Source organism: Rattus rattus, chromosome 3, assembly GCF_011064425.1.
Source record: "Rattus rattus isolate New Zealand chromosome 3, Rrattus_CSIRO_v1, whole genome shotgun sequence".
Taxonomy (NCBI): Eukaryota; Metazoa; Chordata; class Mammalia; order Rodentia; family Muridae; genus Rattus; species Rattus rattus.
Window position 1 is genome coordinate 17955205 of NC_046156.1, and position 144179 is coordinate 18099383.

The following is a 144179-nucleotide window of genomic DNA, read 5'->3' on the forward strand; positions in this document are numbered from 1 at the left end:
AACACTAAAATGTATATAAGAAATACTCAAGTTAATAAAAAAAAAAAAAAAAAAAAATAATGGTTCTCAAGCCTCTGCTATTTCTGTGACTTCTAGAACTGAAGAAACCAAATATAACAATGATGGGAAGCGAGACTCTCTCAGCTGTATTACCTACAATGATGTAAAGGATTTATAATTATGTACAAATTTCATAATACTATAACAAAATCTTTGCTTTTAAAATTTTATTTGAGAATTACATATTTTAATATCTTCCAAAATACTGTTTCCTAGATCACTAAAAAAGAAAGCAGAATCAGTAAGAAATTTAAGTCATTAAATATGTCGCACTACTATATACATACAGAAGACTAAGCAATAATACTTAGCTGTGGAATGCGTACCATTTCCTTTTTCCTCATTAAAGGCTCAACCAGCACTGTGTGGCTATGCACAAAGTTCCATGTACATTAAGAGTGTGACACTTAGTTGCCTCAGCTTATAGCTGGGGTAATTTGTCCACTGGGGTGTCAAACTTGAAGTCTGAAGGGAAGAGATCTGGAGCCCGAGGGTAGATCAGTCTGTAGGACTGTCGGATTGTAACATCAGCAACACCAGCAATATCCCCGATTTCTAAAACACAAAACCCAAGACATTTAATGGATCTTCTCCACCTCTTTCAATACCAAGAAGAAAAAACCCCTCTAATTTCACTTTTTAAAATTGATAAAGAAAATACAATCTAACAGGTATGAGCAGGAGTCAAGGTCAATGTAAACAGTGACAGGCCTCTTTAAAGGTATATTAGGAGTACTGAAAGACATATGTGGCAGGGTATTTGATCCCATTGTGAACTCAGAGATTGTGAACTATTTCTAACTATGGTATGGCTGAGCCTTTGACCCTAGAGCTTCCTGTTTACTGTGAACTAACACCTGTGGTGTGGTTCAGGACTACCTAAATAAAAGTCAATCCTAGTGGTAGAGCGCTTGCCTAGGAAGCGCAAGGCCCTGGGTTCGGTCCCCAGCTCCGAAAAAAAGAAAAAAAAAAAAAAAAAAGTCAATCCTAGATCAAGAGGCAGAGCAAGTAAGCAGCAAGCAGGGAGTGGCCAGGAATAAATGGGAAGGAGGATCATTGAGAGGAGGGTATTTAAGACAGCGTGGGAAAGGAACCTTTTCTGCCTAGGATATTAGTGGAGTAGAAGGTCAGCTGGGTGCTCTCTCTGAACTACCAGGCTTTCACCACAGCGTCTGGCTCCTGAGTCCTTGGTAAAATCAAACAGCTTGGATTTCTGTTGTTAAAAATATGTGAAGCAACCCAAGGCATATTCCTGTGGTGACAGACATGCTTACTTTTGTCCGGTTTCAGAGCTGAGACAATATACCAACCATGTGCAGAGCCTGGCTTTATCCCGAGCACAGCATAAAAACCATCCTCAGCTACACAGCAAGCTGGAGGCCAGCTTGGGATAGATGAAACCTTGCCTCAAAAAACAACAAAAACCACACAAATGGGGATGAGCCACGAGGCCCCATCCCTCTCTGAGGGATGACTGACAATGGTGTCTGGGGAAAGGGGTACCGTTTTCCTCAGTGATGGAACGTAGGTAGGGAGCCCTGCTCATGCCTGCACAAGCTAGGAAACCCATCTTTCTCCCAAGCCCTTCCATACAGAAAATACCCTGGGCTAACGTCATCATTTTTCACTCAAGAGTGCCCACCCAGGAGTACTTCACTGACCTCCACCTATAAGATGGGTGAACCCACTCAAGATCTTCCTCCTAATAAACCTGCCTCTATCTACTTTTAGTCTGGTCTAACCTGGCCTATACCTGCATCACCCAGGGAGAGTAACCACTGATATGCTGCACATGCTCCAATAAATAGATCCCTTCACAAAAGACACAAATTAAAATTTAATTTGGAAAAGGAGACTTGTACACAAGGCTATGCCTCTAAATAATCACTATAAGCAAACTACTGTATTTTCTTCAGGTATTTGTTGTTTTGAGGTGCTGGGACTAAAAACCAGGCTCTCAAGCCTACTCTTGGTGAGTAGGACTATGTCCAATCCTTTTCCCTTATGGGTTAATGCTTCTTCAAGGATCTGAATAGTTAACCTTTCTCATGGGAGATTAGGAGTAAAACCACTACATTCCCAACCTTGCCATCTCATGGATGACTTCATGTTGAAGATCCTACCTTTCTGTGTTCGCTTCTCAGCTGAAGCCTGGGAGGCCATGTAAATAGCTGCCGCCGCCACAGAGATAGGGCTCCTGCCAGGAACCAAGTCCAGCTCCACAGCCTTGCGGGCTATGTGTGTAGCTGCCATCTGCACTTGCTTGGGGAGGCAAAGGTTGGAGCAGAACCTGGACATGAAGTCCCCAGTTGTGATCAGATCCACGCTCGTCTCCAAAGCTTTCAAAATCAGTTTAAAACAACGGCCAATTTCTTTCTTAGAGATTCGAGACACAGCACATATTTCTAAAAGAGAAAATATTCTTAAAATATTTGTAAGACAGTTCATTTTATAATTTTTATTATAAAAATAAAACATTCTGGTTGTAAAAAGAATTCAATCAAGGCTTAAGATGAGGTCATAAATCCTCTCACCAATACTACCTTTGGGGTTTATTACTCAACATTCCATCCTTCCAGAATACAAACTTATCTAGTTCAATTTATACAAAAAAAAGCTCTCCAAGTAATCAACTTCTCTTATCTCCTTATAAGGCAGGCTCTAAGGAGAAGACAGACAACACTCAGTCTGAAGAATGCAAGTGCACACATGTGCCCTGCAACTGTCTGCGTGCTGTCACAATGCAAGTGCACACATGTGCCCTGCAACTGTCTGCGTGCTGTCACAAATACAAGTGTACACATGTGCCCTGCAACTGTCTGCATGCTGTCACAATGCAAGTGCACACATGTGCCCTGCAACTGTCTGCATGCTGTCACAATACAAGTGCACACATGTGCCCTGCAACTGTCTGCGTGCTGTCACAATGCAAGTGCACACAGGTGCCCTGCAACTGTCTGCGTGCTGTCACAATACAAGCTAACCTGCTATCCCTCTTTGGGTTGTTACAGCAAAAAGACATGCGACAGCCACTCCTCTCACTTTGACACAGGAAATTTATGAGATACTCGTTGGATATGGTGAATGTAGTCCCAACCTGGACCTAGTCAGTGGAGGGCAGTGTATCACAGCAACACGGGAGGAGTCTATCCTGTGCCTGAGTAAACACAAGCTTGACAAAAGCCAGCACTTAACTCAAAGACCTTGGTTTGCACAAAACTGCAAACACTAAGCCTCAAAATAAACAGGAAAAAAAAAATTCCACTGATGTCTTCCAAGACTTGAGCCCCTCAAGTGTGAAACCTGTGCTAGCCATTGTTTTCATCACTGGCTACAGATGTAACTTCAAAAGCCTCTGCAGCATATGTCAGGCCTTCAAACCCATAAAACAGTCACCTGTATTGTGGCCTTACAGGGATTAAAAAGATGCTACGTGCAAAAGCAGCTTGCACAGAAGACTGTCTTGTGCATTTTCTGTCAAAAACCATACAGAGCCACGGTAAGTGGCATACATGGTTTACTGTACCGAGTAAAGCACACTAGCCGTTAAGCCTCAAAGCTGCCTGTCTGAGCTCTTTGGTACAACTGAAGCCTACCTTTAAATGTCCTGGGAACGCCTTCTTGTCTACAAGCGATGTACAGACAAGCAGAAGCTATCGCATCATTAGCTCTTCCCTTCAGGCTCTTCTGCTCATACACTTGCTTGAATAAATTATTTGTTCGATCCTTCAAAGCAGAGAAACTAAGTTTAATTAAGTCTAGGCCATTTAATTACTTACAGTATCAAAATTTTATGTGTTCATTAAATTATACAAAGTGAATGTCGGAATGTCTTTAAGGAGGTGGACAAGAACTTACAACTATATTGCGTGGGAGGTTGATTCTGTCTGCCATGGTCGTGATCTCCTTGAATGCGTTCATCATAGCTCTATCAGAGCTGCTCATTGTTCTCCGGTTCTGATACTTAGAATTGCCAAATTCATCAAAACTTGCCGCTCCTGTACCCTATCAAAGAAAGAGTTAACCTTGCTCAACCTCTATGGAAGATCTGAACAGACAGTGTCTATGAAGATGTAACGCACGGGCTCTGACTCCATCTGTCCTGGGAGTCTGTCCAGTGGAGCCCCTGGCTGCAACAGAAACTTCCAGTAGAACATGCTTTAAAGAAGCTGGTTTCACAGACATTTAAGTAAGTGTCTACCATATATATCCCTATGACTGGCTACGTAGCCTGCAGAGATTCTCCAGCTTGGCCTGCTGCCTGAAGAAAGCTCTAGGATTGCAGTTCGTGCCTATGGCAGCATCATTACTTGGGTCCATCACTGGTTCTCCATCTGGGGTAAACAGATGTTCATGTTGAATCTCCTCAGAAAAAAGTCTTACACAACCAGTACAAAGATGGTAATGTTATTTTGTAATAATATGTATACAGGTGCTTGCCTGTGTGTGTGTGTCTGTGTACCACTGCATGACCGATGCCAAAGGGATCCCCTGGGACCACAGTGACAGTTTGTGGGCCTCGCTGTGGGTGCTGGGATTTAACCCAACTTTTCCAGAAGAGCAGCCAATGCTCTTAATCCCAGCCCAAGTCTGTAATTTTGATTACGAGACTGTAATTTGTTCTTCCCTTCATGATGGGAAAAAATGTTGGCAGAGTTTCACAATACTAACACTGGTGAATCTTATTTCCAAGTCAAGGGTCTCCTCTGTGTGACACTTTTAGTGAGTGAGTGACACTTTTGCAAAAATCTTAACTTTCTAGATTGTTAGCTAGTCTCCTCTTGACATTTCCTGCTAGGTGGAATTATTACCTTGCCAATCATGGTGGACAAATCTCCATCACTCAGAAGAGGATTCTGAGAGTCTCCAACTCGAGATGGGTCTTTCGTTGCTTTGTCATTGCTGAAAGTTCTCCATTCAGACCCCACATCAATAACCCGGTCCCCTAAGAAGATGAGCACACAGTTACTCACCCAGCTCCCGGGCTGGCTGATGGTGAGCTTCCTCACTGGCCACTTGGCGTCAGCTTAGAACCATGTCCTCTTACATGTCTGCTCTGGAGCATTTACCAACTATGCCAGTCCAGGATGAGCTATGTAAACAATATGTTACCACTCATATCCCAAATATTACAAGAAAACAGTTTAAAGATTGCAGAAAGAAAAAGCCAATATGGTAGTCCATGCCTATAATTCTAGCATTTGGGAGCTGAGGTATAATAGAGAAATCAAGGTTACACTGACTACATATACATAGGAAGAGCTTGTCTCAAAGATCAAAGCAAAATAATAAAATTATCCTCATGTGATACAAAGAATAATGAAGCCTGGTTTGGTGGTGCAAGCCTTTTATCCCAGCACGCAGGTGGAAGAGGCAGGCCGATATCTGGATCCCCATGAATTCCAGGCTTTGTTTCACAAAAACAAAGACAGACAGACACGACAGAGAGAAACAGAGACAGGGAAAGGCAGAGAATAATTCAGAATAAAAATTTAAAGGCAGAATTTAAAAAGGCAGACGGCATATTTTCTAAGCAAAGAGGCTGTGGCAGGGTAGTGATATCCAAGCACGTGACCTGAACTGTCTCACTGCTGTGCTTTAGCAGGAAGAGCTCAATGTCTGGAAACATCTTTGGAGCAAACAGAGAGCACTGAACACTGAAACACTTGCTGCTCAGTGTGCCCACAGCACAGTTCTCATTTAGTCCTCAGAGCTTTGTCAACACAGGCACCACTACGCCGGTACTTCACAAACCAGGTTACTTAGCCAAAGAGCACACAGCTTGAAATGTGTATCAGATCCCGACTTATGCCACTGAACCTCCAATGCCACAGGACAGGAGAGACCTCACCAGCCTCTACAGTGAGTCTCTTACTGACGGTCAGTGAGTACAACGTTTGTAAGGACGAGACCAAGCTGCTGCTTAGCTGTGGAAACTTTATTAAGAAAATGTAGACGGAGGGATGAGGGCACGGTTCAGCAATTCGGGGAACATGTCATTTCACCAGACCTACATTTGGTTCTCAGCACTCACACCTATTACCAGCTCTAGAGGCTCCACACTCTCTCCACAGGAACTCAACTGCTGTGCACACATCCTGCTACAGATGCATACAAATACATTTTTAAAATAAAAAAACAACTTAATTTTTAATTACACTTCCTTATTTTGAATGTGTGTGAGGGTGCGTACATCATACTTGTGGAGAGGTTTGATAACAGTCCTCTCTGACCATGTGGGTTCAGGTGGGTGACTTAGTTTGTCAGGTTTGGTGAGAGCCACTCTCATCTGATGAGCTATCCTGATGGCCCCTATTATTTTATTTTTATACCTTATTTCTTCAGCTTTGGTTGCCCCAGTAACTTTACATTTTCAAGGCTGTAAAAGCTAAATGAGTAAAGTTTCTTAAAAGCAGCTAGAAGTCCTTGACGCTGTCTACTCATTGCTACAAACACTAAGAAACTGGCGGGTGTTTACTCTGTTTCCAGGGCGATGAGAGAAGTGTGCTCCTGCCCTTAGACTGAAGTCCCCATGCTCTGCAGCACCTACCCAGTGACAAGGAAAATGGAGGGAAAAGATCACTGCAGTGCAAACCGTGCCAAGTCTTTTACAGAATATAGTAATTAGCACATACACAGAAAAGCAATTATAATCTAAACCTAGGGATGTACTTTAAGACAGTAAGGAAACATAAAATGGAATGATGTGTTAATGAAGGCCTCTATAAATTTGACTTTCTTTGAACTTCAGAGAAGCTGAGAGTAACCAGCATATGGGCTGGACAATCATGTCTGAGTAAGGCGGTGTCCCCACCTGCCTGGCCCACATGCACTGAGAACAAGCAGAGAAGGCATTTTAGTGTGCCAACCTGAAAATGGCTGCAAGGAAGGGCGGGCTTAAGTGAAAGAAATACTATGTGGTTTCTGTGGTCTTATGCTTTCAGAGTCAATGAGACCAACTTTCCTAGTCAGCAAAATGAAAACAAAAGCATGCACAAATGTGAGGCATTCACACCAAAGTACCAAATCTGAAAAGGTAAAAAGATCAAATGTCATTTACATATATATAGTTGTAAAGTAAGTACATTTTAATTTTATGTTTTCAAGCACTCACGGTCATAAGGATGCTGGTTAAGTGTTCTCCGAAGTATAGTGTCACCCCCTGTCTGTTTTATTTTGTGCCAGGGCCTCACAAAATTGTTGCAGGCTGGCCTGGGACTCATGCTAGCCCAGGCAGGTGTTTAACATTAACCCTGCCTCAGCCTCCCTAGCTGCTGGGATTATGGACCTATGCTACCGGGCCTGGCTAACTAACATCTCAAGGGACAGAACGATGTAGAGGCTTGCAGGTATGCTCTCAATATATGCTCCATCACACTGGGATTCCATCTGAGAATTTGGAGATCGAGCCATTTTCCTTTTGAAAACACCTTTCACTGAGTGCTCTATACTACTCTTAAATAGAGAAAGTGGACTTTAAAACTAATAAAGATGAGGTGGCCTAGTATATAGGATAAACAGACAAACCCAGCCATGGGCTGTTAGGAACATTTTCCAAATACGTAGACTGTTTTAAGTGACACAGTCAGGAATTTGAGCTTTGCACTAAGAAACACTCCCTCTTAGACACAACTGCTCCTGGCAGCATTTATAAGAATCACATTTCCAAGGCAACTCAAAGAGCACAGCAAGAAAGTGTAACTAGTGCAAAATCATGCACATGAGCAGTGATAAGCAGAACTATTCAGCAAAGATCAGAATATATAAAGGGATTGCCACTGAAAACCCAAATGAGGCAGTATTGTTAAAGTTTCCCCGGAAGAAAATTGCAGTTCACGATGTTTTCAAGAAGAGAGTGACATAAAATAGCCCTAATGTTTAGATACTGTGATTTCTCACTAAGAGAAAGCCTGTGTGTAATCAGCCTTTGAGAGCAAGAAGTCTACCAGTTAGGAAGCATATACCCTAAGTATCCTAGAAACAGAAACATGCCAACTTTCCCCGCCTTAAAGTGCACGTGATTTTTGTAAACTTAGACCAGATAGCTCTCAACAGTAGCACTGACATGGACACAACCTATCAGTGCAGCCATGTCCATCCCTTATTGGCTTTACTCAAGGTCCACAGAGGAAGTCCTCCCCAGCACGTGTCCCTGTACTGCAGTGCAGAATCCATAAGGAAGAGTGGCATCTAAAGAGCATTTCAGATAATGATAGATATAGATATTGTATATAATATATATTGCTAAATATTTTTGAGAAACAATCAAGAATAACCATCAAAAATCATTCTTCCTAATTTACATCACTCTAGCACCTACCTTTGACCTGGCAACTGGATTTTAGAAGAAAAGGTCAAAATGAGTCATTTCTTTTTCAAACCTACTGGTCTTATTTTGCTTTTAAAAAGATGAGTTTAACTTTAGTCATGAACATGACATGACTAACTGGAAGTGGAACTGATGATTTTAAGCAACACTACTATGAAATCCCAATTCACAAGGCATGCCATTCATTCTTCTGCCAGCAGAGTTGATGTTTGAACAATGTTTAGTTAAACAAGGTAGGCACTCACTCTGCCACTCAGCTACACTCCCTAGTCTCAACTTACCTTCTAGCAGATGGGACTGCAACTGCAAATTTAATAATTTGCTGATTATGAATTAACATTCAAGCAGTATAAAAGGTCAAACTTATGAACAAACCGATGCCCTGAATACTGTACTGCCCTCTACTGTTGGTTCTACAGGGACACAGCCCCACTACTATATGGATTGGGGGCAGGCAGGGACTGCTACACAACTCTGCCTTACTGGCCTGAAAAGGCTGGAAAGGGTCGGGTGTGGTGAGCTCTCCTCTAGTCCCCGGGAGGTGACTAAGGCAAGCCCATCTGAGCGACAGGTCACCAGGGCTACTGAGGAGACAGCTCACTTTCTATGAGGCCTTGTTCATAACCATAACGTTCAGACTGTGAGCAGCCATTTAAAGATCTCAGCATGGCTACCTACTTGAAAATCATGTGCAGGGGAGTGTGGGCGGAACCAAGGGGATTCCTGGGGCTCGCTGACCAGCTGAAGAGCAGCAAGCTCTGTGTACTAGGAGACCCTGCTTAAGGGCATACATTGGAAAACAAGGGAGGACTTACCCTCTGCAGGCTTATAAGCATATGCACACATGTATCAGTGATAAAACAGCTAATGCCAAATCACAGCACTTCTCCATATTCTATAGTTCTAATGAAAGTCAAATAGATGATCATGACACACTGATTCTCACGACAACTGGTTCTCATGACAGAGGGAATGGATCTGCCAAGCTCCCAATCTGAGTGCGTCTAGAGGCTTTCCTTGATAATCCTAGTGTACTCTGGTTGGCCTGCTTGGCTCTTCTTTCAATACTCTTTCAAGCCTCAGGAAAAATAAGTGCTCTCTTCTGAAGCACATATACTAACACTGGAACAATACAGAGAAGATTAACATGGCCTCAGTGCAAGGATGGCACGCAAATTTGTGAAGGGATCCATATTTTTTTGAGGGTCAGGAAACTGAATGGAGGTGTGTAGAACTGGGGGAACTGGGGATGGCCACTAGAAAGTTCTAGATGCCAGGAAAGCTCCCAGGACCCAATGGGGATGACATCACCTGAAATACCCAACAAAGGGGAGAAAGGATCTGTAGAGACCATATCCAGAGGCTAGGCACAGCACCCGGTTGAGGGATGGGGACACCCACCCATCTCAAAAATATTACCTCAGAATTGCTTCTTTCTAAAGGAAATACAGGGACAAAGAGTAGAGCAGAGACTGAAGGAAAGGCCATCCAGAGACTGCCCCATCTGGGGATCCATCCCATATAGACACCAAACCCAGACACTATTGCTGATGTCAAGAAGGGTATGCTGACAGGAGTCTGGTATGGCTGTTTCCTGAGAGGTTCTGCCAGATCCTGACAAATACAGAGGAGGATGCAGCCAACCATTGGACTGAGCACGGGGACCCCAATAGGGGAGTTAGGGAAAGAACTGAAGGAACTGAAGGAGCTAAGGGGGTTTGCGACCCCATAGGAAGAACAACAATATCAACCAACCAGACCTCCCAGAGCTCCCCGGGACTAAACCACCAACCAAGAGTACTTATAGAGAGACTCACGGCTTTAGCTAGATATGTAGCAGAGAATAGCGTTGTCTGGCAGCAATGGAAAGGGAGGCCCTTAGTTCTGTGGACCAAATGCCCCAACACAGAGGGATGCTAGGGCGATGAGGTGAGAGTGGGTGGGTGGGTGGGTAGGGTGGCAACCTCATAGAAGCCGTGGGAAGGGGGAATGGGACAGGGGGGTTAGAGAGGGAAATGAGGAAGGGGGATAACATTCGAAATGTAAATAAATAAAATAACCAATTAAAAATAAATCCTTGCATCCCTGTTTATCCCCTTTTAAATCAAATATCATATGGAAAACATGAATACACTGAGGTAATGCCATACCTAGTTTATTTTGTTTAATTAAGAAATTTTGCTGTGACCAAACATGCCATGTTAATTCTTTTCTGCCCACGGTCTTCTTGAGTTTTGAAGAGTGCTTACCATGGCCGTGTCTGGACTGTCTACCGTCATGCATACAGTGACAGCGTCTCTGCATGGCAAACAATGTACTGCTTTACCTAAGCAACAAACTAACCGCTCCACTCTACCGTAAGAAGGTGACACTGGTACAAGGCAGTAATAAACACTACAAACCACTGCGATGTGACTTACATGCCACTAAGTGCCCACTGAGCTCCTCCACAACTCAAGTTTACAGGGCTCTGAGTATCAGAGCAAGCCTGTGGTGCCTGCTGCCACAGCTAAGCGGTTAAGGTGATATCAAACACACTGAGGTTGGCCGAGTGCTGCTGTGCATTCAAAGGCTAAACCAGGAGGAGACTCTCATGAACACCAAGTGATTCAGCCTTCTAACCTCGCTCCCCAAGTTAACTGGTCAATAAAAGGCTAATTCCTGTGCCTGGGCAGTAGATAGAAGTAGGAGGGTTTTCAGTTACCTGGCTTGAAAAAAGTCATATTTCAATTGTTCTCAATCACTTGAAAGTGTAAAAGCCAACTTCTATCACGAAAGCCATGTTAAGAACAAGTGTTAATTGTGCGCTGACCCTGGAAACAATGGATCTCAAATTCCCCTAGTAACTCTGTATGTTTTAAGATTGCCACTCTAAGCTAATCTGTGGGGGCAAGTCTCAAATCCTCAAAGTGGTAACAACAAACAACTCCCCAGTGTGGTCTGCAGTAAGCAGCCTTCCTGGTGAAGGCTGTTAAATCACACGGTTGCACAGTACACGCTATCAGCATTGGTTACAGTTGCAAGGCCAAGAGCAATTCCACCCCTAAGTGACTCAAACTGCTCAAGGCTGGGAACGCAGCTCAGGGCCAGACTCCTGAGCCTTGACAGCCTTTGTTTTTGGGAAAACAAAGCGACAGAGCTTCACTACTGGCTCTGTTCTCTGGGAGTGCTCACAAGTGTAACTTTTGCGTGAGTCTCTTATGCACATCCACACTAGTGAGCAAATAAGCAATACAACTGTGGGGCTTGAACCAAGGGGCTGTCACAGTGCCAGGCAACCAAATAGCTCTATCCTTAGACCTAAAAGCAAAATTTTAAGATGTGACAATTTTGAACAATAATCACTTGAATGAGATGATCTAATCATGATGCCACGTGCAAGTATTAACAAGTCTTTTTCTTAAAGCAAGGCACAGGCTGAGGCTCAGTATTACTACTTTGAAATGCACCCTATTCATTTTAAAGAGCATACAACTGGCATAAAAGTTGCATATTATTAGTTATTTAAATGTCTCATACACGCCTTCTACTTCCATTTAAAACTAAGGGCACACGCACTATTGGTCTTTCCACTTCATTTTGGTAAGTTTCCACCTATACTGCACAACACACGGTGGTTAGTTACATACGTGCAATGCTACACGCAATCTCTGCAGGATCTTACTCATTTCTTGTTGTGGTAAATATTAAAAAATGGGTAACCTTTATCCCACGCTAGTGCCACCACCTGTAGGGCCACATGGCACTGTGGGGTGTCTTTATCTCAGCAGCTCCACGCTGCCCCCGAGTCCTCTCAGACCCAGGCGGTCTGAGAGCCGCTCCAGTATGGCACCCTGCCTCACTGGTCGAGAGTTAGTTCTAGCATTGGTCGGCCATATGGAACTAACCATAATTTATCTCTGGTTAGTATCTCTCCCTGCGGCTCTCTGTGAACTCTCTGGTTCCTGCTACCAGGTAAAATCAAACTGAACAAACTGCAACCCAACAATCAGATCTGTATGTTAAATTCCCAGTCCACACTGCATCCACACAATAAACTCACAACCGATTGATAAGGATATAAACCGCCCACATAGATAAGATAAACTGACTATAGAAATCCATCTCTTAAGAAATATTCATAACTACCTAGGCCCATTCAAGACCACCCGGATCTGGATCCTCCTTCTCCATCTACATCTTGATTCTCTCACTTTCCCTTCTCTCTCACCTCACAAAAACTTTGCCCCTCTTATTTTTTTACTGTCCAATTATGGCTGTAACCTACCTTGTGTCAGCCATCACCTGCTATAGACATCAACTACAATTTCCATCTCTTTCTTTTTTTTTATTTTATCATAACTGTGACATGTGTGTGGGGTGGGAGCTGTCAAACTATATTCATTAAAACTTTGAAAAGTGTACAAAAGCACAGTACTATACATTGCGATTTAAATTAAAACCCCACCACTACTCACCTACAACTAGGCCGCATTCGGGACAGATCATGTCGCCAGCTCTGTAGTCCTCAACTAAAATCGCGTCTGGATGATTGGGACATGTGACTCGTGGGAGAGCATCCAAACTACATGCAAACAAAAACAAAAACACGTTTTATATTTCCCAAACTAATATGAAACAAGTCTCTATTGTTCTCTGGTAATAGGCAAGGCACAGATTTTGAAACTCTTGATTAGTATAATAATAACTTACAATACCCTGCACAATTTACACATAATTACCTGGTTAGTGCTTTTTATTTCTCCTTAGAAAATAACAGTGTTTTCCTGCTTGCTAGCCCCCTTACCGCAGATTCAGCATGACACACTAAAGCCAACATATGTTTACATGAAAGACAATCAGGTCTGACAGACAGACAGGTGTGGCTGTGATGACCTAAAGGGCTGATGACGTCACTTAGTCCAGTCCAGATCTGAGGAGGTTAGGCTTTAAAAATTACTTTTGCTGACACAGGCCTACAGTCCCAGCACTTTAGGCTGCAGGAGGATTCCTTGAGCCCAGGACTTCCAGATAAGCCCAGACAAAAGACTTCACAAGTTAAAAAATAAAAATAAATAAATAAATAAAAATAAAAAACCCGAATAACCACACATAGACGAAAACTGGATTCCTATCTCTCACCCTGCACAAACATCAATTCAAAATGGATCAAGGACCTTCATGTACGTGTGAACTCTGAGGCTGTAGAGATGGTTCAGGGGTCTGAGTACGCACTACTCCTCCAGAAGACCTGGGCTCAGTTCCCAGCACCTACACAGTTGCTCACAACCATCTGTAACTCCAGCTCCATGGGATCCGATACCTTCTTCTGGCCTCTGAGGTCACCAAGAACACTCTTAGACACAATAGTCTTTGAAAAAGAAGCAACAGGGGTTTGATACTTTGAAACACTGAGTGAAAATAGGTAAAACCACTTCAAGACATGGATACAGCAAGGACTTTCTGAAAAGTATTCTAATAGCACAGGCTACAATCCAGAGCTAAGAGTGACTGAGTGAAAAAGTAGCCAGCATCTCTCTCTACAGCAAAGGAAATAACCAGCAGTCAAGAAACTACGCTACAGGAGGAAAGTCTCTGCCAGTAACATAGGAGTACTGTCCCAAATCTCCATGAACTCCAAACACTCAGTACCAAAACCGCAAACCATCCCATCAACACCTGTTCTCTAAAGGTGCAGTACAAACACCAGTAGACGTTTGACAATACACTCCGGATCTACAGCCACTGGGAAGTGAAACGACAGAGCTCTTCCACCTCACCCCGGACAGAATGGCGGTCTATTAGGGAAGAGAAGATAAATAAGGTGGTACAGTGGGAAAGAAGGGTTCACACAATTCTGATGGAAGAGAAACTGTGATAGCCGCCATGGCAATCATGATGGCGTTTCCTCAAAGGATAAACCACAGGGCTGGAGAAAGAGCTCAGTGGATAGAAGTCGCTAAGCCTGATGACTTGAGTTCAGCCACTGGGACTTTTAAAATGTGAGGGTTTATATTGTTTTTGTTTCTGTTTTGTTTATTTGTTTTACTGTTGTCTCCTTTCCTTACAAATAGTAACCAGTTCTCTTAACTCCCTGCCTGCCCTCCTCCCAGTCCCTTAAAAGGTTTCTCCCAACTGTTCCTCCTTTAGTCCAACAGTCTGCTTAAACAGTCCCAGTACTAACAGCCCCAAACTGTAACTATTGTAGCCTATCTGGTCAGCTCGGCTTCTCCTGGCTCGGCTCTCACCAACTGCCTTCACTTCTTCCTCTTTCTCGGCCCCAAGTGGCTTTTTCATCTCCTGTTCCCAGAAATCCAAGAGGCAACCAACACTAAAGGTCATAGGGTCAAATAGTTCTAACAGAAAAAATTCATAAAGGGCTAGTTGACTAGCAACTGGGTGGGGTAGGGGTCCTTTAAAGGGCTGGGTGCACAAGATAAATCATGCCACAGGCACTCACACGGTAGAGGTTGAAAACCAACTCCCTTGAGTCATTCTCTAACCAGGCTGGAAAAAGCAGAATCCCACAGCTTGTCCTGACTCACACATGCCCTTCCTTCCAATAAATAAATACTATATAATTTTTAAAACCAGAACTATCTAAGACCACTCAATTCCTGGGCAGATACCTAAAGGCTCTAAGTGAACACACCACAGATACTCACACACCCATGTTTCTGCACAGTAATAACACAGCTTATCAAGTGGAATCAGCTTGGAGTAAGGAAATGTGGTGTGGATACACCGCCTGAAAGTCTGAAATTGTTGGAAAGTAGTTGCAACTGGAAAACAGATTAAATGAATAAGCCAGGGTCACAAAAAGGACAGAAATGCTTCTCTTGTGTGTGGAATTTGTTGTATTCAAGTTTACATGTGTGCATACACATATGTAGACATGTTACATATGGATATAAGACTTGATAAAAAGGTGCCAATAAGAGAGAAGGATGTGATTTTAGACGAGGAGGAAAGAGGAGGAGGGAGGGCAGAAGGGAACACTATTTGGGAGACGTGAACCAGAAAGAAGGTGGAGGTTAGGATAAGTGACTAATAAGATGTAATGATATTACTGTAAGAAACGTAATAATGAAACCCATTATAGCGTGCTAATCTAAGAAACTAACAAAAACAACAATATGGCTTCAAAGCCATCGTATTTACTTAAGGTTTATGATATTAGTAACAGTAACATTTTTCTTTTCATTTTTGTCTTAGGCGACTATTGGTCTATAGTCCTGTTGGCTTCAAACTCACTATACAGCCCGGGCTGGTGTCACTAGGAGTGATCCTCTTGCCTCAGCTTCCTGAAGTGGTGAAATCTCAGGGATGTGCCACAAGGCCCAGCTCACATTATAACTTTCTTATTTTATCTCAAACAATAAAAGTTTGAGGAAGTTGGTTAACCTTAAATGATTTGAGAAAACAAACTTTTAAAAGTAACAAAGATGCATAGCAAAAACTTATTTTTCAAAAGGGCGAGATCTCTTTTAAAAGTCACTGTCACGATACAGTAAATGGTTATATATTACAGTCATTGAAAGCACACACCTAAAACACAAAATTAATTGTTCTTATAGTTAACTATGCTTCCGTGGTTTTGGATCAATTTTATCCGGCTAGCTAGTATGATTCAGAATGTTTTAGCAACTACGTTGTTTTTTATTCATTTATTTTTAAGGATTTTTTTGTTTTATGTGTGTTTTCCCTGCATGTGTGTGCTGTACTGTCTTAATGGTTAGTTCCCAGGGATGCCCTGGAATTACAGTTACTGTGCGTGTGCAGGTCTTCTGCAAAAGCAACAAGTGCCCTTCCCCACAGGTATCTATCTCTCCAGCTCCCTAACTACCAACAACAAAGTCATATGGAAAACTGATTTTTAAAAGAATTCACATGCAAACCACCAGACTTATTTGCTTAATTAAAACATATCCTGGAGTTTTCTAATTGGGAAAATGGGAGAGGGCAGACATTGCTTTATACTTGCAGTTCTGTAAATTTGTTAGAGAAAAAGTAAATTATGGAAAGTATACATAAAAATCAAAAAGCTGCTAAAATAAGGGAAATGTTAGCAGAATAAGAGCAATAAACAAAGCAGGAAGTTAACATAACAGTATGGTAAGGATTAACATAGTCTGGCACTACCAACAAGGCTATCCAGCCAGCTCTGATGGAACAGAACTAAGGTATTCTACCAACTCGAGGCCACCCTAATACTATAATATATATATATATATATTACTATATATTACTATATATTACTATATATTATACTATACATAGACTAGAGCGAGGCTGCCTCAAAAGGTAAATAGATAAGTAGATAAGTAAATAGCAGGTCAAGGGCTGGGAATGGCGCTCACCGATAACTAACTGTACATAAGAGTTGCAGGGCAGCTTACTCTACAGTCTCAAAAACCAAAGTAGGCAAAGAGGCTGGGGATGTAGCTTAGTGGGAGAATGCTTGCCTAGTATATACAAGTCCTGGTTTCAATCCCTAGCATTTAAGAGAGGGAAACATCAAGAACTCTGCAGTGTGTTTAAATGACACTGCCTTAAACATTATTTTAGTATGGCTTTTTGTCTGCATGTTTGTCTGTGAAGCATGAATATGACTTGGTGCCTACAGAGACAGGAGAAGAGATAACCTGGAATTGGAGTTAGAGTTCATGAGCTGCTATGTGGGTGCTGGAAATTAAACCCAAGTCCTCTGGAAAAGCAGCCACTGTTCTTAACCATGGAGCCCCCTCCCCAGCCCCATATACATTTTGAAGCTCAATCTACACATCCTGAAAGACAGGCACTATCTTCATTTTAGAGATGGTGGTCAAAGTTACTGAAGTCAGAATAAGTAGTAGGCGTCCCTCGGGACATGTCCTCCTGGAAAATGAACACCAGCCAGTGCCAACGACATACCACCCTCAAGGACAAACTCTCAGGCAAAAATCTACCGGTGACTTCTCTCTACTCACACTGGTGGAAAAACATGATAGTAACAATAATGACAGATTGAAAAGCTGGATGAGGGCCGGGCATATCTGTAATCCCCTAGCTTTCAAGGTGGACAGGAAGATTCTAGACCAGTAACTTAAAAACAAAAACTGGCTGTCCAAAAATAAATAAATTTCAAGGAAATTTTTAAGGGAAGAAAAGTTTAAAAATTGTAACCAGTGATTTTACAATGTATACTATTCAAACACTACCACTTGTGTTTCAAGAATATCGGAGTTCCTTTTCCATACGGAAAGACAAGCAATGCCTACATAGGAACACACTCAGATTCCACGTCAGCCATGGGAAATTGCAATAGTATTTGGGGAAGCTGAAGGTTCCCATGTCCCTACAAGGAAGCCTTACCTGATAAAACCACACCCAGATGGAATGATTAAATTATAATTAATCTAATTAAACCATAATCAGTAAACAAGAGTGCCCATGGCTTCCACACAAGAAGCTGAAGCGACTTCCTATGCCCACCTCCCACTTTTTATAATAAACCGCAGACTTGGAGGTTCCCAGAATGGGCCGAGGTTTTGGTGAATAATGGCTTCCTGTGGTGACGTTTAGCAACTCCACACAGAGTAACCACTTCAGAAAAAAAGTGCCAGTAGTGAAGAACTTAATTTGATACTTTCTGTACATTCTGTGCTAACTGGAGACCAGTGGAATGATAATCACAAATAGGTATACTAGGCACTGGAAAGGTCAACATGCTAGCATGACTCAGTTTACACATATGCCAGTATACTAATATCTACCTCATAGTGGTTACAAGAGATATATAATTAGGGTCTGCAAAGCATTTTGCAGGTCACAAGATTAAAGGCCGTCTCTGAGGACACAACACGCATTTCCTGTAGATATTAAGTGCACTGCGTTTTAAAAATACATTTAAAATGACTTCCAGCATATGTAATTAATTTTCTGCAGACAGCATCTCCTTCGGAGTATGCAATGATACTTTTCGGGGTGGGGACGGGGGTGGGATCTTTTAGGAGAATGAATCAAGTCTCCGTATGTGCTTTCATTTCCACTTCTCGGGGGAGCCACTGAGCTGGCGACCCTTTCCACCAGACAACCAATGTTGACGTTTCTCAACTTTGTGGCTGTCAGATCGACAGGGACCTGGAACGTCGCTTCCCCAGCTTTTGGAAAGGCGGTTTCGGACCCTCAGACCGGATGGGCCATAAGGGAGGAAATACACAGAAAACATTAACATGACACAAAGACGGTTGGAGGGTCCGACAGAGACGGAGGTCGGGGCCGTGCCGATCCGCAGGGACAAGCCCGGGGGGCGATGACTCAGGCGGACAAGGGACGCCCGTGGCGGCCTTCTGGAGGAGCCTCGGCCCCGCGATCCCCATCTCCACTCGCTCGGAGGCCGTTGCACTCACCGGCTGGTCGACGCCATCTTCACGGCTCCGCCAACAGCTCCGTCCAAAGCAGGAAGCAGCACTGGCTCTTAGACGCCTCGAGCCGGGATTTTATGCGCGAGTCACTCGCGCGCACTCCGCGCGGCTACGGGTCGGGAGGAAGGCCAAAAAGTGTTGGGTCCATGACGACGCGGGCTGTGTACTTCCTGGTTTTCTTTGCTGCGTGGCTCTCGGCTGCTTATTAATAGGCAAAATTTCAAAGCCTGGCGTGATAGCACGCATCACTGATCTCGGGAGGCAGAGGCTGGAGGATCTCTGTGAGTTTAGGGGAAGCCCGGTCTACACTAGGAGCTCCAGAACAGCCGAAGGTAGGGTGGGGGAGTGGTGGGAGGAGAGAAAGTTCAAACAAGTCAAACAAAAAGCCAACGCAAGAAGAGTCTCAGGATGAGCTGCATCAGAGCTAGCTCTCAAACAGACCAGATTAAAATGGGAGTTGCCTCAGATCTCCTGTTGTATTCCTGCAGCAAGAAGGTCGGAGGAGGATCTGGAGTCAGACCGCGTTTCAAACAAACACCTTTAAACAAACAAACAACACACAAGGAAACCAAGTTGGTTGAAAGGGACAAAGCCCTCACACCAAACCACTTTTTTATTTTTCAGTCAGTTTTCCCTATCTGATTGAATCTCTCATTTGCCCTAAGGAATTTGTAATAAAAAGAGAAATTAGCTGTTGTCTTGAGGAACAGGTTATCAATTCAAGCTCTGTCATAGACCAACATGATTCAAAGTTCCTACATGTCCTTTACCTCAATAGTGTAGGGAATAGAGGGTGTCTGCCTCACAAACCCTTCTAGAATTGCAAGAGATCCAAGAGAGCCCAGTGACAGCCATATATATTGTGAGGCAGACAGAGAGTCTGGCCCTGCTATGACCCAGGTTGTTGTCTTTCCCCAATCATCATTGGACATTTGACTGAAAGCTGAGTATAGAAAAACTGATAAAACAGCTAACGACTGTCCTAGGGCCCAGATGCATTAATCAGCTAAACTCGAACCAACCTGGAAATAATAAGGCAGATCTTGTGGTTCACCCCTGTTATTCTAGCCCTTAGGTTGCAGAGGTGGGCGGTCTGGAATCCCAAGCCAGCCTGCCCTGCAGAGTGAGACCCTGTCTCAGGTCCCACCCTCTTTCCTTAAGGTAATAACGATACTTTCTTGCAAATAAACCGAGCCGACAAAATCTGAATCAAAATAGCCACAAGGTGGGCATCTTCCACTGAGACGAAAACTCAGTAAGCATTTTATTTGTTAATGACCATCAAATGCCATTGTTGAAGTGGGAATTTCTGGTTTGGTTGGAGACTCGGTTGTTTCATGTGATGTTTTTCTGGAAAGTGTCTTATGTGAGGATGTTTTGCTGAGAACAGACACAGAGTGTTTTCCTGGAAGCTGCCTAGTGAATGGGCGTGTGGTGTTTTGATGGAGCAGATGCTTGAGCGGACATATGATTGGAAAGAGTGTAAGTAGAACCCAACAGAGAGTGGACAGTGCTCTTGCATGGGTTTGCCTTGGGGCTCTTTGCTGGTCTTCCTTAGGCTTTGCTGAGTCTGGTCTTCGCTGATGACACTCTTGCCTTGGTTTGCCTTGCTTCCTTGGCTGATCATTGCTTGTTGTGACTTCATAGAGAGCAATGCACCAAAGAACTTCTGGTGGTATTCCAGCTGCTTCTTCCTGCTTCTGAGGACTTGTACTCATAAGTGGGGGCCTGATGGTTTCTACTGGATCCAGCCGTTGCTACTGATTCGTGTTTGATGTTTGCTGAGTATACTGGACCACTGCTGCTGATTTGGTGTTTTGTTAGTGGATGGGACTGCTGGCAATGAAGATTTGAATTGCTCCAAAGAACCATTTCTAAGCATGTTCCCAACCCCTATTTCCTATTAACGTTTCTTTCTCCCTACTTCTGGTGGGTGGTGGGCTAGAGGAGAGTTTGAAGCCTTAAAGTAGGTTTTGAAATCTCCAAGCCTAGACATTCTTTTCAAGATCTTTTTGCTTTGGTGGTTGTTGTTAGTTTGTTTGCTTTAAGATGGGGTTTCTCTGTGTAGCCTTGGCTGTCCTAGAACTCTGTAACCCAGGCTGACCTGTGAATCAGAAATCCACCTGCCTTTTGGGGTTAAAGGCATGTGCCACTGCTGTCTGGCTATCAGACATTGTTTTCCTGAGCAGAATAGAAGCTACTAGCTTCAACTGAAAGAACAAGAGGTGCTGGGAATGTCGGTCCTTTGGTAGACTCCTAGACTACGTGAAGGCTTGGGTTCAGTACCCAGCACTACAGGGAACAGGTGTGATAGTGCAAACTGTGCTGTCACCACTCAGGCAGGAAGAGCAGGACCTCAAGGTCATCTTTGGATACATAATGAGTTTAGGCTCGCCCGGTCTATGGGAAAGCCTATCCGTTGTTAGCACACTATGCCTGGGATACATTGCTCTAGGAGACTCTTTTACACATGGCCTTTGACTCTGTTTTGAGGGAGGAGAGTGACTGCAGCACCTGGTTTCTTTCCGCAGTATGAGGATGTATTGAATAACAATAAATGGTTTCCATGGCAGCAGTTTTGTTAGGTGTCATTTCATCCAGCCAGTTTTAATCTGGCTGAGGAATGTCGAGTCTCTTATTCCACTCCCAACTACTAACGTTCACTCTCCTATCCCTCCGGTAACCATCTCTGTATATCTATACGCATGTGTGGTGTTAGAGCAGCTGATCAGAGTTTGCGAGGCATTAGAAGTAGTCTGAGAGAGAGAGACAGACAGACAGACAGACAGTGTTAATAACAAAGCAGGCAAGAGGCTTGAGGAAGTTGAAGTTGGATCTACTCAGTCAGGGTTTGAGTATAAAACTGGAGAGTTCCAGATGCAGGGTGAAGGGTGAGTTGGGCTCTGAGATTGGAAAATGGTGGGTTCAGGTTCAGGTCCAGACAGGTGAGAGGTGAATGAGTGATCGGGCAGCCGAGCTAAGGGTAGACAGTGAGTTGAGCTGAAAGGGGATAGTTAGGAAGTCCCCCGCTTCTTGGTCCTTGACTTATACAGCAGGTATCAGATGATAGGTTGGTGAGTGGCCATGACATCAATTGCGTGTGTTGCCTTGTGGTCCAGGTAATGGAGTCATAATCTTTCCTGGGTCTAGTGTGTCTGGGAAGGTCTTAGGCTATGTTTCCCAGATATGATTGTAATACCCCCCATGTGCCCCTCCAGTGCCCCTCCAGTCTCAGTTCACCCCATAAATCTATGGAGTAGCTCCTATTATACTCCAAGGAATAAGTCATTTACCATTCTGTGCTGCATGGATAGTTTACAGATTCACCCAGGGTTACAGTCATTTACCTCCATCGGAGTAGAGTCAAAAGCTATCTGTAAAATGGAGTCTAAAAGGCACTGTTTACACAATAATAACATAATACAGAGTAGACCATAGATATTTTCTCAAAAGCATTATAATAATCGATTAATTAATTTTAAAAAGAAGTATGAATCACACCTAATGGCAGCCCTCTACTCCCACCCCTAGCTGTAGATACCAACATAAAATAAGTCAAAGGTATTTTGTGCAGACTTTTGTTTGTTCGGTTGTTTTGGTTTTGCTTGTTTTGGCTTCATATAGCATTGTTAGGGCTTCTCCCACCCCCGTCTTTTGTCTTTTGCTTGTATATTATGTTTTCAATTTTGAGTTTTTATGGTATGTATATATATGTGTGTATCTTTGTATATATTTGTTATTTGTAATCTTATTTTTTTCCTTTTGTTAGTGTGTTCATTTTGTTTTATCATTGTCCTCTTTAAATTGTTTATTTTATTCTCATATGTCTGTCTCTCTGTTCTCTCCCTTTCTCTCTCTCTCCCCCACACCTCCTCTCTCTTCCCCAACCTCTCTCTCTCTGTGTCTCTCTCTCTCTCTCTCTCTCTCTCTCTCTCTCTCTCTCTCTCTCTCTCTCTCTCTCTCTCTCTCTCTCTCTCTCTCTCTCTCTCTCTCTCTCTCTCTCTCTCTGAGACAAGTCCTCTCTATTACATAGCTCTGAGCATCCTAGAACTCATTATGTAGATGAAGATGTCCTGGAACTCACAGAGATCCAGCTGGCTCTGGCTCCCAAATGCTCAGATTAAAGCCGTGCATCACTGCACCAGGCTGTTTCTTGTGGTGTGTGGGGGTGGGGGGGGGAATGCTTGTAGTAGGAAGGGTGGGGTGGATCTGGGAAGTGAGTGAGGGGGATATATTCGTGATCAGAATATATTGTATGAAAATGACTTTACTTCTTAGAAAGGCGTGAGAGACAGGAACATAGAAACTAAAATCTGGGTGCGGAATGGAAGAGCCCATTACCCCACGTCTATTCATCATCCTTTTAGTTCCAAGTTGAAAATTAGACTGTGCTTCCGGGGGATGTTTTTCCCCCTTAAGATCTGGGAGGATTCAAAAACTGTCATGACACACTTTAGTTGTGACAAGGGCAAAGGGTTCGAGGGCGCTCTACCACACCCACTAGTGTTTCCACAGAGAGCATCTTAGGGGGTGAACGGAAGACAAGAGGGCACCTGGGCATATTCTGAGGATTCAGTAAGGACGGAGTGCACTGTGCTTTCACAGCTGAGCCAAGTGCTTGCTGACGGAATAAACCATTACAGTCCCCGGAGGGAGAGACTGAGCACAGGACAACCTCTCCGCCCACCTTCAGTGTCTTTCATTATCTACACATCAACATCACCCTGGTTTGATTTTTTTTTTCTTTTTCCTTTCTTTCTTCCTTTTTTTTTTTTTTTTTTTTTTTTTTTTTTTTTTGAAGTGCTAAAATTAAAGACTCTGGCCACTACTGCCCAGCCTGTGTTTAGATTTTATTTCTGATCTTGAGTTTAAGACCACAACTGAGCTTTATCACCTAGAAATCAGTGACTCCAACTAGTTCTGACTACAATTTCTGGCGATAATTATTTATGTAAATTAATATTCAAGGCAATCACTATTTTTAAACTAATGTTTTGATGTTTTTACAGTTATTTTTATTATTTTATTTTATTTTTTGATACAGGGTCCCTATGTATTCAAGGCTGTCTTGGGACTTGGAAGACCAGGCTGACCTCAAACTCACAGAGATCCTCCTGCCTCTGCCTCTGGAATGCTGGGACTAAAGGTTTGTTTCATCACACTCTGTTTTGTTCGTTTATTTTTTTTTTTGAGACAAAAGTCTTATTATATATACAACCCATGCTGAACCTAGTCCTCACTGCGTAGCCGAGAATGGCCTTGACCTGAGATCCTCTTGCCTCTGTCTCTCAAGTGCTAGGATTAAAACCTTAAACCATGGGAGCTGGAGAGATGGCTCAGTGGTTAAGAACACTGACTGCTCTTCCAGAGGTCCTGAGTTCAAATCCCAATAACCACATGGTGGCTCACAACCATCTGTAATGAGATCTGATGCCCTCTCTGGTGTGTCTGAAGACAGCTACAGTGTACTTTATATAATAAATTAAAAAAAATTTAAAAAGCTGGCTTATAAAAAAGAAACCTTAAACCACACACAGCTCTGGCATACAATTCATAGCATGCATCTCATACCCTCACTGTGTCTGTCTTGAAGGGTTTGGGAAGGGAATGTTGGCGAAGATGATAATCTTGCTTTATCAGGACTGGCAGGCATTTATTAGGAAATTTTTAGGCATCCTCTTTTGAATGAAGAACAACAGATGCCCAGCTGGGTTCCAGAATGAGGGGTTTCTTCCTCTCACTTTATCTCATTACCTTTCCTTCTGTCGGGCTGTAACAGTACTGTACCTTGGGAAATGCAAATTATATTTGTAGGAATGTCTGTTATCTTTTCGATTCCTTAATGTGGTCTATGAAGCTGTATTTTAAAGAGGAGGCGGAGAAATCAGATTCATAACGGCAGCATCCATCCTAATAGAATTTTCTGTGCTCCAGGAACTGTACATATAAAGCTGTAGAAACATCATGTCCCTAAGTCCTCAACAACTCTTTTTGAGTGGTCCCCTTTCATAGATGGAGGATTTGAAGTATAAAATTGTTAAGTAACCAACCTGAAGTCCCACAACTCAGAAATGGCAAAACTGGGATTAGAACCCCCCACAAACTGGCTTCGAAATCCGTGCAGTATGCCTCCTAATACAGACTTTGGACCAAAATTTAGATCCTTAGAGTTGGAGAACTGTAAAACTAACGTTTATTCGCTTGGTAGAATTGTCATTTCAGAGGCTTGCTGCCTCTGTCTACTAACCTAGGCCTAGTCCTGGAATCTAGCCTCTGCACTCTCTTATCTAGGTCTATAATGTTATAGGCTCTGGGACATAATCCCAATTAAGCTCACCCCTTCCTAGTTCTTTCTGATCTCTAGCTGGCTGGTTCAACCCACGTTCTGGCTCAATCTCCATTCCCAGCTGACTTTTCTCTTGGCCTCTGAGTTGCACTGCTTGGCCTGATACTAACTCTAGCAATCTTTCCTGATCTTCCGGATCCTTCTCATTCTTTGGCTCATTCTGCCTCTGTCTGTGTCGAGCTTGTTCTCTTCAGTACTGTCTCTCCCGGTAACACTGCCCCCTTCTCCCTCTCTGCACTGCTCCACTCTCCCTCTCAACTCTACTGCACTGCTCCCCATGAACTCTCCTGTATTCCTGCACTGTACTCTCTCCTTCGTGTGCTGCCTGTCTCCCCGTTAAGTAGCCAACCTTTCCTCTCTGTTCTCCTGAGAGTCGGGCATATTCTATTCTGTCAAATCTTTCTCTGATTCGTCACTTTTTCTGACACTCACTTTCATACATGATGTAGGCATCACTTTCAAGCATGGGTGCTTCTTTCTACAAACTAACCTTACCTTCTTTGTCTTGTGACTAAAGGCGAACAGGAAGGGCTGAGCCACATCCTAACTAGAAACCGGTTCAAATATCTTGTGACAAAGATCCAAAGATGGATCTAATCAAAGCTCTCCCACAGCAATCACGTGCTCTTGGTTTTACAAGGCAGCTGTAATCTCGCACGAGGACACTTGACTTTGTCAGACCAAGCGCTCTCTGATTTGAATTGTTCCTGCTTCCTATTTCACTAATAGGCGTTCTTGCATATTCGCTATTGAATTTGCTTGCTCTGTTTGCTTGTTTATTGGTCGGAAACCTTATTTGTGGCTTGTTCTCTGTTTGAGAATAAACCCAGCTTTTCACTGTGACAAATGACATTCTCCAAATACTGAGTGACCACGCACAGACTAATTGCTATGGGTTTATCACTAAAAACCGTCACCTGCCACACGTCACCCTGCAGAATCATAGGTGGAGATGCAGAAATGGAAGCACCTTTTACTTCAGTGTTCATAGACCCGCGGTTTTCTCTGGACCCTTTAAATGGTTGTGATAGAAAAGAGCAACCCTAAATGGTTCTCATTACTGATTTTCTAGAAGATGTTTTGCTAAGGATGTTGTGGAGAGCAGATGAAGTCCTGAGTGAATGTGCGTTGTTGGTATTATTGACACGAGTGAGCACGGCTGGGTCAGACTCCAAAGCTTCACACGCAGGGGATAGTGAAACCTTTCTGTCCAAGTACTAATGTGGCCATTGTATGCACCAAGGAAGACTGCCACTTCCTCTCCCCCAAAACTGTACCCAGCCTGAAAAGACCCCAACGGAAATTAGGAAGCTCCACAGATAGACCTTCTACTGAGATTAGACTCCACCCTCCCACACACACACACACACACACACACACACACACACACACACACACACACACACACACACACACACAGAGAGAGAGAGAGAGAGAGAGAGAGAGAGAGAGAGAGAGAGAGAGAGACCCTCCTACTGAGATTGGACAGTCCTCCCTCCAACCCTCACTGAGATTTGCCATTCTCCCACAGATACCTCCTACTGATCTGAGCTAATTGACATCCAGGTTGGAGTTGCTTCTAGGAAATTATTGGTCCACTCCCCAAAGCACTTTGCAGCCATCCATCCGATGCCAGCTTTCTGTACACATGTCTTTCTTCCCCCAACACCCCAGCCTTGTAAATTCCTAAGCCTTGCAGGTCGCAGCATCATGGAACTTCAAAAAATGTTGCTGCCCTACATGCTGTTCTTTTCTGTATCTTGTTTGTTTCTTTTGTTTTCAGACAGGGTGTCTATATGGTCGTGGTTGTTCTGGTACTCACTGTGGAGACCAGGCTGGCCTGGAACTCACAGAGATCTGTCTGCCTCTCCCTCCCAAGGGCTGGGTTTAGAGGTGTGCACTCCCTGCCTTGTTTCCAGTAGCCTGAAGTTTATATTTTTCCCCAAATAATAACTCTCCAGTTTTGTAATAATAAAATAGTGAAGAATTTGAATGGTGAGACTATAATTTCCCCCCAAATCTGTTTAAATACATTTATTTAGTCTAGATAACATTTGCTCTTACAATCATTCCTATGAGTCAAGAAATCAGCTGATTTCTGAAGGAGAGGTTTTGGAACTGTTTTATCCCAATGCCCATTAACAGAGACTCCCTTCTGCTCATAGAGTCTCACTACTGCAAGGTGACCTCCTCTCAGACTTGACATTCTTCTGCCTCTGTCTTCTGTGCCCTGGGGTTCCAGGCATGAACCACCACTATTGGCCTGTTTGTTAAAGACTGAACTTTAAAAAAAAGAGCAACAACCAAAGACATTTGTTTTATTATTTTGAATTATGTGCACCTGTGTACAGTGAGCTGCGGCTACCCTTGAAAGCCAGAAGAGGTTGCTAGATCCCTGGCCCTGGTATTACAGTTGTGAGCTGCTTAATGTGTTTACCAGGAACTCTGCAAGAGCAGCAAGTTCCTTTTTACCACTGAGCCATTCAGCCAGAGACTGAATTTCAATATTAGGAGCTATTGTGTCCATGAAAACCACACACTAAAAGCTTTATTCTATATGACTACCTAGTTCCAAATACTCTGATATTATTAGACACTCAGAACTCCAAAGGTGTTGAAGTATGCCCACAGGGTGTGACTTCGATGCCATTTCTTTCTTTCCTGCCGTCACTCCTCACAGTATTCTAAATTGACCTGGAGAGACTCCAAAAAAGATTTATCTCTTAAAGCCCCCTCGGGCCAGTAATCCTTCTTCTGAGAGCTGGAGGGGGGGAATGGAAACAGGAGATAACTGTATTCATAGAGATGCCCCGTGCAGTGTTACCCACAATTGCATAAAACTACCAGCAAGATAAATGCTCAGATCAGGGTGCTCGAAACTTTAGCCATGCTGTTCTAAATCAGGAAGCAGCCTGATGATTGGATTAGGAAATGGTATGCATCCTGGTGCGGTTAAGCCACTAAAGTCAATCCAGGTCCCCAAGGACATTTTCTAAGCCATACATTCCCGAGGCTGGCTCTGTTCCTTCAGCTGCTGGAAAGCAAATGCAGTAACGGCTGGAGTGCTGGAGCCTCTTGGTAGCCTTGTGACTGACCCATCTGCAGAGAGAGCACACCCAGTGAATATAGATTTATGTGGTACCCATAAACTGAAAGGTGGTATTTTAAAATGCAACTGCTCGTAGGGCATAGGAGATGCCCCCAGCCAGAGAAGAGGAGCCTGGTGTGCAAGCGTGAGGACCTGAGTTTGCATCCCCAAGGCTCATGGGAAAAAGCCAGCCCGGGTGCAGGTGTCTCCAACCCTTGGGCAGGGGCAGACACACACACAGACACAGACACACAGACACACATACACATGTGTACGTATAGCCCCTGGAGCTGCCTGACAGGCCTGTCTAGCCATTTGGTGAGTGCCAGGTTCAATGAGAGACCCTGTCCTAAAAGGTAAGGTGGAGAGTGATCAAAGTGTGCACATACATGCACATGTGTCCCCCTTCCACATGCGTGTGCTACATATTCAACTTTCAAAAAATTACCTATACCGTTCTTTACAATGACGAAGAGAAATGAATGTGGTTCTGTTGGCAGGACTCTCCATTATAGCAAGCAGGCTATGCCCGCTTTCTTCCTTAATGGTTTTCCCCTGTATGCAAGTCTCTATTCTGCCTGCTCACCTCTGGGTCATCTGTTCTACTTCAGTCTTTTCACAACATGGTTTAATGTTGAAGTGCCCTGACAAATACCCATTCTGAATGCCTCCTCCTCCCCCTCAGGTTATGTTAAACTCCAGCTACAACCTTTCAGAATTTCAGAACACTGTTCCAGGGTCATGTGATACAAGCTACACCTCAGCTTAATAAGAATGTAGCTTGGGCTCGCTTTCAAACAACTGCCGGATTGTGACAGATCATACCTTCAAGCACTTTTTATTGGGAACTGAAAGAAAAAGCGCGGATTTAGAGCTGGATGCAAAGCTACAGTCGCAATACTTCAGGAAGCTTTTGGCCTAAGCTATACAGCCACAGCCTATCTTCATCTCTGAGCCGAACTTAATAGTACAGAAATATATATTCAGCATACCCAGTCTGAATATCTGAGCAATGAATGACATATCCCAAAATCCACGTGATGTTAAGTCCTATTAGTGTATCACCAGCAGAACGTTTGATACACGAGGCTTTGTTATATCAAGAATAGAACTATTGAAAACACTATATAAAATCACCTTCAGGCTCTGTGCATACAGTGTATATGAAACTAAAGGATGTCTTTAAAATCGGATCCCACCCCAAAAATACCTCATTATGTATATACAAACATTCCAAAATTTGAAAAAAAAATCCAAATCAGGTAGAATCCCATACATTTTGGATGAAAGTCAGTCAACATATGCTTCTCTGTTAATTGTTTACCACATAAACTAAAGGGCAGGCTACACAATTTAAGACAAATCAAACATTGTAGACAGCTGCTCTCACTTCCTGAAAATTCATAACTCTAAGCACAAGGAAGACTATATTAATATTTACACATGACCTCATGTCTAATTTTCATCATTTAAATTCATGCAAAATGCACCCATATTGTCCCATAATGCACCATGTTGCGTGTGCCGCGTTTCATTCGGTCATGTTTTATTCACGCAAACAGATCTCGTTCATTTATTCAGTTGGTTTTTTTTTTAAGCAACAGAATTGAGCCAAATTCTTTGACTAGATGCTATAGTCTATTTACCCCGACTAATAACGGACGAAATGTTCCCTCCAGTTCTTTGTTATCACAACCAATGCCATCCAGAATGCCTTTGACAATATTTATGTCAAACGTGGATGTAAACACCTACCAGTGTAGCCAGGACCTCAGAGACCAGATACATATTACATGTTGTTCATTGTTGTAAAAATGATTCCTAGGAAATGGATCTGTTTCCTCTGATAGTGTTCTAGAAGGTGCATTTCCGCAGACTCGGGCAACACCAGTTGAGACATCCTGTCAGTATCATTTTAAATTGGAAACCAAACTCTGACTAGAAATATCTGCTTAACAGGCAAAAGCAAGACAGCTGTACCACTCCCCTCCTTCCTTTCTTGCATGGCTTTGCTGGTTTGTACCCTGTTTATTCCTACTAGCAAGAGTGCAAAAATATTGCAAAAAATGGTCTTCCATACCGGGTCCATCAGTTTCTACCTTCCTTCCCTATGCTGTTTTTCTCCTTAGCACTTACCAACTACTGTACCTTTAACCTGCCCGTCTTTGAAACGTGGGCTGTAAATGGTACTAATTTTGTTTCTTTTGCTTGCTACAGTATTCCCAGCAACTGATGACTGCAGCCGACTTGCAATCATTGTTGATGTCAAGTAAATAAACTGTGGTAAGCAGCCTCACTACCACTGAGCAGCAGCCCAAATAAACTGATTTTAAAATGAAGTAAAGTGTTTCAATATATAAGAGCAAAGAAAAAGTAAAACTCCTTCCTCACCATCCTGTTCAGCCCTACTGGTAACAACTCCTGCTTCCTTTCCCAAAGCTAACTCCTTGTACGTTTATAACTCTTTTTTTTTTCATATAAATTATTACAGCAAAATCATGCATCACAGTAGAAACAGAAAATGCCATGGGTTTAGTTTTACGTAGTCGTTTGCTTAAGATAACCTTTTAAAAAGCTAAATTATAAGGTGTTCTATAAGTTGCTTCCCCGTAATAGATCTTAGAGATAGTATCATGGCCATGCAGAAAACTTCTCTCCTTAATAAAAGTTTTTATTTTAGTTTTAACTATGTGTACACGTGATTTCTGGGTATGAGTATGTGCAGGAGGGTGCCAGAAGAGGCCAGAAGAAGGCGCCATCTGGCTGTGAGCCACCTGTCAGGGGTTCTGGAGAAACAGCAGCAGTAGCAGTTTTGTTTTGTTTTTTGGAATATCGTCTCACTATTTAGCTCTGGCTAGCCACAAACCCACAGAAATCTGCCTGCTTCTGCCTCCTGAGTGCTGGGATTAAAGGCTGGTACTGTTCCATTCAAAACAGCAGACTCTAAGCTCTTGTGCCTGAGGACGTAAATCTTAACTTCGTAATTATGCAGTGGGGGCCTCGTGTCTAATTATTTTGGAGCGGGTCCCACATTATGGATTAGCTGGAGACCTAAGGCTTAGGACCTAAGCAGAGACGCTCCAGAAACCTAACTAAAATGACTCGGAAACATGCTAATAGTATATGAAGTTGTGGGAACAACCTTTAGCATTTTAGGAAGCCATCAATAAGTGAAAGACGGGAGTCAAAGGGAGGTAAGTTCAAAACAACAGCGATGGCGTTCTGATGGCCAAATCCAGGTGCCCCAAATTCATTTATTTAAGAAACGGGGATTTGCCTACCGTGTGCTACAATCTGCTCAGCCCCTCTCCTGGAACCTGTATTTGTGGAGGGAGAGATAGATACATAAATGGGGAAAACGTGCTATAAACTAGATAGCGTTAGGTGCTCGGAGAAAAATAGGGAAGTCTGGGCGGGCAAGCAAGAACTGCTTTTATAAATTGATTTATCAATAGATCGCTTGTTTTATAGATGAGATCTTACCATATTGCCTACGTTGGTGTCAAATGTGGTTTTCGTTTTACCTCAGCCACTGAAGTAGCTTTAAAGGAAGGGCACAGGTCCACCAGATCCAGTCAGGAGTTACAGTTTTAGGTGGAAGGTCAGGTCCTCCCCTGAGGAAAGGTTTGAATGAAGATCTGAGGTAGTCAGGTAGCCTAGGGTAAGACATTCCAGGACAGGGAATCACAAGTTCACGGTAATAAACTGGAGCTTGCCTGGTCTCCAGGGAAAGGCAAGGGGGCCAGGGTGGCGAGACCTCAGCAAGGGTAGGGAAGACGTGATGAGGCAAGGGGAATGCAGGGGAAACGAGGGACAAAATCGGCTTCTATAATCAACACAACAGTCAATGTAAACGTTTTTCAGCTTTATTTTTATGTGTGTGTGGATGCCCACAGAGGCCAGGGAGGACACAGGATTTCCTGGGGGCGGAATGACATTGACTGCCCGAAGTGGATTCTGGGAAAGAAGTGCAGCTCCTGTAGAAAAGCACCACGTGCCTGTAACTGCTGAGCTGTCTCCCCAGCCTCCCAACGAAAGGTCCTGAGCTCTTCAAATAATCACACTCAAGGGTAGAGCATGATGCCAGGATTTCACCAGGAGAACATTTCTGAGGGGAGAAGTCTAGAAAATGGGAGTTTTATTTTTCCACTCACTCGTTGTTTACCAGATTGTATCATGGATTCTAAAAGTAGAACCATAGTGAATTAACAGTTATCTATGGAGAAAGAAAGCTATGTTTTAGAACCTGTAGCCAGAGCGGCATATTTGTTGGGTTAATGGACAACTAAAGAGTCTGTTCAAAAACACCGCTTTCCGACACTACTTGTGTAATATTTCTTTTACAAATGCTGAGTGGCAATCTAAAGAAGGTGACGTCTGTGTACATGGTGAAGTTAACATTGATTAGAAAATCCATCCTACATCTGATAGAGGGCTAATATCCAAAATATACAAAGAACTCAAGAAGTTAGACTCCAGAGAGCCAAATAACCCTATTAAAAATGGAGTTCAGAGCTAAACAAAACATTCTCAGCTGAGGATTATCAAATGGCCAAAAAGCACCTAAAGAAATGTTCAACATCCTTAGTCATCAGGGAAATGCAAGTCAAAACAACCCTGAGATTTCACCTCACACCAGTGAGAATGGCTAAGATCAAAAACTCAGGGGACAGCAAATGCTGGCGAGGATGTGGAGAAAGAGGAACACTCCTCCATTGTTGCTGGGATTGCAGACTGGTACAACCATTCTGGAAATCAGTCTGGAGGTTCCTCAGAAAATTGGACATTGAACTATCTGAGGACCCAGCTATACCTCTCCTGGGCATATACCCAAATGATGCTCCAACATATAAAAAAGACACGTGCTCCACTATGTTCATAGCAGCCTTATTCATAGTAGCCAGAAGCTGAACAGAACTCAGATGCCCTTCAACAGAGGAATGGAGACAGAAAATCTACACAATGGTGTACTATTCAGTTATCAAAAACAATGACTTTATGAAATTCATAGGCAAATGGAATGAACTAGAAATCATCATCCTGAGTGAGGTAACTCAATCACAGAAAAACACACTTGGTATGCACTCATTGATAAGTGGATATTAGCCAAAAAGCTTGAATTATCCAAGATGCAGTCTACAGACCACAGGAAGCTCAAGAAGAAGGATGACCAAAATGCAGATGCTCCCACTCCTTCTTAAAAGGGGGAAAAATCCATAGGAGGGGATATGGAAGCAAAGTTTAGAGCAGCGACTGAAGGAACAGTCATTCAGAGCCTTTGGCCCATATATATACAGCCACCAAAACTAGATAAGATTGATGAAGCTAAAAAATGCATGCTGAAAGGGACTGGATATAGATCTCTCCTGAGAGACACACCCAGAGCATGTCCAATCCAGAGGTCAATGCTAGCAGCAAACCACTGAATTGAGAACAGGACCCCCTTAGGGGGAATTAGAGGAAAAATAGAAAGAGTTGAAGGAGCTTGCAATCCCATAAAAACAATAATGTCAACCAACCAGAGCTCCCAGGGACTAAACCACTACTGAAAGACTATACATGGACTGACCCAGGGCTCCAACTGCATTTGCCCCTTGTTGGGGCACCAGGGGAAGGGGAAGCCCTTGGTCTTGCCAAGGCTGGACCCCTACTGCAGGGGAATATGGGGAGGCACTAAGGGGGATGTATAGGGGGAATACCTGTATAGGGGAGGGGGAGGGAATGGGGCCTTATGGATAGGAAACCGGGAAGGGGAATAACATTTGAAATGTAAGTAAAGAAATATATCTAATAAAAAATTAAAAAATAATAATAATTAAAAGAAAAACAAAAAGAAATAGAAAATTGTTTCTTTTTCAAGTAATATATGGAGTCTCTTACTCCTATGTAAAATATTTTATTGAAGTTTTAAAACATTTGTAAACATTGAAGGGTATATGCTTGTATATGTCCCAATCTGAATAAAAAATACTACGTGAAAAGTAAATGTGCTGCCTAAACCAGAAAAAAAGAAAAGGAAAGGAAATCCAGTTATCACTACAATTTATTTCTGATAGGTCCCAGGATGGCTGTTTGTTGGCAGGGGAGCTTCTGCTTTAACTGGAAGGAAGGAGTAATTGGCTGTGTTCTCAGAGCAGCAATACAATGAAGTCCTCGTGTCTCTGAAATGTGGTTGAGATCTCTGTTTTCTTTTGTCTACCAGTAGGGCTTACCTACCTGGGAAACCCCTTGTTTTATCAGGGTATAATTTTTCACTTAAAATGTTTGGTGACTGCGTGTTTATATAGTTGCTCTTGTTAGGATGCGGGAAATCCTTGAGTTTAAGAACATTGGCGGTCTGGGTCCTGCTAAGACTGAACCCCAGTGAACTAGACTGTTGGGGGAGGGCGGCAATGGGGGAGGTGGGAGGGAACACCCATAAGGAAGGGGAGGGGGGGGATGTTTGCCCGAAACCGGGAAAGGGAATAACACTCGGAATGTAAATAAGAAATACTCAAGTTAATAAAAAAAAAAAAAAAAAAAAAAAAAAAAAAAAAAAAAAAAAAGAACATTGGCGGTAACCTGCCCCTCTCTCCTACCTCCTCACAATCCTGACCAACTGTTCTCAGGAATCTGACAGGCACCCACTGAGGGGCCGCTCACTCTCTGCCTCTGACCAATAGATCTTTTGGAAGGTTGACCTGGAACTCTGTCCTTTATTTCCGACAGCAATACTTCCATAGAAAACAGAAAACGCTACATTTGGCTAAACAAACAAAGGTTTGTTTGTCTTGTGCATCACAAAGTCCACTGGTGGGTGCAGTGGCTTGGTTTGCCTCCCCACCCCAAGCCCTTTCCACCATTCCCCAGTGTCCTTGCTGGAAAGTCCATTCCTCTCCTGGCATTAAAGCCAGTTCTAGGATTCTGGTATGTACTGAAGAGGAGCTGAGACATCCAGGCTTGTTTACTGAACAACTACTGGATTCTTAGACTTTTCATTGAGAGACATCCATTGTTGGACTAGCTGAATCACAGAGCCACTTTAATAAATGTGTGTGTGTGTGTGTGTGTGTGTGTGTGTGTGTGTGTGTGTGTGTGTGTTTGCAGAGCTTAAGCATAGGGGGCCTCAAAGCTCACCTCCATAGTGATACACTTCCTCCAACAAGGCCACACCTCCTAATAGTGTCCTTCCCCATGGATAAGCCATTCAAACACATGAACCTATCAGGGCCAAGCCTATTCAGACCACCACAGACAGTAAAACAGTCACAGAAATGAGACTTGAGGGGTGGTGGATACAGACAGGCATGAAATTCAGCAGACAGGCCTAGGCTGGAGATCGAGATTCACTAATGTAGAGTAAGTGAATTTATTTAGGAAAAAAAATTAGCATGGTATAGGTCAAAATACTGACAGTCAAGGAACAGAAGAGCTGAGAACAGCCAGATAGGTAATAACAACTTAACAGTTGGTATGTCACGTCATTGGGGCAAGGAGGCAGCGGGGCGGGGGGGATTGTGGTAAACACTGAGGTAAAGGCAGAGGGGAACTGGGAATTTCCCCCACTTTATTATTATCAGCATATACACATATACTTTTGAGACAGGCTCTCTCAGGGCCAGGAACAGAGGCATCATGGTCTTAGTTAGGTTTCTATACCCGTGATAAAACATAATCAAACAAGCAAGTTGGGGAAGAAGGGCTTTATTTGGCTTACACTTCCACATAGCTCTTCCTCATTGAAGGAAGTCAGGACAGGAACTGAAGCAGGGCAGGAACCTGGAGACCCGAGCTGATGCAGAGGCCAGGAAGAGGTGCTGCTTACTGGCTTGCTCAACTCGCTTTCCCATAGAACTCAGGACCACCACCCCAGGGACGGCCCCACCCACAATGGACGGGATCTTCTCTCATCAATCACTAATTTAGAAAATGTTCCACAGGCTTGCCTACGGTCCGATCTTATGGAGCCATTTTCTCAATCGATATAGGTGACTGCAGCTTGTGTTAAGTTGACATAAACCAGCCAGCACAGACACTAAGTGTCTTCACCGGAGAGCCAGGCACTGCTACGTGTGTGCTGGAGAATCAGTCAGAGCCTAAGCTGATCCTATTGCTCAGTCTCCTTGTCAGCCTCTTCCTGAGGCTGACTGAAGACTGAGGAGAGCAGCCTTTCCCCTGCCCTGGAGTGTTAAGGTCTTCATAAGCTCTCTCTTCTCCTCAGTCTAGTTCGAAGTTCCCTCCATAAAACCCACCCCAGCACACGCTAAAGTGGCAATTTGCGCCTCGACCCTCTGGTTCTGCTCTGCCCTGCCCTCATGTAGCACTTCCGGCGAGGCTGACATCCAACACACACCGCTTTCGTTGGTGTTTTAGTCTCTCCTGGCAACTATGAGGTCCTACTAATGGAAGACAAGACAGGTGGGGAAGACGGAAGGAGGGAGGGGAGATTCTGCCCCCCAGGAGGAAGAGATAAGAAGCACAGAAGAAAGAATACTACAAAGACATATGTGAGATGGAGAGGCATGAATGATCACTTGTGGAGGTCAGCAGAAAATAAAGACACGAGAAAACAGATGGGACTGACGTCTCTGAGAGTGTGAGGAGAAAGACGGTGGGAGCATGCGTGGAGACTGGCGCCCTGGCAAATCCAGGGCTGCAGGGCGCAGGCTCAAGGCCAGCGAAACACCTCCCCACGATCTCCATAGAGTGACAGGCAAAAGTTTCCCAAGAGGTTTATGTGCTGCCCCTGGCCTTTTAAGCCTTACTTTTTAAAATTGGTTTGGAAGTCAAACTTATTTTCAGGCGTAAGCTTTCCTTTTGAGACTTGGACCCACCAGTTTTAAAACCATCAACCTTCCTTCTCGAGTACATCATCATCCCCAACTCCTGTGGTCCACAAGGTTTGGGGATGACCTTTGTTACCCTGAGGTGAAGAAAGGACAGACAAATGCTGAGCTGGGATATCCGCAAGCAGTTTCTTTCTGTCCTTTTGTTTCTCCCACAAGCAGATGGACCCTGCTGTGACTTGGTTGTGATGCCGGTAGTGGGCTGTGACGGTAGTGGGCTGTGACGTGGGAAGAGAAGGGAGTGGGTTTGCTTTCTTATCACAGTATGCTAGCACTCACTGCTGTCACTGGGGAAGTGGATCACAGCGATGTCTATCAAAGGTTAAGGATGTGAGCTCATAGCTCCTAGCGCATGCCGGCTTGTGCTCGGCAGCCCAGGTGCAGACATAGAACTTCAACCCCAGGGTGGAGTTCATGTTTTTGGCCAGCTAGGCAAGTTCAAACTATAGGGCAATAAGTCAGTGTCCTGGCCGGGGTGACAGAACAATGGCATGGAAGGTTGGCCAGGAAATGAGTGCAGTTAAGGGGCCTCATAGGAATCACACTGAGGTGACAGCTGAGTTGATCAAACTGTGATCTGTGTGATATCACCTGGGAGGGCCAGAGACTGAGATTAGGTCTCAGTAGGTCTCAGAGGAAGAACTAGGATCTCTGTTTTTAAAAGGAGCTCTCGGTTGATCCTGATGTAAGAGGTCTATGGACCATTTTCTGGGAAACCCTGGGTTTGGAATTATAGTAAATTTAAATAAGAACTGAGAGGAAGAGAGGGACGGGCAGGAAGGAAAGGAAGGAAGGGGAGGAGGGAGAGACAGAGAGACAGAGACAGAAACACACACACATACACAGAGAGGGTGGGAAAGAGAGGGGAGAGAGAGAGAGAGAGAGAGAGAGAGAGAGAGAGAGAGAGAGAGAGAGAGAGAGAGAGAGCACCACGAAAGCATGAGCTGGAGACTGGTGATTACGGAGACAGGATGAATTTACTATCTCAAAGGTGAAACAGCAGGGAGTGATGACAGTTTCTAGGTGTGACCAAGAGAGTGGGTGGTTCAGGCAGAGTAGAGGTGAACATCAGCAGAGGCAACAAGGTCAAAGGAGGGAAAACATAGGCTGCCCATGTGGACCTTGAAGCCACCCCCAAGTCACAGCAGCCCTTGGAAGAGAAAAACAAAGCCAGGAGCAAAGTCCAGTGTCCCAGGGAGGGAGCTATAGGCACCATCACAGCTGGCTGGTGCGCAGCAGGACGGAGGTGAACCTGGTCACCTCCTGCGAGTGTTTGTAGCTCGCCAGACTTTATTCAGAATGAGCAGTAACAGTCACAGACCAGCTTCAGACGAAGTATGTGGTGGGTTTGTTTCTTTCTTTCATTTACTGAGAGTCAGTCTTATGTAACCCAGGATGGCCCCCAGCTTACTACTCACTGTGGATGACTCTGAACTCCTGCCTCCACCTCCCAAGTGCTGGGCTTGCAGGCCATGCTACACCTGGTGCAGCAAATACGATTTCTGTCCCCGCCCCCCCACCATAAGAAAATACAACACGGAGAAATTGACTCCCGCAAAATTACAGCAGAAGGTGCCTTAATATATTCCGAACGAGTCAAACCAGAGTGTACTGAACACCGTCAGGAATGGGGTTAACTTCGGAGACAGTGGAAATGTTTATTTAAATGTTTGTCCTGAAACGGTTTTTCCTTTTAGTGCCCACGAGGTGGCAGCACCGAGTAGTAAAGTCCTTGCAAGATGATGGAACCCTCACACCGGCACAACTCAAGACTTCCGGCTGTTCCACGCCCTGAAGATTTCTTCCGCAGCATCCAGTGTGCTGTCTTTCTAGAAATGAAATAATTGTATCGTTACATACCAGTATAAATTCGAGAAACTGGAATATTTAAACATAGAAGGCATGGATGAATGGTAGCGGCACACACCTTCAGAAAAACCCATTGAAGTTATAAGCCATGCTAGCAATACCCAAAGACTTAAGACGATGTCTAGCCTTAGGTGCAGAAGCAATGTCAAAGTAAAAACGCAAATGAGGAACTAAAATAAAGGGGAGGGATTGGGAGGTGGCTCGGTGGTTAAAGGTTGTTGCGGTAAATAATAAAAAATGGTGGAGCCTTTTAACCAGGCTGGCGTGGGCACTGTTGGGCCACATGGCACTGCGGGGTACTTTTATTTCAGTCGCTCCACACTGCTCCCGAGCAGACCCAGGCGGTCCTCGAGCCGTGCCAGCGTGGCGCCCTGCCGAGCTGGTCCTAGAGTTAGTTCTGGCCCTCGAGCGCCATATGGAGCTAACCATAATTTATCTCTGGTAAGCATCTCTCCCAGTTGGCAGCTCTCTGCTAGCAGCGAACTCTGGTTCCAGCTACCGGGTAAAACCAGGGCTCTAGAAGTCCAGCATGGGCTGGTCTATCGAAGCTCCCTGCCTGCTCTCTGCCCACACTTTCCACAACTGCCCACCCTCTGGTAGTTAAGGCACAAACTCCCAACTACCCGGTGAAATCATGACTCGATAAGCTGTAATTTATCAATCAACCAGATTTATGTGTTAAATTCTCAATCCACAATATATCCACACAATAAACTCACAACCAAATGATAAGGATATAAACCGCCCACCTAGATAAGGTAAACTGACTATAGAAATCCATCCCTTAAGAAATATTCATAACTACCTAGGGTCATTCAAGACCACCCGGATCTGGGTCGTCCTTCTTCATCTTGATTCTCCTTTTCCTTCTCTCTCGCCTTACAAAAACTTTGTCCCACCTTACTTTTTTTTACTCTCCAACCATGGCCTTGACCTAGCGTTATGCCAGCCCTCACCTGTGTACAGACATCAACCTAAAAGGTGTGCACTGTTCTTGCAGAGGAATTACGTTCTCAGCACCCAGGTGGGTGGCTCACAAAACTTCCTAAAACTTCCAGCTACAGGGGACAGGGGATCTGATGAACTCTCTCTCTGTTCTATGTGACACACACACACACACACACACACACACACACACACACACACTTAAAAAAGGAAGCAAAAACTAGAAACCTGAAAGCAGCCATTCAATCAGGTATGATTAGAGAGTCGATGAGTCCAGCGGTGACTACAGAGAAAAGTAGCACCAGGTCCTCCAGGCTTTCCTCTATCCATCCCCATTCTCCCAGACAACCTCTCCTAGTGGCTTTTAGGGTCAGTTCTAGTGCCTGTCGTTAAAATCCAGTCATGAGCTCAGGCTCCTACGCCCTCATCTGTGAACATTGAACTCACTACAGTCTGCCTTCGGCGCTATGATCATTGAGCATTCGTCCTCTTAACTTTTAAATAGGCAACGCACTATGGTATACAATTAAATGGAAGAGCAAATGATGGAGATCTAGCCTTGTGTGTTTTTCCCCTCCCTCTTCCTTTTCCACTGAAACAGGTAGGCAGGAAAGCCAGCTACTGGGGCTGAGAGAAGAGAATATCTACCTTTGGAGCCAGAAGCCTAGAATAGGATGGTGTAGCCAGGGCAGCTACTGTTCATGGCTGATGTAGGCAGGGGTGGCACTGGGAGACACCTGCCATGAGGCTGAGAGCCGGAAGTGAGATCAGAGAGTGCCTAGCATGGGGCATAGACTCAGGGGAAAGTGCCTCTGAGGTAGAGGAAAGCACTTCAGAGGTAGAAAGGCAGAGGAGAACAGTGCGAGGTGTCAGATGACAACAGTGACCACACGGGGACAGTGGCAGCAGCAGCTGGACTCAAAATATCAAAATCTTTTGGTAGGGTTATCCATGGAGAGATTTTGTGTGGTGTCTGTGTGTGTGTGTGTGTGTATGTGTGTGTGTGTGTGTGTGTGTGTGTGTATGAGAAAGAGAGAGAGAGAGAGAGAGAGAGAGAGAGAGAGAGAGAGGCTAGCCAGAGACCAATCATACACAGAGATACAGGGGTATTAAGTAATTAAATGATGGGAACCAGGTTTCACCCTTGAAGAATGGAGTTACAAACATAGAAATGGAAAAAAAATAATTACAATTAACCAAATGATAGTTTTCAATAAATTTGGATACAAATAAATACAGCTGTAAATATGCATGCAATCAATTCTATCTACCCAAGGGTGCTGCTTCTCAACCAACCGATGATTGAAAATATGCGAGCGAAGAAATTACATCTGTACTGAGCACGCACATATTTCTTTTTCTTGTTATGATTCAGAAACAATACACCCTAACGTCTATTTGAATGGTGCTACATTGTACTGGATTATAAACAACCTAGAGATGATTTAAGGTATACAGAAGGATGCGCATACATTATAGAAAAATGGTATGGCATTTATATAAGGCACTTGAGTATCTTGGGGTTTTATAAATACAGATTTGTGGGGGGAATGTGACTAATCACCCCTTGATGCACATGTATGACTGATGTATATGAATGACTGCATGTATTCAAATGCATTTATATGTTTTCTACCTTGCTGGAAGGGCCTAGGAACAGCACATGACAGCAGTGAACACCCCCAGGATCTAGATCTTGGTTCAAAGATAAAACTCTGCTCTAGGACTGGAGAGGTGGCCCCGGCGATCAAGAGCACTTGTTCTCAATGAGGACATAGGCTGGGTGCTAAGCACCTACATTGTGGCTCACAACTAACTGTAATTCTACTTCCAGGATATATGACAGCCCACACACATAGTACACAGACATACATGCAGGCAAAATACCTATACACACAAAAGAGAATAAAAAGTCCAAAATATCACCTTACCCCCTACCCACCCACAAAGCTTTACTCTAAAAGGAACCAGACTTATTGGCAATGTCTGGTTATAAATTGATAAAATGAGCCTTGTGCAGAAAGACAAGAAAATGCCCCAAAATGCTGGTGACACATAAAAAGAAACAGAAGCCAGCTTACAGGGACCCATAGTGGCCCAATTCTGAAGAAACCACTATAAAATAGGTGACTATGATAAGTTAGAACGCATCAAATAACACAGAAGTCTATGAGCTTTTAATGCCACCGAAGCATGAGTAAAAAAATTAGGTCACCCTGGTGAGAGATGGAATTCTACCATGATTTCAAAGCAACCCCTTCAAAATAGTTACTAAATTCAATCGAAAATGCTAACCTTATAATAAACACATGCAAACTCCGCCTTAATGAAGTGCTTGAAGCTAACTGTAGCGGGCAAACTAAAGTGGTTTCCTACCACAGTGACAGATCAAAATGGAGACTTTCCTTACAGTCATTGGTTGGGGAGGTTTGTGTAAGCCGACTGTGTGGTCAAACCTGGACTGGCCTGCCTCTGCGTGGGATTAAAGGGACCCCTCTGGCCTTGGCTGCTGAGCTTTACAGTGAATGTTAGAAGTGAGGACCTGTCTAACATGACAACCAGATGCAACTCAGTTCTGGCCTTGACAGACAGACTGAGTGACCTGATTCTGGCCAGGGTCTCTCTCAGCTTGCTTGTTCTGAGGACTTTACACGGGGACAGTTGGTGAGACTCAGACAGGGGCTGAGTGGTAGATGAGATAAGGATTTGTCAAGGTTAAGTTCGTGGTGCTGAGGTGGTGTTCTGTGGTTTGGGACTGTCCTCGTTGGTGGGGAACACACAATGAAGTATTTGGGGAATGATGGGTTATCATTAGCCATTACGTAGATAGTGTTCTCTGAGACTGTCTTTTAGAAATTATAAAAACATGTCGATTATACTTCAAGCATTTAAATTTTTTGAGACAGGGTCTCCCTAGGTAGTCCTGGAACTCCCTCTGTAAACCAAGTTGCCCTTGAACTCAGAGATCTGCCTGTCTCTGACTCCTGAGGGTGGGGATTAAAGGCATGCGCCACCACTGCCTGGCTCAAATGTTGTCTTTTGTGTGTATACATATGGGCATGAAAGGTGCACATGCATGAGCCTGTCTGAGTGTGAATTTGGGTGAGGGGTGTGTGTAAGTCAGAGGACAATCTTGAGTACTGGTTTTAACCTTCTGCCTTGTCTGAGATGGGGTCTCATGGTTGTGTTATGAATGCCAGGACTGTCTTTCTGCCTCTCATTTTGCTGAAGGATTGCAAGCCTGTGGAACTGGACCAGCTTCACGTGGATACTGGAATCCCAACTCGGGTTCTCTGGGTGCCTTTACCACTGAGCCATCTTCTCAGCCCTTCAATGTTGTTTTTAGGTCAGCCAGCATCCCACGTGCTTCCTCTCACATGTTTCCTCAGCCTCTCTTTCCCTGCCCAGAGGCTGCCCTGAGATCTTATTCTAGATCCTTCACAAGCCAAGTCAAGCATTCAGCTAAAGGTAACATTCCTGGCAGCACAGCTGTACAATTATTTGGAGTTCTATTTCTACCTTTTTCTTTCAGAGACGATACATATTTCATGTTTCTTCCACGTCTGTAACTTTCTCGTCGATATTGTAAAATTCTGTATTCTTTTCCACATTCTTTTACTTACTTTCCTCACACTTGCTGTGCCCAGAGATTTACTTGGTATCCTTTACGGTTTCCAGTGTTACCCTAATTCCAATACCTTTATTCTCCCTTCAATTTCTCACCTGCTGTCCAGGAGATCCCATTTTATCTTCCTGCACCACCACACGTTCCTAAATTTAAAATCTCGACCTCAACGTACTGTCTTAAGCATTTAGAACTTCCGGTGTCACAGTCTGTAACCCTCCCTTGCACGGTTCACTTTTCCCAGGAATACTCTGGAGGTTGTTTTGTTCCCGTGTCTTTCCTTGGCTGTAGGATGTCCTTTGAAGATGTGTATCTCATTCATTTATGGCTGTGAATGATCTCTGACTGAATCCCTCTGTAGCTTCTCCCTGCCAGTGCACACACTGCTCCTGTTGATCTGAGGAGCTGACGCTCTGAACCACTAAGTCACCTCTCCAGGCCTGTGTGGATTTACAGATATTTATCAAGGAGGACCTGGGTATTATTTGAAGACAGCAGAAACTCTCTCTTGTTCATCAAAAGTTTAATGCCCCTTTAATGTACGAGTCGGCCAACGGGGAATTAGTCACACGGCCTAACCGAGGACCTTTCCTCCAGATTACGTCAACCCAACTTCTGGCCACACTGCCGGATCAATGAGGAAGTCCATAGCCCAAGCACGATTTCCTTCCCACCCTCCTTTCCAGCGCTTACAGGGCCGAGGACCTGTGCCTGCTCCCCCTCTGCCAGAAAATCCGAATTCCTGCGGCTCTTGGTCCCTGTATCTGTTCTTTGAGACACAGAGCCTTTCTAGGCATCCTCTTTCCCTCTACCACTTCCTTTACGCTACTTGGCAACCCTCCCCACGTGCCGGGGGTAGTTTGCAACATCATTTTACAGCTCTCCCGAGTTATTTCCAAGAAGAGTAAAGAGTAGGGCCCTGCTCACTGGCTTAAAGCCGAACTGTTTGTTTACTGTTTAAGATAGGGTTTCTCCGTGTAGCTCTGGCTGTCTTCGATCTTGCTTTGTAGACCAGGCTGAGATTAGAGGTGCGGGCTACCATGCCCAGCTAAAACTCAAGTTTAGGTTACTTTTCCCTTTCTGTTAATTATGTTTGTGTTTTCAGTAGTATGCTTATAGAGATGGCCTCTGGCCTATGGTGGCTCCATTAGCTTTTTTTTTTTTTTTTTTTTTTATGATGACAGATATTCACTAGCAGTCATGCTTTTGATATTAGGGAGCAGGGAGCTGGTGACATACAGGAACATACTCTCTATGAATGCTGGAGCAAGGAGCCTCATGATTCCACAGGTAAATGGCTGCCACCCCTGCCTGTGCTACCCTGCCAAAGGTACCCTGTTCAGTGGTGTGGTCATGGTGAACGCATTTCAACGTGCAGTATTTTTAACAATGTTTTCATTGTAAGTTGAGTAATGTTTGGATTTATATCTTTTAAGACAGACCTTATAATGCTATGCTTTATTAACTTTTTCTTTTTTAAATATATTTATTTACATTCCAAATGTTGTCCCCTTTCCATTCACCTTTTGGTCAATCGAATATTCACATTGTTCTGTTGTAAATACCTATATTCTATCCTTAGGTACGTCTTCCATAATTTGTTGATAGGTTATCTCAACAAAGTAAAATATAGTATTGATGTTATGTCAAATAACCTATGGATGAGGGCTTTCAGGAGCCATAGCATGTGTGTGGGATCTATGTATATACGATATGTACATAGTTTGCATGTGTGTGGGTGCGCGTGTGTGTGCATGCCTGTAGAGGCCTGAAATGGACATCGGATGTCTTCCTTGATTGCTCATGCTTATGCAATGAAGCAGGGTCTCTCATGGAAGTCAGAGCTCACCAACTGTGGGCTAGTCTAGCAGTCAGTTTGGTCTGGGGATCCAGGCTCTCTCTCCTGGGTGGGATTGGTTATAGGCCCCTGGCATGCCTATCTGGCTTTTATGCTAGTCTTAGGAATCTGAACCCTGGTCCTCTTACTTACGTGGACAGTGCTGTATCTACCGAGCCACTCCCCAGCCCAGCAATAACATCTGTCTTGAGAGTCTTCTGGTACAGGTGGAATGGTGATATTTCCCTCAGCTAGGATTATGTTGGTTCCCCTCATAAAAAGGCTGAATCAAGGACAGTGGCTCCCAAAACCTGAAGACTGAGGCGGGAGGACTGTCATGTGTCTGAGGATAGCCTGGGCTACAGAGTAAGACCCTATCTCAAAAAAAAAAAAAAAAAAAAAAAAAAAAAAAAAAAAACCAAAAACCAAAAAACAAACAAACAAAACGCAAGTAAATAAACTGACTAAAAACCCCAGCAAACATAAGGCTGAATACTGACTTACTGTCAACTTCAGAGCCGCAAGTCAAATTTTAAACTTGTCACTTAGCATATCATTTTTAGAGATAGAAAAAAAAGGCTGCTTTGTAAATTGGAATGGTGCTATAAATGCACACTTTTGGGAATGCAGAAACTTACTTTGATAAAGCAAAACCGCACCAACTTCTCAAAGTGAGGTTTAGACTCGGAGTCGCAGAACGCGGATACAGGAATGGCTGACAATTTCTGCAAAACACACAAGTTGACGCTGTGAGAAAACTCCACACATTCCACATGACACACAGGCCACCGACATTAGAAATATACTGCTGATGGGCATAGTGTTTTTAAAAGGAAAAAGTATTTTTGAAAGTCCCTCAAAAAGTCCTAAGTGGTCTATCTGAATGAAAGTTAGAATTAGAACAGTTTGAGGCTAGCCTGGTCTACAGAGCTAGTTTCAGGCATGCCAAGGCTACGTAATGAGACTGTCTCAACACAGCTAAGCTAAAGTAAACATTTTAAAATAAAACCGAGGAGAGGCAAAGCTAGAGTTCGGTGTCTTTCAAAGCACATCCATGAGGTGCTAACTTTGTAACAGCACTGGGAGGTCAGTAATTGTTATAGAAACTATGTAACAGCATTGGGAGGTCAGTAATTGTTATAGAAACTATGTAACAGCACTGGGAGGTCAGTAAACTGTTACAGAAACTATGTAGCAGAACTGGGAGGTCGGTAAACAGTACCTTATTTTTCGTCATCCACTTCACAAACTTATAGTCATAAGGCTCATCACTCTTCACATCGGAGAGGTCAACACCTATAACCACAGGGAAGGGTGGGTTAGGGAAGAGCTCTGTCTGAGACAAGAAAGGCTTCACTTAAGCCTGCCGAGGTTCACATTTTTTTTCCTGACTCACACAGGTTTAAACCTAGAACTTTCCAGAGGTTGTTCATACACCATGCTGGAGTCTCACACTATGTGATGACATTGTCTGACAACCCGACCTGGGTGCTGGGAACTGAACTCTGGTCTTCTGCAAGAGCAATACGTGCGCTTAAACATTGAACCGCCTTTCCTCCCCAGACCCCTGCCTGACTTTATTCTTATACTATCATCAGATGGAATTTAAATTTTTATCTATAGGAAAAGGGAGAACTCGAGATGTTAATAATGTTAATATTTTCCCCATATCATAAAGAAGGAATATTTTCCCATCTCCACAGTAGCAGAAAAGGTTTTCCATCCAAATCCTCCTGGATCCTGCTTAACCACACTCTATCCAGATTTAAGACACAAGCTAGTCCTGGGTGCAGGATGGACTGACTCTGGCAACATGGAAAAGGTGCTTAGTACAATAAGCCAAGCCCACTACTGTCCTGAGATGGTTAACAGCCTATTGTGATGATCCTACTTTAGAATTCACTGTCTGGGCATACCTGGATCCAGGAGTGTCACCTGTTTTCTCTTGATAGATAAATTCAGGTGGAAAATCTTATAGATTTGCAACTGAAAGGCTCCCTGGTGGGATACTCTAAGGTTTATTATTAATAATATTTTTAACATATTAAAGAAATATACTTTATTTTATGTAAAACTGTTGGAACACCATCAAAGCGATGATACATGGTTTACAATGTTTTGGGGGAACTGTGTGTGAGATTCCAGGCAAAAGGCAGAGGAGAGGGCCCTTTACCTTGTTCCCTGGATTGCTCTTAGACATGATTTCACGAGTCCTGTGACAAACATTTACATTGAATTTATAAGACATGTTTACTCCTCTTAGACGTCGGGACACAACTACAGAAACCACTCTGGTGACAGAACATTCTGAGTGCTGTCCCCAGTGTACCCTGAATCTGGATTTAGCCTTCTGTCTTGCTTACATGGTTTCCCTGATATAATCTATAGTACATGCCAGGCCGTTGTGTTTGAATTGGTCTGTCCTGGGAAAGTTCTGGAAAAGGGCTGCTCTGTTAATATTTAGAATGTGCTTACTGATATTTATTTACATGTTTTTCTGATCATGATTTTCTGAACTCAGACAACCTTCCTTGGGTCAATGCTTTCTTTGTTATATTCATGTATAAAAATGCACACTGAAACTGAGGTAAGGCTGCCTACAGCATTTGACTGCTGTCTGCCCTATTCTTTAAGGTCTTCAAATCCCAGGTCTGCATAAGTTGGCAAAGGTCAACAAGTTTAATGTAAGACATCGTAACGTTTCCAATTTGAATTTTTGTTGGTGGCAAGTCAGGATTTTATCATCACCTTCAGATGACAGAGACCCATCCGTATGAGGCTCGGTAGGATGGCTCAGGGAGTCAAGGCAACTCTAATAATCTGAGTTCAACGCCCCCGCCCCCCAGATCCCAGATGATAGAAGGAGAGAAGTGATTCATTCCCAAGAGTTGTCCTCTGACCTCCACACATGAGCCCCCTCTGACGGCCCCATGTCCCAATGTAAAATAAGTAAACCCATGTTTTATGGAGAAAGAACTGTAAAGATTCCAGCTGTATGACTGTTGGAAATTATTTAAGCTTTTCTGAGCCTTCCTGCCTTCAAAGATGGAGCTAACATGCTTTCCTGAGGAGGGTATTGGAGCGTTTAGGCCTCTGTTCACAGCATTCCTATTGCACCTTTGAAAATAGCAGGCATTTCCTTACAGCTTCACAACTTCTAGAAACTTCCGATTTCCCACCGAACAGCACTTAGAAAAGTTACCGAAAAGAAAGTAGAGAACCTTCAAGTGAACTATTTCAAGTGTACTGCTTCCCAATCAGGATTTTCCCCTCCACACTGGCACACAGTAGGAACAGTTCTGTGACAGAACACCTAGAACAACCGACCCGACAACCATTTATCAGCAGCAAAAATTCAGGTAAAAGTCCTGAAAGGAAAGCGGATTGTTGGAAGTGTTGGTGTTAGGAAAACACATTCTCTTCTAGAGATGAGCTGCGGTTCTGGCTTTTGACCCCTTTCCTCTGACCTCTCTGCCATCATTTCAGACTGTAGCTGTGAACTAAATACCAGAGGCTTCACAAACCTAATGAAGACACATCGGCGATGATGAAGTAGCCCCCGTCAGGGATGATGGGTTTCAGGCCAACGCTGTTAAGTAAACAGGCCATCCGATCTCTCTTAACTTCTAATTCCTTTGGCAGAGAATTGAAGTAACACTCTGGGTCATCCATGCGCTTGATATCGATCCAAAAAGCCTCGGCCAAGGCTGCCTGCATGTTCAAAAGGGGTGTCAGTTATGGCTTAATTCACTGGTAGAATAAAGATCATCACACTGTTTGTGTCAAGACGTTGTTCAGTAAATTACAGTCAGGTTCCTGTGAACTATTCAGCTCCACAGGTTAATGGAGGAAGGAGGTTGTGTATGTGTGTGTGTGTGTGTGTGTGTGTGTGTGTGTGTGTGTGTGTGTGTGTGTGTGTGTAAACATTTAAATCTAATATGACAAACAGAGGAAGGCAGAAAATCCCAACGGAAGAATATGTAAAGATGGTGTACTTGATAACAGAAAGACATGAATCGTTTTCTAATGAGGCGAGCTGTGGTCCAGCTTACTGAGTTTCAGTCTAAGAATGGCCAGACAGGTGAAGAGGGAGTCAGTCTTTCCTGGTACCAAGGACCAAGGCACAGGAGGAAATTAAAGGCAGTGTGCTGTGTAGACAAGCAAACTCAAGTTCCCCAGTCCTCGGAAGAAATACTGAAACCGTTCTGATCCCTGGAGGTGACAGTATCGAGAGACAGGTCTCTGGGACCTGTGGGCCACTCCTCCAGCAGTGGTGACAAAGAAGAATGTGATCAATGAAAAACAGATTGTGAAGAGGAAAGGACTTAGTGTTCACGTTCCCTTCCTTCCGTTCGGTGAATTCTTGGTTTCCAAGCTGTAGGCATTACTTCCAATTCCTTTGCTGGGTGATTAGGCCCCAGGAATGGTACCAGACCCACTTCCATCATGGGAAAACACAACAGAAAGGAGACTCCTGTGAGGTAGCAGGTCCTTATCTGACATGGCTTCTGGCAGGGTCAGGATCTGAGTCTCCACAACCTTCAGAACCATGAGAAATAAATTCCTTGTCTATCTTTTTTTTTTTTATTTTTTAAAGATTTATTCATTTACTAAATATAAGTACACTGTAGCTGTCTTTAGATACACCAGAAGAGGGCACCGGATCTCTTTACAGATGGTTGTGAGCCACCATGTGGTTGCTGGGAATTGAACTCATGACCTCTGGAAGAGCAGTTGGTGCTCTTAACCGCTGAGCCATCTCTCTAGTCCATTCCTTGTCTATCTTTCTTTCAAGATTTATGTATGTATGTATGTATGTATGTATGTATGTATGTATGTATGTATATGAGTGCTCTATCTGCATGCACACTTGTATGCCAGAAGAGGGTATCATGGAGTTGCTAGGAATCAAACTCAGGACCTCTGGAAGAGGAGTCAGTGCTTGTAACCTCTGAGTCATTGCTCTAGCCCCTAAATTCCTTTTCTGTATAAGCTACCCAATCTCTAGTATTCTTTTACAACAACTTTCACAGACTAAGTCGTAAGGATCAGGCACATGACTGAGAACCATGGCAGGGTCAGGATGATAAAAACACACCACAGTCAGAGTGGGCATAAAGAACACAGATCTGCCAAGGAGAGGGCAAGATACTTGGCAGGCAAAGTGTGCCCAATGATTTCTGGCATTTGGGTAAGGACTGGGGACAGAACGGTTAACAACATAGGCACAGCCCTGGCTTTCATAATTGGTGCATACTCAAGGGTGGGTGAGGAGGTGAGGTGGAAAGGCCAGGAAACAAATCTGTTATGTACGAGAGATCTGTAGCAAAAGCAGAGTATGATGAGGTGGGAGGGGCGGAGATCACACAGAAGTTTTTGTGGCAGGAGGATTTAGCAATGAGACAGAATACTAAGAGGTCAGCATCCATTTTCCAAACACAGCAGTCTGAGGGCATTTTTCTGAAATGCAGAATCAGATGCTTCAGGAAATGCTATAGAAGTTCAGCTCTACCTTTCTGAGCAATTCCTTCATTCACTCTAGAAGTCCTTGCCCTGGAAAATCCAAAGCACAAAGACACAGACGTCTGTGTGCTAAGTGTACCTGGACTCCCTCTTTTGCCCAAGCATGTTTGTGCTGCCCAGTGGAAGGCACCACTGACTTAATCTTCCAACTGCGTTCAGGGACCCCTCAGTCCTACAATCATCAGCTAGGTTCAATCCACTGACACTTCTCTCCTGTAACGCTTCTCTTACCTGCTCTCTCAACAGAGCCCCAGACTCCTTTTGATAACACATTTAAGACTGCCAATAGCTCCCCATATCCCAGAGCAGCTGTGCTGTCTACCACTGGGCTGGTGCACTTGTATTCTCTCTGCCCACAGGGCTCTGCTCTAGGTTAACCAGCACTCAGACATTTCCTTCTCCATGGGGCTAGTCCAATATGACATCATGTCCTCTCCATCCTGGGTCCTATCTTCCCTCCTTCCAACCTTTATTTTGCATCTGTCAAGTCTAACATATTATCATTTAAAAGACTCTCCATCATTTACATCTCTCGACTTGGTATTAATCTATGTGAATGCAGTGGTGTTTTGTCCATAAAATCTCCAATTTCCAGTGAATCTTACTTGAATAAGTGACTGTCTTTATTTCGAGGTGATAAAATGAACGTAAAATATAATAAAGCCAACCTTTAGAACTAGGCTTTATCATAGTCAGCTAGGAGAATCACTAAGAATAATGGAAATTTTTCCCATTAGGTAGACAGAATGTTTCTTGGATGAGAAACATTCAATCAGGTTCCATGTAGCCAATACTTTTACTCTTTTGTGTTTTCCCTGACTCCTAGAAGTAGAACACTGTTTTAGTTTATCTGGGGTATTCAGAGAAGGATGATAAATAGATGTTTCTAGAAATGTGTACAAGAATAGCAACAGTGTAACAAAGCCATACATTAAGGACCAGACATAGTGGTACTTGCCTGTGCTCCCATAGCATTGTGCTAGAGAAAAAGATTAACTGGGTAGAAAGGGTCTGCTCTCTCCTTCCTGTCAGCTAGTTCTACCCACACAGGCAGCAGTTAGCTAGTTTCTTCTGGATCATCTAATGAGGTGTCCTACTTTTCTTATACAAAATGTAGTATAAATTAGTATAAATACATACTGCCATGTATTTTGCTCTTTTAAAAACTTCCACAATGGGGGGTTGGGGATTTAGCCCGGTGGTAGAGCGCTTGCCTAGGAAGCGCAAGGCCCTGGGTTCGGTCCCCAGCTCCGAAAAAAAAAGAACCAAAAAAAAAAAAAAAAAAACAACAACAACAACAAAAAAAACTTCCACAATGTATTCTGGAAATCTTCCTGAATAGTTATACTGTCTGTCCTCTGTCTGCTTTCCACGGTGTCTTGGTATGCTGTCCAGCCATGCTTCAGTCTCTGTGTGGCTCAGACTAGCCTTGAACTCAGGATTCTCCTGGTTGAAGCCTCAAGAGCTAGGATGACAGGCACGCATCACCATGAACAGGCAATCTCTCTTTTCTTTTAAATATTGCATCAGAGTTGTCTGTCTCTTAAAATACGCTATCCTGTGTGGTAAGGGGAGCTTCGTGAACGTGATATAAATTATGCAGCCTGAAATGAGGGATTACCCAAAGGCTTTGTGTCTGCTCCAAAATTCCCAAACTGTATTAGAAGGGTTTGCTCGTGAGGAGGCTTCCAGTTCCCCGCATGCATAAAGGCTAACACCCACCTGTAAAGGAGTTGCACACGTGTATACGCTGTTTTGCTGAACAGTCCGCAAATGTTTTATCAGGTGACCAGGGCCAATGCTCCAGCCGAGCTGGGGAGGGAAAACACAAAAGCAGATTTCAAATAATCTAAGGATATATATCATCTCTAGGAGAGTCATTGGTGTAAACGACGAATACAGGGGATTCAGAAATGTCTCCAGGAGGAAAGGTGGGGTAGTACTTGTTTCCAAGTCCCCAGCTCTGACCTCACCCCTCAGCCTGCCTTCCGAAGGTAAACAGGACCTGGGATCACTGTGAGCCCGTCCCCTTGCTTATGTGCTGCATCTGATATTCAGGAGGAATAAACGCAGCAGGCACGCCTGCTTGAGGTCCAGGCACAACTGCCTCTGCGTGGCAGCTCAGCCCACTCCTCCACAGTTAATGCACACTGAGTTAAGTTAATTCCCCTGGCCTCCCAGTGTTCCCTGCGTCTCAGCCCCAGCCGGTGTCAATAAGGCTGAAGGAGAGCTGGACTTTAACTGGGGGATTGTTTGTGGTTTTATGAGATGGTATCTCCCAGCCTAGTCTTGAACTCACAAGATAGCTGAAGGTGACCCTGGGGTCCTGATTTTCTTGCCTCCACTCCCAAGGCCTCAGGATTATGGCTTTGGCCTGGACGAAGGCTACAGTTCACTGGTTGGTGCATGGGGGCTGAAGGCGGGCTACCTGCCCTGGCTTCAGTGTATTAGCAGTGTGATTTCAGACAAGACAGTAACAATCCCAGTAGGATGGTGGGCTGTGAAAGGTACCCTGATTCCTGGTGGAGGTAGGTCGAATCCTCAGGCACCCTAAAAGGGATGGCAGGAACATTCCCAGTCTCCCAGGAGAACAGGCCCCACGCTTAGCTAGCTACAGCCCCCCACAGCCCCCAGTAGAGAGGTTTGAGACAGATCAGTCACGTAGGACAATGCCCCAAGCCCCTCCTCCACAGGTGAGGACGTGACCACAGGTTACATAGGCTCAAGACAGATCAGTCGCATAGAGGCAGGACCACGCCCCCAAATATGTAGATGAGGTCTTTCCAAACTCTCAGGCCAGACCAATAGGAAGTACCTGCTGTCAGACACTGACCCATCCAAAAACTGTATTTAAGTGTCGTGTTCAGTAGGATTAAAAGTGTGCAGGAATTATTCCCTTGTCTGAAAGCTTCTGTCATAAGAGCTGTAGCACAGCTGCTTGGGGGCAGAGATCTGCTCTCCCGAAATCGCTGCCAGAAGCTCCCCTGCACCCCTCACCAGCTAGTCAGTCTCCGGCCGGCTCAGCCCAGCCCAAGCAACCCAAGCGGCAGCAGAAAGGAGCGGCACCAGCAGCGGAGGTGGCGAAAGCATTCCCCACCCCACCCCCCCTCAGTTCTCTCCCCTTTGCCTGAACCCATGCACCTAGCTGGACCAGAGATGGAAAGCCCCCTGTGCCCAGCCCCACAAATTCCTGTGATTCAGTTTTATAATCTGTAAAATGGGAATAATAACCATGCCCACTTTATACCATGCTTGTAAGAATCAGCAAATTTAGCATGCATAAAAACACTCAGGGTTTGGGGCCCAGTTAAAACCAGAGTATTAGTCAGTTTTATTTTTTTCTTTTCCTATGTAAACATTCTTTGTAAAGAAAATGTATCATTAGTTGATCATTCCTAAGAATAAAAATCGCTAGACTTTTCTTTCTTTTAAGAAATTAGTTGGTCTCAAAAAGGATGAAACGTGGGTTGGGGATAGGGTTCAGAGGGTAAAAACTTGCTTGCAACCAAGCCTGACGACTCAAGTTCAATCTCAAGGATCCGTGCTTTGGAAGGAAAGAACTGACTCCTACACATTGCCCTTTGACCCCCACACATACCCCACAGCACATGTGCCCCTGCTCCCAAATAAATACATTAATTAAAACTAAAAGCTTGAAGCTCAACATAAGAGTTGAGCAAACCAGTAAATACAGAACAGATCATTAATTACAAAACCCCATGTACATTATGTATACAATTAAATGCAAAGTTTTCTACAGAAATTAAAGTGCCGGCCTGTTTTTAAGCACCTGGTTTTTCTGCAGGGCACTGGAGACTGAACCGAAGGCTGTCACATGCAAACTAAGTGCTCTACCATTGAGCCCCAGCCCAGCTGTGCCCTCTCTCTTACCTTCCAGCCGGTCACACTGAATGTCTTGCCAGCGCTTCCTATGGTTATTGTTCTCTCCCACATACCTGGAAGAGTGGCTTGAAAGAAAAGAGAAGTAAATAAAGTAAGTGGCCATATATCTCCTTTCTAGTTAGCTTTAATCAAATATAGTCTAAAAACGCAGTGTAGATAACATGAACTCAGTGAAAACAGATATATCACATAGTATCATTAGTGGGGTTATTTCAGCATTCTTTTTAGATAATTCAAATTTAAGCTCATATTTAGCTAAAAACATTGTAGTGCATTTCAGTGTTGGACCAATATGCAGACAGGTACAATGCTTTCATCACTTTGTCTGTCTGTCTGTCTATCTATCTATCTATCTATCTATCTATCTATCTATCTATCTATCTACTTACCCACCTACCTACAGGTCTACTGGTCGGTCTATCTGTCTGTCTATCTATCTATCTATCTATCTATCTATCTATCTATCTATCTATCTATCTATCTATCTATCTAATTTGGGGGGAGGGTTACCCATGTTTGGCTGGTGTTTCCATTTCTTCACATTCCCTATGAATCACCTAAGCTGGCAGACACATTTTGCTTCTGACTTTCACCCACAACTGGCCCTTTCCTTTCCTTTCCTTTCCTTTCCTTTCCTTTCCTTTCCTTTCCTTTCCTTTCCTCTTTCTCTCTCTCTCTCTCTCTTTCTTTCTTTCTTTCTTTCTTTCTTTCTTTCTTTCTTTCTTATTTATTATTACATTTTGCTTCTGACCTTTACTCACGACTGACTCTTTCTTCCTTTCTTCCTTTCTTTCTTCCTTTCTTTCTTTCTTTCTTTCTTTCTTTCTTTCTTTCTATTTATTTATTTGCAGTCATAGAACCAATTGCTTTTGCTGTGGTTCTCCAAGTATAATGACTGTGACTCTGGGGACAAGGTAATATACAGAACTTTGAAAAGACACCTTAGGTTTTCTTCTGCATGGTTTTTGTAAGCCATTGGCAGTAGCAGCCACTTATCTGACTTTAAAAAAATCTTCACATCACTTAACATGAGGAATTAGTAAATGAATATTAATCACCAAGTCAAAAAAAAAACACCCTCAAATGCATTTGCTGTATTGTAGAGCTATGGATATAACTAGGACTTAAAACGATTCTGTTATACACATGGTGTTTTGCCTGACTGTGTGTCTGCACACCAAAGTGCTACCAGTGAGAGCTTGGACCACCCCAGAAAATACTGCAGGATTTGGGTGAGATAGCCCAGTAGCAATGGCAAAATCCAAAATGAGGACAGAATAGCAATGCCTTGCCGTTCTACAATTCCTTGATGCTGTTTGGCAACTGGTTTAGCACAAACAATTAGGAACCTCGTCATGAAAAGATCCATGCCAGGGTCTACACAGCAAGGAGCAGCAGGATTCTTGTTAAGAAGCCAAAGACAGGCAAAAGCCCTACTCTGCTAGTGTCACAGCGTTGTAATGTGATTTCAAGACCCTTTCCTCACTTGAACATTTGTCCCTCAAGCACGATCCATCTAAATCCTTCCTATTCATGCTCACACAGATACTCATCACAGAGACTGTTTTAAAGCTGGCCTGGGATCCTTTCTGATCAGTTGTTCCACATGTGACTAAACACATCCAGACTTGAGACTCTTGTCGTAGCAGGTACCTATTTTTATGTGCTTATGTCCAGTATAGACAAGCCATTCATAAACCTCATCGCTGATGCACAGAGTGTCATGTTTGATGCAAAGGTCAGCAATGACTTGCAGCTCCTCTCTGGTATACACCTACACACATTAAAGGAAAGAGCACAGTCAATTACTCGACACAGGAGAGAATAGCGACTCCCAGCCTGGCTAAGCAGAGAGGCTCACTCACACTCACCTTGCCGATGGGGTTATGTGGAGTATTTAATATAATGGCTTTCGTTTTGGAACTGAATTTACTTTCCAGTTCTTGAGGATTGAATGTCCAATCAGAGCTAGTCCACTTCATCACGTCAGTACGTTTCTAGGCATGAAGAATAAAATGTGATTAGAACTAATTAATTCATGTTTACTGTCTTACAAACAACCTAATAAAGGGAAAAGAAGACAAAAGATAGATCCGACAAAGGTAACTGAATAAATGACTAACAAAGAACATGCACGTGCGTACACACACACACACAGACACACATATACACACACAGACACACTCAGACATACACACAGACATACACACATACACACAGACACACAAACACACACATACACACACAGACACACACAGACATACACATAGACATACACACATACACAAAGACACACAAACACACACACACATACACACAGACACACATACACACACAGAGACACACACATACCACACACGACACACACACACAGACACATACACACACACACAGACACACACACACACACACACAGAGACACACACACACACACACACACACACACACACACACACACACACACAGACACACACATACACACACACACACACAGACACACACATACACACACACACACACACACAGACACACACACAGATACACACAGACACACACACACACATGAATGCATGCATGCATGCATGCATGCACGCACACACAAATAATTAGGATCTAATTCAACCTCCAGAACTCAAGAGAACCTAGGTCTTATGTCCACACAGGTTAAAGGAAACAATGACCACCTCCCCCCCACCCCATCAGCAAAACAGCTGTTGCTCGTTCCCTACAAGCCAGCTGTAACTACGGGCAACAGGTGACACTCTAAGACTGATGGAAGGGTCTATGAGTCACCTTAGTTACTGTAGTCATTATTTTCAAGACTTAGATATGTCTTAAGTGACAAAGTAATTGGTATTTTACAACATTCTTCAAGTCCATACTTGACAGGGGACTTACAGATCTCAGGGGAATAAACACAGGCACTGCTCCGGCCATCCTCACCATGGGCTCATAACAGTCGTAAAAAGGCACCATAATTATCACCTGAGATGAAAGCAAATAAGAAACAAATAAGGCTATCAGCCAGCAACTCCTCTCATGAGTTCCAGCAAGGCACCGTGCAGGTGACAGGTGTAGCAGTGGAAAACAGATCTGGTCCTTGTAGAGCTAAGGTCTTAGTGCAGAAGACGCCCTGGATATAAAGGCCCAGGACCCAGAGTCCTTGGTCTTTCAGAAAACTTACAGATTGGAATTATACTGAGGACATTCGAAATTGTTAAGTATTATAGGGGCACACATAAATTTATCTGAGGCCTAGACTGCTCTTCATGTTCTCAAACAGATGTTCTAACCCAAGCAGTAAGGATGTTTTTGGGTATTTCAAGTCACAAACTACAAGGTAGGATGCACTTGATATATCAGACAGTGATAGAAGCTGGATTCTGGGAATGACCCTACTATTTTCTAGGATGCAGTGCTAATTTAAAAACAGTGTCTTGAGAGTAAACATGTGAATCAGAGGGGCAGAGTGGATGCTGTCATTCTTTTATGATGCCCACAGCACCTTGCCCCCGGCGTGTGGTATCAGGCATCTGTCTCTTTCCTAGTCTTTGGATCAGGTTTCTTGACTCTAAACTCTCCTCCAACCACCTTGCTGCAGGGTCAGGATGAGCAGCTGTTTTGATCTGCTGCATTACCCCCACCTGTAGACTGGAACTAGGACTTTTTCCGGTCTTTCATTTCCTTTGTTTCTCTGTGGTGGTTTGAGTGAGAATAGCTCCACAGGCTCCTATTCAAACACTTGGTCCCCGGTTTTCAGAACTGTTTGGGAAGGATTAGGAGCTGTGGCCTTGTTGGTGGAGGTGTGTAGTGGGGTTTCAAAAGTCCACACCATTCCTCTTGTCTCTCTCTGCCTCATGGCTGTTGTTTCAATGTGAAAGCTCTCATCTACTACTCCAGCATCATGAGTGCCTGCCTGCCTGCCTGCCTGCCTGCCTGCCTGCCTGCCACCATGCACCCGGCCATGATGCTTATGGTTTCTACTCATCCTCTGAAACTGTGAACAGGCTCTCAATTAAACCCTCTCTTGTTTGTTGCCTTGGTTATTGTATTTGGCCAGAGAAATAGGAAAGTAAGTAAGACAGTTTCCTTTCTCCCTTTCATTGAAATAAGATCGGATCTAGACCCGACCTCCTGATCCCTCTAAGTTGAATTCCCCAAGTTCTGGGATTATAGGCATGTGTGACCACACTTGTCTAGCTTTCTGCTTTTTATATACTTTTTGAATATACGTCTTTGCTGTGTATATTCTCTTATGTGCAGTGCGGTTCACACGTGGAGAGTCCGCGGACAACTTGCCTATGTTGACTCTAATTCCATCACATGGGTCCTAGAGATCAAACTCAGGTTGTCCAGCTTTGCTGAAAATGGCTTTACCCAGTGAGCCACTTCGTCAGCTCATGCCTTTTTATCTTTTAAAAACCTAGCCCGATTTCATAAAAATGAAGTACAAGTCTAATTCTCACCCTTATGTTAATGCCTCTCTGTTACGTTTGTGAATATAGTTCTTCATTTCTAGATGATCAGTTGAATAAATCCATACAATTGCTACCCCTAGATAAAAGAATGTAAACATTTCTACAAACACGCACACAGATGAATGTTTTCATTGAACCTGTGCTTGGGGGGAGAGCGGCTGCATGCTGGCCATATTAAAAGTTAGCGGTCACCCTGGGCAAGAGAACAACCTGTTTCAAAAACAAGCACAAGCAAGCAAACTAACTAACTACTAACTAACTAACTAACTAACTAACTAACTAAGTGGACAAACCTTGCAGACATAATAATGAAAAGGTGAAAAGAATGCTCAAGAGCCTGAAAGGTATGAATCCACTTTCTCTCAAGTCAAAGAGGCACGAGAACGAGCTGCAGTGCAGAATACAGAACGATAGTTAACTCTGAGGGAACACATACTCGGGAAGGACTCAAAGCCTCTGGGTGCTGGTGAAAGACCCACCCCATGAGTCTTAACTCAGAGCTGCAACAGGCTTGAACGAGCCCAGGCACGCCCAGATACCTAGGGCCGAGTCACTGTTAAAACTAACAGACCATAAAAGGAAAGGAATACAGAACAGACTAGGAGTACCGGATCTGGCAGGAAGGGATAAGTCCCTAGCCCCCCGACATTCAGGACGTCCCAGCCCGCACGTACTCTTTTACCATGTTACAACCTCATTCGAATATGATTCAAACCTGCCAATGTGTGTAGCAATACCTTATTACCTCATCTTGTGAAATAACCAATCATATGTGAACATGTCTATATGCCTCGTTTAAATCCACCAATCCCTGTAACTATGCACCTGCTTCTGTACGCCCGCTGCTGCTTCCCCAAACCCTATAAAAGCCCCATGCTGGAGCTGCTGGCATGGCAAGTCCTCCAAGAGACTGTGTGCCCGCAGGTACCTGTGTTTTCCAATAAACCCTCTTGTTGATTGCATCCGAGTGGACTGCTCGGTCATTGGGCGCTTTGGGACTCCTCCTGAGGGAAAGGTCCTCTCCGGGGGTCTTTCACTGGAAAGGGGCAGTGTCTTTATGTGCGCCATGGTTATATGGCGGTTTAACCCACTCTACATTTAAGGCTTGTTAACTCTGCTGCTCCATCATTACACGACCTCAAAATGGATTGGAGGGGAAAAAGAAAGGGGCAAACTGAGGACACGCTTCCAACACGGGACAGAAGCACCGGGGTCATGACAATGTCCGTACACTTACTTCATCTCCTGGGTCCACCAAGCCTTGGATGGTGTTAAAGAGAGATCCATATCCCCCCACCGTCACAAGGATTTCTTCATTTGGATCAATTTGCTTTTGATAAATCTTTCCGTATAAGCAGGATAGGGCTTTCACAAGTGATGGATGACCCTGTTGTATTAAAGAGGAAGACAAAACAAAAACCCACCTTCAAATTCATTATCAAAACCAATTCTTTAGTATTTCAGTAAAATAAAAAAAGATTTTTATTTTACACGTGTGGGTATTTTGCCTACATGTCTGTGTGTGAACCAAATGAGTGTAGTTAGTAGAGGCCAGGAGAAGGTGTTGATCTCTTGGACCTGACGTCACAGGCAGATGTGAGCCACTGTGTAGGTGCTGGGAATTGAACCCAGGTCAAGAGCATCAGGTGCTTTTAATCCCTGAGTCGCTCGCTCCAGCCTCCAAATTTGTATTTGCCAAGTGGCAATGAACTTGAAAGGCTTTTGCATCCGAGAGTTTCTCTCTGAATGGTGATGAGAACTTGAAGCTGACAAAGAGTGTTCACAAGGGAGAAGGTTTGGGAACACAGGATTAGTCCTGGGTTCAACCCATATTCTAAAACAAGCCATCCATACCTTATCTAATGTGTACTCATTGCACATAGGTAAGGGTCACCACAAGACCACAGTATATGGATAAAATCAGTAACTGGCATTTTCCTTTAGCCTCTCTTGGAAGCTCCAAGCTTCTCTCTTCTATTATAGGTCTCCAGATATAGAACAGGTTATTGTGAATTATTCTGTGCTGCAGAAGATGAGAAGTTTTCCTACCGTCTTGCTGGGTCTCGGTGTCTGTCATTCTTCCAAGCCTCTTGTAATTACTCTTTAACTCTCATCTACCTTTACATCCACACTTTACAGCTTTTACGTATGAGACAAAATACTCCGCATTTGTTCTCCTGTGTCTGCCTCAGTATTCCAGTTAACATGATGTTTGCCAGTCTCATCCACTTTGCTGTGGATGTCTGGTTTTCATCCTATCCGGGGCAGAATCGTCTCCTATAGAAGGTGCCACTTTCTCTCCCATTCTAATGTTGAAACTCGGTCACCTAGACTGATCCAGTCTCTTAGCTACGGTGAACAGCACTTCAGTAAACACGGGTGAGGGTGACTACGATATGCTGACTACATTCTCTTTGGACACAAATCCAGACATTTCTGTGTGTGTTGCTCCTTTAATTTACTCAGGTTTTCAGCCCTGACACCTCCCTTCACCTACTGACCTAGTTTGCTGGTCCTGCTTGTACTTCCTCTTGTGTTATGTACACAGTAATAAAGAGTATAGAAGAGATATTGTCCCTCTCTCTTCTTTGTTATGCTTTGCTTTTTAAATAGTAACCATCTGGACTGGGATGAATTGACTTCTTGTGGTTCTATTACATTTCCCTGATGATTAATGATGGTAAGCATATTTGTTTATTTTTGCTATGGTTACTTGCGCTTTGGAAGCCTTATTAAAGAAATCATACCCTATACCAATATCTTGACCTATTTCCTTTATATTTTCTTCTACAACTTCCAGGTCTGATACGGGGGCTTATAGACCAGTTAGTGAGTGAGTGTGATAGCTGCTTGCCTGCCAATTTGACACAAGCTTGAGTCATTTGGAAAATGGAATCTTGAGAAAATGCCTGTTCCCATACCCTGATTGGCCTACTGACAAGCTCGTGGTGCATTTTATTGATTGATGATTGATGTGGGAGGTTCCCAGCTCACTGTGGGCAGTGATATCCCTGTGCTGCTGGTTCTGGATGTTATAAGAAACAAGGCTGGGCAAACCCTGAGGAGCAAGCCAATAAGCAGCACTCCTCTGTCCATGGCCTCTGTCTCCGGGTTCTTTCCTTGAGTTCCTTTCCTGGCTTCTCTGGACAATAGACTACAAGTTGTAAGACAAAATAAACCCTTTCTCCAAGTTGCTTTTGGCCGTGGTATTTTGCCAGAGCAATAGACATCCTAACGAAGACCATGAGATCCCCATTACAGTCCTGGTCAGGTCTGTCTTGCTGTCTCCCCTCTTCTCCCATCCCCATAGCAATGCTGTGTGTAGACTGCTTGGACTTTCCTAGTTCAACATTAATCTAAGAAATGTCTGGATCCCTGGGCATCATAGAAGACAGACAGGGTTACAGACAGGGTTAGAGACAGTGTCTAGTTAGAGACAGGGTTAGATATAGCGTCTAGTTAAAGACAGGGTTCTTTAAGAAGCCAATGCTAAGGCTACATGAGTGTTAATGAGAAAGCAAAGATGCTTCGAGAGAGTATTTTCCCTTCCCTTGATGTCCTGAGATCTCATTTTAGAACAGTAGTCAATGAGCAGCCAAAATTCCTGGAAACTGGAGAAGGCTCATCCTAAGAAGTGAGGGCCAGGGGCTCCTGAGTTTCCAGGTTAAGACAGTTGATCCTAGAAAGTCAATTTCCTTTAAGGAAGAGGGGTTTACACACACACACACACACACACACACACACACACACACACACACACACACATCCCAGGATGAAGTATCAGTTATCCCTACAGGGCTCTGATAGACTCACAAAGCCCCTTGTGTATTGATTCAGGTTATCAATAAATGCCGCCTTTGACAATTCTTCTTGTACGTATGAAGGAGGGGATATATCAGGAAAGCCTTGTCCAAGATTCACCACAGAAGGATCCGAGGCCAACTTGGTAAATTCAACCCTGATTAAAAACAAAGCAAACAAAATTAGGAAGTACTATAATTTACAGAGTTAGCTTCAATATCATATGTTTTCATCATAAAACCAAAACTCAACATATTCCCAACAAAAATGTTACTACCCACAAGGTGAATTTATCTAGCAAATGATGATGAACTAACAATCTCAACTTCCTTAGAGAAGTCAATTCAGGGACATTCATATTTCAGGAACATATCACACACACATACATTCACATACAAATATATGGTTATATGTATGTATATGCAATCATATATATGAATATTCATGGATTTTATGTTACTAGTTTTTCTTGTTTTTGATACAGAGTGTCATTGTGTAACAGAGTCCCACCTGTCCTAGAACTTGTTTTGTAGACCAGGCTAGTCTTGAACTCACAGAGATCCACCTACCTTTGCCTCCTGAGTGCTGGGATTAAAGGCATGGGCCACCATGTCTTGTTTAATTTTTCTTATCAACTGCTAAAAGGAGAACTAATGAGGAAAGTCTAACTGGGTATGTTGAATGTTCATAAACTATAATCCCTGTAACCCTCATAATCCCAGCACTGGGGAGCCTGAGGCAAGAGGATCAAGAGTTTGAGGCCAGTCTGTGCTACATGCATAACAAGGTGTTACTCCAAGAAACAAGAAAAAAGGAAATGGTCTGCTGTAAATTTCACAAAAGCATCAGTTGAACTTAGTTTTAGATTTCTCTGGCGCATGTTCAGTGCTGGCCCAGAGAGTAGCTCGTTTGCTAAATGAGTCAATCAGCATTGCTTGCTCCCCCCATTTAATTTTAATGGCGAATTAAAAGAACAGCTTCTTTATTGAACTGCATGTGAAGTTAAGAATCCAATGTAAGGGCCCACAGGAAGCTTTACCACCTACCCTCTAAGACACTCACCACACGTTTTGGTCCAGGCCTTCGATTCGTTTGGCATTTTTGAATCTCAAAGCCATTTTCTGAAAAATATATTGAATGTTTCTTTTAATTATTCCATCAAAATTCAAAGAGGTCAGTAAATAATGGGCCACTCTCCCCTTTTCCTGTTACGCTGTAAAGGGTAGCATGAGAAGAAGTTTTAGAACTCCCTGCATCGTCCTCCAGACTTGTCCAACCCGTCCCTACTGCTCCCCAGAATACTTTCCCATGTGGATCTCACATCTTTATGGTCTCAGCCAAGGACAACACAGTTCCAGAGTGAAGAGCTAATTAATTTAAAGGCAAGAAACACTCATGAGCTCAATAATAATATCAAAGGAAAAAGTTTCAAGACAATCTTGAACCACGCTACAAGGCTTGCATAACATATTATGCATCTAGAATTTTGTAAAAAAGTTCCTCCTATGGCCTACAGGATGAACTCAATAAATGGTTTAAAAATCCTTAATAGGTTACACGAGGGTTGGGGATTTAGCTCAGTGGTAGAGCGCTTGCCTAGCAGGCGCAAGGCCCTGGGTTCGGTCCCTAGCTCCGAAAAAAAAAAAGAAAAGAAAAAAGAAAAAAAAATAGGTTACAGATAATGCTAGGTGACATTAGGCACTGTTCTGTGTGCTTTACATAATTAATTTTGTTAATGTTCATAGCAGCCCTATGTAGCGTTATGAATTCCACTTATTGAAATAACGAAGTCGACGTACCATGAAGACAGAGATGAAAAAACTTTTCACATCTGGTAAGTTCATAAAAGTGTCTGAAATAGGCTCAGGCCACGATCTGAGCCCACATCTGTCTCTACAGCACACACTTACTTATCCTCTACTGTCCTTCACATACTAAGGCTTTCTAAAAATACGGCCGGAAGTCACTGCTAAGAATATAGTCATCATTCCCACCAGGTCTACTCACACCAGCAAGCAAGCTAAGACTGTAGTAGGAAAATATTAGAAGTTATAATTATACCATACACAATATTTCAGGTCCTTCGATTCAGAGCTGCATTTTGAGGCTCTCTCAGAAGCACTGAATTAGCTTTAAGCTCATTGTTTGTGGGCTGGTGGAAATAAGAAAAATGATTGACAGCATTTTTGCAAGGAACTTTGTAATAGAATATTAAAGCAATTTTAATTCAATCTGGGAAAAAGATAATGATAATGGCTATTAAATAGACCATTGTTCTCATTCTATTTCCAATAACAATGCCAAAGAAATAGCTTTCTCGGGTTCCTATTGGTAATCTTTGAAAACTCCAGTGAAGGGAATCACAAGCAAATTCTCTGGAGGCTAACATGCTTCAAGAACAGCATTTTGATGAAGTCCCGCCTGAACATAATGCTACTCTAGAGAATACGATTATAAAACTCAAAACACCCAGCAGGCCAGAGAAAGGGGTTTTTAACAAAGGCCTTTCCCTCTTTCTGAAACAATGTTGAGAACATAATGATTCACTCTGCAAGTGACCAGAAATGCAAAGCAGGTTCATATATAAAGATGTCACGAGAGCGATGGGACAGCGGAAGAAGCCTGAGGACCTGAGTTCAGATCCCAAGCACCCATGTAGAACTCGGGTTCGCACATGGCCTGTAACTCCAAGATGAGGGGCTGAGATAGTAAGATCTCAGGGGCTGCCCCGAGTCCAGCAGTCCACCTCAAACACTGAGCTTCAGACCAATCAACGAGAGACCATGCCTAAACAGGTAGAGAGCAACTGAGGTAGATAGATAGCCAGCGTTGGGCCTCCAGACTCCATTCATGGCCAATGCATGGCTCCCACATGCACCGCTCCCCAACAAACAAAGAGAAAACAGAAAAAAAAAAATATCATGGAGTGCAATCGACAACAGAGCCACAAAGTACATCGGTATTCCAAATTTATTAAGTTGAGGTCAAAAGGCACATTTCAACTTACTTTATTTTTAATTCGAAGTCTGTGTCTATCTAAGCCAGCCACTTCCCTCAGCTGCCACTGCCACCCCTCCATCATAATTCCGTGTCCCAACCATCTAACACTCTCAAATGGTGTACGTTCTCTCTTACTCTGCATGTAGCCTTTTCTCTGACAAGCCCGTCTTCCTACATCAGCATCCCAGCCTCACTGTAGAGCAACCTTCCTAACGCCAAGACCTATTGATAATGTAACATAAATATCTGATATCCAGGATAACTGATATGTGACCCCTGTGAAAGGCTCATTTGACCCCAAGGGGTTGCAACCCACAGGCTGAGAACTGCTTTCCCAAGATTCTCCCCTCCCTTGAATTCTGTGTTGCAAATAAGATTGTGCCAGGTAGCGCTGTGTTTCGAATAGTCACAAACAGCAAGCATTTCTTTTGCTGGAAAGCATCCATTTCTCCTTTCTTTCAGGTGCCAGTGCTTCTGTTTTAGGAGGCAGGCTCTGTCCTACACTCGGTCACTGGTCTTCCCTGAACGGCCCTGCCCTGCACTTGGCTAGCTCTTGTTCCTTCTGGCACTTTGACATTTAAGTTAGACTTCGTTCCCTGCCCTCCCTACATCCAGGTCAAGTACTTCTATGCTCCTCTTAAACACACAGTCTTCTCCACTATTTTGTTCCTATCTTCGTTCACTTGTATGTCCTTGCATTACGAAAATACCTTGTGCTCTGCTGTATCAGTCAACTTTCTCAAGAGACGCAGAACCCAGAGCAACTGAGAGATTTATCTCCAGGACTTGGTCATGCAGTTTTGGGGCTGGGGAATCTGCAATGGGCAGAGCAGACAACAGGAGGGACCCTGCACCACAGCTTGGATCTGAGGTCTCCGTTCTCACTTAGGAGGGACACTCAGTTTCTTTTCTCCAAAGACATCAACGGACCAAAGCCCATCCGTGTTAGAGCTGCTACTTAGCTTGCCTCAAAGCCCACCAACTACATTTTAATTTTATTTAAAAACCACCTTCACAGAATACCCACGCGGGTGTTTGAACAGGTACTTGGGGACTTAGGTGTCTGTCAGCCAAGTCGATATCATCAGAGACCATGATACGACCCTATCCTGGCATGTGGTGAGTTTTCAACAAATAAATCATGGATGAAAAAAAAAAATCATTCTTACCAGTGTCACTGAAATTAAGTTAGGCACTCATATCAATCAGCTTAAGTTGATTTATGATGCAGTGATAAAAGAGGCCAACAATTTTTATCCGTGTGTGTGTGTGTGTGTGTGTGTATGTGTATATGTGTGTCTCTCTGTGTGTATGTGTGTCTCTGTGTGTGTATGTGTTTGTGTAAGAGTGAGTGTGTGTGTGTATGTTCGTGTGTGTGTATGTGTATATGTCTGTGCGTGTCTGTGTGTGTTTGTGTGTGTGTATCTGTGTGTGTGTGTGTGTGTGTGTGTGTGTGTGTGTGTGTGGTGTAGGCCAGAGGATAACTGATCCTTGCTTTATTTGAGACAGGGCCTCGTGTTTGCCTCTGTGTGTCCCTCACTAGCTTCTAAGTTTCTGGAGAATTTTCCTGTCTTCCCACTGTCCTAATCAGGGGCTGGGATGCTCATATGCTACGATGGTGTTTAGCTTTGTGTGGGTTTGGGGTTTGGAGTGCAGGTCTCATACATGTAGGACAAATGCCTTAATCCCAATCCTCCTAGCCCCAATGGCGTAGCTAATAGCATAAGATTATAATGGTCTTCCTTTTGCTTACATTACACGTACACAGAACCTCAGTCACTGCTTTGCTCTGTATCATCCTGAGAAAAAGTCCAACCTCTACCAAGAACTGACTTTAAGACAAAAAAGATCTCAGAGGCTCTTGCCTGAATACACACACACACACACACACACACACACACATACACACACACACACACACACACACACACACACACACAGTGCTTCTCTTCCATTTGTACATTTTGGTCAAAGTTATTTCATGGGAGTTGGTTTATGTAACTGGCCACCAGGGGAAGCAGTCAGTACCTTCAGAAACAACTAAATAAAGGCAGAACCAGACAGGTCACTCTTATGGGTTGAATTTGGAGCCTCTCGATTACATAGGTTGAGGCCCTAACTCTCAATACTCAGAGTTTGGCTATGGAAATGGGGTCCCTGGGGACTGGAGACTTAGTTCAGTAGCTAAGAGCACTGGATGTCCTTCTAGAAGATGGGATTTAATCCCAGCACCCACATGGAAGATTTTGTCTGTAACTCCAGTTCCAGATATCTGACACCTTCTTCTGGGCAGTTTCAATGTGTGTGGTACATAGACATACATGCAGACAAAACAATCAGATGCATAAAAATGAAAACAAAGATGTAACTGTCTTAAAAAGAATAAAAAGAAATAGACGTGTTGCATATGCCATAGTTTAGATGAGGGCATTGGGGCGGGGGGGGGCTCACATCTACTTTGGTTTGTTGACTTTTCATTTAAGGGGTCATCTGGGCACGCTGTGTGAAGGCCACAACAGGATGCAGGCGTGGCTCTATGAGTCAGGAGTGCCAAAACCCACAGAATATCAAGGAAAAGACAGTATCCTCTTCCCTTCCCATGAGACGAAATACACTCTCACCCCCAAAATTTGTTATTATAGAGGGACACTAAGCCCCAGGAATCACCGGGGAAATGAAACTTAAGATCAGGAGACATCATAATGAATCCATTAAGATGTTTGCAGACAGCAAGTGTTGCTGATGTGGGATGTGGGCAACCGGATGCTGCTCAAGCTTCATGGGATGTAAAAGGGGTCCAGGCAGTTTGGGAAATGTTCTGGCAGTGACCTCAAAATTAAACATAATTTAAATATAGTTAAAAATAAACCACACACCTCAGTGTGAGGTGTTTACAAGAGACCGAAAAAAAACTCGTCTAGTAAATCATTGTATGTGGACCCTTCGCACAGTTTATGCACAGAAATTTAAACCTAGAAACGACCCTTTCTTTCTCAAAGGGGAAAGAAAAGGAACCAATGGCTAATCCACACCCTGGAGTAGCATTCAATAGCAACAGCAAGGAGGAAGAAATCACAGATGTTCTATGCAATAAATCATTGTATTTATGAAAAAAAATCTACAATCAAAGGGCTATAGGATATATTCCTATTTATATACAAAAGGCGAACTAATCCTTAGTGGCAAAGAACAAATCAAAGGACTGGGTTATATCTCAGTGGAGGAGTGTTTGCTTAGCGTGTGCAGGCTCTGGGTTCAATTTACAGCACCACAGAGTGAGGCAGGAGCCACCGACAGACACGGGGCCCGTAGTAGGGGTGATGGAAATGCTGTGTGGTAGCCTGTGGCTGGTTTTTCATGGTACTCCCCTCCAGCGAACGATCATCCAGTAAGCATCCTTCACTGTAGTTTCTTGTATCGAGACAGACCCGATTTGAAAAGGTTGTCGGGGTGTTCTGAAACCGCGCCTCCTTTCTCTCTCTGGAAAACGTTCCTCAAGCAAAGATTAACAAAATTATCTCACCGATTTGAGATCTTCCAAGATAGGAGCTACATATTCCGGAAACCTGGTGGATTACTTGCTTTGGCCACTAGATGGCAGCACAAGCACAGACTGCTCCAGCCATGATGGAAAAACTGAATGCAAAATTCAGCGGGACCTCTCAACTAAGATTTAAGAATGAGGCCATTTACACCAGATGCAAAGGTGTGAGAATTTAACTAAAACTTCTAAGCAACACATATGCGGTCGCTCTATTTTATATAGAATTATGTCTAAACTGGGTTTGGTGGCTCAGTGCATTTCTCTCTATAGAGTCTTTCCAAAAGTAAGGCGGACCAATACATGTGTTGTTAGCAAAGAATCTTTTTTTTTTTTTTCTTTTTTCTTTTTTTGGAGCTGGGGACCGAACCCAGGGCCTTGCGCTTGCTAGGCAAGTGCTCTACCACTGAGCTAAATCCCCAATCCCGCAAAGAATCTTTTATCATGTCTTCCTTCGAATGTTTGCTTTAACAGAGCATCCTCTCTCCTGTGTCTGCTTCAGTAAAAACATTCCTTCACAAGCCTGCCTTAGCCTTTCACCTATGTCCACTTGATGTTCCTTCAGATGTGTTTGCCCCAGAAAAACACCATCTAAACGACTTTCCAAAGAACCCTTAAGTTTTCACTTCATACCTTAGTATGAGTCACATATGTAATCTAACCTATTTCACCAAAGAAAATCACACTCACTTTTTTGTTGTCTATTTGTTTTTTTGAGGCAGGATCTCTCTTAGGTAGACCCTGAAATCACTTCATACCTTAGTATGAGTCACATATGTAATCTAACCTATTTCACCAAAGAAAATCACACTCACTTTTTTGTTGTCTATTTGTTTTTTTTGAGGCAGGATCTCTCTTAGGTAGACCCTGAAATCACAAAGTGTCTCTGCCATTCAAGTTCTAGGATTAAGGCGTGAGCCTCCACCCCCAACTCACACCTCTTAGAATCATAGTGTGATGGTGATGTTGGGCGATCACATTCGATTGCTGGATCCGATTATCTTCTATGTATGGGAGAGGGAAATTTAAGATAAAATTCATATTTAAAAGTTGATTATGATCTTTAAACTTTTGAAATCTACATGGAAGGGTTGAGAGATTAGAAGGGGGATGAACAACATGAAGGTCCTGATATTCTATCAATTTTGATTTATGAAAATCACAATTAGAGAAAACTCACCCTAATATCAATGCTCACATTCGAAAGTACGAATTCACAATGCCCATGATCTTGTCTCCTTGTTTTCTCTCTCTCCTCTCTCTCTCTCTCTCTCTCTCTCTCTCTCTCTCCCTGCTCAACCCTCACTGTTCTTATTATTAACCACTGAGTGATTTCAAAGTTGATCCTGGACCTTATCCCATTACATTCCTACTTATTTGGTGAATATCCTTAAGAAAACATCACAATGTCTTTACCATAACTAACAGTAAGTCCACATTCATTTTTCTCTTTAGTTTTTATATGGGTAAACAGACCAGGCTAAACATCAAAATGGACTCCTCACGCCAGAGACTAAGCTGCTTAGCTGACCACAGAGACAGACAGCGGGCAGTGGAGCTTTCTAGACAGCTTGTCTAAGTGAACCGTACCAACGAGTGCGATCAGGAGCTTCCTCTCTCTCCATCCATTCCAAAGAGAAACCAAAACACCTGATGCTTATCTTGTGGACCACTCATTTCTCGCCTATCTGACTCCCGTGCTCATATTCCCCCACCCCCACCCCTAGGAAACTAACTTTGAAACAACCAATCTGCCATTTCTGCTTTTTAAAATTTCTGTTTTCTTTTTCCCATGGACTAGGTCAACTCCCTTTCCTAGGCCCCTGGAACACTTACTCCATGGAATAAAATATTGCCCAATTCTAGAATAATAGTAATAATACTACTAGTACTAATAATAAATAACAACAACAACAACAACATCAACAATTAAGGCCTTCAAATTAAGACTTTGTGATGTTGCCCTTCAAAAATTTTGGGGTAGACTGGGTCAGGTTCCTGAATGAGGTCTTCTTGTTGCTAGAGAGGTCATAGGTTGTAGAGGTCCCAAGGTCCACATGCTTACATACAGCACCAGAGAAACCAGAACTGGCACACACTCAGACTTTCTTCTTCAGTGGAGGGGACTGACACATGGAAGGCTGTTCCGAATGCTGTTTAATAACCCGGTGAGCTTTTGCTCTTCTGTGGAACCTGCCTCATCCAAATCCCCCTTATCCTGAGCATTGTTTCTCAGTCAATGGACCCATCCTTATGAAGGAGGTCCTATGTCCTTTGCAAGAGGGTCTGCTGTTATGCTCGTTACAAACCATCCCTCCACAGGCCCTTATGCTGAACATTGTTTCTCAGTCAATAGAACCCATTTTTGCAAAAGAGGTCGCAGGTGCTTTGCAAGAGTTTGAGGCAACCATAAGGTAAGCTTTCTTGATAACTGCCACATTCCAGAAGTTTGAACCAGCCCAAGGGCTAACTAAGTCAATGCTTCTTTTGGTTCATTTCTCTGCTGGCAGTAGTAGAGTTTGCAGGGATCCCCCCACCCCACAATGGGCCACCCCAGGGTAATCCCTCTATGACTGGCTCCCACCTACTCCCCATGCCATTCAGGGACAGAAACTGGCTCAGCTCTCCCTCCTGTAGTGACTCCCATTCTGGGTTTGTTTGCTTTTCCATGGTGTTCCCCTGCTTCACCGTCAGTTACACTAGACCAGTGGTTCTCAACCCTCCTAATGTTGTGACCCCATTAACACAACTCCTCAGGTTGTGGTGACCCCCAACCATAAAATTATTTCTGTTGCTACTTCAGGCCTGTAATTTTGCTCCTATTATGGGTTGTTATATAAACATCTGATATGCAGGATATCGGATGTGACTCCTGTGAAAAGGTCACAACCCACAGGTTGAGAAACACTGAATTAGGTGAACTGGAGGTCATTGACCTGCACTTTTGTACTTTGGGTCACAGTTGATAGCCTTTGCTAAGCAAAAAGGACGAGCCCACCACCATCCCCAGCATGGCCAAGCCAGGCACAATAAGGTGTCCGATCTTAGGAAAGTGAATATAAACCTATCACACTTTCTCATTAGTAACATGGAGGAACTTATATTCAAACTCATATTGTGTGACCACAGAATAAGAACCAGTACCACGATGAGCCAAGACCAGCAGGCAGGTGCTCAAAGAACCAGAGTTCTGGTGAGTGGTGAGACTCACTCCCTCAGCCCACATCACAGAATTAATCCTTCTACTAAGGCTTTTAACTAACATGAGAAAATACATATAACAACGTGTCTGTGACAAGCAATACCTACGGCAGAAGTGGAGAGTCCGAGGACTTTCGAAGAGTAAATTGTCTTTATGGGCTTTGCTCTGCAGCCAAGGGAGAAGAGTCTCCTCTGGGCCAAAAGCATGCTAGAGAAAAGAGACATTGAAAGAGGAGTCAATGAGCGAACACTGCACCGCTACAGGACACCTGTGGGTGGCGAAGAGGACAATCTTACATAAATCTTAAAGAGTGATGACAGAGGGATTTAAGTTTATACGTATATCGGAAAATACTTCAGATTTCTTCCCCTTGCTATGCTATGTTGTATTAAGACTTCGAAGTTTAGAGCGTTAACATTAAACACTGCTAATGCTAACTGAATGCGGGGCTCCCGGGACCACGTGTGGGGCTCCCGGGACCACGTGTGGGGCCCCACTTCTCTCCTTTAACCACGTGAGTTCTAGAGATCCAACTCAGGCCGTGAAGCTTGGCAACAAGGCAAGCATGTTTGCCTGCAGAGCCATCTCACCAGCAGGGAACACATTTTTGGCAACTCTCCTAGCTTTCGTCCCTGCCTCCTTTCCCTTTGGATTCTCTTTCTATTATATATCACTCATTCTGGAGTCATCCGAATGCTCTCCTTCTTTATCTTATAGAAACCTTCACTCAAACTTTAGGTGGAGAGAGTCCAAACTGGGATCACATCCACTGGCTCTGTCCCAAGAGCAGGAACCATGTCATTCTGGACCTCGTAGGGTCCCTCCCCCTCAGACCTTAGGGAACGAGGAGGAGGAGGAGGAGAAGAGGAGGAGGAGGAGGGGGGGGGAAGGGGAGGAGGGAAGGAGGGAAGGAGAAGGAGGAAGAGGAGGAAGAGGAACTGTAGGAGCTAGAGGGGTCGGGAACACCAGGAGAACATGGCCCACAGACATCCACTAAGAAGACCTCACAGAGAACTTCCCTTCGTGTGCTGAACATAGTGTTCTTTCTGTGTAATCCTAGCAGCTGTAAGAGGAAAATGGGAAGATCATGTTTGTGCTAGCCTGGGCTAGCAAGACTTTCTCAAAATACTGAGTGACCAGGATGCAGCTCAGTGGTAGAGTGCTTGCCTAGCACAGGCAAAGTCCTGTGTTTAATCCAGCACCTTAAAACAAAAGAAAAACGCTAAAGCCACCTCCCTTTGAATTCCTTTCGAATATACCCACAGCCTATTTATGGTGCTCTGGTATTCTTAAATAGATGCTGGTATTCTTTTATTCTTTTGATACATCTTCTTAGATCTGCTGATGTTCTATTGAAATTGACAACACTTAAGTCATTTTTGCATTGAGCTTTGTGAAGATATTCTAAATTAAATTATAAAACTTTTAGGGCCAGGTATGGAAGGCCTCCTTGGATTCCAGTGTTCTAGAGGCAGAACCAGGTGGGTCTCTGTGAATTCAAGCCCAGCCTGATCTACAGAGTGAGAGCCTGTCTCAATATAATAATAATAATAATAATAATAATAATAATAATAATCAATATAATAACAATCACAATAATAAATCATCGTTATCATCTTTGATCTCATCGTGAACATGAAATTTCAGTAAATAAAAAGATAACTTCTAGAAGTTTTAATATCCAGAATAGATCATTTTAGGAACTAGTCAAATTTCAGTTGTGGTCATCTGGGTAGCAGTCACCAGTAGTAAAAGAACAATTTATAAGCTGGGCCCAGAGGTGGGTGTCTGCAATCCCAGCTACTCCAGAGTGAAGCGGGAGTGTCAGAACACCCATCCCTTAACTCCTTAAGTTTTTGAGACCCAGTCTCAGGAGTCCGGCTTTGAACTTTCTTCGCTGCTGGAATTGCAGGCGTGTGTCGCTACACCTGGCTTCTTCAAACAGGTCCTTGATAAGTGAGAAGCTATGAATCTCAGGTTAGTTTTGAAGATGGGTTTCCTGAACAACCATATTAATAGTCTCCAGTTATACAAGCAGAATTCATTGAGAATTGCTTCTGTATCCATAGGGAACTCCTTTAGTCTCAGGAAAATGCAGGGAGCTCTGGGCAATGAAGCTTCCTGACAGTCCTGCTGCTTAGAACTGGAAAGAGAGTAAGCAGAGCTCATCATGCCTTAGCTTTTATTCCGAGACTGAGTGTGTAAGGCAGCTGCACCAATACGTGGTGTTTCTTCTAACCATCCACCAAATCTTAGACGAGGAACGGGTGGGACATGGCTGGTTGGGTGCAGTGCTTGCTGTGCACACACTAGGACTTGCTTGCTGTGCACACATTAGGACTTGTGTACTGATTTGCACACATGATGACAAGTCTTGTCTATGCCAATGCCAATGCTTTCCCTGGAAAAAGTTCCCTGGTTTCTTCGAACCTAAGGTCGTGCACAAGCTAGGCAAAGCTCTCTAGCTAGCAGTCTTAGTTAAATCCCCAGTTCTTATTTTAATTTGTAGCTTGGTCAAACTGAACTGTCTCCAATTCCTTCTGTAGCTCCAGGCTAGGCTTAGCCCCACCTTTGGCCTCCAAAGAAGCTGGTATAGGTGTAGTTAGCTACCCCGCCCCCGTGATTTTTGACTTGGGAAACACTACTTTGAGGATTAAATATTGTGTGCTCCAAACTTGCTAGAAATAATTAACTTTTTCCATCCTTTTATTGCCAAGTTGGCTTATCAGTTTCTCAATCACCAAGGGGGCAAACCCACCTTATTTAGTTATAGATTCTGAGCCGGAGAAGCAAGCTAGTTTTCCTATTTATTTATTTTTGAGACAAGGTCTTATACAGCCCAGGCTATCCTCAAGTCAAGGATGACCTTAAACTCCTGATCCTCTGGCCTTCCCCTCCCAAGTGGGATTACCAGCCTGTGTCATTACATCTGGATGGTTTTGATTTTTTTTTAAACAATGTGTGTTTGCTTGAATGCAATTAACACTGTATATTGATATTCATGGATAAACTAAACACATACATTCAGATGTCATTAAATTGGTAGAAAAAAGGTAATTGGCTTTTGGTTTCTCTCTAAGCACAAGGGTCTGTGAAGAAAACCAGAGAGACATAAGTCAGGGTGACCCAGCTAATCTAATAATGGCACAGGGTATATTAAATATGAAACCCATGTCAGATACACATGGATCAACAGAAAAATAAAACTACCATTTTATCATCTCTAGGGAGGACTGATTCAGAAGGAAGACTGTGGACAACCTAGAGATCAAAAGTTGAAGAAAAAAATGCAAATCTCAAAGGTAGGCAAAGCATTCAAAAATCAGTTTAAACTCAGCAAAAGTTTAATGTTCTGAACTTACTACTCAAACTAGCAAGTTCCAAACCTGACCCACAGGCGGTGTACACACACAAAGAATAGCTAGAGTGTTAGTAATTTGAAAAAGTCCAGAATCTTCAGGTATCTGCAAGCTCAAGAAAGGCTATCAGAGATAACTCCTCAAAGGGCTGGTGCTAACCAGTGGGTCCCATTTGTTTTCGCCACACGCCACACCTGTTAGTCCACTTCTAGAATGTTTATAAAGTTCACGAATTGCAACAGAGGGAGGCGAACAGGGTTCTGGCTTACAAAGTACAAAGAGACGTTCAAGGCCACATGAAGAGGTGAAGCAGGGAAAGAATACAGCCACGTTTATCAGCACAGGAGTTAAGAGGCACCATTTAAAAGCAGCTTTAATGCCGCGTGAAAGTGGGATTTCGTGTAAGCATACATTTCTCACAAGAGAAGCTGTATAGCTGCCTGATGCAGGGATTAGGATACAGCACACAGGCAAAAGTTCAAAAGATTTACAGACTGGCTGGCTGCAGCCCGGAGCAAGCTTCCTGTGAGTCACCTACCCATCAGATGGTGGAGCGGAGTCTATAGGTGGAACGCGGAATCGAGGTAGTTAGGGTCGTGAAGCTCAGATCTGCAGGAATGCTTGACCTTCAGACATTACTGATAAGATTGCTTTTGTCTTTTGAAAAGCTCGGAAAATCTCAGCTCAAGCTTCTGTTTTAACTGCTTTAGTTTCCCTCATCAACCTTGAACTTCCGTTTTACCTGGGCTAGGGAGGCAGCTCAGTTAGCAGGGACGAAGGTCTGGGCTCCAACCCAGGCACGGAATAAAACCAGCAGCGGTGGTGTACACCTTCAATCTTAGCACTGGGTGTGTGGGTGTGTGTGTTGGGGGTGTGGGAGTGGAGATAGGAGGATTGAAAAGTTCCTTCGCTACTACATAACTACTTCGAGAACAAAAGACTGTCTCAAAAAAGCAAACACAAAAATCTATCACGGATGAACTGAAGTCAGCATTGACCTTGCAAGAGTGCGTTCTAAATACCTCAAAACACACAATCAAGAGTAAGAGTACAAGGGAGGACTGGGGTTCAGTTATCTCAGAGCCCTTCTTTCTCCAAAGAAAAGCCTGTCAACCCCAAGGTAGACCCTCACAGTCTCCTCTGAGGTCCGACCTCGTAGGAGCGCTCCTCCAGCCCGCCGACCTCCCTTTGGCTCCGGGTTCCGCAAACTCTGCACGCCCCGGGCCGCGTCACCGCGCACCGTGTCCCGCGCCCGCTTACGTCGTTCTCCTGGTTTGAATCCAGCCCTGGCTTTAGTCCGGAGATCGCTAGGTGTCGCAGGGGTCCCTGATGAAAAGCACACGAGGACCCAGAAGCAGATTGCAACAAAAACCTTCCTGAGGGTGAGGGGGCGGGGTGGAGGCGGTGCTTGACTCTGTTAGGGGATTGGCTCGGGCATCAGAACTGAGGATACGGATTGGCTACGGCATTCTCCAATCCTGGAGCTCACTGTGCCAATGAAGCTCCCAGGCTAGGGGACGGGGCGTGGCCTTGGTTGAGCATCAGGAATCAAATGTAGTGTGGGGCTGTTTGGGACAGGCCTGATTTTAAATCTCTGCTGCGTGGATTTGAAGCAGGTTCCGGGTGAAAGACTTTGGAAGATGCTTGAGAGGCTGGCCTGTGAGGTGTGCAAAAGGGCTTGTAGGTGTCCATTTGTCCCCTCTGATGGGGCGAGAGGAGGGAGAAGGATATCTTTCCTTCGGAACTATAAAGTGATGCAGGACCTAATGGGCGGAGGCCTACTGAAGCGGCAAGACACCTAGTAACTAAGGAAAAAACCCTGACAAGGAGGGAAAGGATGACCACAGAGACACTGCTTGGGACTAGGGTGGGGGCGAGGTGAGTTTTCTCAGAGCTTGAGTGTTAGATTTTCTTCCTCTTGCATTTAAAGGAGTTTAAAGTGTTGGAAGTCATGAGAGTGGCTGGACGCTGTACTCCTACAGCCTGTAGGAGAGAGCAACAGCAGGTGGGATGGACTGGATCCCTGTCCTTGCCACAGTGAGCCAGCTGCCTCTGTTTTGTCAAGAACATTAAATGAGCTCATTGTAAGCGATGGCTCAGGGAGGCCGCCGAACTGAGCTACCCGTGGGTGGGAAGAAACATTTTAAGCGGGAACATGGAAAAGCCTTGTGCGTTATAAAGAAAAACTGGTAGCTGCAGTGTGTGTGTGTGTGTGTGTGTGTGTGTGTGTGTGTGTGTGTGTGTGTGTGTGTGTGTGTGTGTGTGCGCGCGCGCACACACACACGTCCCTCCTGTGAATTGGAATAGCCTGGAAGTTAAGGGTACAAGGGGAGGGGTCTGGAAGGACCTGTGGTTTTGGTAGGCACCATGTAGGCAAGTGGCTTTTCCTGGCAAAAAGAAAGTTTCACAGGTCCCTGAGGAATGAGGGTGAACTTTTGTCTCCCTGCAGTTCTACAGCGGAGCTTGAGGTGAGACAAGACTCCATTTTGAACCAAGTCAGTGCCCACTTTTGGGATTATTGCAGTTTTCTTTTTTGGACCTAAAACTCAGGACGATCCAGAATGGGTTTATCTGCCAGTCGGTGTTCTGTTGATTCTGCTGTGCTTGGATTGGGAAATGTCACCGTTCATTTTGAAGGTTTTTAGGTTAAGTGGCTGCCCAGTCACTTTTCTTTCTCACCATCACAGTAAACTGCTAGTTCCTTATTTCAAAACACAGGATATGCTTCATGAACACTGTGTTCCTAGTTTCTGATATAATTAAACTGACCACATGATGGAATGCCACCTTTATTATTTCTCTGACTTGCGGTTTCCTTGCTAGTTAGAATGTCATTTTGGTGGCTGCAGCCTTCTTGGAGCAAAACATGGAATCTACAAGTTGAAGCTTTTTGGTTTGTTTGCTCTTTAGGTTTTAAGATAGGATCTCACTGTGCAACCTTGACTGTTTTCACTACTTAGCCCATGTTGCTTCCAAATTCAGACACCCTTCTGCCTCAGCCTCCAGAGTGCCAAGGGATCCAGGCATCCAGCTTCTCAGTAGTAAACCACTGCTCCCCAGCTAGGCAAGGACAGTGATGCTGGCAGTAATTTAAATGTTTCAAAAGCCTTAACAGAAAGTGTGCACTCACCCACAAAAAGGTTGCAAAATTACTCTGTATCTTTCTGTCTCGGTCCACTTATATTCTCTGGATTGAAATTCAGTTTAGCTGCTAGCATTTGCAATTTAAACAAGTCAAATCATCTTCGAACTGCTGTTTCAAAAGGAAGAATGAATTTTGACTTTACAGATCATAATGGTAGGAAAAGTGATTGAAGTTATGGGGTGTATGTGTAGATAATGATCATCAAAGGTGTCCTTGGGGAAAGTTCAATATAGCTTTCCAGACATGGGTTCGCTGCACAGCTCCCAGCTAAGCATCAGAAGCCATGAACACAGGCAAGCCTCTGTTGGGGAAGAACCCGATGGGTACACAGGCAAGCCCCTGCTGGGTGGGAACCCAGTGTGAACACAGGGAAGCCTCTGCTGGTTAAGAGCCCAGTGTGTATCTACAAATAAAGCAACAGATAGTTTTGTGTATATATATATATATATATATATATATATATATATATATATATATATAAAGAACCCACTGCGAACACAGGCAAGCCCCTGTTGGGTGAGAACTGCTCTTTGATGAGGTGTTGGTCTGCTTTTTTCCCGTGACTTTGCCTCTGGAACTCCTGGTCCACATCCACAAGAGTGCATGTAACCTTTCAAGGGATGCAAAGAGGCTGAAGATTCTCAGCCCCGCGGACTGTCCATGAGGACTTTCCTCTTGCTCCCTCTGTCTGTCATGCTGTGTAAAGTCACTGTTTTAGGCTCTTTGCACATTTGGGCCCTGAGGCAGTGTTAATATATAAGTCAGCTCAGGTTCTCTGGGTTCTTAAAGGGTGGACGGTGATGAAACACTTTGTGTAATGTACAGTAGGAGCAAGAGGATAAATATACGTCCAACCCTCAAAATGCTCTTGTAATGTGTAGCAATCCAGCTGTAAACATGGAAGGAGAAACATCAGAAGAGCAGTCTGGATGATCTAGCTCTCGGGTTTAAAGCTTTGCATGTAGCAAACAACAACAACAACAACAACAACAACAACAACAACAACAACAAAAGACCATGTTCTAGGGAGCATTAAATGTTAATGCTCACAGGTAGTAATGAAAGTGTTCGCCACTAGATGGCGTATGCCGCTGTCTGAATTTTATGTATGTAATTGGTGTTCGAGTCAGGAAATAAACACGGCTTGCTGAGTTAGAAACACGTCACTTAAAGATGTGTTTGGATGGTATCTTAGCTCGGCTTTTACTCCTGTCAAGAGAAACCATGACCAAAGCAGCACTTATAAAGGACAGCATTTAACTGGGACTGGCTTACAGGTTCAGAGGTTCAGTCCATCGTCAAGGCAGGGCAGCATCCAGGTGGAGGTGGGGCTGGAGGAGCCGAGAGAGTTCTACATCTTCATCCAAAGGGAGACAGGAGACTTCCAGGCAGCAAGGACCAGGGTATTAAAGGAAGCCCACGACCACAGTGACACACCTACTCCAACAAGGCCACACCTCCTAATAGTGCCACTGCCTGGGTCAAGTATAGACAGACCATCACAGATGCATTTGGTGGGCTTTCACACTTCCTGTCTCGTTCACCCCCTATTTTGGATTCTTTTCTTGTTTTTTCTCACTGCTTGTTGTCTGGTCGGGGAATATATTTAAGATGTGCTAGGGAGATGCGATAGCCCGTGGTGTTAGAGCAGCTCCTTTCTAAATCAGAAAGAGATGCCCCTCTCTTGTAGGACGTTTAGTTTTCTATGAATGTGTGTTTATGATCTTTGTTCACTACTAGATACTTACCTACTCCCAATTCTTTTATGTTTATTCTTTTTATTTTATGTGTAAGAATGTTTGGCCTGCATGTATGTATGCATGTGTATCATGTGAATGCCTGGTGCCCAGGGAGGTCTGAAGGAGGCATCAGATCCCATCGAACTGAAGTTAGGAGTAGTTGTAAGTCACCTGGATGCTGGGACTCAAACGTAGTCTCCCGGGAGAGCGGCCAGAGCGCTTACCTACTCAACCATCTACCGAGCCCTACCTGCCGATTCATGTTGGTGTTCAACAGAGTTCTGAATGAACGATTCCTCTAGCATAGGCGACCGTGGTTCTCTTGTTATCTTACCTAACTTCCCAGGGAGACCGTTTCTGACCTAAGCTGGGAAGATCTCTGTAATGAAATGTGGGGGACTGTGTTGGGCACTTCTTTGCGGATGTGCAGCAAAATATTTCAGTTTTTTCCTCTAGTTTTTGTAAATTCTGATTTCTGGCTGCTCATTACTTGTATATAGAAACGGTTGAAGTTTATTTTTTGTTTGTTGACTGAGATGGTTAGGGTGTGGCTTTGTGTGTGTGTGTGTGTGTGCGTGCGTGCATGTGTGCGTCTGTAAAATGTGTGATGTTTGTGTTTCCGGTGAGCACGGAGAGGTGTGTATGTGTGTATATGGAGACCAGATGCCAACACTGTTTATCTATTTCTTGATTGATGGCCACCTTAGTTTTTGAGACAGATTTTCTTATTAATCTGGATTTACATAATTTGCTAGATTGACTGGCCAGTAATCCCCAAGTGTTTGTTTGTCTTTGCTCTACCCTCCCCAGAGCTGGGATTACAGAAGTGTGCTCTTTTTCCCACTTGTATTTGGATGTTAGGGATCCAAACTCAGGTCCCCATGCTTAGACGGCATGCACTTTACTATCTTAACTGCCTTCCAATCCCCATGGTTTAATATTGTCATGTTTAAAGCTTTGCATGTAGCATTTACAATGTTATGGGATGCCTTTTAGACTCTGACAGTGCTGTGGTCAACAACAAGAACAATAACAACAGTAACAACAACAGCAGCAATAACAACAACAACATAACAAAGACCAGCTCAGTTGGGTCTTATATTCTATGCACAATGAATGCTAACACTCGCAGGTAGCAATGAAAGTGACAGCCACTAGATGGTGTACTTTGCCGTCTGACTTTTATGAATCTCATTGGTGCTTTAGGTAATGCTGTTGAATTGGAGACACAACACTAAAGAAAGCTGTGTTTGGATGGATTTGGTAGCTTTTCACTCTTCCTATCTCTTGCCTCCTATTTTCAATTCTTTTCCCTTTTTTTATCAGAGGTTTTATGCATTTATATTTCAAATGTTGTCCCGTTTCCCAGTTTTCCCCTCTCCCATGTGCCCTCCCCCTGCTTCTGTGAGGATGCTCTGTGTTCTACCCATCTACCCACTTCCACCTCACCACCCTGGCATTCCCCTACACTGGGGAATCAACCCTTGATATGATCAAGGGCTTCTCTTCCTATTGATGCCAGACAATGCCATCCTCTTCATATGCAGCTGGAGCCACAACCCCCTACCCCATGTGTACTCCTTGGTTGGTGGTTTAGTCCCTGGGAGCTTGAGAGGGGGGTGTTGGTTGGTGATATTGTTGCTCTTCCTATGGGGTTGCAAACCCCTTCAGCTCCTTTAGTCCTTTCTCTAACTCCTCTATTGGGGTCCCCATGCTCAGTCCAATGGTTAGCTGCAAGTATCCTCGTCTGTATCAGTAAGGCTCTGGCAGAGCCTCTCAGGTTCCTGTCAGCAAGTACTTCTGGGCATCAGCAATAGTGACTGGGTTTGGTGGCTGCAGGTAGCATGATCCTCAGGTGGGGCAGTCTCTAGATGGCCTTTCCTTCTGTCTCTGAGCTACTCATTGTCCCTATATCTCCTAATTTTTGAATATGGTCTCTATAGGTCCCTCTCCCCTTTGTTGGGTATTTCAGCTAATCTCATCTCCCTCAGGTCCTGGGAGTCTCTTGCTTTCCTAGCATATGGGAATTGCTGGTGGCTACCCCCAGTTCCTCATCTCCCATAGCTACAAACCTCTGTTCAAATTCCTGATCCTTTGTATATCATTCCTGTCTCCTCTTAAACCTGATCCTGCCCCCTTTCACCTTCCCCTCCTCTATTCCTCCCAAGTCCCTCCCACCCTCTACCTCCTAAGAGTATTTTGTTCCCTCTTCTAAGAAGGACTGAAGCATCCACATTTTGGTCTTCCTTCTTCTTGAGCTTCATGTGGTCTATGAATTGTATCTTGGGTGTTCCGAGCTTTTGGGCTAATATCTACTTATTGGTGAGTGCATACCATGTGTGTTCTTTTGTGACTGTGTTACCTCACCCAGGATGAAGTTTTTTAGTTCTATTCATTTGCCTAAGAATGGAAAGAACATTTGGGCTCTTTCCAGCTTCTGACTATTATAAATAAGGCTGCTATGAACATAGTGGAGCAGGTGTCCTTGTTATATGTTGGAGCATCTTTTGGGAATATGCCCAGGAGTGGTATAGCTGGGTCCTCAGATAGTACTATGTCCAGTTGTCTGAGGAACTGCCAGACAGATTTCCAGAGTAGTTGTACCAGCTTGCACTTCCACCGACAACAAAGGAGTATTTCTCTCTCTCTTCAACCTCACCAGCATCTGTTTCACCTGAGTTTTTGATCTTAGCCATTCAGACTGGTGTAAGGTGAAATCTCCAGGGTTGTTTTGATTTGCATTTCCCTGATGACTAAGGATGTTGAACATTTCCTTAGCTGCTTCTAGGCCATTTGATTCCTCAGTTGAGAATTCTTTGTTTAGCTCTGTACCCCATTTTAAATTAGGATTATTTCTCTGGAGTTTAATTTCTTGAGTTCTTTGTGTTTATTAGATATTAACATTCTATCAGATATAGGATTGGTAAGATCTTTTCCCAATCTGTTGGTTGCTGTTTTGTCCTATTGATAGTGTCCTTTGCCTTACAGAAACTTTGCAATTTTATGAGGTGCCATTCACCAATTCTTGATCTTAGAGCATAAGCTATTGGTGTACTATTCAGGAAATTTTTCTCTGTGCCTATGTGTTTGAGGCTCTTCCCCACTTTTTTTCTATTCGTTTGAGTGTATCTGGTTTTATGTGGAGGCCCTTGATCCACTTGGACTTGAACTTTGTAAAAGGTGATAAGAATGGATAGATTTGTATTATTCTACAGGCTGACCTCCAGTTGAACCAGCATCATTTGTTGAAAATGCTATCTTTTTTCCACTGGGTGGTTTTAGCTCCTTTGTCAAAGATCAAGGGAACATAGGTGTGTGGGTTCATTTCTGTGTCTTCAATTCTATTCCATTGATCTACCTGCCTGTCTCTGTACCAAAACCATACCTTTTTTTTTTTTTTTTTTAAATCGTGATTGCTCTGTAATACAGCTTGAGATCAGGGATGATGATTCCCCAGAAGTTCTTTTACTGTTGAGAATTGTTTGTTATCCTGGGTTTTCGTTATTCCAGATGAATTTGCAAATTGCTCACTTTAACTCTATGAAGAATTGAGTTGAAAATTTAATGGGAATTTCATTGAATCTGTAGATTGCTTTTGGCAATATGGCCATTTTTACTATATTAATCCTGCCAATTCATGAGCCTGGGAGATCTTTCTGTCTTCTGAGTTCTTCTTCAATTTCTTTATTCAGAGACTTGAAGTTCTTGTCATAAAGATCTTTCACTTGCTTGGTTAGTTGTTTTATGTTTTTGTGACTATTGTGAAGGATGTCATTTCCCTAATTTCTTTCTTGGCCTGTTTATCCTTTGAGTAGAGGAAGGCTACTGATTTGTTTGAGTTAATTTTATATCCAGCCACTTTGCTGAAGTTGTTTATCAGGTTTAGGAGTTCTCTGGTGGAACTTTTGGGGTCACTTAAGTATACTATCTTATTATCTGCAAATATTGATATTTCGATTTTTCATTTCTAATTTGTATTCCTTTGACCTTTGGCTAGGACTTTCAGTACTATATTGAGTGGGAAGGGAGAGAGTGGGCAGCCTTATCTAGTCCCTGATTTTAGTGGGATTGCTTCAAGTTTCTTTCCATTTAGTTTGATGTTGGCTACTGGTTTGCTGTATAGGTATGGGCCTTGAATTTCTGATCTTTGCAAGACTTTTAACGTGAAGGAGTGTTGAATTTTGTCAAATGCTTTCTTAGCATTGAATGATATGATCACGTGTTCTTTCTTTGAGTTAGTTTATATTGTGGATTATGTTGATGGATTTCCATATACTGAACCATCCGTGCATCCCTGGGATGAAGCCCACTTGATCGTAGTGAATGATTATTTTGATCTGTTCTTGGATTTGGTTTGTGAGAATTTTATTACTTTTGCATTGATATTCATAAGGAAAATTGGTTTGAAGATCTCTTTCTTTGTAGGGTCTTTGTGTGGTTTAGGTATAAGCTTATTTGTTGCTTCTAAGAACGAATTGGGTAGGGTTCTTTTTGTTTCTATTTTGTGGAATAGTTTGAAGAGAATTGGTATTAGGTCTTTGAGTGTCTGATAGAATTCTGCACAAAACCCATCTGATCTCGGCTTTTTCTGATTGGGAGACTTTTTCTATGACTGCTTCTATTACTTTAGGAGTTATGGAGCTGTTAAGATTTAACTGATTTAACTTTGGTACATGGTATCTGTCTAGAAAATTGATCATTTTTTCCCAGGTTTTCCAGTCTTGTTGAGTATAGGCTTTTATAGTAGGATCTGATGATTTTTAAAATTTCATCAGTTTCTGTTGTTATGTCTCCCTTTTCATTTCTGATTCTGTTAATTTGAATACTGTCTCTGTGCCCTCCTGTTTGTCTGGCTAACGGTTTATCTATATTGTTGATTTTCTCAAAGAGCCAGCTCCTGGTTCTATTGATTCTTTGTACAGTTCTTTTTGTTTCTTCTTGGTTGATTTCAGCCCTGACTTTGATTATTTCCTGCCTTCTACTCCTCCTGGGTGTATTTGCTACTTTTTGTTCTAGAGCTTTCAGATGTGCTGTCAAGCTGTTAGTGTTAGCTGTCTTTTTGTTTTTGGAGATACTCAGAGCTATGAGTTTTCCTTTTAGCACTACTTTCATTGTATCCCATATGTTTGTGTATGTTGTATCTTTATTTTCATTAAATTTAAAAAAGTCTTTAATTTCTTCCTTTCCTTCTTTGACCAAGTTATCATTGAGTAGAGAATTGTTCAACCTCCATGTGTGTGTGAGCTTTATGTCGTAGTTGTTGTTATTGAAGACCAACCTTAGTCCGTAGTGATGTGATAGGATGCATGATATTATTTCTATCTTCTCATATCTGTTGAGGCCTGTTTTGTGACTGATTATATGGTCAATTTTTGAGAAAGTACCAAGAGGTTCTGTTTTAGGATGAAATGTCCTATAAATATCTGTTAAATCCATTTGATTCATAACTTTTGTTAGTTTCACTGTGCCTCTGTTTAGTTTCTGTTTCTATGATCTGTCCAGTCATGAGAGGGGTATTGAACCACACTATTATTATGTGAGGTTCAATGTGTGCTTTGAGCCTTAGTAAGGTTTCTTTTATGAATGTGGGTCCCCTTGCATTTGGAGCATAGATATTCAGAATTGAGAATTAGTCTTGGTGGTATTTTCCTTTGATGAATATGAAGTGTCGTGCCTTATCTTTTTGATAACTTTTGGTTGTAAGTCAATTTTATTCAATATTAGAATGGCTATTCCAGCTTGTTTCTTGGGACCATTTGCTTGGAAAATTTTTTCCCAGCTTTCTACTCTTACATAATATCTGCCTTTGTCATTGAGGTGTGTTTCTTGTATGTGGGAAAATGCTGGGTCCTGTTTATACATCCAGTCTTTTAGTCTATGACTTTTATATAGGGAAATTGAGTCCACTGACATTGAGAGATATTTGGGATCAATGATTGTTGTTTCCTGTTATTTCTATTGTTAGAGTTGGACTAATTTTAATATTCTAGTCTTAATTAATCATGGTGCAATTTATCCACAATGTTATCTGTTTTGTGTGTATGAGCTACAAAGAATTTGATATTTTCATTATGTTTTGGTAGGTTTTGCCATTTCCATTCATGCTTCCCATGACCAGACATCTTTGTCATTTATCTGCCTTTTAGTTGATGACCATGTAACTAAACCACTGCACACACACCATGAATTAGAGAAGATAGAGACTTTGTTTTTGCTTTCTTTTATAACCAATAATCCTGTTCTGATTTAGGAGTTCCTTACTCAGTATTGGCCATGCCATGCCCCTGGCTGCTATTTACATTAGTTTTGGTTCCACCAGTAGTTGATGAACCATGAATGAACCGTGCATTAGCCAATGTCATGTGGCTCCCCACAGTTCAATGAGCTGATTCTAGGGATGGATCAGGGAGATGCATTAATTTATTTAATGTCACAGATCTGGATACTTAAAATAAATTATAAAGGTGAATCTTATATATTTATAATAGAAAATTAACACATGTACTGTGGATATACTTTTTAAGCATTAAAAGCCCACTGTTCCTACAGGAACATTTTGTCAATGTCTTTAAGTTAATTAACATGTAAATTAAATCATCCTTATCATTCCAATTCTGCATCCAGGAAATCTACCCTTTCTGGTTTAGAAGGGAAACTAGGAGCCAGATGTGATGGTGCAAACTTGTAAGCAGCACTCAGGAGGCTGAGTCAGGAGGATCATGGGTTTGGGCTCAGCCTAACTACACACTGAGCTACATACCTGCTTGAGCTTCACAGCATGACCCTGCCTCCAAAATGAAAGCAAACAGAAAGAGCAGCAATGACAACACAAAGGATGCTAAGGGACAACATGACCGGAAGATTAAATTCTTTTCACTCTCATTCAGGAGGCAGACAATGTCAGGGCACACAAAGGATGCCAAGGGACAACATGACCAGAAGATTAAATTCTTCTCACTCTCATTCAGGAGGCAGACAATGTCAGGGCACACAGGGCACAGCACAGCTTTGTTGGCAGCACTCACATGTGTTCTTCCCAGCTTGTTCATCAAGTATGATTTGCCAGTGCAGTAGAGGCCCACAATGGCCACCACTCCCACTGACTGCAGGATACCAGACAGGACACTCAGGGCTTCTGGCTGGCTTTCAGTGCCCTTTCACATTCTCAATGAAACAGACAGGGCCTGGCATGTTATCCTCTGAGGCCAACGTGACAGCCTGTTCCCTGGGTACAGACGGACAGAAAAGATTAACTGGAAATAATCCTTTTCGCTCAGAAGATAGAGTTATGAAACTATGAATTGTGTATATGAGAGACATAGCTGAGAGAAAACATACATTCCTTTAGAATCTTATAAAATATGTGTGAATATTTTTACATATAATGTAACTGACATTTTATTGCTCTCACAACAGAAATATTCTGTAATTTAGCCTTGCATACTTTTTGTATTAAAGATTTTATAATAGATACCATATTTGAAACCAAGATATGATTTAGAGAGTTCATTTCATGATGCACCTGCATATAATCAATTAAATGTTCTTCTATTATAATTATAATGAATAAAGACACTCAGAAATTAATGTTTGATGTAGGCCTTTGTGACAATTTCTAGTGATTTAAAATATATTCATTCTACCTAACCAAGTAGTTATTCTCATGTTGTAGGCATAATTATAAGTTTTCTTGCCATTCCAGATAAAGTACCAACATGAAACAACATAAAGTAATTTTTGTACAATTTATGAATATATGTGACAGTGACTTTCCAGGGACATAGTGGCATAAGAATAGCTCCCTGAAACTTAAGCAGCTGATCAGCAAATGAGTTCAAAGCCAGAGAGAGTCTTCATTCCCCAATGCAAATACTGGATATTGAAGAAAGCAACTATTATGTAAACAGCAAGAGATCAGGGAGCTGGCCATATTACTGGAAAGGAAGTGGTGGAGAGAAATTACTTCCTGCTCTTTTCCCTTTGGTCTTCTGTTTTTCCCCCGTTGGTAGAGAAGTCAGAGGAGAAATGCAGAGAGGAGAAAGAGAGTCACTGGGAGTGTGAGGGGTAGGAGCTGAAAAAAAAATCATCAAACAAGACTATGGTGACTGAGAATGGACCAGATTCTGGTTTCTAGAGGTCCAAAACAATTGCCTGAGGGTATGGAGTTAGGGAGTCAAGATCAGCAGATATTGTCTTTAGTCTTGTCTACAGTGGGATTTTCTAGAGAAAACCTGTCATAACTATGTTTGAGTCCTGCAGGGGAGGGTTAAGAAATGCATGGGAATGAAGAATGAGGCAGTCTTGCAACTGAAGGAGGAAATTCACTTGGCAGATAAGCTCAGAGGTGTGGTGACAACTGCCCTGTTCTTCCTCCTCTCTGGGATTCAGCTGTGAACTGAGGCTCCCAGAAAATAGCCACAACTGGGTCAATGAACCTACAAGGCCAAGTGATTAGAATTTGTGTGTTTGTGGAGGGCTGCAGTGTGGCAAAGTCTGGAGCCAAGTTATCCTGGGCTATTGTTACCTTCATATTCATTTCTTCTGTCAGAAGGCCTGGAGGAAACCCCTCATATGTTGCTATAATTGCCCTGCCCCATGCTGTCACCCATGAATTTTGGAAATACCTTGACTGGTGACTTTCTTTTTTCCTGTTGCTATAGAAACTTCAAGAAACCTGTCAAGTTGGGACATGGTGCATGGGAGTGAGATGAGTTTATGTTTGTGGACAATCCATCACTTGTACTAAGCTCTACAGCAGACCTTAGCTCTTATTCCTTGTTTGTTCTTATAACAACACAGTGTTTCCTTGCTTTGTCCTTCACAGAGGCCAGGCTGTTCACCCTGCATCTCATTCAGTTTCCCCTCATAAATATCAGACAGAAGCATCCCCTCAGGAGAAGTAGGACTGAGTCAGCTCAGCTCCATCACTGCCCACAGTCATTTAACTGTGCCCATCAGCAGAGACAGCATGATCATGAAGAAAGTCAATCCCAGTAAATTTCTCACCCTGCTTAAGACATACATCTGAGTTAAACAACGAATTCATAACTGAAGAATAATGAATGGCCGAGAAGCACCTAAAGAAATGTTTAACATCCTTAGTCATCAGAGAAATGCAAATCAAAACAACCCTGAGATTCCACCTCACACTAGCCAGAATGGCTAAGATCAAAAACTCAGGTGACAGCAGATGCTGGTGAGGATGTGGAGAAAGAAGAACACTCCTCCATTGTTGGTGGGATTGCAAACTGGTACAACCACTCTGGAAATCAGTCTGGAGGCTCCTCAGAAAACTGGACGTAGTACTACCTGAGGACCCAGCTATCCACTCCTGTGCATATAACAAAAAGATGCTCCAACATAAAACAAGGACACATGCCCCATTGTGTTCATAGCAGCCTTATTTATAATAACCAGAAGATGGAAAGAACCCAGATGTCCTTCAACAGAAGAATGGATACAGAAAATGTGGCATAATTACACAATGGAGTACTACTCAGCTATTAAAAACAATGACTTCATGAAATTCATAGGCAAATGGATGGAACTAGAGAATATCACCCTGAGTGAGGTAACCCAGTCATGAAAGAACTTGCATGGTATACACTCACTCATGAGTGAATATTAGCCCAAAAGTTTGGAATACCCAAGATACAATTCACAGACCATGTGAAGCTCAAGAAGAAGGAAGACCAAAATGTGGATGCTTCAGTCCTTTTTAGAAGGGAGAACAAAATACTCATGGGAGGAAATACAGGGACAGAATGGAGCAGGGACTGAAGGAAAGGTCATCCAGAGACTGCCCACCTGGTGATCCATCCCATATGTGGCTACCAAACTCAGTCACTATTACTGAAGCCAAGAAGTACTTGCTGACAGGAGTCTGATATGAATGTTTCCTGAGAGGCTATGCCAGAGCCCTACTGATAGAGATGAGGATACTTGCAGCTAACCATAGGACTGAGCACAGGGAGTCCAATGGAGGAGTTAGAGAAAAGACTGAAGGAGCTGAAGGGGTTTGCAACACCAAAGGTTGCAATATCAACCAACCAGAACTCCCAGGGACTAAACCACCAACCAATGTGTACACATGGAGGGACCAATAGCTCCAGCTGATATATAGCAGAGAATAGCCAGACAGTGATATTCTCTAGGAGTAGAAACCCTTGTTCTCATAAAGGCTCTTTTCCCAAGTGTAGGGGAATGCTAGGATGATGAGGTGGGGTTGGGTGGGTGGGAGTGGGAACATCTTCATAGAAGCTGAGGGAGGGGTATGGGAGAGGAGGGAAAGGGGATAACATTAGAAATGTAAATACCTAAAATATCCAATAAAAAAAAGTAAAAAGAAAAATTCATACATCTTCTGTTTGCTAAGTCAAAGCAAGTCCAACAGTGACACTTGGAGACTGGCTGCCTGGTTAACACCACCCAGGGGTTTATCAGTTACTCTATTCAGCCTAATCCCAGGAGCCATCTATTGTAGTCACAGCAGCAGTTCTACAGAAAATGAACTAGCTCTCAAAAATATCATCCCATCCCCATCCAGGCTTCTGGCCCCATGTTTCCAGAGTAGATTTCCCCAGACCTAGCAAGAGTAAGAGCCCCTTCTTGTTGCTCAATGACAATGGACATGAACTGCCACAAGTTTTTTTTTTTTTATTTCCTCTTGCAACCTTGTGCGATTTTCTAGATTTCCACAAAAGATCAGATATTTATAAGAACTGCAATTTCCACCCAGTAGTGAAGCATGCCTCTTATTCCAGCACTCAGGAGACAGAGGCAAGCAGATCTCTGAGTTTAAGGCCAGAAGAGTCTACAGGTCAAGTTCCAGCCAGGACCACCAGAAAAGCGTTGTCTTGAAAAAAAATATAAAAGGAAACAAAGGAAGGAGGGAAGGAAGGAAGGAAGAAAAGTATTGTAAACCTTTGATGTATCTTGAAAGACTGAGAAAGTGAAAAACATTTGACCATAAAAGTGAATCAACTATGGAGCAAAGGCATCAGATAGCTGTAACAGAGGTATTTTTTTGTCAGGATTTCCCAAGCTCTGCCTTCTGTCTGTAATGCAAAGAGATCCCATTTGGTGTTTAAACTATATCTATGTGATATAGAATAGATGTGCTAATTTTCAGGTTTGGTGCTGCGTGTAAAACCACAGATCAGAAGATTAGGTATAATCCTCTCAAAATCTACTTTCTGAAAATAACGTAACAGACCCCCAGACCTTAGCACAACTGACTCCATAATGGAAACGCCAATTAAGACATAAAATACAAAACAGAGACAGAATCACCAGCCAAACAGAAACAAAGACCTAATAACATCCAAGTTCATAGCTCTGTGAAAGCTCGTAATGTACTAACCTTTCTTTCTGGCTCCCGTATTTCTGTTTTTGGCTTAGTATTCTTGTTAAGTGAAGCATGCTAAACCAGAACATTGATTCTGTGTTTGTAAACTCACCTCTAGACACGCCCAAATATCCTGGGATCCTAAACGAGTATCCCGCTAATAAAGACTTCCTGTTGGCTTAACCTGGGTCTAAGCAGTTTTCTCTGATGGGTACTAACCAGCACTTCAAGAGGTCACAGTGTTCCCCTGCTTGACAGTCAGGTCTGTTTCCCTGTATCCCTGCTTCCCTGTTCTGGATTGACCAATGGCTTTTTTTTTTTTCAGTGAGATCCCACTCCAGGGACAAAGACCTGTGGCCCCTCCTGATAGGGAGCTTGATCCTTATTTCTTTAAACAGACTTTTTACAGATTTGCTTCTTGTAGATTACCCAGAGAAAGAAGCAAAGAAAGCCCAGCCAGCAGTCCCACTCTGGAGCGCTCGCTTGTCTTGTAGCTTTAGTCTTGCTCACAGTACCTGGTTCTACTTCTTTTCCCATCAAGTCACGGAGGGGCTCAGCCTCCTACCCAGGGCACCCTGCCAAAAAAGTGGAATTTACACCAGGATGTAAAAATAATTCCGCAGGCTCCCTGGTTACTGTAAGCAGCCCCAGGTTAAAAAAAAAATGGGGGAGAGGGAATAACATTTGAAATGTAAAAAAAATGGAGTTGAGAGGACTTATTCCTTCCTCTTTCATGATTTCTGTTTTTTTTTTTCAACCAATGATCCTTATATTTAAAGAACTCAAAATTCACTGCTCTCAGGGAAAACAAAACAAAACAAACAAACAAACAATAAAAAAAAAAACTAGATAAACTGTCTGGGAGTGGATAAGGGTAGAGCTGCCTGACATTGCAGCCTGGGCAGAATGCATTTTCCTGTCTAACACTGACCAAAACAAATTTAAACCCTTTGTTGGGCTCTTTTTAGAAGAACTAAAGACATCAGTCACCCAGTTGGCTTCAGATAATAGAAGAGAAGTGATAAAATTAGAATAATAAAGGCAAAATTAGGTCTAAATTGCTTCAGGGAGCCCAAAAGGTGTTGGATAACAGAGATGTGATCAGGACAGGGCTGTTGACATGAGCTGAAAGATACTGACACCTTCTCTGCTGGTGAGATGCAGACACAATACCCAATGACCCTGGAAACACGAAGGGGACATGCAGTCCCTATTGCCTGGCTGGGAGAGAAAGGCACCATGGCGCCCTGCTAGTTACCCTGGGCCACACTTTCCTGACTGGGACGAAAACTCAAAGCCCTGATTCTCATGAGTCTGATTCCTCCAGAGAATCACCTGTGTTCACTCTCCTGAACATGAAAGATATATTCTATACCCTCCCACTGGTGAGTCAACCCATCTTTGCTTTTAAGTGGACAGATCTAGAGGGACATGGACAACTTACAGGAACCAGATTGCCCCAAGGAGTAAGAAACAAAACAAAACAAAACACCCTCCAACCCTATTTGATGAAACTCCTGCCCTCCTGCCCTTCTGAGGTTTTCCAGGAAATTTGATTATAAAGTACACCAAGGGACTCCTACGACAGTCACAGTCCTTGGGCTGCAGAATGTCCTCTAAGAGCTATTTGTATCAGAGGCTATGTATCTCGGTTACCAGCTGAGATGGGGCAAAAGGAGTGGGTCTCAGAGTAGGATGGCAGCCATCCTTCACAGTCAAATTCCACAGACTAAGAGACAGGTCTGATAGTCTGTGGGTGTAGGTATTGCTGCCTCTGGATGGCTGGGTTGCAAGACAAAGGGAGGAGGCTTACGAAGCCCCTAGTCTTGCCTGGGACTAAAGGAAAGACATTTATGGCTATAAGAGGAGTTCTGACTTCAGCTCCAGCCTGAGCACTTTCAGATGCCTGGCCCATGAAACAAAAAACATGACAAAAGGGACTTTAACCCAAATTGTGGTCCACGGAATGCCCTGTGACACACAGATCTAAGTAAGTAGACTGTGTACCCACAAGGTAGTCTACCTGTCTCAGACTCTGACACTAATAAACCAAAGAAAGAAAAAATTGAATAAAAGAAAGAAAACAAACAAAACACAATAATAAGAACAACTATAACAACAACAACAACAACAACAACAACAACAACAACAACAACAACCCAAAACACACACATAAAAAACCAAGATCCACTGTGGATCAGAACCATATACTCACAGCACTCCAGGACTAAGGTAAAGCCCTTGTCCAAGGAACACCAGAATGCCAGATGTCAAAAACCGTTATGACCCTGTCCCAGATCCTTCTGGACCACACTAGGAAGTCTTGTTTAAGAACACACCACCCTCCATCCTTCTGTCGTCTCACTTGCTGGTGCTCAAGTATGACTGTCCAAAGTGGAAAGATGAAAGAAACAAGGTTTGTGAGAGCTACAGTAGGCATTTTAACCAAAAGAATTTGGGCTCAAGCCAGGTTTCTTAGCACAGAGGGCAGAACTGATCAATCCGACCCAGGCTCTCAGATGGGAAAATGAAAGTTCACCACCAGACACAGGATACTCTATACTTTCACAACTCTGCATGCTGATGGTATGACAAAACAGGGCTTCTTACCACTGGGGAAAGGGACATTAAGCAGAGATCACCTTGTCTTCTCCCTACCCCCAGGCCTTTTGGCTTCCCTTACAGATTGGCTATCTTTCACTGCTAGGAACATCAGAAAGAAACTCCCCTGAGGCAAGAAGTAAGCAGGCTGCTGAGCTGGCAGCCTGACAAATGGCCCTAAGACCAGTGAGGCCTATTGATCTGTTGAGGATATACTTAGACCTATTATTGTCTGAGAGAGGCTTCATGGCACAACCAAGAAGAAACAGAGCATGTAAAAGAAAAGATGGTCATCTCAAGCCTCCGTTTGATGCAGAGGAAAGGTTCTCTTTCCAGAAACTGTTGGCAGCGCTCTGCTACCTGTCCTTTGCTAGGCTGTTCATCTGGGACCCACAAAACGTTCTGAGTGCTCAGACCAAGGCATGCTATACCCAGACTGAACAGCCTGACTCAGGATGTCTCAGCCAGGTGCCAGACTTGTGCTCAAATGAATTCAAAACACAGAGCCCTTTCCCAGAAAGGGATCCCAGAAAGAGATCAATGGCATTGTAAATATTGGAACTACTGACTCCACCAACCAATGGCCTGCCAGTGTGGATACAATATCTGCTAGTTTTTATAGATTTCTTTTCCAGGAGGGTAGACGCATTCTGCACCAGGACTGAACCTGCTCAAATACTAGCTTAAAAAGCTCCTCCAGGAACTGGTCCCATGATGTGATCTCCCCCTACTGAATGTGCCTGGCTTCCATAACCCAAACCTTACAGTTAGTAGCTAAAGGCTTAGGTATAAATTAAACACGTCATTGTACATGTAGACCTCAGAGTTTTCCACAGGTATGAAATTAGCTGCACATTAAAAGAAACTCCAACAAATGTTCATTTGAGTCCAGCTAAAGGTGGGTAGACCTCTATTTGTTTTGCTTTGGGTACTCCGCACCCCATTATAGGGAGAGATTTACCCCTTATAAAATTAGGTTTGGGAGATCTCCCCACGACTGCTCCCCAGATTCAGAGAGCAGCAGTTGGTGGAACTCTCTAACCATTGCATTTTCATGTCGCTCTATGTCCCACGCTACGTCTCGCCAGCAGGAACGACGCAGCACACACAGGATCCTTCTACAGAAAAAGCTTTACTGTGTCTTGAGAGGGAGAGCATAAGCTTACAATGCGGAGACGCCGAGTGAGGAATAACCGTCCCTTATATAGGAAACTATCCTCGCCTAGGACGTGTCACTCTCTGACTGGTCGTTGCCAATTATGCCAGATGACGTACCATAACGTATGTGTCCCTTCGAGTAGGGAAGTTACCAGGCGCCTGCGTATTGCCCTTTTTACTAGGTGCGTTCTGCCAGATGCTGGTGCCATCTTGTAATGGAGTATGTAAGGACAGCTCCTCACATCTTTGTGAGGACAGCTCCTTGGACAGCTCCTCACATCTGTGAGGACAGCTCCTCAGACAGCTCCTCACATCTCCCCCTTTTCTTTTTTTTTTTAAGCAAACATTACACCCAGGTATAGTAGGGCGAAGACATAGTTCATATCCTCTTACAAAGTTGGCGAACCTTGACAAGATAGATACCCTTAGGCGTTTGTTGGGACCCAGGGCACTCCCGACCCTGGGTCAGACTGCCATTTTTCGAGGGAGGGAAAACTGGGGCAGAAACCCTCATGTAATATGACATGCCTTCCAGGGAGCGTGATTTGGTAGAACTTCCCCAGCGATGCTAAGCTCACACCCCTCATGGGCTGCCAAGCCGGACACTCTAATCCTGTGCAATGAACCGAGGTTCTAGGAGTGCAAGAGCTGTCCAGCCGGGCGACCTGTTGCTTGAGCATGGTCAACCAGATATCGGCTGACGCCCTTGTTCAAGGGCTACAAGTGCCTGGGCGATCACTACTTTGTCCTTTCTTGTTTGAGATCTCAATTTGCAAAGCAACCAGAGGAGTAACACTAATCCACAGCAGAGGATCACTCCAAAAAGTCCCACTCCCACCCATTCCTTGAAATAAGAGACTGCTGAGGTGATCCAGGACGACAATCCCTCCGTCAAAGACAGATCCAGTCAGGTAGAATTTACTTGAATGATGGTCACTCTCAGCTCCCGAAGTGTCTGTTCAAACTCCGAGGTCCAATTCTGTAACAGATGCTGTGAAAGACTCTTAGACAGATTAGCAGCTCGGGTAAATTTGTCATATTATATGGAGGTGACACAAAGGCCTGGGAGTTTTTGCTCATAGCCAAGCTGGGCCAGCCATAGAATGTCTAATCTCGGACCATCTATACGTTGGTTGACAAGCATAAGGCCTCCCTATATCTGAGTATTGGCCGAGGCCTGTCTGTCCCGAGCCACAGAGACGGTGGCCGATAAATCATTGATAGTTTGGGTTGTCTGTACTGAATTTGACAAGACCAATGCCGAGGCAGTAACCGAGGCAGCGACTGCTGTTGTAGCAATAATGCCAGCAATAATTGCAGAAGTACCAAAATCTCTTTTTCCTCTAAATAAGGTCATGGTCCCCGGGGCATCAACAGGGATCGGGATAAAGCGAGCCATGCGGGTAACTACTGCGATATTTTATATGAGTAGCTGTCCAGACAGAGGCAGCAGGTTTGATGTTCCCCGTCCAGGAAAATGACAACCGTCCCTTTTCGCCCTTTCCTCCAAGTAGCATCGCCATGGGCGTAAGTGCAGCTACCACTAACGCAATGTAAGGCCACCACCATAGAGAACTGTGGCATTAGCCACAATGTCCTCCTCACCAGTTCCCCATGTGGCCTCCCTTAACCAAGCAGAAGATTGATTATATAACATAATGCAAGGGAGATCAAAAGATGTTTTGTTGAATATGCCAAAACAAAGGCTGCCCTTAAGGGGAATAGTCCTATTTTCTTTTAGTCGTTCAACCTGTGGATCCTTAGGTAAATAGGCCAACCCTAAATCCCTGTTAGTGGTACATCACCGGCATCGGGAGTGGAAAGGTTGACATTATTCCCCATCGTAGCTCGCCCTGCACCGTTGCTGGCATCCATGGAAGAAGAGTGAGGAGGTGCAGGAGTCCCAGTCCCTTCTTGATCACTTGCTGTGATGCTCCGAGTAAGTCGTCCTGGGATCCATATGGGATTTTCATTGTCCTGTGGAAAAACACAGACAGCTCCCCTGGATCTTATTAAAACAGGATCTGGGCCTTTCCATTCATTTGTTAATACATCCTTCCATTTGACTAATTCTTTTGTCCTCTTGGGCTCTGAGCAATGTTGCTCAGCCTCTGTTTGTCCAGCTTCATCAAGATTTAAAAAATTTAAGGTAAAAAGGGCCAGAGCAGTGGCCACTGGGGTGTTGGGGGAGTTCTATCATAATTCCCTTCTTTGTTTTATTAAATATGATTTGAGCGTCCGATGAGCACGCTCTATGATTCCCTGTCCTTGAGGGTTGTAGGGCAGGCCCCTCAGGTGGGTAACATGCATCTGAGCACAAAACTGACGGAATTTTTGAGATGTGTAGGCGGGGCCATTGTCAGTTTTTACACATTTTGGCTTTCCCCAAGCACTCCATGCTTCAAGGCAGTGCTGAATGACATGTGTTGTTTTTTCTCCTGTAAGTGGGGTGGCATGTAGAATGCCAGAACATGTGTCTATAGATACATGCACATACTGTAATTTTCCAAAAGTAGAATTATGAGTCACATCCATTTGCCAGATTTGCAATGGCTGTATTCCTCTCGGGTTGACCCCGATGTGAGGAACTGGGAGGAACTGGCAGCACTGTTGGCACTGGGTGACTATATCACGTGCCTCTTTTCTAGTTATAGAGAAGCGGCGGCGTAAAGTTTCTGAGGTGACATGGAAATTGCCATGAAAGGCTTTAGCGGCCTCAAAAGGAGAGGCCAGGGCCACAGCTATCATTTTTGTGGCTTTGTCAGCCAAATGATTCTCTGAACTCATTGGGCCAGGGAGTCCAGAATGGGCCCGTATATGAGTAATGTATACAGGGAATCTTCTATTTAATAGGATAATTTGGATTTTTCGGAAAATATCTGCCACCTTACTAGTGGTTTTAATTATACCGGAGGTTTCAAGAATACTAACAGCATTAACCACATAGGAGGAATCTGAAACAATATTTAGAGGAACCTGAATTTTTCAATGACCTCCATGACCACTAGGCATTCTACCACTTGGGGTGAGGTTTCAAAATATTGTCGTGAGAATACTTGGGAGTTTACCACATATGCTCCCACCCCTGTTTTTGACCCATCCAGATACACCGTTATCCCTCCTTTAATGGTCTGTGGATGTGACGCGAGGGAAAACAATAGGTTGTGATCTTGCAAAACACAATAGGGGGTGTTTAGGATAATGATTATCTATCTTCCCTGTAAAGGATGTGAGCAGCACTGCCCAATCATCAGAGGTAGCGGCTAGAGTTTGGACCTGGTAGAGTGTATATGGGATAATTAAGGATTGGGGTGGAGTCCCAAAATGACAGATGGCAGCTTTTAGGCCCTTAATAGCCAGATGTGCTACTGCAGCTGGATACCAATCAATAATCTTCACAGGGGAAGCATGTGGATGGATCCATAACAGTGGACCTTGTTGCCATAAAACTGCAGTGGGTAAATCCTTGGTATCTAGTACACAGAGTGAAAAAGGTAGAGAGCAATCAATGCATTGCAATTGGGCCTGTTTTATGGCATCTTCTACTTTTTTAGTAAGGCCTTGGTTGCAGCGGAGTTAGCACACGAGGGGAGGTGATGTGGGCCGTCCCCTTCCAATATTTCAACAAAGGTTTTAATTCCATGGAAGGGATTTTCAAAAATGGTCTCAACCAGTTGATATCTCCCAAGAGCTTCTGAAAGTCATTAAGAGTATGGAGGTGGTCTCTACGGATTTCCAGTTTCTGGGGTATAATCTTATCAGGGAAAATAATGGATCCTAGAAAATGACCTGTGTCAGCAATTTGGACCTTTTCTGTAGCAATATGTAAGTCCCATTGTTTAAGGGTTTTTTGTAATAAGGAATAGGCTTGTTTGAGTAATTCTAAGTCTTTATGACATATCAATATATCATCCATGTAATGGATTAACAGTAAATTTGGATAGGTCTCCCTGACTGGTTTGAGGGCTTCCTGAACATATAACTGACACATCGTAGGGCTGTTGGCCATGCCCTGAGGTAGGACCTTCCACTGGTATCTTTTATCAGGTTCACTATGATTAATTGATGGGACAGTAAAAGCAAACCTGGGCCTATCTGGGGGGTAAAGCAGAATAGAGAAAAAACAATCCTTGATATCTATTATTACCAAATTCCAATCTTTTTGTAGGGCCGAGAGTATAGGAAGGCCCCGCTGAATGGGTCCAAGGGATTCCATCTGATCGTTAATGGCCCTCAAGTCATGGAGTAGTCGCCATTTTCCTGATTTTTTCCTTATTACAAAAATTGGGGTGTTCCAAGGAGAGGTGGAGGGCTCCAAATGTCCCAATCTTAATTGTTCATCCACCAGTCCTGTAGCTGCCTGTAATTTCTCAGAGGTTAATGGCCATTGGGGAACCCACACCGTGTCCTCCGTCCTCCATGGTATGGGTCGTGTTGCCCCAATGGCGCCTAGGAAAACCCAGGCCTTGTTTATGGGGGGTTGGCGATCGTTCAATGGGCGTGAGACAACCCTGTTCTAATCGCCCTAGGCCTTTCCCTTCCTTATAGCCCATCCTTGACATCATGTGGGCCACTTGTGGGGGTATTCATTAGATAAGGTCAGTCCCATGGTCTGCAAAACATCCCTCCCCCAAAGATTAACAGGCAGGGGAAGTACATAAGGAATAAATTGTCCCTGTCGGCCATCGGCAGTTGTCCAAGTTAGAGTGGCAGAGCTGATCATAGGGCATGACTGGTAGCCTAATCCTTGTAGTGAGTGAGAAGATTTTGTGGTAGGCCATGATTGAGGCCACCATTTTGAGGAAATTATACTTTTATCAGCCCCAGTATCCAGTATGCCTTCGAATTTCTTTCCATTAATTTCTAAGCTCAATTTTGGGCGGTTGTTAAGTTGAACCACCAAATATGCCGAATGATGACCAGTGGACCCCATGGGTTCCTTGGTATCCTGTATCGTCGCCTGGGAGCACGGAAGGAGTAATAACTGTGCTATTCTATCTCCTTTACTTATGGAAAAAACCCCATCGGGACTTGAACAAAGAATCTGAACATCAAGAGATTGCTGAGCTTCAATAAGGCCTGGATGGACTATCAGTCCTTGTAGGGCGAGAGATCCTCTCCCAAGGACAAGGCCTATGGTTCCTGGGGGTAGAGGCCCCACAGTCTGAGCAGGAATTGGCTGAATGCCCATCTGGGGCATTAGAAAGAAGTCTGAGGCGGCACGCAGGTCCAATTTTGTGTCGCCTCTTGGGGACCTCCTCTGCCGGGTCGTGGCCCTGTGAAAGTGGGTCCCATATCTTTGAGGGCTCTGGGACCGGGGCCCACCAGCCCGCTTTTTTTGACATCTCATTAGGTCGAGTCTCCAAAGGAGGGAGTAGTTTGCCTTAATGTCTCTCACTGATCGGCACTGGTCAGCCCTATGGTAGCCTTTTTGCCACATTGGACACAGAGGGTTACAGACCCCTGTCTTTTTTGTCATCCTGCAGTCTCTTTTTTAGATGGCCTGTTTTCCCACATTGAAAGCATGATCTTTTATCCGTCCCTTTAACGGGGCGCCGCTGAACTGGAGAATGGCAGCCGCCAGGCCTGAGTTAGTAAGGGCCCTCCAAGTTCCCTGCAAACTCTAAGCCAATCCTGTAGCCCTTTATTTCTTTCGGGGCTATGGCTATTCGGCACTCCTGGGTGGCTTGTTTCAAAAAACGAGCTGTTCTATTAGTGGTGCTGCTTGTTCAGGATCGCCAAAGATTCGTCCTGCAGCCTCTGTCATTCTAGCTACAAAATCTGAGAAATTTTCCTGGGGTCCCTGAACAATTTTTGTAAGTTGATTATCAATCCCTCCTCTCCTGGACAGTGCCTTCCAGGCTCTAATAGCCATGCTGGAGACCTGAGCATAGGCGCCCCAGTGGTAAGCAGACTGATCAGCTGCAAAGCGGCCCTGTCCTGTTAAGAGTTCGAAAGTCCATTCTTGTTGCTCAGGTATTAAGGCCGTAGCATTCGCTCTGGCCTGTGTTTGGGCTGCCTCATACCAGAGCGCTATTCCATTCCATGTATTGGCCCATGCTGGCAAGGGCTTTTAGCAATCATCTGCCAATCAGCTGGTGTCAATGCTGTCATGGCCAACCTGTCGAGTTGTGTTAGAGTAAAGTTGGCCGTGACTCCATACTTTCTAACTGATTCCGCTAATTCCTTAATCTGATTATATTCAACAGGGGCATGGACCCATCCTCCCTCCGGAGTCTCAAAGATAGGAAATGTCATACTCAGCTTTCTTCTCACCTTCTCGGGGTCTAGTGAGAAGGCGTGTGAGCGTGTCTCATATGGAGGGGGCGCCGTTGGTGGCGGCCATGCTAGAAGGCTTCTATTACTTCCCCTACATTCATCGGGGTAATATCTTTCCTCCTCATCTAGCTCAGCCTCCTCCTCTGAGTCTAAGGTTTTATTTTCAGAGCTTTCAGAACTGTCGAGGTTCAGCGCTTCTAGCTCTTTCACAGGGTATAGGCTGGCTCCCCTCCTGGTTTATGTGTAGAGGAGGAAGTGCTGGAATCTGAAAATTTCAACGCCTCCCTTGTCTGGACTTACCGGGAGGGCACTTTTTTCTTTTCTTAGGACGCTTTTTTTTCTTGCTGCAACCAACCTCTCACTACGCTCGGTTTCTGACAGACTTTCCCGGACTACCTCGAGAGTGGCCTGTCCTTCTATTACTGCTGCCTTACACGTTTCATCCTTTAAACAATTCTTAACCAGCTTCCATATAGCTTTGGTCCCTAGGCGCAGATCCTCTTCCGCCAATTTTCTGTCAAGGTCTTTTCCAAGTTTGTTCCATGAGGCAATCGTAAACGAGCCTGAACAGGCAAACCAAGGCGCCACCCTCTCCACCTCCTTCACAAAGTTTTTAAGTGTTCCTCCTCCAATTTTGATGTCCCTCTGCTTTAACACTGTTTCCAAGGCTGTGACCACAGACTGTGAGGATCCCATGATGAGCCAGGAACGCCGGCGGCTAATCTAGGTCCATCTGAAAAGGCGTGCGGTGAAAGGGTAGAGACGGACACGCTGCTCTCTTATGTACGGAGTCTTACACGCGCCTCCCGGATGGTGCCGCTTATCACGCCGGCCTTATCGCCCTTGCTCCTCAACAGTCAAAATCGAAGGTAAAAGGAGCTGCGTGAAGCTCACTTATATACTAGAGACTGAGACGCCTTCAGCTGCTGTGATCGTCCTTTTAACAGAGAAAACGGTGAAAACAGAACATAAAGAGTAGGGTGGCTCCCAGGACAAATACTATAGCCTCAACAAATCCTTCCCAAGGCGGTGACAATCCCAGACCAAAGTCCAAGAGAGGGCTGCCTCTCTGAACGTACCTGCCTGCAGTTCTGAATCCTCCTTGTCGCCAAGGGATCTCCGAAGGTGCTGACGATGGCGAGGTCTTTCCCGGGTTTTCGGCACCAGATGTCCCGCACTATGTCTCACCAGCAGGAACGACGCAGCACACACAGGATCCTTCTACAGAAAAAGCTTTACTGCATCTTGAGAGGGAGAGCATGAGCTTACAATGTGGAGACGCCGAGTGAGGAATAACCGTCCCTTATATAGGAAACTATCCTCACCTAGGACGTGTCACACTCTGACTGGTCGCTGCCAATTATGCCAGATGACATACCATAATGTACGTGTCCCTTCGAGTAGGGAAGTTACCAGGCGCCTGCGTATTGCCCTTTTTACTAGGTGCGTTCTGCCGGATGCTGGTGCCATCTTGTAATGGAGTATGTAAGGACAGCTCCTCACATTTGTGACGACAGCTCCTCGGACAGCTCCTCACATCTGTGAGGACAGCTCCTCAGACAGCTCCTCACAGCTCTAGGCCTTCCATGTTTCCGTGAGGACTATTCCTTGGTATGGAAGAGACCAGCTGACTTCAGAGTCCACCAGCAGTGTCTCCCTATTGTAGCCTGGTGGACTGGCTGGGTCAAGCAGGGATCCAAACAGGCACTGGAGCAAACAGGAACGGACTCCATTGTTAATTCTGCCAACCCTACAGCTGTGATGGTAGCTGGTGTTACACAACGGATCCACCACACGCAGATGAAGAGAGCAGAAAACAGGGATGACGATGACCAAATGGACAGTTCCCAGACTCTGCACATAACATCGAATGCTTCATCAGGGCCCAGGCTCTCCCATGTTCCTCCTCCTGCTGAGTCTTTTGTTTGGGATGACAGAGACAGGGATGGTACAAGCTAATAGGACTATGGACCAGCAATCTACCTTCTTCCTGACTTATGCTCACTATTGCTCACTTTAAATGTCTGGTTGTACTTACTGTATAAGGGAACAATGTGGGAATTCACCATTTGGGATAAAAAGCCAGAGTCCACCATTCAGTGTATGCCCTGTGGCTGGGCCCCCTAGTTGTTAAGGGCAACTAATTTCTATTGCAAAATTTGGGGTTATGAAATAGAGGCTTACTAAAAAAACACATGGATGAATACACAGAAATAAATGCCTCTACCAAGAAATGCACAATAGGAAGTGTAACACACAAAATTCTGGAAATTCTGTTCCAATGAATCTGGCCTTGGGAAAACCAGAGGAATCAAACTTTATGCCACAGTAAAGGATCCTGGGCTAGAGTTAATCATTCACAGGCAGAAATTGGCCAACATGGCTGGTTATGTTTAGACACTTGGCTGTCATTCTACATACAGATAGGAATAAGCAGATTGTCATCACATTGACAAAACTCATTGTGACTGAGGGCAGCCCAAATTAACATTGGAGAACTCGACCTGACCTAGGTACTTGCCCTTACTCTGATGCCTGTTATCCTCCCTTAGAGATTAATTCATCTCGATAACAGGAGTACTATGGAGTCCTGAGACTAGTTGGTGGGAATGCACCAATGATTTGACTAAATGCGCCTCTTCTGATGCTTTCCAAACTAAGAAGGCAGGTGGATTAGGCTCTTACAAAGAACCAGAGTTTGTATATCAGCAACCATGCAGAGCAACTGGAGGTTTTACTCTGTTCAACCTGGCATCAGACACATTTTCTTCTGGTTTTCAGTGCCACCGTCTCTGTTGTTTCTTTCTTTTATTTTTTTACTGGATTTTTTATTTACAATTCAAATGTTATTCTGTTTCCCAGTTTACCAGACATAAACCCCCTATCCCATCCCCTTTCCCTTCTTCTATAAGGGTGTTCCCCTCCCAATTCATTCCCCCCTTCCTGTCCCCACCTCGACATTCTCCTACCCTGGGGTCCTACCTCAAGGGCTTCTCCTTCCATTGATGCCCAACAAGGCCTTCCTCTGCTACATATGCAGTTGGAGCCCTGGGTCAGTCCATGTATAGTCTTTGGGTAGTGGTTTAGTCCCTGCAAGCTCTGGTTGGTTGGCGTTGTTGTTCTTGTGGGGTTGCAATCCCCTTCAGCTCTTTCAATCCTTCCTCTAATTCCCCCAGTGGGGGTCCAGTTCTCAGTTTCATGGTTTGCTGCTAGCATTCACATCTGTATTTGACATGCTCTGGATATGTCTCTCAGGAGAGATCTATATCCGGTTCCTGTCAGAGTGCCCTTCTTGGCTTCATCAATCTTATCTAGTCTTGGTGACTGTATATATACGGGGCGCATGCGGGACAGACGCTGAATGGCTATTCCTTCAGTCGCTGCTCCAAACTCTGCTTCCATATCCTTTCCTATGTATGCTTTGCTCCCCCTTTTAAGAAGGAGTGAAGCATCCTCACTTTAGTCATTTTTTCTTGAACTTCATGTGCTCAGTGTATTGTATCTTGGGTGATTTGGGCTTTTGGGCTAATATCCACTTATCAGTGAGTGCATAACATGTGTTTTTTTCTATGATTGGGTTACCTTACACAGGATGATATTTTCTAGTTCAATCAATTTCCCTATGAATTTCCTGAAGTTATTGTTTTTGATAGCTGAGTAATATTCCATTTTGTAGATGTACCAAATTTTCTGTATCCATTCCTCTGTTGAAGGGCATCTGGGTCCTTTCCAGCTTCTGGCTATTATAAAAAGGCTGCTACGAACATAGTGGAGCATGTGTCTTTATTTTATGTTGGAGCATCTTTTGGGTATATGCCAAGGAGAGGTATAGCTGGGTCCTCAGATAGTGGAATATCCAATTTTCTGAGGAACCTCAAGACTGATTTCCAGGGTGGTTGTACCAGTTTGCAATCCCACCAACAATGGAGAAGTGTTCCTCTTTCTCAACATCCTCACCAGCATCTTCTGTCACCTGAGTTTTTGATCTTAGTCATTCTGACTGATGTGAGGTGGAATCTCAGAGTCTTTTTGATTTGCATTTCTCTGATGAATAAGGATGTTGAACATTTCTTTAGATGCTTTTTGGCCATTTGATGTTCCTCAGCTGACAATGTTTTGTTTAGCTCTGTACCCCATTTTTTTTGGTTCTTTTTTTCGGAGCTGGGGACCGAACCCAGGGCCTTGCGCTTCCTAGGCAAGCGCTCTACCATTGAGCTAGATCCCCAACCCCTGTACCCCATTTTTAATAGGGTTATTTGGCTCTCTGGAGTCTAACTTCTTCAATTCTTTGTATGTATTGGATATTAGCTCTCTATCAGATGTAGGATTGGTAAAGATTGTTTCCCAATCTGATGGTTGCTGTTTTGTCCTAAAGACAGTGTCCTTTGCCTTACAGAAGCTTTGCAATTTTATGAGGTCGCATTTGTTGATTCTTGATCTTAGAGCATAAGCCATTGTTTTTTTTTTTTTTTCCAGGAATTTTTTTCCAGTGCCCATGTGTTTGAGACTCTTCCCCACTTTCTTTTCTATTAGTTTGAGTGTATCTGGTTTGATGTGGAGGTCCTTGATCCACTTGGACTTAAGCTTTGCACAGGGTGATAAAAATAGCTCGATTCGCATTCTTCTACTTGTTTTGAGCTTCCTGACATCCAGGCTGTTTCCCAGAAGCTGAGTCTGTGTGCTTTCACTTTCAGTCTTGTGTTCACAATGTCACCAGGTCCAGGTTGTCCTGATCTGACACCACAAATCCTTTCCTTAATAAAAAGAGGTAGAGGAAAGGTTGGGGAGTCATTGGTCCTTTCTTCGGAGGCTGTGTAGATGTCAAATTCAAGGAGAGTGAATGGGCAGACAGACATGCACAGAGTGGTTTCTTTCATGTTGGGTTATGAGACAGAGTCACTCAGAAACCCAACTAGAACTTCTCTGAACCCTGGACACTTGACTGTTTGTTGAAATCTTGAATGGAGCAGCTGTCTGGATATCCTGGCCTGATGAACTGTTAAGAACCCATCAGCAGCTGGAGGGATGGCTCAGTGGCTAACGATAGGGCTTTCTCCTCTTACATCGGACCAGAGTTAGTATCTCAAGAATCATGCAGAGCTGCTCACAACTATTTGCAATTCTGTTCCCAGGGGATATGAAGCCCTCATCTGTCTTCTTCAGGGCCCTGCATACACATGTATACACAGGAGCAAATAAAATAAAATCTTAAAAAAAAGGAAAAGCACATCTAACACCTGCAAGCTATTGTACAAAGTGCAGACAAAAACACACATAGAAGAAAAACCTAACAAAACCTGTAAGGCTTGAGTGCCCATGTCACATAGTAGGCATTAACCACACAGAGGAGTGAGTGCCCATGTCACATAGTAGGCATTAACCACACAGAGGAGTGAGTGCCCATGTCACATAGTAGGCATTAACCACACATAGGCCTTGATGAAGTTTGCAGTTAGCACCTTTAATGTGTGCTCGCTGAGGACCCCTCACAGGTTCACAATTAAGAAAGTGAACATCCAGCACACAAGGTGATAGGAAGGAAGGATATCATCACAGTAAACACAGGCCATGTCTGAAAAGGGAGTAAGGCCCTGTCCAAGTCATCTTTGCCCAGCCTTAAGCCTGGGCCTCACGCAACATCTTCACACACAATTCCACCAGCCTTTTCAGCTCGGGTAACTTGGCTCCTGTGTCTCAGCTGGAATGAGATTTACTCTCAGGTAATGGGCTCTTTGGCTTTCATGTATCCGCAATCTCTTCGTCTTCTGTCCTGCTGTTTCAGCTGCCCCCAATCTCATATTCCTCTGATTCACTTGCCACTGTGTCTATTGTGACTCCATTTCTGTTCTAACAGCTGCTCTCTGGGGTTCTGCAAAATTTGAAGGTTCTCTTGCTTTGCCATTCTGTGTTTTGCTTGCAGCCATCACACGCACTGGTTGAATGAATGTCCCTCTTTAGTGTTGGGTTCATGTGACAATGACATGATTCTTGGCACCTCTTTCTTGTGTTAATTATAATGTATTATTATTATTATTATTATTATTATTATTATTATTATTATTATTTCTTTACTTACATTTCAAATGTTATTCCCTTTCCCGGTTTGTTGTCTATAAGTCCCTATCCCCCATATGGATGTTTCCCCCCATACATCCCCCTTACCGACATTTCCTCATTCCCCTGCACTGGGGGTCCAACCTTGGCAGGACCAAGGGCTTCCCCTTCTTCTGGAGTGCCAACAGGGCTATTCTCTGCTACCTATGCAGTTGGAGCCCTGGGTCAGTCCATGTATGGTCTTTGGGTAGTGGTTTAGTCCCTGGAAGTTCTGGTTGTTGGCATTGTTGTTCTTATGGGGTTGCAATCCCCGTCACCTCTTTCAATCTTTCCTCTACCCCAAAGGGGGTCCTGTTCTCAGTTCAGTGGTTTGCTGCTAGCATTGACCTCTATATTGGACATGCTCTGGATGTGTCTCTCAGGAGAGATCTATATCCGGTCCCTTTCAGCATGCACTTTTTAGCTTCATCAATCTTATCTAGTTTGGGTGGCTGTGTATATATGGGCCACATGTGGGGCAGGCTCTGAATGGCCATTCCTTCAGTCTCTGCTGTAAACTTTGCTTCCGTATTCACTCCTATGAATTTTTCCCCCTTTTAAGAAGGCGTGGAAGCATCTGCATTTTTGTTATCCTTCTTCTTGAGCTTCCTGTGGTCTCTGGATTGCATCTTGGGTAATTTGAGCTTTTGGACTAATATCCACTTATCAACGAATACATACCATGTGTGTTTTTCTGTGATTGGGTTACCTCATTCAGGATGATATTTTCTAGCTCATTCCATTTGCCTATGAATTTCATGAAGTCATTGTTTTTGATAGTTGAGTAGTACTCCATTGTGTAGATGTACCACATTTTTGTATCCATTCTTCTGTTGAAGGGCATCTGGGTTCTTTCCAGCTTCTGGCTATTATAAATAAGGCTGTTATGAACATAGTGGAGCATGTGTCTTTGTTGTATGTTGGAGCATCTTTTGGGTATATGTCCAAGAGAGGTATAGTTGGGTCCTCAGGTAGTGGAATGCCCAATTTTCTGAGGAACATCCAGACTGATTTCCAGAGTGGTTGTACCAGTTTGCAATCCCACCAACAATGGAAGAGTGTTCCTCTTTCTCAACATCCTGGCCAGCATCTGCTGTCCCCTGAGTTTTTTTTATCTTAGCCATTCTGACTGGTGTGAGGTGGAATCTTAGTGTCGTTTTGATTTGCATTTCCCTGATGACTAAGGATGTTGAACATTTCTTTAGATGCTTTCCAGCCATTCGATATTACTCAGCTAAAAATATTTTGTTTAGCTCTGTACCCCATTTTTAATAGGGTTATTTGGCTCTCTGGAGTCTAAATTCTTGAGTTCTTTGTATATTTTGGATATTAGCCCTCTATCAGATGTAGGATTGGTAAAGATCTTTCCCCAATCTGTTGGCTGCCATTTTGTCCTAATGACATTATCTTTTCCTTTACAGAAGTTTTGCAGTTTTATGAGGTCCCGTCTGTCGATTCTTGATCTTAGAGCATAAGCCATTGGTGTTCTGTTCAGGAAATTTTCTCCAGTGCCCATGTGTTCAAGACTCTTCCCCACTTTTTCTTCTATTAGTTTTAGTGTATCTGGCTTGATGTGGAGGTCCTTCAATTGCTTGGATTTAAGCTTTGTACAGGGTAATAAAAATGGATTGATTTGCATTCTTCTACATGCTGACCTCCAGTTGAACCAGCACAATTTACTGAGAATGCTATCTTTCTTCCATTGGATGGTTTTAGCTCCTTTGTCAAAGATCAAGTGACCATAGTTGTGTGGGCTCATTTCTGGGTCTTCAATTCTGTTCCACTGATCTATCTGCCTGTCTCTGTACCAATATCATACAGTTTTTTTTTTTTTTTTATCACTATTGCTCTGTAATGCTGCTTGAAGTCAGGGATGGTGATTCTCCCAGAAATTCTTTTATCGTTGGGTTCTTTGTTATTCCAAATAAATTTGCACATTGCTCTTTCTATCTCTATAAAGAACTAAGTAAAAATTTTGATGGGGATTGCATTGAATCTGTAGATTGCTTTTTGGCAAAATGGCCATCTTTACTATATTAATCCTGGCATGAGCATGGGAGATCTTTCCATCTTCTGAGGTCTTCCTCAACTTCTTTCTTCAGACACTTGAAGTTCTTGTCATACCGATCTTTCATTTGCTTGGTTAAGGTCACAACAAGATATTTCATATTATTTGGGACTATTTTGAAGGGAGTCCTTCCCCTAACTTCTTTCTTAGCCTGTTTATCCTTTGAGTAGAGGAAGGCTACTGATTTGTTTCAGTTAATTTTATACCTTGACACTTTGCTGAAGTTGTTTAAGCAGTTCTCTGGTGCAACTTTTGGGGTTACTTAAGTATACTATCATATCATCTTTAAATAGTGATATTTTGATTTCTTCCCTTCCAATTTGTTTCCATTTGACCTCTTTTCATTGTCTGATTGTTCTAGCTAGGACTTCGAGTACTATATTGAATAAGTAGGGAGAGAGTGGGCAGCCTTGTCTAGTCCCCGATTTTAGAGGGATTGCTTCCAGCTTCTCTCCATTTAGTTTAATGATAGCTATTGGTTTGCTGTATATGGCTTTTACTATGTTTAGTTTTGGGCCTTGAATTCCTGATTTTTCCAGGACTTTTATCATGAAGTGGTTTTGAATGTTGTCAAATGCTCTTCTCAGCCTCTAATGAAATGATCATGTGGTTCTTATCTTTGAGTTTGTTTATATAATGGAGTACACTGATTTTTTTTTTTGTATATTAAACCATCCCTGCATCCTACTAGATCATGATGGATGATACTTTTGATGTGTTCTTGGATTCGGTTTCCAAGAATTTTATTAAGTATTTTTGTGTCAATGTTTACAAGGGAAATTGTTCTGAAGTTCTCTTTCTTTGTAGGGTCTTTGTGTTTTAGGTATAAACATAATTGTGGCTTCATAGAAGGAGTTTGGTAGTGATCTGTCTGTTTCTATTTTGTGGAATATTTTTGACAGTATTGGTATGAGCTTTTCTATGAATGTCTGTTAGAATTCTGCACTAAACCTGACTGGTCCTGGGGTCTTTTTGGTTGGGAGACTTTTAATAACTGCTTATATTTCTTTAGGAATTATGTGGTTGTTTAGATGTTTTATTTGTTCCTGATTTAACTTTGGTACCTGGTGTCTGTCTAGAAAATTGTCCATTTCCTTCAGATTTTCCAGTTTTGCTGAATATAGGCTTTTGTAGTAGGATCTGATGAGTTTTTGAATTTCCTCAGATTCTATTGTTATGTTTCCCTTTTCATTTCTGATTTTGTTAATTTGGATACACCCTTTGTGACCTCTGGTTAGTCTGGTTAAGGGTTTATCTATCTTGTTGATTTTCTCAAAGAATCAGCTCCTGGGTTTTGCTGTTTCCATGATCTGTCTATTGCTAAGACTAGGGTGTTGAGGCTTCCCACTATTATTGTGTGAGATGCCAGGTATGCTTTGGACTTTAGTAAAGTTTTTTTTTTTTTTTTTTGTGAATGTGGTTACCTTTGCATTTGGAGCATAGATGATCAGAATTGAGACATCATCTTGGTAGATTTTTCCTTTGATGAATATGAAGTGTTTTTCCTTGTCTTTTTGATAACTTTTGATTCAAAGTCAATTTTATTCGATATTAGAATGGCTACTCCAACTTGTTTCTTGGGACCATTTACTTGCAAATTATTTTCCAGCCTTTTACTCCGAGGTAATGTCTGTCTTTGTTACTTAGGTGAATTTCCTGTATGTAGCAAAATGTCGGATCCTGTTATGAATCCAGTCTGTTAGTCAATGTTTTTTTTTAAATTGGGGAATTGAATCTATTGATGTTAAGAGATATTAAGGAATAGTGAGAGATTGTTGTTTCCTGTTATTTTTGTTGTTAGAGGTAGAATTATGTTTGTGTGGCTATCTTCTTTTGGGTATCTTGCAAGAAGATTACTTTCTTGTCTTTTCTAGGGTGTAGTTTCCCTTCTTGTGTTGGAGTTTTTCATCTATTATACTTTGTAGGGAAAGATATTGTGTAAATTTGGTTTTGTCATGGAATATCTTGGTTTCTCAATCTATAGTAATTGAGAGTTTTTCTAGTTATAGTAGCCTGGGCTGGCATTTGTGTTCTCTTAGGGTCTGTATGACATCTGCTCAGGATCTTCTGGCTTTCATAGTCTCTGTTGAGAAGTGTGGTGTAATTCTGATAGGTTTGTCTTTATATGTTACTTGACCTTTTTCCCTTACTGCTTTTAATATTCTTTCTTTATTTTGTGCGTTTGGTGTTTTGACTATTTTGTGATGGGAGAAATTTCTTTTCTGGTCCAAAGTATTTGGAGTTCTGTATGCTTCTTGTATGCTCCTGGGCATCCCTTTCTTTAGGTTAGGTAAATTTTCTCCTATAATTTTGTTGATGATATTACTGGCTCTTTAAGTTGGGAATCTTCACTTTCCTGTAACCCTATTATCCTTAGGTTTGATCTTCTCATTGTGTCCTGAATTTCCTGGATGTTTCGGGTTAGGAGCTTTTTCTTTTTGCATTTTTCTCAATTTTGTCAATTTTTTATGCTATCTTCTGCCCCTGAGAGTCTCTCTTGTATTCTGTTGATGATTCTTGTGTCTATGACTCCTTGTCTCTTTCCTAGGTTTTCTATCTCCAGGGTTGTCTCTCTTTGTGATTTCTGTATTCTTTTTATTTCCATTTTTAGATCCTGGATGATTTTGTTCAATTCCTTCACCTGTTTCATTGTGTTTTCCTGTAACTCTTTAGTGAATTTCTGTGTTTCTTCTTTAAGGGCTTTTACTTGTTTACCTGTGCTGTCTTGTATGTCTTTCATGGAGTTCTTCATGTCCTTAAAGTCTTCTAACTTTATCATGAAATGTGACTTTGAATCCAAATCTTGCTTTTCTGGCATGTTGGGATATCTATTACTTGCTGTGGTGGGACAACTGGGTTCTGATAATGCCAAATAGTATTGGTTTCTGTTGCTTAGATTCCTGTGCTTGCCTCTCACCATCTGGTTATCACTGATGCAAATTGGTCTTGCTTTCTCTGACTGGAGCTTGTCCTTCTGTGGTCGTGTGAGCCTGTGATCTTAGGAATGAGAGCACTCCTGGTTGACCAGGTCTTTCCAGGCATGTTTTGGTCCAGAGGGATGTGGGACAGCCTTAGCTCTGGGAATAGATGGAGACCAGAAAGGTACTGTCCCAGGTCACTTTGTGGCTCCTGCACCCTGTGCATTCCTAGTGGGTCTTTCCTTGGAGAGTCAGTGGAGCAAAAGTGGTTTCTCACTTGTGGGCTTATGAGTGAGAGCACTCCTGGGAGACCAGCTCTCTGTGGGCAGGTTTTGGGTCTGGTTTTATTGGTTTTAAATTTGAGCCAAAGGGGAAAAAATAAAGGAAGAGTTGAAGGATAAATAAGACAGAAGCAGAGAGAAATATAGAGAAGAGAAGAGAAGAGAAGAGAAGAGAAGAGAAGAGAGAGAATTGCCAGAAGACTGAGCATCCAGATATGATTTCCTATCATAAATAGAATGTTATTTTCTTTCTGTGCCTCAGTTTCTATAAAACACAAGAAAATGTTTGTTACGCATTGAGCTAGAACAACTCTATTCTACCAGGAACTTCTCCCAAGAATGTAGTAGCTACTTACTGGCCAAGGGTTGGATAAGATGCTGTGTGTATTATATGGGCTTTGATACACTTGTTGCATGTCTAATGAAACCACCCAGACAACTTCTATGTACCTATTTTGACAATTCAACTTCAGAATATCAGATCTAGGCTTCTCAGACTACTCTAAATCTTCCCTTTCTGAAGTCTCTTCCAAAACTGAAACTGTTTAGGTCAGGATATCATGTTCAGACACTCAGATTCCTGGCAATATTTCCAGCAGTCTTTTTATGAATATTCATTAGCTCTAGGTATTTTTAGTTCCATGGAGAGAGCAGTCCTTCACATGTTTTCTTCTGTCATTCAGATCTCTGAAGGACTTCAGAGCTAAAAGAAGAACAGACAGAGACAAGCAGTGGTGGGAGTCCTCCCTCTCAGTAGTGGAAATCCTCCTTCTCAGTAGTGGAAATCCTCCTTCTCAGTAGTGGAAATCCTCCTTCTCAGTGGAGAAGAAAAGCAGGTAAGAACTTCTCACCTTCTTACTCATGCAGGGTACTAGACTCAGAAGAGAGCCCCATAAAAATATAGGTAAGAACCCCACCACCTAGTAAACTGCACTTCTAAAATAATGAGGGAAACAACATCCTGTTTGCACTTCTGATTCTTTGTTTCGTAGTTAGACATTTCTCTCACTATGTCGTAGTTGGATATTTGTGCTTAGAGGTGTGAGAGTTTGCTGTGAGAACTTTGTTGTGAGCCTCATGTTTTCATAGAATTAGACAAATCAACCTTTTCTAATGGGATTTTCTTTTCATATGAAACAGAGAAACCCATCTGGAAACTGAATAAATAAATATTCATTTATTTTAAAATGCAAAATAAATAATAAAGAGATGTACTTTATCATCAAAGCAACTCTCTCCCACTCCAAAGAGACCTGTATTTCAAGAGTGAGGAAGAAGAGGTCCATTTAGGGAGCCACAAGACTCAGCTCATTCCTTGCAAAAACATGACACAATCTGATAGAGATCATGCTGAGGTGGGAGTTCATATATATCTCAGTATTACCTAGTCGTGTCCCCAAAGGCTTAGTTTGTGTCTGGTATGGCTAAAGATGAAAGTTGGAAATGTCTTCCGAATATTTTTTCTTAGAGCTTGCAGTGTTTTAAGGGACATGGATTTCATTGTCATGGAAGGAATTCGCTCAGTTCAGCCAGACAGAGAAACTGAAAGGAACATGGATATGTTCTTTCAATAACAAGTTTAAAAATAGTAAAGCCAGCTGCTGGGAAAACAGCCCCTTTAGTGAGGAAAAAGAAACTGAAACTCAGGAGAGAGGACGAAGGTGTCAGGTCCAAAAGAAACTGCCAAATGTCCAACTGTGGCACAATTCCAAAGTGTCTGCTGACTCCAGGCTCCCTCTACACTTAGCTCCTCTTCTCATCCTGCCCCCTACTTTAATCTTCTCCAACTCATAGGCTTTCCTTCCCTGAGCTTCTTATTCCAATTTAACACTGCCATTTTAGCCATGTACACTCTTGGCTCACTCTCTCTTGGCTCTGTCTTTCTTGGTCCTCTTTGCCCCTTCTGTCTTCCTCCTCTCCCATGATTTGCTTGTTGTTCTCCTTTTAGCTCTCTTTCCTCTTTCCTCTCTCTCTCTCTCTCTCTCTCTCTCTCTCTCTCTCTCTCTCTCTCTCCTTACTTGCTCTCTCCACCCCAATTTGGTCTACAGCTTTCTCTCTCTGCTCTGGACTCTTCCAGATGCCCCTTGATGTATTCTCTCCATCGTATTTCAACAAAACCTCCTTCTAAGTCATACCTTGAAGTAGTCATGTCCTCACTTTATATTTCTGATGTCAAACCCACTCCCTGGGACATAAATGAACCCTTTTCAATGGGCCCAACCTCTTAATCAAACCAAACTGCTAATATGATTTGTAAGGTATGTATTGATCATTTGTTTCTGCTGGCTTTTACCACCCATATTCTCTCCCACATGCTAAGGTCTTCAGCCTCTTCTTCCATAGTAGACGGAGGCATCTACTATGTTTCTGAACTGTGATTCAGGGCATCACTTGGTCTCTCTGGCTCTGCTACCATATGCCCCAAATGTTCAATACATGGACATATTTCTGATAAGACTCTTCTCTCCAGTTATTGGAAACTTCAGGCCAGTAGAGTTTTGCCTTAAGCCTTTTCCGTTTTCCTTCTTGGACTCAGAGATATTATTAAATCCTTGCTATCTTACTGCAAAGGGCTTGGCCTCAGTGCAATCAATCAATGACCAATAAATGGCACACTTGATTTTCAAATTCTCGTATGATTAGAACTCATGCCACTACACATACAAAAGGTCCCCAAATCTCTTATATCTACACGGTCTCCGCTTTACATTTATGAAAGTCTCTAATATCTAAAGTTTTTCTAATTTTCACTTGTGAAAATCTTTTATATTTATGATTTTTCTGCTCTCAATAAATATGATATTTTTATTGTACAAACTCTTTACCTCAGGATTTGTAAGTTCACTGGGTATGATTAAAATAAATCTGTAAAATCTGTAACAGAAAGTTAACTTAAACTTATAAAAAAAGGATAGTAGCTAGAAAAATCTATGCATCCCATAACTGTAACTTGGATTCAATTCTTGTTTAGAAAAATGAATCTACTTCAGCATAGTGTATATGTAGCTTATGTTCCTCTCTGGTTAGGAAAGTAGATGTTTTAAAAATAGCAACCATGTGACTTGCCTCCATCTTGGCTGATGACCTCAGCAGAATGGAAGCAGCCATGTTGGCTGGGCGTTCTTCTCTTTAGTAAGGTTAAGAAAGAGTACTTGCCATGTTTACCACCATATTGGTTAAGAACACAATACGATGTAAACTGACTAAGGCAATACTAATCATACCAAAAATATATAAATAACTAAAAATCCACAGCCCCCAAAACTTTGACCTACAATTTGTCCTGCTTACAAGATGTACTTGAGGTAATGGTAGCTCAGAACTTATGGGAATGGCCAACGAGTGACCAGTCCAATTTGACATCCATATCACAAGAGGGAGCATATGCCGGACACTGCCTATGTGGTCAGGAGTCAGAGGCTTGATAGCACAGAGACCCAATAAAGAACCAAATACTACTGGCAAATAACTAAATTAATTAATTAATTTATTTATTAAAAACAAAAGTCAATGAAATGATTCCTAATGATATTCTGCTCTAGTTATAATTTTTAGCCTAGTTCAATCATCAGCAGAGAAGCATCATCCAATAACTGATAGGAACAGATGCAGCCAATCATTTGGTGGATTCAGAAAGGAAACCACCAGGAAGCTTGAGGAAGGATTGTTGAAACCAGAAGGGTTGAGAATACCATGAGAACAGGGCCTAAAAGAATCAACTAAGCAAGACTCATAGGGGCTCACAGAGACTGAAGACACAGTCAGGGAGACTGGCTTAGCTCCTCTCCATGTATTATAGTTGTGTAACTTAGTTATTGAGAGACTCCTAACAGCGAGAATGGGGGAGACTCTGACACTTTTGCCTACTGTTGGATTCCTTTTCCTCCTTCTGAGTTGTCATATCCAGCCTTGATATGAGTTGTGTTATAATACAGCAGTGCCTAGTTGTATTATAACTTGGTACACTGTATTCAGTTGAGACCCCTGGGAAGCCTGCTCTTTTCTGAAAAGAAATAGAAGATCAGGACCTGGAGAAGACAGAAAGTAGTGGAGAGAGAGAGAGAGAGAGAGAGAGAGAGAGAGAGAGAGAGAGAGAGGAGTATAGGGAGAGGGATCTGCAGTTGGGATATAATTACTATAAGCTTCTTTAGCTACACACTAAATGAACTTAAACACAGACAGGATGTGAAGGCACCACTTCAAATATTGGATGTTGCTTAAAGCAACTGTGATGTAATTAGTAAGAAAGCAGAAAGCAGGCCAAGAGTGCTAGAGAGGAAGAGTTCACAGGAAATACCTTACTTCCTCCTATACATCTTTACTTCGTTTTCTTTTGGTTTTCCACTTAGTAGAGGAGAAGTAGAAAAAAGTGGAAAGAAGAGGAAGAGAAGGAGTGGAGAAAACAGAAGATAGGAACCGACAGGAGAGGAGACAATTATTAAAACAGGAAGGGAGGCTAACAGCAGAAATTGAGAGGAAAGGTATCCAGAGTGTGGGAACAGTTGTCTGGGAGATGAGCAGGTGGCAGGGAAAGCAAACTAAGACACCATTCTTAATCCTGAAACCCTTTAGCCAATCAAAACCAGGGTCTGAATCCCATAGGAGGAAGCAAGGGATTAGGATTGAGTGGGTGCTAGGAATTAGCACTCTGCCCTACTGAAGGGGAAGATCTGGTTAGAAGCCAAGTTCAGATTGTATTTCCTATCTGGTGGAATTTTCTGTCATGGCTTTTCAAGTCCAATTTATCTGTTCAGTAATTTCGTTTTGAGGTTTGCTTTGTGAGTTTTTATTTGGAGTCCTTACTTAAATATTCTGAGTTCTCCTGTAGTTATTGTTTCTAGACTCTTACAATCATCTAGTGTTTGTGTTCTGAAATCAAGTGAACAAAATTTGTGGAATATTTATAATTCTTATGTCCTTTTGACGAAGTGTTCCTTCAATGATATGTAGTAGCTAATTCTATCTCTTCTGATTGTGTTTGGTTTAAAGTATACTTTACAGGTATGAGAATTGCTACATCAACTTGTTTGCACATAGCATTTACTTAGTTTGATTTCTACCCATTGGGTCTCAGGTTATGGGTGTCTTTTCAGATATGTGTATTTCTTGAAGACAACAGGTAGTTTGTTCATGTTGTTCATAGTCCAGTAGCCTGTCTTTTAATTGGTGAGTTAAGGGTATTTGTATTCAGAGCTATGCCTCAGATGATTTTGCTATTGTTTATGATTTTCCGATTATTGTTCCAGTTGTATGTCTCATTGTTACTTCTTTTTTCCTCTCCTGGTATCATTTGATATTTTCTGGTTTGCTGTGTTTGATAAGATTTGTTTCTCCTTTTGTCTGTCCTCCATCCAGCCATCCATGAATTCGTGGAGTGTATTATGACTTACACAGGAAACTTCCTTCTTCTTCCCCTTCCCCTTCCTCCCCCTCTTCCTCCTCCTCCTCTCCTCTTCCTCCTCTTCTTCCTCCTCCTCCTCTTTGTCTTCTTCCTGCTTCTCTTTTTCCTTATCCTTCTCTGTAAAGTACTCCTTTAAGAATTTTCTAAAGTTCTAGTTTAGATGTCACGAATGGTTTTAACTTGTTTTTCTTGCAAAACTCTTATTTTTTCACTTACTTTAATAAATTATTTTCTGAATATTCCCATCTTGATTACTTTTAAGACTTGGAATTTTTCAAGACATGCTTTCCTGGCTCTTAAGTTTGTTCACAGCAACAAATCTAATGTGTGGGCCCGTGTGTGTGTGTGTGTGTGTGTGTGTGTGTGTGTGTGTGTGTGTGTTTGTGTCTTTGCTGTGTTTTTTGTATTTGCCAGAAGTATGCATGATCTGGTTTCTCACTGTTCTATTTTTCCACTGTTTTTGTTTGTTTGCTTGTTTGTTTTAATATGAATCTTCTTTGGGTGTTGTCTTTTGTTGAATTTGTATTCAGGTGGGGGGCAGGGAAGTCAACTGTAGTAACTAACATTATAGTTTAACATGTGTGACCTAAGAGGGAAAGTACTCTGTCTTGAGTTGAATTCTCTGTAGAGTTCATTCTGCTGTGCAGCATCATTTGCTCTGGTATCCATAAGAGTATAGCTCACAGAGAACTCAGAATTCAAGTCCTTTAGAGATGGAAACAAGCTTCTTCAGCTTCTGTGGTCCCCACACAGCCAAACTTCCAGTTGCCTAATCTCACCACTATATCCAGTCTTGCTTTTAGAACCCTTGCCTCTGTAGTTGCTTTTTGGACTCTGCCTGCCTTCTGTTATATGCTCCTCAAAACACTTAAAAAAAAAAGAAAAGTTTTAAAATAAAAAAAAACAAAAAGGAGAACAAATTAAACTTTGGGAATGATAAAGACTGCAGCAGAGATGTATGATCAGACATTAGAGATCACCAGATCTAGGTTTTGGAAAATATCAAAATGTGATAACCCTATAGCTAGATTAGAAAAAAATAAACAGTTTAAAATGAAAGTGGTATTTTATCTGAGAATAACACACAGAGTAAGTGTTTATAAGGAAGTAGTATCAAAAATTAGAAGTCATTGCTTGACAGATGAATAAACAGGAGCCTCAGTTTGCTAACTGTGCCTATTTTTCCATTACTAACACAAAGCAGTGGGTGCTTTGTAGAGCAGAAACATTTATATACCCAGCTGTGTGGCCGAGGTCCAAGATCAGACAGCCCCATGGACTCAATCATGGTGGGATTGACTAAGGAAAGGGAACATCACAAGGTAAAGAGAAAGACATGAAGATCCTGGAGCGGCCAGTAATGGCTTCCAACTAGGCTTTATGCTTTAAAGTCTCATACTATCTCTTTCCAACACCACACTGTGAATCAAGATTCCAAAGTATGGCCTTTTGGAGACACACTAGTCATCTCCAAATCCTAGAGGAACACTCAGCAGTAGCAGGGTTTCTGTGACAGAGAAGCAGCCACCAGAAGCTGCAGGCTGGGCTTAAGTGACAGATTTCTCCAACTCTTATCACAGTCATAGGAAAACCTTATTAGGAACAGACTTACCTATCTTTTCTGAGAAAATACAGGTTTAACATGAATCAAGCCATTTTGCAAAGAATTTTGGTAATTTCTCTGCAAGATAGATAGATAGATAGATAGATAGATAGATAATAGATTATTTTGAAGTAAAGGAAGTTAAATGGTTAAGGAAGGATAAAGAATTTAAATAAAATTGTAAATTAAGTGGGAAAAATCCATATAAAGCCACCTTTACTATCCCAAAACACCTTACAATAATACTCCTCCTACACAGTACAAGGTTTTGTGGGTTCAGGAGGATGGCAAACATGCCCTTTCCTTTATTAACTAGTACCATTAACTAGTGGGTAGAAGAACCACCCACATGAGGAGATTATTTTAAGTCAAGATTTAAAGAATAATATCTGTCTTCTTCATCTCAGACAAATACACGGGGCCCCCAACTTTCAGAGTCATTGCCTATATAAAATGTGTGCATATGTACTGAACAGTTTTCAAACAGCAGGTGGTTACAAAGGTCTCTTACAGGCAAATGTTTGACAGTTCTGTCTGAGAAGTTCCGCCAAGCCCTCCCACTACCTCAGCTCCAGAGCTGACTTTCATGGTTGTTGATTCACTGCTGTGAACCAACCAGTTTCATTTTCATATTCTTCTCACACACTCAGAATATTGTACATTTAGTTTATTACTTTCACAAAATGTCTCAACCTTGTAGAAGGAAAAAAGAGACCAGTAAGGAAGCCAGTCCTTCTACCATGAACAGCAAGAACAGGCAAGAAAGCTCACATCTTTTCCCAGAGCTCTTCTAGTTCTGAGTAGTTCTGATCAGTGACATGGGGTCTATAATACCTGGAAAGGGATGAGAAGGTTTTATATTGGATAACTAGCAGCTGAACATGAACCAAGGGACAGAATCAGATATCAGGAGTGGGTATTGTAAATGCAGAACGTCCTTGAGTGCCAGACTGGGCTGCATTCAGCTGGAACTCTGAAACAGCTAGGCTTGGCCTTCCCTATGTTCACATGGTCTCTACTGAATGGGGACACAATTAAGTGACCACGGACAGTGACTGGACTTGCTCTGTCCTTCTCATACTGCAGCTAAGCAACCGGAAAGACTGCTCATGTGTTTTCCATGAAGAGGAGACATGAAAAATGTAAATAATACAAAATTAAAAATAATGCGAGGCAAACGGCCACTGACACTGTGGAGGCAGAATGAAAACTCTGGAACTCAGAGGGAAAGCTGAATACCAGGATAACTGGCTTCTGAGTGACTTCTCTCTTCATTGGACAGACTCATTCCTAGTGCCCAGACCTTACCTCTCACCTGCAGGATTCAAATCTGTGTTTCACTAAAGGGTTCCTCTACTGAAGCCCCTGCAGTGTGGGACTAAGAGTAGTGTCTGTGCTTACCTTGTCCCTCACAAACTCAGGCCTTCAGAAAGTTGTTCCTGAAAAGCCCTCCCTTGAGTTTCTGGCCAGGTTCCAGCCTCATTCATCACCTTCTCTCTCTGCACTGTTAACTCTTATCTCTGCATCCTCCTCTCTTCCACGCTTCTCTTTTTGTTCTTCTACTAAACAGAAATATATAAAACAGGAAACCTAAAAGTGGGCCACAGGAAATAGCTCTTTTATCTGAATAACTTCTTAAAGACCTTGATCTGGTGCCATGTTTTTAGTCTTCTGGTCACAGTTGCTTTGAACTGTGCATTTGGGGTGTAACTCAGACCCAGCCCTATTTTTGTTACTGTCCTGTGTAGCTGATTAAGCTTCAGAACACTGCTCTGGCACTGAACATCTTCGATGACCAAAAGAGCACAGCACTTACTTCTAATAGATATTCTTGGGTATTAGCCCTCTATCAGATGTAGGATTGGTAAAGATCTTTTCCCAATCTGTTGGTTGCCGTTTTGTCCTAATAACAGTGTCCTTTGCCTTACAGAAGCTTTGCAGTTTTATGAGATCCTATTTGTCGATTCTTGATCTTAGAGCATAAGCCATTGGTGTTTTGTTCAGGAAAAGTTCCCCAGTGCTCATGTGATCGAGACTCTTTTCCATGTTTTTCTTCTATTGTTTGAGTGTATCTGGTTTGATGTGGAGGTCCTTGATCCACTTGGATTTAAGCTTTGTACAGGGTGATAAGAATGGATCAATCTGCATTCTTCTACATGCTGACCTCCAGTTGAACCAGCACCATTTGCTGAAAATGCTATCTTTTTTCCATTGGATGGTTTTGGCTCCTTTGTCAAAAATCAAGTGACTATAGGTGTGTGGGTTCATTTCTGGGTCGTCAATTCTATTCCACTTGTCTATGTGCCTGTCTCTGTACCAGTATCATATAGTTTTTATGACTATTGCTCTGTAATATTGCTTGAGGTCAGGGATGGTGATTTTCCCAGAAGTCCTTTTATTGTTGAGTATAATTTTAACTATTCTGCATTTCTTGTTATTCAAAATGAATTTGCAAATTGTTCTTTCTAACTGTATGAAGAATTGAACTGGAATTTTGTTGAGGAATCCATTAAATCTGTAGATTGCTTTTGGTAAAATGCACATTTTTACTATATTAATCCTGCCAATCCATTAGCATGGGAGATTTTTCTATCTTCTGAGATCTTCAATTTCTTTCTTCAGAGACATGTAGTTCTTATCATACAGAGCTTTCACTTGATTGGTTAATGTCACATCGAGGAATTTTATATTATTTGGGACTATTTTGAAGGGTGTCATTCCCTAATTTCTTTCTCAGCCTGTTTATCCTGTGAGTAGAAGGCTACTGATTTGTTTGAATTAATTTTATACCCCAACACTTTGCTGAAATTGTTTATCAGGTTAAGTAGTTCTCCGGTGGAACTTTTGGGGTCACTTATGTATACTATCATATCATCTGCAAATATTTTGATTTCTTCCCTTCCAATTAGTATCCCTCTGAACTCCTTTCATTGTCTGATTGTTCTGGCTAGGACTTCGAGTACTATATTGAATAAGTAGGGAGAGAGTGGGCAGCTTTGTCTAGTCCCTGATTTTAGAGGGATTGCTTCAAGTTTCTCTCCATTTAGTTTAGTATTAGCCTCTGGTTTGCTGTATATGGCTTTTACTATGTTTAGGTATGGGGCTTGAATTCCTGTTCTTTCTAGGACTTTTATCATGAAGGAGTGTTGAATTTGGTCAAATGCTTTCTCAGCATCTAATGAAATGATCATGTATGTGGATTTTATCTTTCAATTTGTTTATATAGTGGATTACATTGATGGTTTTCTGTATATTGATCAATCCCTGCATTCATGGGATGAAGCCTACTTGATCATGGTGAATGATCATTTTTATGTATTCTTGGATTCGGTTTGCAAGGATTTTATTGAGTAATTTTTAGTCAATATTCATAAGGGAAATTGATCAGAAATTCTCTTTCTTTGTGGGGTCTTTGTGTGGTTTGGGTATAAGAGTAATTGTGGCTTCATAGAAGGAATTTAGAAGTGCTCTGTCTGTCTATTTTGTTGAATTATTTGGACAGTATTGGTATGAGGTCTTCTATGAAGGTCTGATAGAATTCTGCACTAAACCCATCTGGTCCTGGGATCTTTTTTGATTGGGAGACTTTGAATGACTGCTTCTATTTCTTTAGGAGTTATAGAGTTGTTAAGATGGTTTATCTGTTCCTGATTTAACTTTGGTACCTGATATTTGTCTAGAAAATTGTCCATTTCGTCCAGAATCTCAAGTTTTGTTGAATATAGGCTTTTGTAGTAGGGTCTGATGATTTTTAAAATTTCCTCAGATTCTGTTGTTATGTCTCCCTTTTCCTTTCTGATTTTGTAAATTTGGGAAGACTCTCTGTGCCCTCTTATTTTTCTGGCTAAGGGTTTATCTATCTTGTTGATTTTTTCAAAGAACTAGCTTTCGGTTCTGTTGATTCTTGGTATAATCTTTTTTGTTTCTACTTGGTTGATTTCAGCCCCGAGTTTGACTATTTTCTGCCTTCTACACCTCTTGGGTGTATTTGCTTCTTTTTGTTCTAGAGCTTTTAGGTGTGCTGTCAAGCTGCTGATATATGCTATCTCCTGTTTCTTTCTGCAGGCACTCAGAGCTATGAGTTTTCCTCTTAGCACCACTTTCATTGTGTCCCATAAGTTTGGGTATGTTGTACCTTCATTTTCATGAAATTCTAAGAAGTCTTTAATTTCTTTCTTTATTTCTACCTTGACCAAGTTGTCATTGAGTAGAGCATCGATCAACTTCCATTTATATGTGGGCGTTCTTTCCTTATTTTTGTTATTGAAGACCAGCCTTAATATGTGGTGATCTGATAGGATGAATGGGATTATTTCTATCTTTCTGTAACGGTTGAGGCCTGTTTTGTGGCCAATTATATGGTCAGTTTTGGAGAAGGTATCATGAGGTGGTAAGAAGGAGGTGTATCCTTTTTTAAAGATGGAATGTTCTATAAACATCTGTTAAATCCATTTGGTTCATAATTTCTCTTAGTCTGTCTATGTCTCTGTTTAATTTCTGTTTCTATGACCTGTCCATTGATGAGAGTGGGATGTTGAAATCTCCAACTATTAGTGTGTGAGGTGCAGTGTGTGCTTTGTGCTTTAGTAAGGTTTCTTTTATGCCTGTAGGTGCCCTTGTATTTGGATCATAGATATTTAGGATTGAGAGTTAATCTTAGTGTAGTTTTCTTTTGATGAATATGAAGTGTCCTTCCTTATCTTTTTCGATGACTTTTGGTTGAACGTCAATTTTATTCAATATTAGAATGGCTAATCCAGCTTGCCATTCTGGTGTAATTCTGATAGTTCTGCCTTTATATGTTACTTGACATTTTTCCCTTACTGCTTTTTATATTCTTTCTTTGTTTTGTGCATTTGATGCTTTGATTATTATATAACAGGAGGAATTTCTCTTCTGGTCCAATCTATTTGGAGTTCTGTAGGCTTAATGTATGTTTATTGGCATTTCTTTCTTTAGGTTAGGGAAGTTTTCTTCTTTCATTTTGTTGAAGATATTTCCTGGTCCTTTAAGTTGAGAAGTCTTCACTCTCTTCTTTACCTATTATTCTTAGGTTTGATCTTCTCCTATTGTCCTGGATTTCCTGTATGTTTTGGACTAGGAACTTTTTCTGTTTTACATTATCTTTGACAGTTGTGTCGGTGTTGTCTATGGTATCTTCTGCTCCCGAGATTCTCTCCTCTATGTCTTGTTTTCTGTTGGTGATGCTCTCTTTTATTACTTCTGATCTCTTCTAGGTTTTCTATCCCCAGGGTTTTCTCTCTTTGTGCTGTCTTTATTGTTTCTCTTTCCATTTTTATCTCCTGGATAGTTTTGTTCATTTCCTTCTCCTGTTTGGTTGTGTTTTCCTGTAGTTCTTTAAGGGATTTGTGTTTCCTCTTTAAGGGCTTCTACTTGTTTACTTGTCCTGTATTTCCTTAAGGGAGTTATTTATGACCTTCTTAAAGTCTTCCATCATCATTATAAAATGTGATTTTCAACCTAGATCTTGCTTTTCTGATGTGTTTGGATACCCGGTGTTTGCTTTGGTGGGAGAATTGGGCTCTGATGATCCCAAGTAGTCTTGGTTTCTGTTGCTTGGTTTCATGCACGTGCCACTTGCCCTCAGGTTGTCTCTGGTATTAGTTAGTCTTGCTGTTTCTGATGGTGACTTGACCCTCCTGTGGGCCTGTGTGTCAGCACTCCTGTAGATCTTTCTCCTGTTTTCTTTCAACCAGTTATGTGAACATATTGTTTTGCTCTCAGGCTTGTAGTTGATCCTGGCAGCTGGCTTTCAGCTCTCTGTGAGGGAAGCAACCAGAAGGGTCCTACCCTGACTGCTCCTAGATCCCTTTGCATAGGGTGCAGAGATGGCACTAGGCGTCTTCCTCGAGTCAGGAATGTGAGCAGAGAGTAGTCTCCTCTGAGTTTTCAGGAGTGTCTACACCTCTGAGGTTCTAGTTCTTCCCACCATAAGATTTGGGTACAGGCAGCTGTTTGACCAGTTCAGTTCAAATCTGGGCCCAGATCTGGACCACTCAGTTCCTGCGGCTGACTGCTCCTATGTTCCTGTGTTTAGAGGCACTATGCAGTTTCCTCTTGGGTCAGGGATGTGGGCAAAGGTTGCAGAAGTCTGTCCTGCCCTGCAGTTTCGGGATTGCCTGCACTTCTGGGTGTTCAGCTCTCTCTCCTACAGGGTTTGGGAGCCTATTTATCTTAAACATTGAAAATAGTTGAATATCAGGATTCTAAGTTGAAATAAAGTAAGATTACTAAAATGAGATGTATAATGCACTTAGTACTAAGCACAGACAAATAATGAAGATGATGATAATCCTATTTGTTGTGTTTCATAAAAAAAGAGAAGGAATATGTTTGGTGGTGTGGTAAGGTGTAAGGGAAGGGACTGACTCTGTGGGACCATCCCTTCCCTCTGAGGGACCAGCCCCACCATGGGATAGTATATAGAATAGAGCAGAGAGAGAGAGAGAGAGAGAGAGAGAGAGAGAGAGAGAGAGAGAGAGAGAGAGAGAGAGAGAGAGGGGGGAGAGAGAGAGAGAGAGAGAGAGAGAGAGAGAGAGAGAGAAGAAGAAGAAGAAGAAGAAGAAGAAGAAGAAGAAGAAGAAGAAGAAGAAGAAGAAGAAGAAGAAGAAGAAGAAGAGAAGAGGCTGGCCATGAGCATGTGGAGAGAGAGGGTTGGGGAATGGGGAAAGAGTGGGAGCAGAAGGGAGAGAACAGAAGGAGAGCAAGAAGGCAAGAGAGATCAAGAGGAGCAAGCAGCTCCTTTTATTGTGAGGCAGGCACACCTGGCAGAGCCTAGACAAACTGCTAACAGTAACAGTTTCATAAAGTTTTATACCCCAGCAAATAAATTCACAGATGAAGACACCTTTAAAAAACTGCTGGAAACATGAGGTAGGTGATTTCACGTAGGCTGGAGGTATCAGGCAACACAGTAAGGAAACCTTAGCCATCGTCCTGGATGCTCTCTGACAACTGCTTACTCTTTGGATGGGTGGAAGTCAGGGTTCTGCTTGTGTGTTCTGAAAATTATCTTCCTTAATTAAAGGGTGTTAGGTCAAACACAGGAGTGGCTGATAAACGTCATAGCAAGTCCGAGGTAGCAAAGAGACTTTGGTTCTGAGCCTGTAACATTCCACCTCTCCAGAGTCCCTGAAGTTTCCTCAGTGCGCCAAGTTCGTACAGCATTGTTGTGGGGTGGTTCACATGCTCTTCTTTCTGGGACCCTGCTTCACACCTTCCATATTTTGGAAGAGTTTCTAGTCCAGAATGGCCAGTTTCCATCAAACATGTGTTGATATCATTCCTAGAAAAGCAGCATAAGGGCCTCTGTGATTGACAAATTGATTGAGAAATGTACTTTATTTTTTATTGGGTATAACATTTCAAATGTTATTCCCTTTCCTGGTTTCCTGTCCATAAGTCCCCTAATCCCTTTCCCTTCTTTTCTATACTGGTGTTCCCATTCACCCTCCTTTTACTGCCCCGTGACAATCCCCTACACTGAGGGTCCAACCTGGGCAGGACCAATGGCTTCTCCTTCCATTGGTGCCCAGTAAGGCCATCCTTTGGTACATATGCCGTTGGAGCCATGGGTCAGTCAATGTATAGTCTTTGGGTAGTGGTTTAGTCCCTGCAAGCTCTGGGGGTTTGGCATTGTTGTTCTTATGGGTTTGCAATCCCCTTCAACTTTTTCAATCCTTTCTCTAATTCCTCCAACAGTGGTCCTGTTCTCAGTTCAGAGATTTGCTGCTAGCATTCACCTCTGTATTTGACATGATTTGTCTGTGTCTCTCAGGAGAGATCTATATCCAGTTCCTATCAGCATGTACTTCGTAGCTTCATCCATCTTACCTGGTTTAGTGGCTGTATATACATGGGCCACATGTGTGTTGGGCTCTGAGTGCCCTTTCTTTGAGTCACTGCTCTAAACTTTGCTTCCATAGCCCCTCCTATGAATATTTTCCCCTTTTAAGAAGGAGTGGGCCAAATCTGCATTTGGTCATCCTTCTTCTGGAGCTTCCTGTGGTGTGTAGATTGCATCTTGGGTAATTTGAGCTTTTTGGCTAATTCCCACTTATCAATGAATGCATACCAAGTGTGTCTTTCTGTTCTTGAGTAACCTCACTTAGGATGATATTTTCTAGTTCATTCCATTTGCCTATTAATTTCATGAAGTCATTGTTTTTTGATAGCAGATTAGTACTCCATTGTGTAGATGTATCACATTTTTTTAATCAATTCCTTTGTTGAAGGGCATCTGGGGTTCTTTCCACATTTTGGCTATTATAAATAAGGCTGCTATGAACATAGTGGTGCATGTCTTTGTTGTATGTTGGATGATCTTTTGGGCATATGCCCAGGAGTGATATAGCTGGGTCCTCAGGTAGTACTATGTCCAATTTTCTGAGGAACCTCCAGACTGATTTCCAGAGAGGCTGTACCAGTTTGCAATCCCACCAATAATGGAGGAGTGTTCCTCTTTCTCCACATCCTGGCCAGCATCTACTTTCAACTGAGTTTTTGACCTTAGACATTCTAACTGGTGTGAGGTAGAATCTCAGGGTTGTTTTGGTTTGCATTTTCCTGATGATTGAGGATGTTGAACATTTCTTTAGGTGCGTCTCCGACATTCAATATTCCTCAGCTGTGAATTCTTTGTTTAACTATTTACCCCACTTCTTAATGGGGTTATTTGGCTCTCTGGAGTCTAACTTCTTGAGTTCTTTGCATATTTTGGATATTAGCCCTCTATCGGACGTAGGATTGGTAAATATCTTTTCCTAATCTGTTGGTTTCCATTTTGTCCTAATGGCAGTGTCTTTTGCTGTACAGAACCTTTGCAGTTTTATGAGGTCCCATTTGTTGATTCTTGATCTTAGACCATAAACCATTGCTGTAATGTTCAGGAAATTTTCACCAGGGCACATGTGATCCAGACTCTTCTTCACCTTTTCTCCGATTAGTATGAGTGTATATGGTTTGATGTGGAGGTCCTTGATCCACTTGGACTTAAGCTTTGTACAGGGTGATAAGAATGGATTGGTTTGCATTCTTCTACATGCTGCCTCCAGTTGAACCAGCACCATTTGTTGAAAATTGTGTCATTTTTTCCCTCTGGATGGTTTTAGCTCCTTTGTTGAAGATAAGGTGACCAGCGGTGTGTGGGTTCATTTTTGGGTCTTCAATTCTGTTACACTGATCTATCTGCCTATCTCTGTACCAATACCATACAGTTTTTATCACTATTGCTCTGTAATACTGCTTGAGGTCAGGGAGGGTGAGTCCTCCAGAAGTCCTTTTATTGTTGAGGATAGTTTTCACTATCCTGTTTTGTTTTTTTTTTTTTGTTTTTTTGTTTTTTTTGTTATTCCAAATGAATTTGCAAATTGCTCTTCCTATCGCTTTGAAGAATTGAGTTGGAATTTTGATGGGGATTGCATTGAATCTGTAGATTGCTTTTGGCAAAATGGCCATTTTTACTATATTAGTCCTGCCAATCCATGATCATGGGAGGGCTTTCTATCTTCTGAGATTTTCTCCAATTTCTTTCTTCAGAGACTTGTGGTTCTTATCATACAGATCTTTCACTCGGTTGGTTAAAGTCACTTTAAAGAGAGAAGAAGAAGGAAATTTGAAAAAATATAGAAGTTATTGAAAGAGGGCAGGAAGTATCAGTGAAATGGTCAATACCAAGGGAAGCCTGAGTCAACTGGAACTCAGAGACAAACATTTGCCCCTGACATCCCCATAGACTGTATTGCCTTGTCTTCTGACCAAACATTTGAGTGTTTGATCCTATACATGGAACAAGAAAATATTGTTGTTTTCATGTGCAGTTTCTGTCATTGTGGTTTGATGGAGGCTGAGGAAACTAGTCCAGTTTACAGTAAGGAAGCTATGATGTGCATGCCGTGAATAACTACCATTTGAAATACCTTCTGAATGCCTTACTGGAATGACAGTCTCTTTGGTTTTACAGGCTGTCATGGCACCAGGAACTATGAAGTCCCCCATGTGTCTGGTCGAAAATAAGAACAAGCAGCTGATGGTGAATCCAGAAGCCATCTGTATTCTTAACAATATTTCTCAGCCTGTGGTTGTGGTGGCCATTGTAGGGATGTACCGCACAGGAAAATCCTACCTGATGAACTGCCTGGCTGGTCAGAACAAAGGTGAGTGTTGTCCTAGACAGAGGCTAAGGCTCCATATCTTTATGATTCAAGTTCTTACATGTACTAGAGACATATATGGGAAAGCCAACCCATTGTCCTAACCTTGAGTCAATCATAGGCTTCAATCCTTTTTCTTGTTATCTTATACTGCTCCTCAGAACCCTACACAATTTGTTTTAACCTTTTCTTACCTGACTTCTTTTGCTGCATCTCCTCTATTCTGAAAGATGCTTTGATTTCTGTGTGGAACAGGTACATCACATTAAGGTGACTTTGTTATCTAAAATACAACAATCTTTCTGGAATAAACATTGCACCATGAATACCCCATACTTCAATTACCAATTTTTAAAGTAAACTACTATTCTTTCAATTCCTTGTCTATTCCCTCATACTTTTATATGTTTCAAGTCATCCAGCTTCTATTTTATTTGAAAATTTAATTTACCCATTTATTTACAAATACATTTCTTCTTTGAGTCTGGTTTCAAGTATCCCAGGGTGGTTTAGAACTCTCTATGTAACCAATGATAATGTTGAATTGATTCTTCTATCTCTATTCTTCTCAGTCTTAAAGTCTGGTTGTTCAGACTCATTCTTGTCATCAAAGTCTTCACTTCATTGGACTCAGAAGATGATTTTTCATTTCCACCTTGGACCCTTACTTGGCATTGTCCATATGGCGGACTTCTTGGTTCTCAAAGCAGATGCTAAATGAAACCAAATTCTCATAGTGACATGGGGACAACCTTATTTTATTTTGGGGGATGTTCTGGCATGCTGAAATAATGATTTGAAGTTTCTTAGTTGCCTGGTATATAAGCCAACACACACACACACACACACACACACACACACACACATACACACATACACACATATACATACACATACATATATACATATATATTATATATATTTATACACATATTTTTTTTCCTCTTCCCTTCAGGCTTCCCTCTGGGATGCACAGTTCAGTCTGAAACCAAGGGCATCTGGATGTGGTGTATGCCTCACCCAACAAAGTCAAGTCACACCCTGATCCTTCTAGACACTGAGGGTCTTGGGGATGTAGAAAAGGTGAGTCAGCAAGTGAGTGACTCACGACGTTACTTTTGATTTCACTTTGTATTTTAATAATCTCTTGCAATTTCACACGTAAGGTATAATCTCACTTTCTAGAACCAAAACTATAGAAGATGACTCGAACTTGATGCTTTTAACAACACTTCCATGGACAACAATAATAACAACAACAAAAAGTCAAATATTGTGCTCTGTTAAATAAAGCATTTACTTCCTTTCAATAAAATGAATGATTATAGGGAACTGAGCCAATAGTCCTTTAGCAGCTCAGTCTTAGTCTTTTAGAATTAGCATCAAGATGGTGGAGAAGATAGGAAAGATTCTGCTCTGAATACAGTTCCACAGACAAATGTACCCAATGGCTTTAATCTATTGCTATTGATTCATCAGTATTTAAGTAAGGTGGGATCCCATGAGAACAGACATGTGGTGAGGCTCATTGGCATGAACTTCTAGATAAACACCTCTGGAATGTTAGGGGGAGCAAATAAGGTTGAGAGAAATGGGTGCACCCCCAAGGTTCATTGACTTCCAAAGAAGCTATGTCTCAAAAATGATTTCTCTGCCTTGAACTGGAATAATGATTCACAATCTGAAGTTTGCCCTGTAGACCTGGCTCATTGCCAGGCTGACTCCTGCAGAGGGTCATTCATGAGCTCTCTCAGAGCCTGAGCATTAGTCCTCCCTAGAATGTGGTCAATTCTGTGCTTTATGGGCTTCATCACAAGCTGATAAGGGTAAATGTGCCCTAGAGAAGCAGAGAGACAATGAAACTTGTCTCTATGAATGGGCCCTTTTGAAGTCAGCATTAACTGTGAATGGCATTTCCTGTGGATATTTATTAGCTACACACAGAACATTCAACTCAGCTGTGAGACCAACCATACTTCCGAGTTTCGATCAAATCAAACATTTTTAGGTGATTTTTTCAGTTATTTTTTACATTATGAAATACATTTTTCTTTTCAATTTTATCTTGTTTTAAGACTGACTTGTAAGGAAGATTGGTCTTTATAGCTTTCCAAAGTGGAATTAAGGATCCTACTTTCCTTTTTGAACCAGACACCAAAGATTGATTTTTTTAGTTACTTTTAAATTTTGCTGCATGAAAAATACTTCCTTTCATCAAATTGTCCATGGAAAATCTCCTACTTATCTGTTTTAGTTTTGCATTTATTTAAGGGCTCAGGGCTAAACTTTATGCACCATTCACAAAAAAATATAATATCTGTATTATGCTATAATTTAGACAGTAGTATAATTTATATAAACAAGATAGCTTAATATTTAAGGTCCTTTGTCATCTTGCCTGAGAATTCACCATTCAATCTTTTACCCCTGCAGGAGCAAACAAAGTTACTCTATGCTGGCTGGAAGGATTTCCCAGGTTCCGCTTATAATGGTGTTTTTATCTAGAGGATGCTGGCGTGCTGGCTTCTACCTTCATGTATCATGAGTCCGTCATGTACTTACTCTACCAAGTCCTTAACAGTTAGCAGTTGGCTCGCACAACATCTTAGCCAGTGCTCTTTTTCCAACCTTTGTACCTATATTTAATTTGATATGGCAATTCTTATAATTCTCTTAATTATTATTAACAGAAAAGCTCTTTCTGTTGAATGAATCTTATCAATTTGCCATTCTCATTACTATCAGTGGAGTTTAAGGACAGCATAAAATATCTAGTTGACATAAATGACTGCTTATTGTCTTTAACTGGATACGATTGGAGGCATCACTTCTGTGAAACATATGGACAAGAGTCAAATAAATGCTGCCTGAATAAATGCTAGCCCCCACCATTGAACATCTGATTTTATTCCAGATACCATGTTAAGTTTTATAATATTCAGTGTGTTAATCCATGTCATCATAATTTTTTTAAAATAAGAAAGAAAACATGTTAAAGAGAATATCATTAAAATTTTATTATCAGAAAAATGTAACAACAACAATAACAACAATAAAAATCCTGATGTAATCATTAAAGCTAAAATGTGTGCTCATGTCCTAACATCCTGTTTCTTCAGTGAACTAATAAATTACTTGAAACTCAAGCAAGCAAAGATCTGGATGAGCTTTAAATGAGAATTAAGGAAAAAGTCAGCTCTAAAGACCCTTCCCCTGTGCCTTCTAGGGTGACCCTAGGAATGATGACTGGATCTTCGCCCTGGCTGTGCTTCTGAGCAGCACTTTAGTCTATAACAGCATGAGCACCATCAACAACGATGCCCTGGAGAAGCTGCAGTATCCTTCAAAGATCCAATGTCCTATTTTCTACTGAGGAACTTAGGGAAATAAGAGTTTTGCATGGCTGAGTTTCTACTGGTGGATCAGATAGGATGGAAAAAAATGTTTGTGCTTACTTTTTCAATAAAGGAATTGTGATTTGGGTTCCTTTTCCTTAACCGGGTCCTGGTTATGTGACAAAACTCACAGAGCTCATCAGAGCAAAGTCTTCCCCAAGGTCTGATGGGCTAGAAGATGCTAGAGAGTTTGTGGGCTTCTTTCCAGACTTTATCTGGACTGTACGGGACTTCACTCTGGAGCTGAAGTTGGATGGTCACTGCATCACAGAAGATCAGTACCTGGAGAATGCCTTGAAGCTGGTTTCAGGTATCAGAGCTTGGACAGGGTACAGAGGATCTTAATATTGGGATGGACACTGAGCAGTTCTGTCATGTCTCGCGAATAACATGGGCATTTGACAGAGTATCTTAATATGGGGGGCATTCACTGAGTATTTCTCTCACATCTGGAGTAACATGGGCATTTGAGGCTAGACTGAAGTCTGTAGAAATGGGAGCTAGGAGTTGGGTGGATATGCTTAAGGTTAGAAGTTTAATCTCAAGAAGAGCAAAGCCCAATACCAAGCAAGGATATGTAAAGTCAACTTGCACTTTACCCATGATATACCTTAGCATCAAATGAAAAAAGAGGAAAAGTTTTGAACACCAAACACTCCTCTCTGCTCCCTTGGCCCCTGATTTTGTTGCTGAAAACCACTAGATTCTTATTTGTTAGACACCAAATCTCAACAAAAAGCTGCCTGTTGAGGTAATATTTTTCACATACTTGGTCTAATTGTTCCAAACTAGAAATACAAATTTAACAAACTCATGGTGATATATTCTCCATAAAATGTTTTTTTAAATAGCAACAAATTAAACTGTCTCCTCAACTCATAACTTTTTACCTTTTCAATATGTCTAAAACCCATCAGAACAGCATCTACTCTCTCCATCACGGTTTCCTGCTCAACATAGTCTTTTGTTATTATCTCAGGCAATAATTTCAATGTGTTGTATCTACACAGCTATGTCACTGATGAAAGGTTTGAAGAAACACCAACTCTCCTTCACTTCTTCATCCTTCTCCATTCCCATAGTTGGCAAACATTCTGAAGCTACTGTTCCAGGATTAGGAGGATCAACTGCTGTCAGTTTCTATAAAGTCCTGCTCAGAGTCTGAAGAGAAGTGGCTCATGTCCATATTAGTCTTAAAGGCAGTGGTGAAATTTTAAGTGTTCTTTGGACATTTGTACTATAAAATAGCTTCCTATTTCAAGACTAATTTTAGTATCATAGTGGTATTGTCATGAATCCTCTTCTCAACCTTTCCCACTTACCGTTTTCTACAGAAAACTGAGAATAATCTAGACTTACATCTAACTTTTCAATCAATAAGGCACTAATTTAGTAATCATGTAATTTTATACAAGCCACTTATTACCCCAAAATACATCCAGGCATAGAATGCTTTAAAACTAGCAATAATTTTAGTCTTCCATGTCTACATAGATATTTCCTTAGTTGAAGCCTGATTTGCAAAGAAATATGGGTCATCAATTTTTAAAAGGTGTGAATGTTATCCTATAGCCTTGTATATATGATAACCTTCAAAAAAAAAAAAAACCACTCAGCACCAACAGTGCATAACCAACACAAAGGGAACTCTTAGTGCTTTGGGAAGTCTTACAATGCTTTGTCTATGCATCTTTCAACCGTACAAGTATTTTGCTTATGTATTATTGTCCCAAAACTTTTGTATGGGTCTTCTGTGTAGATTTCATTGTTTGTGTGTGTATGTTTCATTTGTCTTTTCTCTGAATTTTTTTCCTGTTTGCTTGTTTTGTCCCAGTCAAGTTTTTTTACCATCCTCACCATCATCATTATTATCATCATTATCATTATTATCATAGGTCAGTTTGTTTTCTAATGAGAGAGGAAAAGCAAGAGTGTGGATTTGTGTGAGTGGGGGAATGTAGAGAATCTGGGAGCAGATGGGGAAGGGAAACTCTAAACAGATTATATTGTATAAAAGCAAATATACTTCAGTAAATTATGTACATTAAGTTACATATAATTGTAGACATAAACTTATACAAAATATAATTTTATATTATAATTATATACAATTATTAACTTTACATAAATATATTATGCAATAAAATAAATATATTTGTATAACAATAAACAATGCACATGTTTTATATTTATATATAATTATATATAAGCTCTAGCAATAAATTTAATACATTAAAATAAAAAGAATGTAAATCATTACCTGCTCAGTTGATGTAGAGCTTGCCTAAGGAGTGGAAGGTGCTAGGATTGGTGTCCAGTAACTTCTAATCTATGTGTGCTAACACACGCCTGTGGTTTCATACTCAGCATATGGAAGCAGAAGGAGCAGGAGTTACAAGTCATCTTTGGTTATATAGTGAGTTCTGGGTCAGCCTAGCCTAGTCTTGTATTCTTGTATGAGAACCAAAACCAACTAACTATCCAACCAATCAACCCCCGAAAACAAAACTGACTCTTTTTTGAACCCCCACCATATATGCCTATGGATCTATCTGCTTTTCTTCTTCCTCAGGGCAGGATCCCCAAACCCTGGTATCCAACCGGCCAAGGGAATGCATCAGACAATTCTTTCCTAGGTGGAAGTGTTTTGTCTTTGTCTGGCCAGTGAGTGACCCACAACTCTTATCCAAGATTGAGAGCATACCAGAAAGTCAAATGAACCCTAAATTCCAGGAACAATTGAAGAACTTTTGTTCTTATATCTTCACCCATGCAACTGGCAAGAGACTTGGAGAGGGGATCCTGGTCACTGGGAGTCGTGAGTCACTTTTGCAAAGCTTATATCTTCTCTGGGTCAGTATAAGGCAAAGTCTGGGTTCTTGGCTAGAATTATCTGCAGTAATATTTGCTATACAAGAATGTGGGAATGCAGAAGTCTGTGTCATAAGTGGAAATCCAATTTTTTTTATGAATGCCTCTCTACTTAAGAGAGAGAGCAACATGCATAATGCTAAGCCATGTAAGGTAATGGTTTCTCATGAGAGATGTAAACCTTGTTTTATGATGGATGTTTTGGTACACAGTTGTAATCCCAGCCATATAGGATGCTGAGGTAGCAGGGATCCTATGCCTGATGGCAGCCAAGGCGAAAATTGTCTGAGGCTAATAAACAGGCAGAAGAATTTGGAGCTGAGTACAGTAAAGCAGCAAGTGCTTATAGTGGGACAAGGCCCTGACTCAGTCCCAAAAAGCAGAAATAACTAACCTACATGCAAATTACATAAGTTAGCCAATAGATGTAGAAAAGAACTGGGAATATAATTCAAAGAAAGCTCACTTACTAAGAATGCACATTAGGCCAATGGCTTAATGCTCAGGATCACAAAAGCAAATTAATTAATAAATAGATAAAATAGATAAAAATAAAATAGAGCTGTGGATGTCATATCGGGTTGTAAGTTCAATCCTTAGTGTCACAGCCTATCACCCAGCCAACCAATGATTTCAGTTAATTTAAGTGAGTCTGAAAATAAACAACAGACCTTGTATGCATTGTTAGTAAATGAGTGAGAAACAAATTTAAACTTAATCTTCCATACACAGCAGACTTTGTGGACAAGAGAACTCTATAGTAGCCCAGGCAGAGATAGGTCTATGCTGTATTAACGTGTCTCACTGCCTTGAAACTCTTGACCTTCTTAGACAAAAGCTCTACATTTTCATTTGGAAATGAACTCAAAAATTAAAGAATTTATTCTATGTAATAGGCTGCTTCATTCATTTTGATGGGAAAGTATGCTAGGAATCCTTTAAACAAGCTGCATTAATCATTAATTTAATTTCATAGTGGAGTGAAGAACAACAAAAACAAATACATAATAAAAACTCTTGTGAGTTTTTCATAAATGGATTCATAAAAACAGCATAAGGATGAGGACAAGGAGGGCAGAGGGAAGAAAAGAGAAGTGTGTATTCAGTACGGTGGGGCTTTTGAGGATGTATACTACAATATCTTGTACAATAAGGAGTGAAAATTTTCCAGCGCACCCTAAATATGATGTTTACCTAGGACTGGGGAATCTAGTGCAGACCTACGTGGATGCAATCAACAATGGGACAGTACCTTGCTTGGAGAACGCAGTAAAAACACTGGCGGAGCGTGAGAACTCTGCAGCTGTGCAGAGGGCAGCTGAGCACTACAGTGAGCAGATGGCCCAGCGAGTGAGGCTCCCCACAGACACGCTCCCGGAGCTGCTGGATGTGCACTCAGCCTGTGAGAAGGAAGCCATTGCTGTCTTCATGGAACACTCCTTCAAGGATGACCAGTGGAAGTTCCAGAAGAAGCTTGTGGTAATGTACCTTAGCATTTCTTCTTACTGATGCCTACCCTTCTGCCAGATAGGTCTGAATCTGCTTTTTGATCTATGCTGCATCCTTGTCATAAAGGGGTCCAAATACTAATTGGTAATGGATTCTTCAACACAACAACACCCCTTTCTTTATTAGATGCTTCTCATTTTTAATAGTTCTTTTTTTTTAAGTGTGTGGGTGTTTTGCCTGTGTAGCATAAGTATGTGGTGACCATGAATGCTAGAAGGATGCATTGGATCTCTTGTATCTGAAATTACACCTGGTTGTAAGCTGCCACGTGGAAGCTGGGAATTGAACCTTTGCTCACTGGAAGAGCAGTTATTGTTCTTGACTGCAGAGCCATCTCTCTAATCTAAGTTCATGTTATTGATATAGAATAAGTTGATATACGGTTAGTGTGTTCAAAAATATGTACTTATAAGTCACAGTTTGTCAAGTCAGGTGCAGCATTGGATGCATGGGTCTCTATTCAGTGCATTCCAACAACCTTAAATCCAGTGCCAGATGAACTTGGGTGTTGTCTAAAGGCTCTAGAGTCCCCTCTGTCTTTAGTGTGTCAGGGGGCATTCTGCTCTTCCCTTACATCTCATCTCTGTGGGTTTTCTTGTCTATAATCAGCTATAGAAAAGTGACTTTGGTAGGTTCCCATGGTTAAGTAAATTTCAGTTTTTTATCTTTTAAAAAAGTTTAAATATTAACACCCAAACATACTAAATGTTTGTTTTCTTATCAGTATTCTAAACAGTAATGTCTATCAATCTCAGAACTGACAATCCATTATTTCTATTTAAAGTGTCACTAAAAATTAATGAGTTCACATATCCTTCAGGGAGTTGACACACTGAAGCTTTTTAGGTTAAGACTTCTTCTTGGTCAGCAAATTCCATCTTTTGAAGTTAGTCCATAGTGTAAATTGATGTAGTGGTAGGAATAATGTCCTTCCATGAAGCACTCACTACTTTCTCTGTTCATAACACATCTACTCAGAACCAACAGGTGGATTTTCCGTGCAAATATTTTGACCTGCACTAAAACATATTCTCCCAAGGAATCTATCTGTCCCCTCCTCACTGAACTTTACAGTCATTATTGATTTTATCCTAAAAGATGAAGAAGAACACAGATTTCATGCTTACTCACCTCACTCATATAGTTAATGAGTTGAAGCCAAGGAAATTACAAATGTTTACAGAAGGAACTCATGGTGACCACAGAGAGCCAGTCCCCCATTCATCCTGTCCCAGTTCATTCTGGGACTGTCCCATTACTCTATCTAGAACAAACACAGTGGCACCTTTCTTCTAAAAATGCACTTGATTTGTCTTCCCTTACTCACCCTGCAGGTCATCATAGAGGAAAGGAAGGGGGCTTTCATGGAACAGAATGAATCAGCGTCTCTCAGTCACTGCCAAGCTGAACTGGACAAGCTCTCAGCATCCCTGAGGGAAAGCATCTCACATGGAGCTTTCTATGTTCCTGGGGGCCATAGTCTCTACCTAGAGGCCAGGAAGAAGGTCGAGCAGGACTATGAGCAAGTGCCCAGGAAGGGAGTGAAGGTGAGGGGTGAGGGCAGGTGTGGTTGGGCAGCTAGGGCACGGTGAGAGCTGGACTGCTGCTCTTGGTTCCTAAGAGCACTTAGGCTTTTATGGAGAGAAAGCAGAGTGAATAAATCATGACCATTCTAGTCTTAGATATATGAAATACTTCATAATAGTAAATAATTTCTATTTCTTTCCTCTAGAAGTAATATTTATAATATAAATCCAAATGAAAGAGAACATTGATTTGTTGAATAATCTGATAATTTTTTTATCCAAATGTACATATTATTGCAGGAAAAAGTTTATATTGTTTTATTATTTTAGATGGCATAGACAAATAGAGTGTTCTTGTTAAATATGAACTAGTTATCAAACTTAAAGACATAGAGGCAGCAGAAGAGATTATGGCGGCGGCGGTGGTGGTGGTGGTGATAGTGCTAATATATTGAGATATCATTTCCTAAATCGAGTCAGTGTTATTTTCCTCATTGGAATATCAGTTTAAAACTCAGGGTCAGGATGAATTACTTCTTAACAGGATCTCCATTGTGCAGTTGAGGGATGCAATGAACAGAAAAGCTCACACAGACTTGCCAAAGAAGCAGGGCAGGTTCATTCAGAGTGAAACAATCATACAGATGAGAGAAGTGTATGCTGGCCAGATCTACAGCGACCATATGAGTGAGGCTTTTAAAATGGCACAAGTCCTATCTAAAAGAAGGCAGAGGCAGTTACGATGGCCATAGTTTGAGTGGCTCTCTACTCTGAAGGATAGATTAAGTTATGCTTTCAATTTATCAAATGCACATGCCCTTTCTCACACATAGCTCATCTGATTTTAATCATATACATGCTCAATTGTGCATAGGCATAAGATTCTAACTATGGGTATTCTTCATAAAAGTTGAAGGACAAAGTTTTCCAGACAGCACTGTGCATGCAATAAAATCTACTAGAGTACAGATTGGCCTTGTTATTCTGTTAGATGCAAACATATGTTATACAGTTGAATAGAAACTTAATGACAAGATTGACTTAGGGGTGCAGACACTTATACTATCATTTAGAGAGGAATGTATGTGTAGTCAGTGCAGGAACACAATGGGAGGGTCTGAGGTGCTAGGTGCCTTGTTTGAAGAGGTGTATGTGTGCATGTTACATGCAGCTAAAGGAATCAAGCTATCAGGGGCATCATTACAAGAAGGAGTAGATATAAACACTGTTGAACCACGAGGCTAGAGAGCTAGCAGAATGCTTTTACAGAGGTTTAATTTTTCAATCTCAGCAAAGATGGTAGACTTTGTTACAACCAAAGAATTACAGTACACACATGTGAACTAACACAGGATTCAAATACGGCAGACAGGGTCGAAATGTCAAAGAATGATACCTCTTCCATCAGAAAACTACAACCTTGTTGTTTAAGGTTTTCACTCTTTTGTTACCCAGGCAAGTGAGGTCTTCCAGAACTTCCTGAAGTCACAGATCACTGTGGAGGAGTCCATCTTGCAGTCAGACAAAGCTCTCAGTGATGGACAGAGAGTCATGGCAGGTACAGAGAAGGGCTAAGTTCTTCCAGACTTCCTGGAGAGCCCATGATTGATGGATAGGAAGATCTCCCAAACAAGAACCTCCCTCCTGCATCCTCTTCCAGATCTGAAAACTGATTGAGGCTGGTGTTGCATGCCTAGGCAGTCAGTGCATTTCCATCACCTAGGGAGCCATTGCATGGTGATGTGAAGTTTCAGATAGTTTTCATGTAGAAATCAGCCTGAATTCTGAGATCAGGAGCACAGATCTCAGTTCTGATTTTCCTTTCTTCCTTCTCTAAATCCCTTGTGGAACAGTTGAACTGGCCAAGAATGAGGCACTTGAGAAGGAGCTGGAGTTAATGAGGCAGCAACAGAAGAAGAAAGAGCAAGAGATTGAGACTCGAATGAGAAGCTTCTCAGAAAACATGGACCAGCTGCAGAAGAAGATGGAGATGGAAAGGGAGAACATTCTGAGAGATCAGGAGAGGGTTCTGGACCACAAGCTGAAGGTGAGTCTTGATGGGATGAAAACATGACCAACTATGGCTCTCCTGGAAATATGTGACGTTGACTAGGAATTCATGATCCCAGAGAGAACCCCCAATGACATGTAAACATGAAAACCTCAGATCCACCTTAATCCTAGTGAAGACCTTAATTATAGAGATAAACCATCTCCTGTAGTGTTAGTAACCTATGTTGGAATGAAGCGAAACTTTCTCCGGCGGCCACTCTTGTATGCTTTAGAGTGGTCTCATTTTCCTCCACCTGAAAAACACCTCAGCTCACTCTAAGAATTCTTAGCAGGACAGTCAAGGATGTCTTTGAAACAATCACATGAGACAGGATGTGAATTCGCTGCTCTGATTTCAGCACTGTCTGTTTCCAGAGCTGGTTGCTGCATTCTACAGAAATGGAGTACAATACAAATGCAGTCTTTCTCCCATCCCAGAGCTTGGCTGCCCCACTCTCAGGGACAACAGTTACTTACCATCGTTTGTGAGACAGATGGTGTTGGCTCAGTTCAATGAAACTGAGACTGGTGTGAGTTAATCCCTCAACTCCACCACCCCAGATGTTGTACCTTACTCCATAGTTCTCAGGGCTGTCATAACCCGAAGTCTCCGTCATCCCATGGAGAGAGTTGTAAGGAAATATCAGCCATAGCTTCTCTGGGTCTTCAGGTGAATGTTTGAGTTTTGGACACACTTGCCAAATTCTATTTTTTATAAGATTGTGGAAACATGTGCACATTTGCTCAGATGCTCTTATTATGAAATACCAGTCATGTGTATTCTGAGAAATATATTGTCTGTTTTTGTTAGGCCCTAAGAGATCTACTTCTTGAAGGAATTGAGAAGAAATATGAAGATTTAAGAAGAGAAATAAAGCTGAGAGATGAAGAGATTAAAGCCTTGAAAAAAAGTTTAATTGAGAAGATCCTTGACGTTGTTCGTGATATACTAATTAAAATACTTTCTTTGTTGGGTGATGTGGGGGTGAAGATTCTTAGCTCAGCAAAATGAGCCACATAGTAAAGTACAGTAAGAAGGCTTCATATGCAGTAGTAATACTGTTACATGCAACTTTGTAGTGTATCTGTCCTCATGGATTCATTCAACTGCAGTTTTAAATTGGAGATTCATCAATGAATGTCAGAGACCATTGTGCTCTTGCACAAAAAAATAGAAAAGCAACTAAAGTTTTAATAAATAAAAAGAAATTACTCATGAAAATGATTTCACTGAGGCACAGAGGCAAATCGTGCACCCATAAATTCCCATCATAATTATTGTCTATACATGAGCTGAACCAATACAACAAGAAACAAGACAAAGTAGACAGAAAATGCCCACGAGACCTCTACCTTACAAAAAGAACTACAGGTAGCTATGGAGCACTGAGACCAGAAGAAATAATATTCCCCAGGGAAGGGCACATCGTTGGTTATCACGTACCAAATGGTCAGCACTGAAAACATATATGCAAGTAACACTATGCAGGCAGATCATCTTATATTTAGGAAAGTACATGTATATAGATAAAATATATGTGTACAATAGCAATTAATAAAAACGAGTCCATGAATTTGAAAGGGAGCATAGAGAAGTATATTGGGAGTGTTTAGAGGTAGGGAAAAGGGGAGAAATGCAATTACATTATAATCTCAAAAATTTTTAACAATGTTAAGAGAAGTAAATGTTTGTAATGCCTATTTCAATTCTGTGTTACTTATCACAAGCTTTTTTTGAGAAGAGATTACCAACCATATTTTTAATAGGCATAAATGTGAGAAAGTATGTTTTGATTAAATAAAATCCTGCAAAATATAACCAACAGGCTGATATTTTATTTGTATTATGAGCAATAAAGGTGCATATCGGCATATCATGAGTTGGGTCTGGCTTGCTGGAGTTGA

At 42.5% G+C, this 144179-nt stretch overlaps 4 protein-coding genes and 1 non-coding gene across 5 annotated transcripts; 3 read left to right on the plus strand and 2 right to left on the minus strand.

Moving 5' to 3' along the window:
* Nucleotides 1-212: 212 nt before the first annotated feature.
* Gtf2b (general transcription factor IIB) lies at nt 213-18884 on the minus strand. Its single transcript, XM_032897240.1, has 7 exons — nt 18760-18884; nt 12847-12953; nt 4872-5005; nt 3919-4065; nt 3657-3786; nt 2184-2465; nt 213-615 (listed from the first exon to the last, which is right to left on the minus strand). The coding sequence occupies exons 1-7, from the start codon at nt 18774-18776 to the stop codon at nt 482-484; spliced, it is 951 nt and encodes a 316-aa protein (XP_032753131.1). The 5' UTR covers nt 18777-18884; the 3' UTR covers nt 213-481.
* On the plus strand, nt 9482-9588 carry LOC116897417. Its single transcript, XR_004387459.1, has one exon. It is a non-coding gene; the product is annotated as a U6 spliceosomal RNA (small nuclear RNA).
* Nucleotides 18885-38601: 19717 nt separating the features above from the next.
* Kyat3 (kynurenine aminotransferase 3) lies at nt 38602-77512 on the minus strand. The gene is made up of 14 exons (XM_032897241.1): nt 77377-77512; nt 72865-72964; nt 64077-64135; nt 63027-63171; nt 60451-60600; nt 57634-57720; nt 56607-56732; nt 56389-56509; nt 54724-54800; nt 52555-52644; nt 48834-49020; nt 46532-46605; nt 45948-46034; nt 38602-38862 (listed from the first exon to the last, which is right to left on the minus strand). The coding sequence occupies exons 2-14, from the start codon at nt 72961-72963 to the stop codon at nt 38800-38802; spliced, it is 1365 nt and encodes a 454-aa protein (XP_032753132.1). The 5' UTR covers nt 72964; nt 77377-77512; the 3' UTR covers nt 38602-38799.
* Nucleotides 77513-130737: 53225 nt separating this feature from the next.
* Nucleotides 130738-134294, plus strand: LOC116895223 (guanylate-binding protein 6-like). The gene is made up of 3 exons (XM_032896550.1): nt 130738-130924; nt 131877-132004; nt 134148-134294. The coding sequence occupies exons 1-3, from the start codon at nt 130738-130740 to the stop codon at nt 134292-134294; spliced, it is 462 nt and encodes a 153-aa protein (XP_032752441.1).
* Nucleotides 134295-134421: 127 nt separating this feature from the next.
* Nucleotides 134422-143286, plus strand: LOC116895224 (guanylate-binding protein 4-like; the record flags this gene model as incomplete). Its single annotated transcript, XM_032896552.1, has 7 exons — nt 134422-134626; nt 136889-137134; nt 138386-138666; nt 140031-140243; nt 141678-141780; nt 142076-142269; nt 143086-143286. Coding segments are annotated over 7 exons (1443 nt in total), but the record flags the coding sequence as incomplete, so codon positions are not given.
* Between the last annotated feature and the right edge of the window lie 893 nt (nt 143287-144179).

Bases quoted from the DNA above. Each gene is read 5' to 3' on its own strand.
- Gtf2b (XM_032897240.1), bottom strand. The intron at 5,006-12,846 runs GTGAGTAGTGGT...TCATCTTCTTAG, and splicing joins CGAATGCGGCCTAGTTGTAG to GGGACCGGGTTATTGATGTG. The intron at 4,066-4,871 runs GTAATAATTCCA...TTTCTTTGATAG, and splicing joins TGTCCACCATGATTGGCAAG to GGTACAGGAGCGGCAAGTTT.
- Kyat3 (XM_032897241.1), bottom strand. From the start codon at position 72,963: ATGCTTTTGGCCCAGAGGAGACTCTTCTCCCTTGGCTGCAGAGCAAAG. The intron at 64,136-72,864 runs GTAGGTATTGCT...TATATTTTTCAG, and splicing joins TCGGACTCTCCACTTCTGCC to AAAATGGCTTTGAGATTCAA. The intron at 57,721-60,450 runs GTAAGTGTACGG...CTTTCATCTCAG, and splicing joins TGGTGGACCCAGGAGATGAA to GTGATAATTATGGTGCCTTT.
- LOC116895223 (XM_032896550.1), top strand. From the start codon at position 130,738: ATGGCACCAGGAACTATGAAGTCCCCCATGTGTCTGGTCGAAAATAAG. The intron at 130,925-131,876 runs GTGAGTGTTGTC...TCTTCCCTTCAG, and splicing joins CCTGGCTGGTCAGAACAAAG to GCTTCCCTCTGGGATGCACA. The intron at 132,005-134,147 runs GTGAGTCAGCAA...TGTGCCTTCTAG, and splicing joins GTCTTGGGGATGTAGAAAAG to GGTGACCCTAGGAATGATGA.